The following is a 143,064-nucleotide window of genomic DNA, read 5'->3' as shown; positions in this document are numbered from 1 at the left end:
TCTTTGTGGTCAGGGAACATGTCTACCAACTCCGTTACATTGTATTCTCCTAAGCGCTTAGTACAGTGCTCTGCACACAGTAAGTGCTCAATAAATACGATTGAATAAGTGAAGGCTTGGGTCCTGCGGCTTAGATGCCACTAGCACTCCCTTTGCCCAAAAGGGACAATTCCCCCCACTCCCAGTCCCCTCATACCTTCCCTGATCTCCCCCTTCCTCTCTAGACTAATAATAATAAAATATTCATTCATTCATTCAATAGTATTTATTGAGTGCTTACTGTGTGCAGAGAACTGTCCTAAGAGCTTGGGAGAGTAGGGTCCAAACAGTAATCATTATGGTACTTGTTAAATGCTATATGCCAAGCAGTGTTCTAAGCACTGGGGTAGATAATAATCATAATAATTCTGGTATTTAAGTGTTTACTATATGCCAGTCACTGTACTAAGTGCCAGGGTGGCTACAAGCTAATCGGGTTGGACACAGTCCCTGTCCAAGTGGGGCTTAATCCCCCATCTTACAGATGAAGCAAGGTGGCCCAGAGAAGTGAAGTGACTTGCCCAAGGTCAGCAGACTTGGGTTGGAGTCGGGATTAATACTCAGGTCAGCTGACTCCCAGACCCATGCTCTATCCACTTAGCTCTGTAAGCTCACTGTGGGCAGGGAATGTGCCTATTGTAACATTGTACTCTCCCAAGTGCTTAGTACAGTGCTCTCCAAACAGTAAGCGCTCAATTATTACAACTGATTGACTTCCTCTGCCATACACCCCCTACTCCATACCTCCCTTCCATACACACATATACAGACACCCACATGTATGTGCTCAGAGACACACACCCACGTGCACATATGTACAGGCCACAAAGACATATGCCTATTCACAAGCAAGCACACAGCCTCACGTATACATGTGATCACACACACCATCACTGAGAAGCAGCATCACCTAATGGATAGAGTCCGCGCCTGGGAGTCAGAGCACCAGGGTTTTACTCCCGGCTCTTCCACTTGGCTGTGACCCTGGGCAAGTCACTTTGCTTCTCTCTCCCTCAGTTACCTATCTGTGAAATGGGGAAATCAATCCTACTCCCTCCTGCTTAAACTGTGAGCCCTCGTAGAACAGGGACTGTGCCCAACTCGATTAACTTGTATCTACCCAGTGCTTAGAATGGTGTTTGGCACATAGTAAGTACTTAACAAGTACCATAATCATCATTATCTTTCATTCAATTGTATCTATTGAGCACTTGCTGTGTGCAGAGCACTGTTCTAAGCACTTGCGAGAGTATAACAGACATTCCCTGCTCACAACGAGCTTACAATCTGGGGAGGAGACAGACATTATTAGAAATAAATTACAGATATAATAAATTACAGGTATCACCCACCTCCACCATGCAGACACACATCACACACATACCATGCCACGCAGACACACACACATCACACTGACATGCACACATGCACACAAAACACACACACACACAGCCTGGCTCTCCCAGGCCTCAGCAAGGGAGGTCTTTGCTGTGGTAGCTATGTGGTACGGATGTTGAGAAGTTCTTAGCGTGTTCAGCCTCCCACGTCACATAGTAAATGTTACCCTTCTGCTGTGGTTCCCCTTATAAAAATCACCACAACTATTCTAATGAAACGAGGATGCTTGCTTTTGAGGGAGTTCCAGTCCATGGGGAAAAACAGAAACGTTAAAATTCCATAAAATTGAGATCCGATTCCGACTACGCTTTCAGAACACACCAGGTTGGGTGTGGGGGGCGGCAGGGGAGCTGGAGGGGAGGGAGAGGAGAAAGGAGGGAACGGGGCTCAGGGTTCAACGCAGGGTGGGCATCCCCCTCGTTACAACCCCACAATTAACTTCAAACACTCTTACCACCCCCTCTTCGCTTCCTTATATAAATCTGCCTGGCTACTGTACCCAAACAGAAACCAATATAAAAATCAACTGCTTTTGACATAAGGGAGGAATCTTTGAGTGCAGGGCCGAGAAACAGGCCTAATCGATACGAGCAGGGAACACGCATACCGACTCTGCTATAATGTATTCTTGCAAGCACTTAGTACAGTGCTCTGCACACAGTAAGCGCTCAATAAATATCAGTGATGATGATGTCGGAAGGAGGTGGGGTGTACGAAGAGGAGGGGAGAAATGTAGGAGGGGGTTTTAGTTTCTTCACAATACTCCCGCCTCCTCCAAGAGGCCTTCCTTTCATTCAGTTGTATTTGTTGAGCTTTTCCTGTGTGCAGAGCATTGTACTAAGCACTTGTAAGAGTACAGTACAACAATAGACATTTCCTCCTCACTGGGCTGACAGTCTAGATCGGGGGAGACAGGCATTAATAGAAATAAATTAGACTAAACCCTTCTCTTTTGTCAGCCATCACATCTGTGTGAATATGAATTTATTTCTCCTTTTATAGTACTTTTAGTACTCCTGATTTTATGGTTTTCTTCTCGTACACCTTTAGATGCATGCTACGTCCCTCCTCTGGCCTGGAATGCCCTCCTTTTTCATATCTGACAGATGATGACTCTCCCCACCTTCAAAAGCCTTACTGAAGGCCCATCTCCTCCAAGAGGCCTTCTCTGATTAAGTTCTCCTTTCCTCTTCTCCCACTCCCTTCTGCATCACCCTGACTCCCTTCATTCACCACCTCCACCCCACTTATGTCTGTATCCTTTATTTATTTCTGTTAATGCCTGTCTCTCCTTCTAGACTGTAAGCTCACTGTGAGCAGGGAATGTGTCAGTGATATTATTGTGTTGTATTTTCCCCAAGCGCTTAGGACACTGCTCTCCACACTAAGAGCTCAATAAATAACATCAATTTATTACTATCTGCTGCTTGTGTCTATACTATGCTTCTCTTTATTTCTTGTTTGCTCTGTCTGTATGCATGTATCTGTCAGTACTATGGCTCTTATGTCCTGTTTTCGTCTGTCCTGTAAACTACTGTTGTCTGTACTAGACCTCACTCCTTTGTCAAATCAAGAGGGCAGAACTGACAAAATAATAGTAATGATAATAAAAAGCAATATTTATTGACAACCTACCATGAACAAGGCACTAAATTAAAGTGCTTGGGGGAGTATAATAGAGGAATCATTTTTATTCAGCACTTACTGTGTGCCAAGCACTGTACTAAGCACTGGGAAAGAATTTGCAAGTGGAAATTGCACGCAGTCCCTGTCCTTAGAGTGGATAGACAAGCTCCCTGCCTTCAAGGAGTTTACAGTGTCCTGTGTGCAGAGCACTGTGCTGAGGGTGTGGGAGAGTAAACTCAAGTTAGCAGACATGCCCGGCCTCAAGGAGCTTACAGTTTACTTTGTGCAGAGCACTGTGCTAAGTGCTTAAGAGAGTACACGAGTTATTAAACATGGTTCCTGCCCTCAATAAGGATGACGGTATGTGACAAGCATGCTGCCAAGTGCTGTTGTAAAAAATGATCAGATCAGACCCCATCCTTGTCCCACATGGGGCTCACAATCTAAGAAGAAAGGAGAACAGGGATTTTATCCCCATTTTACAGAGGAGGACACTGAGGTACAGATTGGTAAAATCACTTACCCAAGGCCACCCAGCAGGTCACGAACCGTGGAGTATTGGAGAAAGTCCATCCACTTGGTTCCAACCCCGCGGAAGCCTTGGGAGCCATCTGAAGCCAGGGTTTGGTGAAATGAGAGCAGCAGGGGCCCTAATGGATAGAGCACAAGCCTGAGAGTCAGAAGAACTTGGGTTCCAATCCCCGCTCTGCCACTTGTCTGCTCTGTGACCTTGGGAAAGTCACTTTACTTCTCTGGGCCTCAGTTATCTCATCTGTAAAATGAAGATTAAGACTGTGAGCCCCATCTGGGACACAGACTGCATCCAACAGGAATAGCTTTTACCTATCCCAACATTTAGAACAGTGCCTGGCACAGAGTAAGCGCTTAACAAGTATCATTTTAAAAAAAAAATGGTCCCTGGAATTCTCCATCCCGGCTCGACAGCTCAAGGAACCCCTGGGCTTGTGCATTTCTTCATCCTCAGGGACAGAAGCTGCTGCAGACGTCGGAAAACTCGACACAAGGAATCAATAAAGCTGCATTTTGTTTCTGAGCTGGCCAGCAATTAGGAGTGTGTGTGTGTGTGTGTGCGCATGTGTCCTGTAAAACAAATGTCGACAAAGTGAGGTGAAGGCGGGGAAGACTTTGCAAGTCCCTCCACGCCACGAGAAATAGTGTTAACGTCATGACTCGGCCTCCAGCCACCAAGGTGGAAGTTTCAAGGCTCCTGCGGCTGCCTCTGACTGAATTAAGAATGCCGTCTACTCCAGCCCCTGGGTGGCCGCACCTCAGCTCGCTGTGTTGTAGGACCGTGGGATCGTGCGTGTCATTGTGTGGGCCCGCGTGTGGGTTTGAACATGGGTGTGGAGGCTTGTGTGCATATGACTGTGTGTGTGAGAGTGATGGAGGGTAGGTGAGACCATGTGTAAGATTTGGTTTGTGATGTATGTGACTGAGTGTGCGTGTGTGAGAATGATTTGCATGTGATGATGTGTGTGATTGTAAGTATTAGTGGTAGGGAATGGATGAACTCATGTGTGTGTAATTGTATATGTGCAAGTGATGGGGTGGGATGAGGTCATATATGTGATAGATTTGTGTGATTGGTTGTGAGTGGTGGGGGCAAATGAGTGAGATTACGTATGCATGATTTTGTGTGTGATGTATGTGTATTACTATTTGTGGGAGTAATGGGGCATGAATGATTGGGGGTGTGTGTGTGTGTGTGAGAGAGAGATCATGTGAGGGTGCATGACAATGTGTGATTCGGTGTGGGATTGTGTTCGAATGTGTGAGAGAGATGGGTGTGTGTTTGTGTGTGTGTGCATATGAGAGTGTATGATTGTGTGTAAAATAATGTATGCATCTGTGTGGGACTGTGATTGAACGCATGTGTGATTGGGTGTGTGCAATTGTGTGTATGGGGGGATATATAGGGGGTTTTTTTGTGACTGAATGATTGGGGGTGTGTGTGTGCATGAGATTGGGTGTTATGTTTGTCCACGCATATAGGTGCATGATCCTGTGTACACATGACTATGTGGCAAGCATGCATGTGGTCACATTTGCTGATAGTCCTTGGAATTAAAGCAACATGGAGAACACCGTGCAGAGAGAGAGAAGCAGCTGGAAAATATAACTTCCAGTTACAGACCTTCCTAATTGCAGAATTTCCTACACCACTTGTCTCCGTTTAAAAAAAAAAACACAACCCAAGTTGAATGTGCGTTTGAGGCAAAAGTTCCTGCCTTTATGGAGAAAATATGCCACATCCCAAAGCACTTAAGAGGGAAAAATCTATTTCCATTCAGATTTGCGATAAAGATGGCTGAATGCTCTCGTTGGGGCTAGGGCTTGCTACGCTCCATGGAGAATTTGCCGAAGAGAGCGAAGGAGGGAAGGCCTGCCGCCTTTTTACAATTTCTGAACTCTAAAATCCGTTTGCCTCTGGCCAGTTCTGATTGCCTCCCGACAAACAGTAGCTCAATCTTTCCACTGCAGTAGAAATTTGTAATTTTACCCCTAATCTTCTGGTCTACCCATAATAATAATGATAATGGTGTTTCTTAAGTGCTTACTAGGTGCTGGGCACTGGTTTAAGTGCTGGGATGGTTACAAGCAAATTGGGCTGGACACCGTCCCTGTCCCATGTGGAACTCACAGTCTCAAACCCCATTTTACAAATGAGGTGACAGGCACAGAACAAAGCCCTGTCCTGGGTGGCTACCTTGTTCCGAGCAGTGTATTGGGCATCTCCTATGTGCAGAGTACTGAACTGGGTGTCTACTACTAATACGAATAATTGTGCTTATCTGTCAAACACTATGTGTCAGTCACCGTACTGTGTGCTGGGGTAGATCCAAGCAAATCATTTCGGACACAGTCCACGTCCCACATGGGGCTCACAGTCTTAATCCCCATTTTCCAGATGAGATAATTGAGTCCCAGAGAAAGCGAAGTAACTTGCCCAAGCTCACAAAGCAGAAAAGTGGCCGAGAGGGGATTAGAACCCAAGGCCTTCTGATTCCCGGGCCCGTGCTCTATCCGCTAGGCCATGCTGCTTCTCTGAACTGCACCTTCTGTGCACAGAGAACTGTACTGGATGCCTACTCTGTGCTGAGCACTGACCTGAGTGTCTTCTGCATGCAGGGTACTGTGCTGGGTGTCTACTGTGTGCAGAGTGCTGTAGTGGGTGCCTTCTGTGTGCTGAGCACTATACCAGGCAACCACTGTGTGCTGAGCACTGTACTGGTCACCTATGTGCAGAGCACTATACTAGCTGCTTGGAAGAGAACAATAAGTTTAAATGCACAGCGCCTGCTTTCAAGAAGCTCACAATCCAATTTGCGGGATCGGGGGTGCAGATTAGTTATCTATGAAGAGTTGAAGCTGTAAGACCTGTGAGGTTAGCACCTGTGGGAAAAGGCAAAGAGACAAATGGAGTATGTAAACTGACCTCTACCAAATGCGTAACATTGCTGTGGAAAAGGCACAATGTGGCATATTGGGAATTAAACAGATGAGGGTATTTACAAGGGCGGGAACCGAGACTCAGCGAGGTTAAGCAACTTACCCGAGGTCACACAGCAGGCCACGGACAGAGTCGGGTCTAGACTCCAAGCCTCCCGGCTCCAAGCTTTGTCTGCTAGGCCACGCGGCCGCCCCTGATCAGAGTGGGCTGGATGAAGTAGGGTGTTCAATCAATCCAATCAGATTTATTGAGCGCTGTGTGCAGAACACTGTAGTAAGCACTTGGGAGAGTACAATATAACAGACATTTCCTGCCCACAATGAGCTTAGATGGACAGACCTTAATAGAAATAAATTACAGATATGGACATAAATGCTGAAGGACGGGGGGTGACTAAAGGGAGCAATTCAAGGTGATGCAGAAGGGAGTGGGAGGAGGGGAGAGATGAGCTTAGTCAGGGAAGACTTCTCGGAGGAGACGTGCCTTCATTAAGGCTTTGAAGGTGGAGGGAGTGATCGTCTACCGGATCCGAAGAGGGAGGGCCTTCCAGGCCTTCCAGGTCGGCAGTGAGATAGACGAGATGGAGGGACAGTGAGTAGGTTGGCAATAGAGGCGAGAGGTGTGCGGACTAGGTTGTAGTGGAAGAGCAGCGAGATGAGGTAGGAGGGAGCGAGGTGATTGACCGCTTTGAAGCCAATGGTGAGGAGTTTCTGTCTGTTGCGGAGGTGGGTGGGCAACCTCAGGAGGTTCTGAGGAGTGGGGAAAACAGCCTGAACTTTGGCCTTAGAGGAGCAACGTGTGCAGGCTGAGTTATAGTAGAAGAGGAGTGAGGTGAAGTAAGAGTGGGCGAAGTGATCGAATGCTTTAAAGACTCCATCTCCTTTTCATTTTCCAGCCTCGACAACAGACGTTGGCTCTGGCTCGGCTGGTTTCTCGGGTTGCTGGGGTCCTGCTGTTGGGAAGGAGACCGGGGGGGGGGGGGGGGAATGGGCATTCATTCAATAGTATTTATCGAGCGCTTACTATGTGCAGAGCACTGTACTAAGCACCGCCTCCGAGCCTTGGAACTCGGCATCTGGAGCTAGGAGGGGAGGGAGGGAGGCCATCCGTCCGGCCCTGACAGAACAGAGGCACTGCAGGAGACTGGACGCCTTAGCCTTGGATCTCCGTGTGGAGACGGGCACTGGGTCTCATCTACTTGTTTTATTATCATCATTATTATTTACATTATATTAGCAATGTAATTTATATTAGGAATACAATTCATATAATCACGATATATCATATATCGATACTACTTGTCAGCTGTGTGACTGTGGGCAAGTCACTTAACTTCTCGGTGCCTCAGTTACCTCATCTGTAAAATGGGGATTAACTGTGAGCCTCACATGGGACAACCTGATGACCCTGTATCTACTCCAGCACTTTTAACAGTGCTCTACACATAGTAAGTGCTTAACAAATACCAACATTATTACTACCTTTTCATTTTAATGAATATTATCATTGTTTTATTAATATAATTATACAGCGTGGCTCAGTGGAAAGAGCCCGGGCTTGGGAGTCAGAGGTCATGGGTTCTAATCCCAGCTCCGCCGCTAGCCAGCTGTGTGACTTTGGGCACGTCACTTAACTTCTCTGTGCCACAGTTACCTCATCTGTAAAATGGGGATTAAACTTTGAGCCCCATATGGGACAACTGCATCACCTTGTATCCCCCCAGTGCTTAGAACAGTGCTTTTCAAATAGTAAGCGCTTAAAAATACCATTATTATTAATTGAATCATTCTTATTAATGATATGGTTTTTCATATTCAATAGTATTTGAGCCCTTACTACATGCAAAGCACTTAATGATAATTATGGTATTTTCATATTCAATCGCCCTTATTGAGCGTTTACCGAGTGCAAAGCACTTAATGATAATAATTGTGGTATTTTTGGATTCAGTCAGACTTATTGATTGTTTTCTGAGTGTAAAGCACTGTACTAAGCCCTTGGGAGAATATAAGGAGAAGCAAGCATCTTCGCTGCCCACAGCAAGCTTACATGCTAAACACATACTTGTTCCAGGCACTGTTCTAAGTACTGGGGTGGATCCAAGCAAATTGGGTTGGACACAGTCCCTGTCCCACATGGGACTCACAGTCTTAATCCCCATTTTACCGATAAGGGAACTAAGTCCCAGATAAGTGAAATGACTTGCTCAAGGGCACAATGCAGACGTGTCGCAGAGCAGGGATTAGAACTCAAATCCTTTCAATTCCCGGGCCTGGACTCTAACCCACTAGGCCACGCTGCTTCCCCAAGCACTACAGTGCTTAGCACAGTGCTTGACACACAGTAAATGCATAGCAAGTGCCCCAATTAAGATTACACTCGACAGTGCAGTGTGAGGCCACATGTGTGGCCACCCAACTTTTGCCTGAGAAGAGCAGTTAAGAGAATGATCCCCTCTACCTTAATGTCTGGGTTTCCCCCAAGAGTCTCCCTAAGTCCTGAATTCCCCAAAGCAGGGACCACTTCTCACCAAACCAGGGTCTCCTCGAGCAAGAAGTAGGAGACAGTCCCAGGCATAACCTTTCCCCAGCAGAGAGACTGGAACTGGCAGCCAATCGTATTTAAGAGCGTTCACTGTGAGCGGGGCGCTGAACTAAGCGCTTGGAAGAGTACGCTATAACAATATACAGACACATTCCCCATCCACAGTGAGCTTACGGTCTACAGGACGGAGGAGGCGGAGGAGGGAGGCGGAGGAAGGGGTCAGAGAGAAGGAGGTGAAGTCAGTGCCACGAAGGGGATCCAGCCCGGAGAGTCCACCAGTCCCCAAATCGGAGAAATTTTATTTTTCAATTACTAATGCTGTATTTCGTTGAACAGAAGCTTCCTGTTAAACTAAAACAGATGAGGGTTTTAAAGTCATACTAATTGGTCCCATTCCTTGAGTTCAAATCAGTAGCAACAAGTCAAATAGCTCTGGGTTGGCTCTCTGACCCAGCTGCTCAAAGCAAGACTTTTCTTTCCTTTTTTTTTTTTCCAGGGAGTTGACATTTCTCTCCTCTTTTGTCATGCTCACGTTTGAGGGGGCTGTTACTTTCTCTGGGTGGAGGAGGAGCAGGTCATTAAACAGGAAAGGGAAGGCAGTCCTGGGCAGATGGTCTGATCGGGGTGCTGGGTCCCCTTAAGGGCCTGAGCCTGAATAATAATTGTGGTATTTGTTAATAATGATGATGACGGTATTTGTTAAAAGCTTACTGTGTGTTCAGTCATTGTTCTAAGCACTGGGGTAGAAACAAGACAATCAAGTTGGACACGGTCCTTGTCCCACAAGGGGCTCACACTCTTAATCCCCATTTTAAAGATGAAGTAACTGAGGCCCAGAGAAGTGAAGTGACTTGCCCAAGGTCACACAGTGGACAAATGGCGAAGCCAGGATTAGAACCCAGGTCCTTCTGACTTCCAGACCTGTGCTCTATCCACTAGGGCACGCTGGCCCTGATTCAGCGCTTACTGTCTGCCAAGTACAGGGTCCTGGCTCTGCCACTCATGTCCCGGCCAAATCACTTGTCTGCTGCGTGACCTTGGGCAGGTCTTTTCATTTCTCTGCACCTCAGTTACCTCAGCTGTAAAATGAATACTGCAAGCCCCAGGTGGGACATGGACTGTATCCAATCTCATTAACCCAAATCTACTCCAGCACTTAGTACAGTGCCTGACATCTAGTAGGTGTTTAACAAATATGAAGAAAAAAAGAAAGCATTGTGTTCGGCCCTAGGGTAGCAATCAGGTGATCCCTACACCACCTGGGGTTCATCATCTAAGAACAAAGCAGGGACCTCTCACAGATGAGAAAACTGGGCCCAGAGAGGTCGAGGGTCAAGGCCCAAGCCCACACAGCAGGTGATCTTTGGGTCTGTCTCCATCTGTGCCAAAAAGTCATCCTCCCTGACTTCGTTTTCTGTTGACTTTTCCCAAAGAATCAATTCCAAAGCCTTCTCTCCAATTTCTTGCTCAACCCTGTATAGGAGGTGAATAATAATCAGAATTTCTGCTGCATTCTCTAGACCACACTGCTAAATCAACCTGCATCATTTTCCTCTGAGTCAGGAATGGCTAATGGACATATAATAATTGTGGTACTTATTAAGCACTTACTAGATGCAAGGCACTGAACTGGGGTGGATACAAATTGGGTTGGACATAATCCCTGTCCCACGTTATTTCTCCTCCCCCCGAGCCATTTTTTGTGGTATTGGCTAAGTGCTTACTATGTGCCAGGCACTGTACTAAACCCTGGGGGTGGATACAAGCAAGTCAGGTTAGATACAGTCCCTGTCCTACATGGGGCTCACATTCTTAATCCCCATTTTACAGATGAGTTAACTGAGGGCCAGAAAAGGGAAGCGACTTGCCCAAGGTCACACAGCAGACAAATGGCAGGGGTGTAATTAGAACCCAGGTCCTTCTGCCTCCCAGGCCTGTGCTCTATCCACTAAGCCACTCTGCCTCTCATAAGGAAGATAAATTCAGGAGAGATAACCGTCAATGGAGAGACTGAAATCCAGTACGTGGAAACACTATAAATGGGAACAGCGAGATAATTGGATTTCACTGTACCGCAAAGGCAGATAGCGAGGAAACCATAGTAATGAATCCTTTGGATAAATATTGAAAGCATTTCCAACTATTTTTAGATTTTGTTGGCTTTTAAATATTGCTGTAAAACACTGAAAATATTCCTCAGCCTTAGTCGCTTGTTTCCTGGGTGACCTTTGGAATGTCCATTCCCCACTTTTCCCCATCTGTGGAATGGGAGCAAAGGTACTTGCTTCTCCTCCCTCCCTCCCTCTCCCGGGAAAGTTTCACAGGTAGAAGACTTCAATTTTCCAGGGCCTCATTATCTTCATCTGCATCAGCAGTGTTTATTGATCACCTACTGTGTACAGAGAGCAGTCCTGGGCATCTGCTAAATTCAGAGCACTGGATCCCGTGTTGGCAGGGATTGTCTACTAAGTCTGCTGTGCTCTCCCAAGCGTTCAGTACAGTGCTCTGATCACAGTAGACGCTAAGCTCCTTGAGGGAGGGGTGCGTGTCTACAAACCGTATGGACTTACGGCTAGACTGTAAGCTTCCTGTGGTCAGGGAACACGTCTGCCAACTCTGTTGTATTGTACTCTCCCAACTGCTTAGTACAGTGTTCTGCACACCATAGTAACTATTAATATGATTACTCTCCCAAGTGCTCAATGCAGCGATCTGTCCTCAAGAGGTGCTCGATCAATATTACAGATTGATTTTTATGGTATCTGTTGCGTTTACTCTGTGCCAGGCACTGTACTAAACACTGGGGCAGATGCAAGCTAATCACGTTGGACCCAGTTCAGATCCCACAGTCTTCCTCCACTTTTTAAAGATGAACTGAGGTCCAGAGAAGCAAAGTGACTTGCCTAAGGTCACACAGCAGACAAGTAGGGGAGGCAGGATTAGAAGTCAGGTCCTTCTGACTCCCAGGCCCGTGCTCTACCCATTAGACTCTGTTGCTTCTGAGAGGGTCACAGAGCCAAGAACTTGACCCATCTTGACCCAACCGCGGCTCTTGTACTAGTCCTGGGCTCCTCCATTTAACCCCTCAGTTTTCATTGCTGTTTCAGAACGAGACACCCCAGCTGCACGGGCAACATCGAAGGGACTCTTGACCCTCAAACAGCACTCTGCACGCAGTAAACCCTCGCTCGTCTGTTGCGTGACCTTGGGCAAGTCACTTAACTTTCCTGTGCCTCAGTTAACATCTGTAAAATGTCAGTTGAGGCTGTGAGCTCTATGTGGGACAGGATTGTGTCCAATCTGATTTCCTTGTATCTAGTCCAGCACTTAGTACATTGCTTAGCACATAGTAAACACAATACCATTAAAAATAAAATAGCACTGATTAATGCCCCCCTCCATTCTAAATGGCCCAATTTATCGTTAGAAGATAAATTCAGCTTCTCCTCTTAATCAGAATGCAGATGAAGGGCTAGGGAATCAATCCAGCAATCAATGGCATTTACTGAGCACTTTCCATGTGTTGAGCACTGTGCTAAGCACTTAGGAAAGTGAATTCCGGTTGAGCTGTGTCATTTCCCCCACTTTGGGTGGAGGAAAAGACAGCGATCTGTTCACAACAGCTCCAAGTCTGTTCAGCATTGGTGTGAAATACCCGTTGGATTATTTGCTGTGTAAACATTAAATAATGTAATTTTGAAACAGCGTCCCACCGGAGAGTTCCCCGCATAGTCTGTCGCTGGTGCAGGATTAAGATATTAGTGTATTAATGCAATATCAAAAGCCAAACCGCCAAAACCCTTCCCCGCTGAAGTGTTTGTTGATCAAGGCCGTTTCAATGGGTTTTAATTGATGTTTTGAAGACAGTAATGAAATCCTGAGCGAATTGCACGGCTTCCCTAACACAGCTCCAGCTGCTCAAGGCCTCTGACCGCCGCACTGGTCTATTCATAGGTCGGCAGCTCAAGGGGACTCGCTCTCTCCACTGCTCGCTCCTCAGCCCTCCACAGACGTGACCTCATTCATCTCAGAGGCATCCCTCGGGGCATGGGGGGTGCTGAGGGGAGACTATGTGCCCCCCCTTTGACAGAAGGGGAAACCGTGGTGGGGGGAACAAAAGGCTACTACCCCCTTTGATGGATAGGGAAACTGAGGCAGGGGGTGCAAAGGGCTACTGTTTCCCTTGACACTTAGGGAAACAAAAGCAGGGGCGCAAAGGGCTAGTGTCCCCTTTGACAGATGGAGAAACTGAGGCAGTGGGAGTAAAAGGCTGCAGTCTCCCCTTGACATATGGGGAAACCAAGGTCAGGAAGCATTAGACTATCGTCCTCCTCGAACAGATGAGGAAATCAAGGCAGGGGAGTAAGGGGCTATTTTCCCCTTTGACAGATGGGGAAACAGGCAGACAGATCAAAGGGCTACAGTCACCCCTTAAATTATTTTGCATCCACTTCAACATTTGGCTCAGTGGTTGGGGCTTTGGGGGCCACCGTTATTATTTCCCCGACCAAGGCAATCAAGACAACAGAAAAATTATTCCCCTCTCCCCATCGCCAAACAGCTGAGCTCCTGCCATCTCATTCCTTCAACCTCTGGGATGTGGTCTCTGAAAGTGAACGGGTGGCCAGAGGGGCTTGCATGACCAGAAGCCCCCTCCCACCAAAACTGGTGTCCCAGCGACAACCCCGGCTCCCCTCGGTGGGGGAGGCCCTGCACAACTTCCTAAGGGGCTGAGGTCAGTCGAGGCCCAGAAACCACGTGGCAGAGGGCTCCGGCTCCCAGCATCTTTAGCTGTGTTCGTTCATGGGGGAAAACAGGTGGTGTCCGGTGCCATTGTCTCCAAAGGGGCACAACAGGGGACCCCAGTTAGTCCTTGGGGTGGGGGGGGGGGTCTGGCACTCAATTCCTTGGGGCCATGGGCAGCTGGAACCCACTAACCTTCTCTCACTGGACACTGGGACGGTGCTGTATGACCAGCTGGGAGTCCCCAAAGTCCCTCCCTGCTGGAACCAGAAGGAGCGGGTGGAGGCCTCTAGTGAGACCTTCCCCATCCCTTCGAAGTGGTCTCACTCACCCAGAGGGATCCTTCCAACAGGATGGGCCCCCGGGGTCTGGTCCCAACTCTGACCTCAGACTATCCACTCTGGGCCTCACTTTCTCATCTGTAACATGAGGCTGAGCTCCCTGCTCTCCCTCTTTTTTTCTTCAGTATTTTTTTTAAGCACTTACTGTGGCCCGGCACTGAATACTAAGGGCTGGGATAGGTACAAGCTTAACAGGTAGGGTAGAGTCTCTGTCCCACATGGAGCTCAGCCTTAATCTCCATTTTACAGATGAGGGAACTGAGGCACAGAGAAGTTAAGTCACTTGTCCAGCATCCTTCTTAGTCCTTGTCCCATGTGGGGCTCAGGATTCGATCCATATCCGATCTAGCAAGCCAAGCGCTGGGGCTTACAAAGTCCATGTGGGGCTCACAGTCCAAGGGGGAGGGAGAGCACACTCATTCCTGTTTTACTGATGAGAACCCAAAGTCCAGAGATGTAAGACACTTGCCCGAAGCCACTCAGCAGGCCTGAGATGGGATCAGAACTTTGATCTCCTTACTCTTGCTGGGTTCTTTTCCCAAGGCCCCGCTGTTGAACTTGTGCCCAAGAGCACCCTACCCCCTGCTCCTGGCACCTCATCAATCCCCTAATCATGATCATTCTTCATCCACTGAGCCACAATCGGCTACAACAGAGACACTTGGGTTGCCCATCTGGCTCGCTCCCAGGCCCTGAATTTCCTCACACAGAGCAAGAACTCAGTAAATGAGTTCAATTAGCAAACCCTCTCCCTGCCCCCCCCCCCACCACCATTAACCATTATTCCCCAAGGAGACAGTGCTACAAACCAAAGGGGGAAAAAAAGAGAGAGAGACAGGACCACCTCCACAACCATCAGCCGCCACCCCCACCCACCCTCAAACATTTAAACTGGGTCTGGGGAACAATCACCAAATTTCATTTTCTCTTCATTGAGGTGGGGGTGGGTGTGGAGAGGAAAAAAAAAAAGGAATCACCCGGGTCATTCCAGCTCAGCTAATTAGGAAATCTAATTCAGACATTCGCAATTATTCTTTAAAACGGACTAAAAGCGACATTCCTGAATAATATCTAAGATCCACCTAGGATGTGTCTCCCCTCCCACCCAACCCGTTACTATGGGAATAAACAAAGCAGCATATCTAAAGCAGCTTGTAATAAATATGTATGAATTATTTTTATGATCCAACCCCCCTCCAGAAAACCAATTTGTGTAGCTTCTAAGTGATCTAATTGAGGGCAGCCATTGTACACCAGCCTGCAAACCTGCAAGGCCCGTGTTTTCATATTAAAATGCCGTGCCTTGGTTTAACATTTCTAAGTGGTTGTTTTAGTGCTTTTTTAAAACACAAAAGCCTGTTGAGGCTAGGGTAACTCTGTTGACCGGGGACATCATTGAACCTCCTTGTCTCAGAGACACAGAAGCACCTGATCCTTAATGGGTTTTTTGCAAGTAGCTCTCGCATCGCTCCACAATTAGCGGGAAGGCATGTTAGCTGCCCAGCTTAGAGGGCAGGCGCTGAATGGAAGAGAAATACAGGGACCCTCTTTCCCGCTCAAGTCCGGTGTAATTTTCCCTGAATGGGCACTTCACGCTAAGAAGGGAGAGTGTGTGTGTGGGATGGGGAGGGATGGGCGGGGGAGGGGAAGGGTCGGAGATGGGACAGGCACAATAAAGCTAGTGAACACTCCTGGGCTCCTTTACTACAACAAAAACAGTCCCCCTCCCCATCAGCAATCTGCTTTATGGAGGCACAATCGACCCCCCACAATGGCTTTGGGAAGAAAGGCGGACACAGAGGAAGCGGGAGAGATGAGGAGGTGGGGTACCAGACAAGTGATCATCCCAAATGGGGAGCTGCGAGACCTGCGGTGGACAAGTGTCTGAGAACCAGGGTCTCCATCCTGGCCCTGAAAAGCGCTGAGAGGGTGGGGGGTGGGGAGGGTCCTCCAGGGGATCAATGGGACCTAGAGAATGCCGCTTTGTGGTCGGTGGGAGGCTGAGATGATCTGCAGCAGCAGGGGGAGGCAGGGGAAGGGGGTGCTTAGCACCCCTTGGAATTCCATGTGGGAACATTGGGGGTGTGGTGGGAGGCGGGGGGCAGTGAGTCTAGGTTGAGTCACTGGGGACAGTCAGAGGTGTTGGACTGTCAATCCTGAGTCATTTGGAAGAGTCAGGATGGAGAGGGGAGAGTTGGGGGTATTGGATGGTCCATGCTGGTCGCCGGGGGGAGAGTCAGGAATAGAGAGGAGTCAGGGATGTGTTAATCTACTCATGGTCATAAATTCTTATAGCTTCACCCTTTGAAGTAATGTAATGTGGGGTGTGGTCTGAAGGCACAAGCCCCCACCCAATTAAAAAAGTTCACCACCACCTAGGAACTGGGCCATCAGACCACAGAACTGGCTGACTAATCATAATTTCGAATGGATTACTCAAACAAACATACTAGGGTGAAATGGCCTTTTTCACTGGCCAAAATAACTCCTCTTGATAGATTGCTAGCTGAGCCCAGAAGGTAGGAAAAGGGACCAGAAAGGATCAGAATCAGGAAGCAGCATGGTCCAGTGGCTAGAGCATGGGCCAGTGGCTAGAGGATGGACCAGTGGCTAGAGGATGGACCAGTGGCTAGAGCATGGGCCTGGAAGTCAGAAGGACTTGGGACCTAAATCCAGCTCCACCACTTGTCTGCTCTGTGGCCTTAATTTCTCTGTGCCTCAGTTACCTCATCTGAATATGGGGATTAAGACTGTGATCCTCATGTGGAACAAGGACTTCGTGCAACTGATTGACTTGCATCTACCCCAGCACTTAGTACAGTGCTTGGCATGAAGTAAGGGCTTAAATACCATTTTAAAAAAAACAAACCCAAAGAATCGGAGATGGGAAGTGAATCCAGAATGTGTGTGGGAACTCTAATTCCTTGCCTACCAGAGCGGGTAGTATTTTACAGCAGAGCTTTGCTCTTTCCAACTTGGATTATTAATGATAATAATAGTAGTGATAATAATAGTTTCCACTGAGGCAAAACCTTCTGCTTGCAGATCTCCAGGGCTTAATGTGAGCTAAGAGGGAAGCCTCTGCCACTGTTTGACCGACTCTTTAGTTGCCATTGAACGAGAGGCTTGGCAACCCCTCCTTCCCTCCTCCCCAGACTCAGTCATGCCAGCGTGGCACACATCCCTCTCCAGTCTTCACTTCCTTCTCCTTTGCCTCTCCTTTCAACCACCTCTAATCTGGTAATCAAGATGATAGCCATCCCCCTACCCTCTGCCATCAGTGGTATATTACAATTCCACTAAACTGTAAGCTCTCAAGGCATTGGTAGTGTCTACCAACCCTCTTCTATTGCACTTTCCCAGGCACTTAGAACAGTCCCCTAGTCTGTAAGCTCATTGTGGGCAGGAAATGTGTTATACTGCTGTATTGTACTCTCCCAAGTGCTTAGTACAGTGCTCTGCACACAGTAAGAGCTCAATACAATTAACTGACTGCTCTGCACGCAATAAGCACTCAAATACCACTGACTGGTTGCTTACAGGGTGCCTACGGTTAACAGAGCACACACTAAAGTTGAGATATAGTCCCTGTCTTCAAAGAAGTTATAGTCTACTGGCCAACACACTTCCTTCTCTTAAAGCAGTTCAAAGCCCACCTCTTCCAGTGATCTCCCCAAACTAACTCACCCAATCTCCAAAGTGCCACCACCACCGTGGACCCATTTTTTTCCCCAAAATAACTGCAGTAATGGCATTTTAGGTGCTTACCATATGCAAAGGTGATGAGATTAGGTGGGATCCCTGTCACACAGGTGGCTTGCAATCTAGTTTCTTCTACAGAAGAAGAAAATGAGGGCCAGGGAGGTTAAGTGACTTGCCCAAGGCCACACGGCAGGCCAATGGCAGAGAGAGATTCAAACCCTGATCTGCAGCCCTTCATGTGAGTTTCGGTGAAGCAGTCATCCATTTGGGTCAGTGTTAACTATGTTGCTTTTTTTTTTTTAATGGTGTTTGCTAAATACTTACTATGTGTCAAGCATTGTTCTGAGCACTGGGGTAGGTACAAGTTAATCACATCAGACAGTCCCAGTTCCACATGGGGTTCACAGTTTGCCTCATTTACTCCCTCCTTTTTCTGGGGCCCTGTTCTGGGTTGTGCCCTCTGAGAAGGCAGTGAGTCCCACATGGGACTCGGGGGAAAAAAAAGTCTCTGCATCAATGACACTTTAGCCAGAGGGGTGGTGAGTGGGGAAGTGGCGGGGGAGGCCACTTGCAGCATGCCATCTCTGAAAAGGTGGCTGTGATTCCCAGGGTCACTCCCTGGTCCAAAATAGTTTCCTCATGGCGCTCCTCAAGCCTTTCAAAAAGGTGTTTTCCCCAGAAACAGGCAAGGGCAGAGCTACCCATGGGGGTTGGGTCAAGAGAAGGGGGCCCGCAGACACAGTTGAGGGGGTTACCTCACTCGTCTAAGATGCCGGTGTGTCCCTGGGGCTCAGGGCTTTAAAGGAGCAGGGGTGGAGAGATGGAGCTCCAATATTTTCTTAATGTGCTCATTTTGTTTTTCCTGACTTTACTGGAAGCTCTCTCCAGCCAGGACCCCCACCAGGCCCAGCCCTCTGATCCCTCTCGGCTCCCGATGGATCTCACTGGAACACGCCAACTGACAAAATGTTCCACGTTCTCTTTAATGTGCCCAACCTCAGGCTTCCGGGTCAAAGCATCCTCCCCCAAGAAGCCTTCCGCCACAGAGTCACCTTGAGCACTTTGGGACTTAATGATTTACCCATTCCACTTTTTCGTCCCCTGTTCACCTTCCCATCCTCTTGCTACTTCTGGTTCTGGCACATCCATAGTTTATGTTTCTAATTTATCTCCATCTATCTTCCCCTCTAGACTATAAAATCCTTCAAGACAGGGCATGTGTCTACCAACTGTTACACTGTACTCTTAGCACAGTGCTCTGCACACAGTAGGCAAATATGATTGACTAATACTATTTCTACCCATGTGTGGAACACTGCAGCTGGAGACCCTACACTCAACGCCAGAGGTACCGACTCTCCCTTCAATCTCACACAGATGCCAGGAAAACTGTAATCAATAAATGGACACCCAGTGAAAGAGTGTAAGATCAGCAAGAGCAGATAGACAAACAGATAAGCCAAAAGGCATCAACTGAGTGCTTACTGCAAACAGAGCCCTGCACCTAGCACTTGGAAGAGTGCTATGTAATCGACATGATCCCTGCCTTCAAGAAAACTTAGTCAGTGAAAAGCAGCATGGTCTAGTGGACAAATGTCGAAGCTGGGAGTCAGAAGGACCTAGGTTTTAATTGTGGCTCCACAACTTGCCTGCTGGGTGACCTCAGGCAAGTCATTTCACATCTTTGTGTCTCAGTTTTTTCATCTGTAAAATGGAGACTAAGACTATGAACTCCATATACAGTAGGTGCTCAATAAATACCATTGATGCACATAGTAGACTGCAAGCTCCTAGAGGGTAGGGATCACATCAGTTATTGTGTTCCTTATGTTTACCCCACTCTCACTTCCACAGCACTTATACATATATATCCTTAGACTGTTTCATTTCCCCTACCTACAATTTATTATGTCTCCCCTAATCCTGTAAGTTTCTTGTGGGCAGGGATCTTCACGTTTACCAACACTAATGTACTGCACTTTCCCAAGTACTTACTACAGTGCTCAGCACCCACTCAATAAATACCACTGACTGATATAGAGAAGTCAGCAGAGAATCTGGAAAACTGTGGTTTGGAGTTAATGGGCCGTTGGATGTTTGGGGAAGAGAGGGGCATTTACTTTGGCTAACAAGAGAAGTATTAAAAATCCTCCTCACCCTACATCGAAGGTCATCTGGTCCAACCCCCTGCTTTCAGCCAAGATGACCCCTTCCAACATTCTAGACAAGCGATGGCCTAGAAATAGCCCAACTCAAACAAAATCTTATCCACTCTTAAAGAGCTATGGAGAAGATGATGTGGCTTTCCTTTGATACCTGGTGGCTTTGCTCTGGGGTTTAAGGTCACCCAGTAGGTGGCCATGATCTTGCCAGCCACAGAGAGAAGCAAAAGACCACCCCAGTGGGGTGATCAGAGGGTCTCCCTCACCCCTTCCCCTGCCTGAAGGGACCCCAAAGATATCAGAAAGAGCCCCCCCAGGCCGCCTGGAGTTCCCCTCCCCAAGACCCTAATAGCTTAGAGGAGTCCACAGCAAAACAGCCCCTTAAAAAAAACAACCCCAAAAAACTCACCTCATTTTCTGCCACCACCACCTGATTTCTTCCATTTCCTCACAACAGCAGCTGGATCTTTGAAGGGATTGGGGGGCAGGGGGGTGGGTGGCATGTTGGCCAGCCCCTACCCCACAAGAGTTTCTCAACTTTCTTCTCCCTCTGAGCTCAGACACCTTAGTTAATTGCCACAACTAATTTTTAATATAAGGGACATCAAGTTTGCAGTCTTTCCCACTCAGAAAACATACAGAACCAAATGCCCAAACAAATCATACGGCTCTTCAAACTACCTGAAGTACTAAAGAGAAGCAGTGTGGCTCAGTGAGAAGCAGCGTGGCTCAGTGGAGAGAGCACGGGCTTTGGAGTCAGAGATCATGAGTTCGAATCCCAGCTCTGCCACTTGTCAGCTGTGTGACTGTGGGCAAGTCACTTCACTTCTCTGTGCCTCAGTTACCTCACCTGTAAAATGGGGATTAAGACTGTGAGCCCCACGTGGGACAACCTGATTCCCCTGTGTCTACCCCAGCGCTTAGAACAGTGTTCTGCACATAGTAAGCACTTAACAAATACCAACATTATTATTATTATTAAAGAGGTTTACCTCCCCACCCCATCTCTCCCCAAACACTCCAGAAAATTACCTGTTGGGCTCTACCTGCCTTCCATCCTTCTGTTCAATTCACCTAGTCACCCCATTTCTTCAATTAATAACCTCCTCCCCCCAGTACAAACCCCACTTCCACCACCATCCCCAACCCCTCTTTTCTCCTCTCTATTACGACAAAACTACTCTATGTATCCTTCTGTCCACCTTTTAGCCCCACCCTCCTGAACTCCCCCATCTTTGATTGGCTCTCCCTTGGTGATTCAAGCAAGGTTTCAGGCAAGTAATTGACATGTCACGCTAATTAACTTCCTCGCCTGAGCAGTTCATTGCTCTCTCTTTCACTACTAAACAGGTAAACTAGTTCCACCTGGCCTATTGCATGTCTATCAAAGTGGTTTAAGGTTCTTCTCTTAACAGAGAAGCAGTGTGGTCTAGAGAAAAGCACACAGGCCTGGGAATCAGAAGGACCTGGATTCTAACCCTGGTAAATGCTTAAAAAAAATCATAAAAGACCAATCAATCACCCTCCCGTCCTCTTCTCCCACCCCCAACTGCATCACCCTGACTTGCTCACTTTATTCATCCCCAACACCCAGCAGCACTTAGGTACATATCTGTAATTTATTTATTTATATTAATGTGTATCTCCCATTCTAGACTGTAAGTTCGTTGTGGGCAGGGAATTTGTCCGTCTATTGTTATGTTGTACTCCCCCAAGCACTTAGCCCATTGCTCAGCACACAATAAACACTCAGTAAATATGATTGACTGACTGGTATTTATTGAGTAGTTACTGAGTGCAGAGCATTGTACTAAGCATTTCAGAGAGAATTGCCAAGTACCAAGATGATTATAATTTTTCCAAGTCAGGCCTAGAAGAGGGCAGTCCCTGAGGTCTGTCCAAGCCCTGGCACCCACGTTGATGAATGACTTGTGGCTCCCCCTCCCCCCAGCAATGTCCGGGGGGCACGGGGGGCTGCATGGGGCAGTGAGGCAGGCCTGGACCCTCCCGCTATCCAGAGGGGAGTCCATGCTTCATATTTCCCAGCTGGCTCAAGGTTATTAATGATTTAATATGCTGGGGTTTTCCTTTTCAAAACTTGGGTGTTCCACGACGCAATGAGTTCCAGATGCCAGGATCTCACGCTGACGGGGCCGGTGCGGAGACGAGGGCCCTTGGGCTGCCTTGAGGAGCCAGCCAGCGGCCTGCTGGGCTAGCTGCTGGACTAGCCGGACTAGCTGGGCTACCTGGGGCCCCTTTCCAGCTTGATTCCAACCCTGTGACCACACGCCCGGCCCTGCGTTTCTGACATTCAGAAAAGATCGTATCAGTTTGACCTGGGATTGTGTTACTGGGTTTCTTGGGAGTGTTTTTTTTTTTTTTTACAGCCCTGGAAAGAATAATTTCTTCCTCAGGCATTACTAGTGGAGTGAAGAAAGGTTAAAAAACCAAGTGGTGGCATGGAATACTGGCTTTCCCTACCCCTTAAACCAGGAGCCCCATATGGGCCAGGGATGGTGTGTAACCTGATTATCCAACCTAAGCAACGTGATTTAAGGGATGGAGCACTGGCCTGGGAGTCAGAGGACCTGGGTTCTAATCCCAGCTCCACTACTTGTCTACTGTGTGGCCTTGGGAAAGTCACTTCACTTCTCTGGGCCACAGTTACCTCATCTGTAAAATGTAGAATAAGAGTGTGAGTCCCATGTAGGACAGGGATTGTGTCCACCCTGATTAACTTGTATCTACAACTTGTAACTACCCCAGTGCTTGGCACATAGTATGCACTTAAAAAGTACCATAATTGTTATTATTATTATTATCTACCCCACTGCTTGGCCCACAGTGAGCACTTAATAAATATTACTACTATAAGTAAAATCCAGATGCCTAATGATGTGTCAAAAACTTAGCAAGTATTAAGGAAGCAGCATGGCATAGTGGATAAAGCAAGGGCCTGGAAGCCAGAATGTCATGGGTTCTACTCCTGGCTCTGATACTTGTCTGCTGTGTGCCCTTGGGCAAGTTACTTCACCTCTCTGGGCCTCAGTTACTTCAGCTGTAAAATGGGGGTTAAAACCACTCAATGTTGAATAGGGACTGGAACCAATCTGATTTGCTTGTATCCACCCCAGTGATTGGTACACTGCCTGGCACGTAGTAAGCACTTAAAAAATACAACAATTATTATTATTATTATCAGAGGATGTTGCTAGGAAAGGGTCCTGGGGATGGGGAGGGTCTGGATTGGGTGGCATGGTTCTGGTGTCCCAGGTGTTAAAATCCACACGTAGTGGGAAGTGCGTGTTTGGCCCAGCTGAGTGTTGGTTCCCGGTTCTGCAAGCCTCAGCTGTCTTGGATGAAAACTATCCCTTTGATACTGGAAAATTGGTACGAAAATGTTAGTCTTGGGCCCGGGCTGAGGCTGGTTGCCGGGTGCCAGCGAGCTTTGGCTCAACATCCCCCACTGTCTCCAAAGACAGCAGCTCCGGCCACATGCCCCACCCCACCCTACGGGGTTGGTGGGGAGAGAGACCGTGGGGGGTCAGTCTGGAGGGGTGAGGGGCTTGGGAGGGTCTGGTTGGGAGTGGGGGGAGTGCCCGGGAAAACCTGCATTGTGGGGAGCCTCTGCCGTGTCTTCTCGGTCCCTCTTCACCTCCGGAGCCCAGCGAAACATCCGACTTTTGCAGCTTCTCCTCCCTGCCTTCTCTCGGCTCCTCTCACTATGGCTGAGTGAACTGCCTTCCCTCCCCACCCCTCCCGGGGGGTGGCTCTGCTCCCCTCCACACCCTATTAATAAATAATAATCATGATGGTACTTGTTGAGTGCTTACTATGTTCCAGGCGCTTTTCTAAGAGCTGGGGTGGATACAAGCAAATCGAGTTGGACACCGTCCCTGTTCCCTGTGGGGCTCGCAGTCTCAATCCCCATTTTACAGATGAAGTCACTGAGGGACAGAGAAGAGAAGTGGCTTGTCCAAGATCACACAGCTGACAGGTGGCAGAGCCAGGATTAGAACCCATGACCTTCTGAATCCCAAGCCCGTGCTCTAACCGTTATGCCATGCTGCTTCAAAGAACCTTGGGAACGTTAGTGGCCACGGTAGCCATTGCTGTGGACTCTGAGTCACGAGGAGAAATTCTGCTCCTCTAGGCCCAGTTCCCTCCTGACTTTGGTTTTTATTTTGTGTTTTGTGTATTTGTTCTTGTCCCCCATGCAGTTTCGATGTTTTCGTGTCTGCTCCAGTCCTCCCCAACCCCCACAACTATATTCAGAGATCATGAAAGCTTAGTACAGTCAGGCGTTTAGTACAGGGCTCTGCACCCAGTAGGCACTCAATAACTACGATTGAATGAATTAGCCTCTTGAGTGACAGGGTCCAAGTCGAATTCACAATGCTTAGTACAGTGCTCTGCATGCAGAAAGCCCCCTGTAATGCACTCTGCACCAGTAGGCACTCATAAAGGTGCTACTCACACAATAGGTGCTCAACTGCAAACTGAAGGCACCTAGTACAGTGCTCTGTGCTCCGCACTCAGTGGGCTCTCAGTACAGCACTTTGAATCCAACAGGAGTCCAGTGCAGTGCTCTTCCCACAGCAAAGACTGTAAGCTCCTTGCTGGCAGGGAATATATCTGTTGTATTGTACTCTCCAGTGTTCTGCATACAGTGAGCGCTCAATAAATACAATAGACTGACTGAAGACAGAAACATCAAGACCTACTGGATGGAGCACAGATCTTAGAGTGAGAGGACCTGGGTTCTTATACTGGCTCTGCCACTTGTCTGTTCTGTCTTGGAGAAGTCACTAGGCCTCAGTTATCTCATCTGCAAAATGGGGATTAAGACTGTGCACCCCATATGGGACATGGATTGTGTCCAACCTGATAGGCTTGTATCGACCCCAATGCCTAGGACAGTGCCCACCACATAGGAAGCACTTAATGAACACCATTTTTTAAAAAGACTAAATAAATGCTCCCGCAGAAAGCTTGGAAAAGGAAAACCTTTCTGTTTCCTTTCCCCTCGGCCTCCATCTCTGGAAAGGATGACTTTTGTGGACTTCGGAGGAGGACCATAACCCGCTGTGGCGAAACAAACCACCGCCCACCTAGAAGCCATGTCGGGCTGAGGACAGGGCTGAAGGAGGTGGGGTTTGCCGCCTGCATGGCATATGCCTCCGGGAGGCCGCAGGTGGCCTGGCCACTCGAGCAGGTGAAAATGTGCTGGGGTGACAGTGCGGTGCTCACTGCGCTCTACGGCATCTGTTCTGGATTGAGGGTGTATTTTTATTAGCTATTCCAGAGCTCTCTAAGCCCTTCCGTTACACCTGGAGCACCGGGCAGGTTTCCAGAGGGGTCCTGGAGAGGTCGCTGGGGTGGGAGGGTTCCCGATGAGGTCACTGGTACAGGAGGGTCCTGGTGAGGTCAATAGTGTGGGAAGGCACTAGGGATGAGAGACCAGAGATCAGGGACCAAGGATTAGAGAGCTGGGACCCAGGGGCCAGCCGGTGGGAAGGGAGGAGTGTCAGGAGGAGGTAAACTGAGTAGATGGATAAGATGGAGCAGAAAACTGGGCCGGGCACCTCCCCGTCCTGGCCCTCCACGTGGGTAATCAGGCAGGACAGATAACAAGGGCCGGATGGTTGTGGGTGTTGGGAGGAGGGGTATCCACCTCGGGGATCCCTGACTGCGGCCCCCACATCTCCCCCTCTCTCACCTCGGGGCTGTTTATCCCTCGGCCTGGGCGGGGATCGAATATCCCCAACGACCCCTCGGCCCCGGCAAGCGCTGCACATGATACAGTGTTGGGGAGGATGCGTTTATTAGCCGACACGATGGTATTTGACGGCCCGGCCTGAGCCAGGACGGGGTGGCTGCAGACGGCAACAGGCCCCCCCCCCCGGTCTCCCCAGCCCAGCCGGGCCCTCCACCGACTCTCCAAGGGGGTGGGGTGGCGCAGGACCTTGGAGGAATCTGAGCCTTGGGATTTCTGGGAGGGGGTTCTGGCCCAGGGGAACAGCTGGGGGACAGGCGAGGGGTCAGAGCGAGGGCTGGGGGAAAGGGGAAGGAGAGAACCGATGTGCAAGATTCATTCAATAGTATTTATTCATTCAATCGTATTTATTGAGCGCTTACTATGTGCAGAGCACTGTACTAAGCACTTGGAATGAACAAGTCGGCAACAGATAGACAGTCCCTGCCGTTTGACGGGCTTACAGTCTAATCGATGTAAGATGGAGGGAGAAGAAGCTCCTTGTGGGCAGAAACTGTCATTTTTATGGTATTTAATAAGAACTTAGTATGTGTCAGGTACTGTACTAAGTGCTAGCATAGATACAAGATAATTGGGTTGGACACAGTCCGTAATAATGGTACTTGTTAAGTGCTTACTATGTGCCAGGCTCTGAACTAAGCACTGAGGTATATACAAGTTAATCAGGCTGGACAGAGTCTCTGTCCCACATGGGGCTCACAGTCTTAATCCCCATTTTACAGAGGAGGTCACTGAGGCCCAGAAAAGTGAAGTGACTTGCCCAAGGTCGCACAGCAGACAAATAGCAGAGCCAGGATTAGAACCCTGGTCCTTCTGACTCCCAGGCCTGTGCTCTAGCTGCGTCCCTTTGTATTGTACTGTGTGTGGCGTTGTTCTTCCTAAGTGTCTGCAATGCACTGCGACCCCTGTGAGCCCGTCATTGGGCAGGGATCGACTCTATCTGTTGCCGAACTGTACATTCTAAGCGCTTAGTACAGTGCTCTGCACATAGTAAGCGCTCAATAAATACTACTGAATGAATGAACCCATGGTGCATAATAAAAATTACTACTGCTACCACCGCCAGTGTATCCTAGTAGGAAGAGAATGGACCTGGGAGTCAGAGAACCTGGGTTCTAATCCCAGTTCTGCCACTTCCCTGCAGGACCACCTTGGGTTTGTCACTTCACTTCCCGTGCCTCAGGTTCCTCACCTGAAAAATTGGGATTTAAAGCCTTTTCTTCCTCCCCCTTAGACTGTGAGCCCCATACGGGACAGGGACTGTGTTTGACCTGATTATCTTGTGCCTAAACCACTATTATTATTATTACTATTATTATTTTTGCCCCTGGTGGGGACTCTGGCAGCAGTGCGGTTGTACAGACAGACCCCTGAACCTCTCTCTGCTGAAAGATACTGAATCAGCTCTTCGCCGGGACCTCCACTCTCTTCATTCTGGCCATTCAATCATATTTTATTGAGCGCTTACTTGTGTGGAGCACTGTACTAAGCGCTTGGGACAGTACAATACAACAATAAGCAGTTACATTCCCTGCTCACAATGAGGCCACCCCAGTGCTGTGCACACTAAAGCATGCTGGTGGTCCAGGGAAACCACAATCACACCCTCTCTCCTTCCCCTCTCTGACCAAAGTACATCCCACAACAAAAATTAATTGGTCACCGAGGTCACCAAAGTCACAAATCCCCTCCCACAAATGGCTGGTCCAGTCGCGGCCCGAAGAGCAGCTTGGTCTAGACTGTAAGCTCCTTGTGGGCAGGGAATGTGTCTGTCTATTGTTATATTGTACTCTCCCAAATGCTTACTACAGTGCTCTGCACAAGGTGGATGGATTGATTGTTCAACTGGAAAGGCATTCATTCTCCCCTTCCCCTCCCCAGACCCCCACAACTACCCGGGAGACCCCAACCCCAAAACCTCCTCAGGGAACCCGGAATAAAGACGCTTAGAAATTGCTTCTTCGTATTGATGAGAGAGAAACGGATTTTGTCCCTGAACTATTAAAAGTAGATGTTGGAGAGGAGATTGATTTGAGAGATTTGAAGGGTGGTTTTCCCTATAAATGAAAACTTGCCAAAAACCTTTGCTTCTAGCAATCAGACCTCATAAGGATTTAATTAAAGCCAATTAGTCGCTCTAATGCCCAGCCCGACGTGAGTTTGCAATGTGCAAATATCTCTTACTCTTCAAACCCTCTGGTGGAACTTACCACTTGATCAGCATCTGTTGAAGGTGGCCTAGTGGAAAGAACACAGGCCTGGGAGCCAGGACACCTGGATTCTAATCCCCTCTGCTACTTGCCTGCTGTGTGACTTCAGGCAAGTCCCTTAACTGCTCTGGGCCTCCGTTTCCTCATCTGCAAAACGGGGATTAAATTCCTGTTCTCCTTCCCCTGTAGACCGTGAGCCCGAGTGGGACAAGGACTATGTCCAATCTGAGAAACCTGTACTACTCCAGTGCTTCATACATAGTAACTGCCTAACACAATCAATCATATTTATTTCATGCTAACTGTGTGCAGACGATTGTACTAAGTGCATGGGAGAGAGTTATTACTATTAATAACCATATTTATTAATAACATTAATTTATAATGCACTGGGAATATGATCAATAATGGCTATTATCAATAATGATAATAATGTTGGTATTTGTTAAGTGCTTACTATGTGCAGAGCACTGTTCTAAGCACTGGGGTAGATACAGGGTAATCAGCTTGTCCCACGTGAAGCTCACAGCCTTCATCCCCATTTTACAGATGAGGGAACTGAGGCACCAAGAAGTGAAGTGACTTGCCCACAGTCACACAGCTGCCAAGTGGCAGAGCCGGGATTCGAACCCATGACCTCTGACTCCCAAGCCCCGGGCTCTTTCCACTGAGCCATGCTGCTTCTCACTGAGCCAGGCTGCTTTTACTATTATCATTATCATCTCATCACTATCGACAGGTTCAACTCCATTTCTAACTTCTCCCCTCCTTCTATCCCTCACCTACTTCTTTAAGCCTCTGCTTCCCCACCAAAGCAGTTACATTTCCATATCCTCCTGTAGAATATATTTATCTTACACATTCAACTATTTCTTCCACTGTAATGTATCGTAATTACTGTCTTCCCCACTAGACTATAAGCCCCTTGGGGGCAGGCATAATATGTACTATCTCTACTGTTCTCTTCCAAGCAGCTAATAGACTGTAAACTCCTAGAGAATAGGAAAAGTGTCTACTAACTCTATTGTGTTCTCCCAAGAGCTCAGCACGAAGCTCTGCCTTCAGAAGGCACTTAGTAGTTGTTATTGACTGCCCTCATTATATGCTCAATAAATATTATTGGTTGCACACTACTGGTGCTCAATAAATACAGTTGAATTCAACATTCAAATTGCCATTTGTTTTCAGTAGACACTACAATAGATTTTAACCAACTCTATCAATTCTCTTGTATCGTACTTTCCCGAGCGTTGAATAGGGTGTTTTATACAAGGAAAGCGCTCAATAAACACTACTGATGGATTTATTCATATCTTTTTCAATCAATCCATCATCAATGCTGACTGAGACCCTGGTGAGTGCAGAGCCCTCATTTGGATCCTGGTCCTCTAGACTGTAAGCTCTTTGTGGGCAGAGAATGTTTGGACCAACTCTGCTGTATTGTACTCTCTCAAGTGCTTAGTACAGTGCTCTGCACACAGTAAGCATTCAATAGATACCACTGATTGGGGATCGTGCAATTAAAGCAAAAGCTCCAGGGGCCTGCGATCAAGGCCAGTCAATCAATCAATGGTATTTATTGAGTGCTCACTATGTGCAGAGCACTGTACTGAGCACTAAGGAGAATACAATGCAGTTGGCAGTCACGACCCTGGCCCTCAGATAGCTGACAGTCTAATGGACTGGAACAGATTATTTCAGTCTACCAGTCTCAAAGAGTTCAGTTGATTCATTTTCCAGCTCAACCTTGAGTTCGCGAGCAGACCGATAAACTTGCTGAAAATGGGGGCCAAATGATTCTCGATTCTTGGGTGCTAAGCCGAGGCTGGTGGGTGGGGGGAGAAGGAGGAGTGACCAAGCTTCGTCCTCCTCCCCGACCAAGGGCGAGAGAAAACTTACCTAGAATTTTTGCTCTTTCCACTCCTCCCCAGCCTCATGTGCTTCTTGCCAGAGTCAACCAAAAGACTCTCTTCTCTGTCTCCCTTCTCTTTTCGTCCTCCAGTGGAAGATTCTGGAGTCTGGGAAAAAAAAATAATAACTATTAGGACTTGAATGTGAAACCACAAATTTTAAAAAGTGTTTATTTTTCTCCACAGTTTGTTTTTCTTCCAGTGAAGGCCAGGATGATCTGGGCTCCGTCCGTTAGCTGGCTGGGGAGAGAGGAGTGGAAAAGATTGCTTTATATGGAATAAGTGTGCTGACGGAGAAATAGTCTATCCCAGGCAGCTCAGGAGAGGAGACTCACCCTGCAGCGGGAGGGAAGGGGGCTGGAGGAAGCCACAGAGGCCCAGGCTAGTGATGAGACATTGAGGACACTGACAATGACTCTCCCCTGCTTCAAAGCCTAATTGAAGGCACACCTCCTCCAAGAGGCCTTCTCCGACTAAGCCCTCCTTTCCTCTTCCCCCACTCCCTTCTGCGTCACCCTGCCTCGCTCCCTTTATTCATCCCCCCTCCCAGCCCCAAAGCACTTATGACCATATCTGTAATCTGTTTGTTTACATTAATGTCCCTCTCCCCCTCTAGACTGGAAGCTCATTATGGGACAGGGAATGTGTGGGTTTATTGCTGTTTTGTACTCTCCCAAACGCTTAGTACCATGCTCTGCACACCGTAAGCGCTCACTAAAAACGACTGACTGACTGAGTCGTCAAGCTAGGAAGGAAATTTAGGGGAAGCAGCATTACCCAGTGGATCTATAGATAACGGGCCTGGGAGTCTGAAGGACCTGGGTTCTAATCTCGGCTCCGCCACTTGTCTGCTGTGTGATCTTGAGCAAGTTAAGTCACTTCTCTGGACCTCAGTTACCTCATCTGTAAAATGGGGATTAAGACTGTGAGGCCCCATGTGTGATAGGGACTGCCTGATTTGTTTGTGTCTACCCCATTGCTTAGCACAGTGCCTGCAACACAATAAATGCTGAACAAATACCATAAACACAACAAACAACAAATCGCCGAGAACAGAAAGGCACAACCTGGACTGGGAAATCTGCAGAGGGTCCTGCTTCAACTCCCCCAGATTTTGAGAGCTGGAGGGAGCTTCCCAAGGAACCTTCAGGATGGGTGTTTGCTCCTACCAGCTCCGCACAGATTTCAAGATCCCTGAGGGCAGGGACCGTGTCGGCTAAATTTATGGTACTCTCCTTAGCACTCAGCACAGTGCTTTACACATGGTAAACTGTAATCTCCTGTCATGCAGGAACAATGTCTATGTCTATTAAAGCCATTGTACTCTCCCAAGGTCTCAGTACATTAAACATTCAATAAATACTACTGGTTGATGGGTTCTCTATTTGATTTAAAGCTCCTTGAGTTCATGTTCACTAACTTCCAAATGCTTTCACACCTTGTTTGCTATAGAGAACCTTTTAATTTTATATTTAATTTCATTTGATCCAAAGTCCTCTCACATCACTTATCTCATTTAACCCTCACAACATCCCTGTAAAGCTGGGAGAAGTGTATTTTTTGATGGTATTTGTTTAAATCTTATTAGGTGCCAGGCACTGAATTAAGTGTGGGGTAGATAAAAGTTAATCAGGTTAGACATAGTGTCCCTGACCCACATGGGACTCACAGCCTTAATCCCCATTTTACAGGATGAGGTAACTGAGACTCAGAGAAGTGAAGCGACTTGCCCAAGGTCACAGAGCAGACAGGTGTCAGAGAGGAATAAGAACTCAGGTCCTTTGACTCTCAGGCCCAGGCCTGCAGTATTATATGTTGTTATTCCAATTTTGCAGACAAGAAAACAGAAGCCTAGAGAGACTAGTGACTTGACCAAGGCCACTCAGCAGTAATAATTATGCTATTTGCTAATAATAATAACAAATTATTATTTGTGGACAGGTCACTTAACTTCTCGTTACCTCATCTGTAAAATGGGCATTAAGACTGTGAGACCCATGTGGGACAGGGACTCTGTGCAACCTGATTAGCTTGGGTCTACCCTGGTGCTTAGAACAGTGCTTGACACATAGTAAGTGCTCACCAAATACCATCATCATTATTATTATCATCATTATTATTATTGGGCCAGAATTGTGTTTACCAAATCTACTGTGGTGTTTTCTCCCAAGCTCTTGGTACAATGCTCTGCATACAATAAGCACTCGATAAATACCCTTGTTAGGTTGATTAATAAATACCACTGATTGATTAGTTGGCTTATTGATTGATAATACACCAGTCCCACATAAATCTAGAATGGGTGGTTTGAAATTGGGGATCCAGACATTCTCCATGTTGATTTCGGGAAGCACTTCACATCTTGACTTTTTTTCTCCTGCCTCACTCTGAATCTCTTAATTTGCTGGGAAAATAGTCTTTGTTACAAGGAGGAAATCAAAGGCAACAAGAAGTAAAGGATTTCCAAGAAAACCCCACCCGGAATTCAAACTTTTCCTGGAGTTGAAAGAAACAAATCAGAACATCCAATCAGTCAATGCATTTGAACGCTTAGTGTGTGTAATCAATCATTCGTATTTATTGAGCACTTCCTGTGTGCAGAGCACTGTACTAAGCATTTGGAAGAGTGCAGTATAATAGGTGATAGATACCTTTCCTGCTCACAATGATCTTAAGAGCACTGTAGCCAATTCTTGGGAGAGAACAATATAATAGAGTTGGTAGATATGTTCCTTGCCCACAAGGAGCTTACAGTCTAGAGGAAGTTTAGAACTCAGATGCAGTGAGTCATAGCTGACATAAATGCCCCTTTCCTGGGGAATTCCCACCTCCCTCGCCCCCAAAGATGACCCCCAAAGCACATAATAACTGTTAAGTGCTTACAGTGTGCCAAACGCTGTTCTAAACGCTGAGGTAGATACAAGTTAATCAGGTTGGGCACCTGCAACTGATTTGCAGTTGATATCTAGAAGTTCAAAGGTGGGAGCCAGCAGCTCCAGGTTCTAATTTTGATGGTATTTGTTAAGCGCTTACTATATTCCTGGCCCTGTACTCTCGGCTCCATCCCTTGTCTGCTGTGGGACCAGAGGCAAGACACTGAACCTCTCTGGGCCTCATTTATAAAATGGGCATAAGAGCCCTTCTCTCTCTCCAGCTTAGATTGGGGTCCCCAGATGGAACAAGTACCGAATCCGATCTAATTATCTTGTATCTACCGTAGCACTCAGCACAGTGCTTAATGATCCATAATAAGTACTTAATGAGTACCATAACTAACTAATAAACACCCAGTCTTCACTGCCCCCTCTGTCCCCACAGTGGGAAAGGTAGTCTCGTTTTGGACAAGGCGACCAAAATTGTCTCCATCTTCATCCTCTCCCCCTCCCCCAAAAAACCACAAAGAGCCCCTTTTCCCCCCACACCCTCTCGACTCCTCCCGGTCCATTGAAGGGAGGGGTGCGTACCCCTTCTCCCCCTACCCACCGGTCTCTGCTGAACTTCACTGCTTCCAGTTCTCCAGGTTTCCTATTGACCCGTTTGCACTTGCTGGATGGGGCTGTGACCTTTTTTCTTTTTTTTTTTTTTTCTGAAACTCTTTCTTTACGAGTTTATTTTGGCCCGTCCTGGGCATTCACAAAATTCCTTGGGAACTGGAGGTTTTAAGCTCGGCTTGTAAAAGGAGTCGGTGGGAGGGGCGGGAGGACTTTGGGGAGCAAAGTGGGGGATTGGAGGGGCATAAAGGGGTTGGGGGGGGGGGGAAGGATCCCGGCCACAATCCTTTCTGAAGCATCCCGGAGGGAATGGGGAGAGGCGTGGGGAGGGTAGCTCAAGGATGAAGGGAAGGAGGGATGTTCTGAGCCGGGCTTCTCAGAACTGGTCCAAGGGACGGAGTCTTCGGTGTAGATTTTCCTTGTCAGTCACCCCTTCTGCGGGTGGCGGTGAGTTTCTCACAGGTCAGCGGGTTGGGGGCCCCGCCAGAAAACCATCTGAAACCAATTACGGCCCTTTCAGCCTCCCCCCCCCCCCCCCCCAGAACAACTGCTGGTGAAGGGAGACGGTATTTACAACAGGACTAATTGGCAACATACACACACATCCAACAAAGTATATTATTTGGCCAGAATCCGGAGTCTCTGGTCTTTTTTGTTTTTTATTGTAGAACATTATACTGCTAGAGATAAAAAGAACAGTGAAAGTTTTAAATCTAATAAAAGCGTTTGACTGCGGAGTAAAAATAACATACACAGAGAAGTTTGATTTGGATTCGGGTTTTATTAACGGGCTTTCGCGGCGAAATGTTTCCAATTAAAAAACAATTCGGACTGTGAAACTGCTTCTCCTTCAGGGGTCTGAGCCGCGGAAAGGGCGCGGTGGATTAGAAAACCCGCTTCGCAGCGGTGGGTTCTTGAAAGATGATTTTATGGGTCCGGTTGAGGCGGTGGGGACGGCCGGGGTGTCTCATCCGCGGGGGTCGTTCTCCATCTCTAGGCTCGGCCCGGGTTTTATGGGGAAGGGGAGTTGGGGAGAGAAGAACACCTGCCCCTGGATCTCTCCCTCCCTAAGCCTCTCTCTGTGTCTCTCATTCTCTCTCCCTCTCTCATTCATTCATTCAATAGTATTTATTGAGCGCTTACTATGTGCAGAGCACTGTACTAAGCGCTTGGAATGTACAATTCGACAACAGATAGAGACCATCCCGGCCCAACAACGGGCTCACAGTCAAAAAGGGGGAAACAGACCTCGTTATCGCTCTTTCTCGTAGCCCGGGCTTGGGAGTCAGAGGTCATGTGTTCTAATCCCGATTAGAACTTTGGGCAAGCCACTTAATTTATCTGTGCCTCACTTGCCTTATCTGTAAAATGGGGATTAAGGTTGTGAGCACTATTCTAAGCTCTGGACTGTGAGCTCGTTGTGGGTGATGATTGTCTCTCTTTATTGCTATATTGTCCTTTCCCAAGCGCTTGGTTCAGTGCTCTGCACATAGGAAGCGCTCAATAAATAAGATTGAATGAATAAATGAAACCTCAACGCTACAGACTGTCACCCGCTCCTCTACCAGTTATTGGCGAGCTACACTGCTCCTGATTTGAGTCCCCAGAGAGATAAGGACTATGTCTAATTCCCACCTGTTTACTCATTCCCAGCGCTTAGTACAGTGCTCTGCACGCAGCGAGCACTTAATAAATACTAATAATTATTATTAATAAGTATGATATTCATTAAGCTCTTATTATGTGCCAAACACTGTTCTAAGCGCTGAGGTAGATACAAGTTAATCAGGTTGGACACAGCCCCTGTCCCACACGGGGCTCACATTCGATCCCCATTTTCCAGATGAGGTAACTGAGGCCCAGAGAAGTGAAGCGACTCGCCCAAGGTCACACGACAGACAGGTGGCAGAGCGGGATTAGAACCCAGGTCCTTCTGACTCTTAGGCCCGTATTCTTGCATTTAACGGGTGAACCCAATTTGGGGAGGAGCCTTGTGGGGACGTCCAGTCTTGTCACCACTCCCCACCCCGGCACCACCAAGGCAATCTGGCATCTCCCCAAGTCCTCGCGGAGCGGGGGAGAAAACCTTCCCAGTCTAGGGCGAGGAGGTGGTCACCCTCCCCTCCTCCCCCTCCACCGTGGAACCCCATCCTCGGTGCCCCGTCCCTCTCCCCAGGCCCCGAGGTGAAACCCGTCTCAATTAGCGCTGACTATGTGCTAGACGCTGCTGTGGTACAAGATTAGAGAAGCAGCGTGGTTTAGTAGAAAGAGCATGGGTTTGGGAGCCAGAGGACTTGGGTTCCAATTCCGCTCTGCCATTTATCTTCTGTATGACCTTGGGCAAGCCACTTAACTTATCTGTGCCTCAGTTACCTTATCTGTAAAATGGGGATTAAGGTTGTGATCCCCACGTGGGACAACCTGATTACCTTGTATCTACCCCAGCTCTTAGAACAGTGCTTGACACATAGTAAGCGCTTAACAAATACCATAATCATAATAATTATTATTATTATTACATTATGAGCCCCTTATGGGACAGGATTGTACCCCACCTGATAAAAACTTGTATCTACCCCCAGCGCTTAGAAAAGTGGTTGACACATAGTAAGCGCTTAACAATGCACCTGTTTATTGTTATATTGTACTCTCCCAAGCTCTGAACACAGAGCTTTGCACACAGTAAGCGCTCAACAAATACAGAAGCAACATGGTGTAGTGGATAGAGCACAGGCCTGGGAGTCAGAGGGTCATTGGTTCTAATCTTGGCTCTGCGACTTGTCCGCCTTGTGACCTTGGACAAGTCATTTAACTTCTCTGTGCCTCAGTTACCTCATCTGCAAAATGGGGAATAAGACTGTGAGCCCCAAGTGGGACCGGGACTGTGTCCAACCTGATTACCTTGTATCTACCCCAGTGTTTGGAACAGTGCTTGGCACATAGTGAGCGCTTAGCAAACACCGTAATTATAAATACCATTTTAAAAAAATCATCAGGTCGGCATCAGATAGGACCGATTACCGCCGAGGGATAGATGAAGTGTGTCCGGGCCTTGAGAAGGCCCCCACCCTAGGTCCTCTTGGCGACCACTCGGACCCCAACCTCCCCAAGGGATGGTCGGTCTCCCGGAGTTGGGGGGCGGCCTCCGGGGCGCTCCGGGGTTCTACCAGGGTCCTCCCTTTGGGCCGAGGGCAAGTGGGGCTGAAAACAGCCAAGCCGTTGACCCTTCCTTCTCCTTCTTCACTCCCCTCCTCCGGGGAGACGAGGGGCCTCTTCCTGAGGCGTCCTTGAAGTCTCTCGGGGGGGCCCCGGTTAGTGCAAATCAATGCCTGGCTCTCCACTTAATCAGGAGAGGGACATGCATATTCATGGCGACAAATTAGTCCTGCCACAGAGGTGAGGCAGAGCTGTTTGGGAGCAATTAACATTGTTTTTCTGTTGGAGGGAGATGTGAAGACTTTCCCTCTGCCTCTCTGTCTCCCTATCCCTCAGTCTGTCTCTGCCTCTACCTCTCTGCCTCTCTCTGTATCCCCTAATCTCTCTCTTTCTCTCTCTTTCGCCTTCCCTCTCTCTGTGTCCGTTAGTCTATTCTTTCTGTCTCTCTGCTTCTCTTTCTGTGACCCTTGGTCTATTTCTTTCTCTCTCTCTCTCTTTCTCTCTCTCTCTCCCTGCCTCTCCATCTCTCTCTTTCTCTGTCTCTTTCTTTTCCTTTGTGCCCCTTGATCATTCCCCGACTCTGTCTCTCTGCTTCTCTGGCTTTTTATAATATATTTTTACGGTATTTGTTAAGCTCTTACTACTTCAGGCACTATATTAAGAACTGGGATAGATATAAGCTAATCAGTTTGGACATATGGGTTTTAATGCTGGCTCCACCACTTGCCTGCTGTGTGGCCTTGGACAAGTAACTTCACTTCTCTGGGCCTCAGTTACCTCCTCTGTAAAATGGGAATTGAGACTGGGGGCCCCACATGGGACAGGGACTGTGTCCAACCCAATTTGCTTGTATCCACTCCAGCGCTTAGTACAATACCTGGCACATAATAAGCACTTAAATACCATAATTATTATTATTATGCCCCACAAGGGGCTCACAGATTTTACCGATGAGATCACTGAGGCCCAGAGAAGTGAAGTGACTTGCCCAAGGTCACACAGCAGATAAGTGGTGGAGATGGGATTAGAACCGGTCCATCTGATCCCCAGGTCGCTGCTCTTTCCACTAGGCAAGGCTGCCTCTTCTTTTGGCTCTTTGGGTCTTTCCGTCTGTCTAATTCTTTTTGCTTCTCTGTCTTTTTCTGTCCCCCAGTCTGTCTCTGCCTCTTGTCTCTAATTCTCTGCTTCTGTCTCTGTCTCTATTTTTCTCTCTCTGTGTCCCTCGGTGTCTCTGCCTCTGTCTCTCTGCCTCTCTCTGTCTTTCCCTATGACCCTGCCTCTGTCACTCTGTCTCTCTCTCCCTCAGTCTGTCTCTCCTTCTAGCTCCCTGTCCCTCTCACTCTCCTTGAATCTCTCTGCCTTTCCCTCTCTGCGCACAGGCGGTCGAAGGAGTGGTTTGCCTGGAAAATGTGGTGGAGTATTAATCAGGGGAGACCCCCCCAGGACGGGGTGGCTTTCAGTAGGACTTTGAAGGAGTGGGCAGGAAAAATTTCCAAGTGGAGAGGGAGAGGCCGCTTCACCCCGGAGGGAAGGCTTGAACCCACGAGTAGCGTTGGGAGAGGGAAGAGCCAGGGATGGTGTAGAGGTTCACGTCGGGTGGAGCAGAAAGAGGGAGAGAAAGGTCAGAGAGAACTGGCCGGCTGATGCCTCGGGCAGACCCTGAAGACCCAAGAGAAGGGAGGGAGAGATGGGATGCGAAAATGTCAATGGGAGGAGATCAAGAAGAAGTAATAGCAGCTGTCCAGTCAGGCGATTGGGCCTTCAACTGCATATCGATCCCACGGGAGTGAAGTTGATGCTGATATTTCCAGTGGATCCCCGTGTCCCCAAGGGGGACCCCAACAGCCTCTTCCTCTCCCCTCTCCAGAGCCTCCATACCCCACCTCCTTGACTAGGAACATGGGTGTCACATCCGAGCCTCAGAATTTGGCCACGAATGAACTGAGAGAAAGGCCGCTAATAAATTTCCTCAGGTCACAGGGGCAGCCGGAGCCGGGATCCACAGGACAGATGGAAACTGGACAGTCCTCGTGGTACCAAGCCGGACGTAGGCAGGTCTAAAGATAATAATGATAATAATAATAATTGTATTTGTTAAGCGCTTACTATGTGCCAAGCACTATACTAAGCGCTGAGGTGGATAGGTTCAAGACCTCTGAGGCGAAACTGGAGCACTCCGTGTGGCCAACAACAGCCCCCTGGGTGGGCAATAGACCCACCCCCCCACCCCCATCCAGGCCCCCCAAGCTACGATCTCGTGTCTCCCGCCATCTCGCTCTTGTAATTGTTGCTGGATTCAAATCCCGTTAGCGGTAATTTGCTTAACTCCATCCGTGCCCGAGTCAGCGAGCTAAACCCCAAATCGGTTATTTCTGGTCCGTGAGTCGCGTCTGTGCATAAACTCTCGAAGCTTACAGTTCAGGGGCACAGCTAGCTGCAGAAAATCTTGGGCAAACCCCACCCCCAAACCAGGCTCTTCCAAGACTGGTCATCCCCCTCGGGGGCCCAGAGGGGGTCTAGACCCGGAGGGGGTCCCTGGGCCTGATTCGCGGAGCCCATCCCATGGTCTTCCTCCAATGGGCTTCGGGGACACCCCCTCCCCAAAACGGGATCTGACCTGCTCTCTTCCCCCTTAAGTTTTTCGAACCATGTGTGAGGGGAGGAAATGAGAACCACATGTTTTAGGGGATTCATTTACATCGAAGCCATGGAAAGGTTTTCTTCAGAGTCATTCGATGTGCATGATAGCCAGGGAGTCCTTTAATAATCTGCTAAAGCCTTTTTCCCTCCTCGGAACGGGAGTCCGCGTTGTCCTTAGAGTGAACTTCTCAGACTCCCAAACCCTCTGTTTCAGCGCTGGGGGTTTCCAATTCGCTCAGAGTGTGGAAAATAGGAGTTTCCTCTCGGGGGGCCGGAGTGGTGTCTGGAGACCCTCTGGGAGAGGAACAGGTGAGTGAACGGGGGATGGATGCAGTCATTCATTCAATTGATTCGATCCTATTTATTGGGAGCTTATTGTGTCGCAGAGCAACGTACTAAGAGCTCGGGAGGTTACTGTACAACACTAAGCAGACACATTCCCTGCCTGCAATAAGTTTACAGTCTAGAGGGGAAGACGGACATCAATATAAATAAATATGTAAATTAGAGGTACGTACATAAATGTTGAGGGGCTGGGAGGGGGGTATGAATAAAGGGAGCAAGTCAGGGTGATGCAGAAGGGAGTGAGAGGAGAGGAAAGGAGGGAAGTCAGGGAAGGTCTCTTGGAGGAAATGTGCCTTCAGTAAGACTTTGAAGGCCGGGAGAGTAACTGTTGGATTTGAGGAGGGAGGGCGTTCCAGGCCAGAGGTAAATACGATTAGTGAAAAAGGAAAACGCCCAAGGACTGTCCAGCCACAAATGATTTTCAGCATGAGAAATACGAGGAGAGGGTTGAAGAAATGCCATTTTTTTAATGGCGTTTGTTAAGCACTTACTATGTACCAGGCACTGGGCTAAGTGCTGGGGTAGATAGGAGCTAATCAGGTTGGACCCAGTACATGTCCCACATTGGTTCACAGTCTTAATCTCCATTTTATGGATGAAGAATTTGAGGCACAGAGCAGTTAATTGACTTGCCCAAGTTCACCCAGAAGACAAATGGCAGAGCCGGAATGAGAACCCAGGTTCTCTGCGTCCCACACCCGGGCTCTTTCCATTAAGCCACACTGCTCCTCATTTAAGAGGCGGTGAGGTCTAGTGGGGAGGGCACAGATCTGGAAGTCAAGCATCCTGGGTTCTAGAACTGGCTTGTCCTCTGGCTTGTGGTGTGACCTTGGACCAGATACCGAACCTCCCTGGGCCCCATTTCCTCATCTAAAACATGGAGATAAGATTCCTGTTCTCCTTAATAATAAAATAATAACGATGATGATGATGATAATTGTAATATTTGTTAAATCTTACTCTGTGCCAAGCACTCTGCTAAGTCCTTGAGTAGAAGAAGCATAGTCCAGTGGAAAAAGCACAGGCCTGGGAGTCAGTGGCCCTGGATTCTAATCCTGTCTCCACCACTTACGAGCTGTGTGATCTTTGGCAAGTCATTTAACTTCTCTGAGCCTCAGTGACCTCTTCTGCAAAAATGGGGATTCAATACCCGTTCTCCCTCCTACTTAGACTCTGAACTCCATGTGGGACCTCATTATCCTGTATCTACCTCAGAACTTAGTACAGTGCTTGGCATATAGAATGTGCATAACAGTTATCGCAATTATTATCGTTATTAGATACAATCCAAACAAATCAGTCCCAGTCCCTGTCTCACGACCGAGGGAGAGGGGGGAAGGGGAGGAGGTCACCGTCTAAGGGAGAGGGGAGAACAAGGATTACATCACCATTACAAACCTTCTCTGCTTCTTAGACTGTGAGCTCTATGTGGGACAGAGACTGTATCTAATCACATTATCTTCTAGATATTCCATCCCTTAGCATTTCAGTGATACATGGGTAATTTTCTTGTTTTTCCTGAAAGTTTTCCTCTTTCCCTCCCAAAAAATAAAACTTGCCACTCTTGCCCTGGGACTCAATTCACTTAAAAATTCTCGGCTCCTGTCCATAACAACGATCAAATGTCACCGAGGCCTCCCACCACGCCCCATTGGTGGAGTTCAGTGGGATCTGTCTGTTCTGTCCTGGTGGACTCCTTGACTTGTTTGTTTCTCCAATCCAGTGCTCACCAAGTTCTCACCTCCCTCTCCGCCTCTGCTCTTCCCCCATTTCAGATGGTGGCTCTTCTTTATCCCCTAACAGTGGTGGTCCAGGATGGAGCCCTCCTACTCTTCTCACTCTACACTCGTGGAAAGAACCCAGGCCTGGGAGTCAGAGGACCTGGCTTCTAACCCGGCTGCACCACTTCTCTGCTGGGTGACCTCAGGCAAGTCACTTCACTTCTCTGAGCCTCAGTTTCCTCATCTCTAAAATGGGGCTTAAGACTGGGAGCCCCATGTGGGAAAGAGACTATATCCAACCCTATTATCTTGTTTCTATCCCAGTGCTTAGTACAGTGCCTGGCACATTATTATCATTATGAAATGCCATCGAGTCACTTCCTATTCATGATGACTCTATAGATTTATTTTCTCCAGAACGTGCTATCTTCTGTCATAGGCTGTAACCTAGCTAACAGTTCTTCCGTTATTGTTATGGTTTCTATCCATCTAGCTGCTGGTCTGCCTCTTCCACGTTTTCCCGGACTTTTCCTAGCATTAGTGTCTTCTCCAGAGAATTAGTCCTCCTGATGACTTGCCCAAAATATGCTAATCTAAATCGAGTCATTTGGCCTCCCCAAGACTACCTTGGCTTAAGCGCTTAACAAATACCACAGTTATTATTATTATTATTACACTCTCTGAGAGAAGCCATCTATTCCCATGTCTCTCTCTGAGCCCCAACCTCTCTCACCTATTTTTCAATCTCACCTTTTTTTCTTGCCTCCAGGACAAGTTCACGCATTTTAGTACCACCCCCAACCTGGCCCCAGACATATTAATAGTAATAGTGGTATTTGTTAAGAGTTTACTATGTGTCTGACACTGTTCTAAGCTCTGGGTTAGATACAAGATAATTGGGTTGGACACAGTCCTTGTCCTACGTGGGGCTCCCAGTCTTAATCTCCATTTTATAGATGAGGTAACTGAGACACAGAGAAGTTGTGACTTGCCCAAGGTCACACAGCTGGCAAGTGGTGGAGCCAGGATTAGAACCCAGGTCCTCTGACTCCCAGGCCCGGGCTCTTTCTACTAGGTCATGCTGCTTCCCTACTTTTATTATCATTCGTTGAATCTGTTTTCACTATCCCTTTTGTATATATGCAATCTGTGTCTGCCCGTATCTAATAGTTTGTAAACTCTTGAAAGACAAGGGCCTAGCTTCTCCTTTTATTGTGTGCTCCCAAGCCCCTTGTACAGTGCTCTGCACACAGTAGGTGCCCAGTCTAGTGCTCAGCACACCGTAGGCACGTAGCTGCCCTTGCGCTTGGATTTTCACCCTTTATTCACCCCACCCACAGTCCCACAGCACTTCTGTACGTAACCTATAATTTATTTATATCACTATCTGTCTCTCCCTCTAGATTGTAAACTCCTTGTGGGCAGGTAACCTGTCTCCCAGTCGCTATACTCTACTCTCCCAAGCACTTAGTACAGTGTTCTGCACGGAGTAAGCGCTCAATAAATACAACTGATAGCCCTACACACAGTAGGTGTCCAGTACAGCGCTGTGCACCCAGGAGGTGCTCAGTTAATAAATACCCTCTTGACTGGGGATGATGGCGGTGGAGTGGACGTGGATTTCAAGCTCTGTCCATGGGATTCAGGCTGGGGATGGGGAGTACTGAAGCATGAGCAATAAGGGATCAACCACACCCACTAAGTATGAACTTCGGAGTCTCCTCTCTTCGCCTTCCTTTCTCTCACCTCCACGTGCTAACAGCGCCCTCTTCTGCTGAGGCTCATTACTGAACGACAGCAAGGGGGTAGGGTGGTGATGAGGGGTAGGATGATGATGGCATTTGTTAAGCGTTTACTACGTGCCAAGCACTGTTCTAAGAGCTGGGGTAGATAGGAGGTCAACAGGTCCACATGGAGCTCACAGTCTTCATCCCCATTTTCCAGATGGGGTAACTGAGGCACAGAGACGGTAAGTGACTTGCCCACAGTCACACAGCTGACAAGTGGCCGAGCAGGGATTAGAACCCACAACCTCTGACTCCCAAGCCCCCGGGTCTTTCCAGTGAGCCACGTTGCTTCTCAAGGTGGGGCCTGGTACCTCCAGGGACTCCTCGGCAAAGGATTCTTTAAAAAAAAAAAGATATTTGTTAAGCGTTTACTGCGCACCAGGCTACTACGACTAATAATAATAACGGCATTTGTTAAGCGCTTACTATGTGCCAGGCACTGTACTAAGCGCGGAGGTGGATACAAGCAAACGGGACCTGTCCCACGTGGGGCCCACAATCTCAATCCCCATTTTCCAGATGAGGGAACTGAGGCACAGAGAAGTGAAGTGACCTGTCCAAGGTCACACAGCAGACAAGGGGCGGAGCAGGGGTGAGAAGCCAGGTTCTTGGACTCTCCGCCCCTAGCTACTGTGGGATCAACTGCTACTAGCCGTCCCACCAGGGAAGGGGGTAGACAGAGGGGGAAAAATGGTTGCAAATGGGAATCTGGGGGTTTAGCAACCCGTCCGGTTCGAAATCGGGGTCTCCTTTGCGACTCTCGCCTCCTACCAGTCCGGGTGGGACCCCGAAGAAATGTGCAGAGGAAAACGGGGAGCAGGGCTGAGTGACCAGGGGGAACGTCACCTTCTCCAGCTGGACACGGCCGCGGGCCCAGTCCGTCCTCGGGTAAATCAACTGGGCGCTAAAATAGCCACCGCTGATTTTCCGTGGGCCTGGAATCCAACAAAGTGCGGGCTGAAGCGTCTTTCTGAAATCTGATTCGGAAGGGTTTGACTCTCCCCTCTCCCCCTCCCCTCTCTTCCTCCCCCGCTTCCTCCCCGCGCCCCGGTTGGCTTTCCCGTCGCCGAGGAGGCCGGGGTCGGGCTACCGGGTGGACCACCCACTGACCATCAAAAAGAGCTTAAGAAGCGCCAGTTGAAGGACAGCTCCCACCAGGATCTCTGGCCGGCCCTTGATCGGGAGGGAGGAATCGGGACGCCGCTGGAGATAGTTTGAGGTATTTGTTAAGCGCTTACTACTTGCCAAGCACTGTACTAAGCGCTGGGGTAGATACAAGATAATCAAGTCCCACATAGGGTTCGCGGACTGATTAGGAGGGAGCACAGGTATTGAATCCCCATTTTGCAGATGAGGGAGCTGAGGCCCGGAGAAGCGAAGTGACTGGCTCAAGATCACATAGCAGACAAGTGGTGGAGCAAGGATTAGAACCCAGGACCTCTGACTCTCAGGTCCGTGTGCGATCCACTAGGCCACGCTTCTTCGGGACAATTAGGGATGTGATAAGCTCTTAAATAATACATCATTATTATTATATTACTATTATTATTGTAACATTATTTAATAATAATAATAAGCTCTCGTTGGTTGGCAGGGGGAAACACGATCCGAGGCAGTGCGCTACGAAAGAAAGCGCATGACCTAGTGTGGAAACATCGTGGCCTAGTGAATAGGGCATAGACCTGGACGTCAGATGTACCTGGGTTCTAATCCTGGCTTCGCCGCGTGTCTGCTGTATGACCTTGGGCAAGTCACTTCACTTCTCTGGGCCTCAGTTACCTCATCTATAAAATGGGGATTGAGTCTGTGAGGCCCCCTGTGGGAGTGTTTCCAACCTGGTTAGCGTGTATCTACCCCAGCTTTTAGGGCAGTGCGAGGCACATAGTAAGCCTTTAACAAATACCATTACATATTAAGGTATAATACATTTTATATTTAAAAAGTATATTTTTTACAAAAACACCCGCCATAGGTGGACGCAGAACCCCGCGACGCCCTCTGCCGGACCCAGACTTTCTGGGGAGTGACTTTGGGCAGTTCGACTTGGGGAACTGGGAGCACAGCTGAACGAAACGTTTCTCGCATCTTTGCTTCGGGTTTGGTGGGTCCCTCCGGGCGGGGCCTTGGACCTTGTCTTTCCTGGGGAGGAGGAGGGCGAGTTTGGGGGAAGGGTCACCACTGCCTGGGAGCGGGGGCTTCCAGCGTGGGGCCGAAGTAACAATAATAATTGTGGTATTTTGGGGGTGCAATCAGATCGGACAAAGTCCCTGACCCACCCGGGGAGAAAGGTAATAATACTAACAGTAAGTAGTAGTACTAGTAAGTAGGAGGAGGAGCGCTTAATACAGTACATAGTAAGCGCTCAATAAATACTACTGAATGGATGAATGAATGAGGAGGAGGAGTAATATTAATCAATTTTATTTATTGGGAGTTTACTGTGTGCAGAGCACTGTACTAAGCGCTTGGGAGAATATAACAGATTAACAGTCATGCTCCCTGCCCACAAGGAGTTGACAGTCTAGAGGGGGAATTAGCTAAGGGCGTTCTGGATGCATAGCCCTGTACTAAACGCCGGGGCAGAATATGCAATGGCGGGGGTGGGGCGAGGGGATTAAACACCGTCTCTGTTCTTCCCCTCCCGCGCTGTTCCCCCTGAGAGCCAGTGGGCTTTCTGACGAACGTCCCCTGTGTTGACTGTGTGACCTTGGGCAAGTCACTTCACTTCTCTGGGCCTCAGTTACCTCATCTGTAAAGTGGGGTTTGAGACTGTGACCCCCACGTAGGACAGGGGACTGTAACCAACCCGATTTGCTTGCATCCATCCGAGCGCTTGGAGCAGTGCCTGGCACAGAGTAAAGGCTTAAAAAACAAAATAAATATTCTTATTGTCTAGGGGTGCCCCCACAGTCAAGGTAGGAAGCGGCAGGTAAGGTGTTTTCAACGCGGGATCCCCTGCAAACATCCAGCACTCTGGAAATATTGGAATATTTCCTTTCCTCTGGCACGAATCACTTGCCGAGAGAATGTAGGTGCACGAGCACATAAAACTTAGATGTTCGAATATATAACACTTTAGAAGTACGAACGCAGACGCCCTCGTATTGACTCAGCGCCTCAAACCCCTGTATTTCAAAATACTTTTTTTCCTCCGTAAATGTTGTCCTTCGCCAAAGATGATGAACTAGAATGTCGACCGACTTCCTGTTTTCCATACCCCAACACCTATTCAAAGGTGATATCCCCCCTCCCCCCCTTTCGCCTTCCCTAGCCCCGAACCGTTATTCCAGCTGAAATGTTATTTCTAAATCGCGGTCCGGCTTCGTGACCTACTTTCCAAGCCCCCTTTCAAAACAAAATGTTATTTTAAAGGACTTTTCCAGAGGCCCCTGTAAGTGTGAAAGCCGTGGACTTCAGACTGCTGCTGCTTAAACCCCGAGAGTCATAAATAAATAAAATAAATTTTTTTAAAAAAAACCTTCGATGGCCACCGCTCTGTCTAAACAAACAGCAGGCCTCGAAGCAGGCGTCAGCCCCTCCCTCGTGGGGAAAGTTATTAACACGTTTTTGTTTAACGTGCCGATAGGTCCGAGGCTAGGAAAGAACCGAAAGGAGAGTCGGGTGCGGGGGATGGGGCGAGGGGGGTCGGGGAAGGGCCTGCCCTTTCCAATTACAAACAGGAAAATTGGGGCTGGTAGAAACGAAGCGCTCTTTACCAGTTGGTCTACTAGTTTCTGTAGCCGCCGTTCAACTAACTGGACATTGCGAAAGCAAAGACACCGCGAAGGTTTTTAGTCGGCTTTGGGCCAGAGGGCGGGGGGCTGAAGGGTGGGAGGGAGGCCCAGAGACAAAGACTGATTATGTGATTACATTAGAGTCAACATTCAGACACTCCCAGATACCATTTTGCCACTTTATTAATAGCAAATATCACCATATGAACCAAGCCGAAAAAGAAAACATTTATCCTGACTTGTCAAGAGCCTTCATTTCTCTTTTGGTGAAGTGAGCCGTCCCGGCTCCCCAGAACTCGGGAAGACGTGTGTCTTCAAGGGTCACTTTTAACCTAGCGGGATCAAGACCGAATATAATAGGGCCTGGGACGAATTGTAAGAAAAGGCGGGACAAAGAGGAATTTCCTAACGTGTGGGGCGGCGGGAGAGAGAGGAAGGAGAAAGAAGGGGGGAGTATAGGAAGAAGTGGAAAACAGGAGAAACACGTATCCACCGGTCACAGAGGCGCATTTTTTATCTGAAAGACTTATGCCCTGCCTCGACGTCCATCCGAGAAAGACGCATTAAATTGTCCTCGCCATTACATGAATCCGCTTTTACCGACCTAGCAGAAGCGTTTTCCCTCCTACTCAAAATTGTGAGCTCCACGTGGGATGGGGGCTGGGAACCGCAGGACCCCAGAAGGGTTTTTTTTAAAAAAAAATCTGACTCCAGGCATGCGTGTTATTTATATACACGGCGGTGCATGTCATCTGTGCAAAATTACGGTAATTAAGTTACACGGCTCTCCCCGGGAAGCTACTCGATGGCCGCTGGGAGGGAACGGGGCTTTAAGAGAGGTGGGGAGGGGCACCCGTCGAAAGGGGGTCCAGAAGAGGGGGATGAGGGTGGTGGTCCCCCTAAAACCACCTCTGAGGACTTCTGTATCTGTAAATGAGCGAGAGGAATCAATCAATGGTATTTTTCGAGCGCTTACTATGTGCAGAGCACTGTTCTGAGCACTTGGGAGAATACAAGAGAAATTAGCAGAGAAGAGCTATCTTCCTCTTTCCTAAGTGGAACTTTCCTCGTCTTCCCAGTTCGCTCCTGTCCAATATCAGATGTAGATTTGCTTTAAATCCCACCCCTGAAAAACCGAAAGAAAAAAAAACCTCAAACAATTGGCAAAGGTTTTCCTGCCTCCTTTCGTCAAGGGCGCCAAAAAGCCCGGGTATTTGCAAGGGCCACAGTCGAAATGATTCGTTTAGCGCCCAGGGGTGGGGAGAGCGGGGGGCGCGGACTTCGGCGGAGCTTTGATTTGGGGGGGGCTCACCGACAGGAGAGGCGGGGGGCTCCCCTTCTCGGCCTTCTCTCTCCCTGTTCGCCCAAGGCCCCTTAAAGCGCTTCTTAACGCACCTTGCACCATCGCCCTTCTCCCCCCGCTCAGAACGAAAACCATGTAGGCGCCGGAGCGTACAGTCCTAAAACACCGGCTTTAGCGCTCCAGGAGAAGCGGGGAAAGGGGAGGGGAGGTGCGGGGGGCTCGCCAGCATCAACCGTTGCGTGTACTTGCGGTGCCGGGCTGTGTGAACCGGGGGACACGAAAGGCCAGAGCCGTCGGTCAAAGGACCCCCGCCTTTTACCGGGGAGACGCCGTTTCCCTCCGGGTTGGCAAACGTGCTAAAACCGGGCTTCGTTCTCTGCTTAGATTGTGAGCTCTAGGTGGGACAGGAGTCGGGAGATTGCCTTGTCCAGTGCTAAGCACGTTATCTGGCATCCAGTAAGCGCTTAGCAAATAGCACTGTTAATAATAATTATGACGGTATTTGTTAAGCACTTACTATGTACCAAGCCCCGTTATTATTATTATTAGTCACAGAGCTCCTCTCTCCTACCTCCACCGCACCCCGAACTGGATCTCGAGGAGCAGAGCCCAAGGACGTGGGTCCCCCCAAGCTTCCATCCAGGGAACCCCACTGAACCCCGATTTTCAACATCCCCCACGGGGAATCCTCCGTTTGAAACTGGCCGGGCTCTGCAAGGCCCAGAGACATCCCCTCCCCGCCGACCCCCTCCCCGCACATGCTCGCTCCATCGAAGACCCCAGCGCACCTCCACGACCTTTGAGAGCTCCCCGGAGCGTGTTGCAGAGGAATAAGATGCACAGTGCTGGGACCTCCCTCCCCCACCTCCCATCCAAGCCTAAAAGAGTCAGGCTCCTGGCTTCAAAGAGCCCCGTCTTCGAGCTCGTCCTCTGGGGAAGACAGGGGGAGAATCTGTGTATTTGTGCGGTGGAGATGTACGCGGGTGTCTATGCGGGTGTGTGGGTGTGCATGTAGGTGGATATGCGTGGGTGTGCGCTTGAATATGGGTGCGTGTGGATCGCGTTAAAAGAGAGATCGGCGTCGTTCAAAGAGGCCCAACTTTGAGCTCTTTTCTGCAAGTTGGGCGCGTTCGGGGAGACCAGGTATACCCAGCTCGGCTCAGCTCGGGTTTAAAAAATAAATGTCCCTTTTATACCCTTCTCTCCCACTCCGGGCCGGTCCTCTTCATCGCTCACAAAACCTTTTTCTCTTCCTCCCCCTCTTCTTCTTCTCCTCCGCTTGCTGTGTGTGGTCTCAAGGGACCGGAGCAGACGAGGCGGGAGGGGCGGGGTGGGGGTCGGGGGTCGGGGGAGAGGTAGGGGGAGGGGGGCTCCTTAGAAGCGAGATGATTTGGGGCTGCTATAGGCTGGCGGGGGGTGAGCAGAGGAAGGGAGGGAGTTGTGAACCGCGTAATTATATTGTCCTCTCCCAAGCGCTTAGTACAGTGTTCTTCACACAGTGAGCGCCCAATAAATACGAAGGATGGATGGATTAGCCAAGCCCAGGCCCGGACTTCACATAGCAGGACGAGGGCTATTTTGGACGAACCCCCCCCCCCCCACCATAAAACACAAAAGCCTCCCCAGCCTTCCCCCTCTCCACCGCCCAGAAGAACCCAACCAGAAGCAGTGTGGTCTAGTGGAGAGAGCACGGGCCTGGGACTCAGAGGACCTGGGTTCTAATCTCGGCTCCGCCACTTGTGTGCTGTGTGACCTTGGGCAAGTCACGTCACTTCTCTGGGCCTCAGTTCCCTCATCTGTAAAATGGGGATGAAGACTGTGAGCCCCACGTGGGACAACCTCATTACCTTGCATCTCCCCCAGCGCTCAGAGCAGTGTTTGGCACATAGTAAGCGCTTAACAAATACCACCATTATTATTATTATTGCCCCAGAGCTTAGTAGAGTAGATACACCACACATAAGCAAACAAAAAAACCCCCCTATAGTCGGGGAGCCTACCGTGGCCAGAAGGGATCCGGCTAGACCCCAGGTATACCTAAACTCGAGTTAGCGATGCGATCTGGAGAAGCCCCTCGCCCCAATTCCACGACATGTGTTGGGAGAGCTGGGTCGACGGGGGTGGGGCATTTGGAAACTATTTTGAGACATATGGATCGTTTTTAAGTTAATCCTTTTTAATTCACTGTGTTTCCCAGTTGTCGTTTTTTATTGAAGGAGCTGATTTCGGGTGATTTTTCCCCCCGGGGTGGGGCGAGGGAGGGGTAGAAATGAGGCGTGGTCGGAAGGACAGGAGATTTATATTTGGTGGGGGGGGGGAACCCGGGAAAAGCAGGGTTGCATTTGCCTGTGTTGGGGGGGTGGGTTTGGGGAAACCTCTCTCCGCCCTCCAGGCTTTACTCCCCCTCCCCCCAAAGCGGCTGAATTTTGGTGTGGGTTTGGAGGCCGGGGGGGGGGGTGTCTAGATCCGACCGAGTCGCCAGTTCTCCCTCCCCACCAATACAAGCGCTTAATACAGTGCTCTGCACACAGTAAGCGCTCAAAAAATACGACTGAATGAAATACAAGTCGCCCCTCCCAAACCGGAGCCTCTAATTCTTGACCTCGACGCTTCCTGATAAAGTTTTTGTAACACCTCGGGGTGGGGTGGGCAGAGAGAGAAAAAATAATAATTCTTTTTTTTTCGGCACCTGAGGCCCCCCAGTCCTAGACTCGGCATCCCTTCCGAGAATCCGGGTCACGGCACTCGGGGTTTGGAGGGGAAATTTCCCCACCCGCCAACCCACCCACGACGCGACTGCGATTAAACGAATCCAGGCTGACACCCCCTCCCCTGGGGGGACAGGGTGACATCATTTCAGAGGGGTGGGGGGTCGTGGACCGGGACCGCGGAAGACATAAAATAATCAGAAGTTTAAACCGTCCCTCAAGCCGAGCACGACGTGTAAATACAAATAAAAGGAGATTTTCTGCAACATTTCACGCCTCTCTCTCTCTCCCCACACCCCAAATCCCCGGGGGCGCGTTTCTGTAAGCCCCCTGTCCACCCCCCGCCGTAAGAAAACGTTAATGTTTTATTTATGAGCGGTGGGAAAGTCGGGGTTAGTTTTCGCTCTCTCTCTCTCTTTTATAATCTCTACTTTTCCACTTCCTTTCCAGCTGAAAACCATTTCGACTCCTCGCTATTAGACATTCTCCTTCGTGGTTTTACTTTCCGTCTCTCTTCCCCTCCACACTCCCCCCACCTCCTCTCCATCTGCACCTTGTTTGAACAAACGTTCCCGGATCTTTAGAAATCTTCATCTTCAAGAAAACAAAACAAAAGCAAAAAAAGAAAAAAGAAGAAAAACCTTGCCAACACATATTGTGCTTTAACATTTGTGGTGATTTCACCGCTCCCCCCCCATACACCCTTTCTCAATATGGAAGGGACAGAGCGGGGAGGGGAAGGAGGGGTTACATTTAAAAAAAAAAAAACAAACCAGGATTGATTTAAAAAAAAAAAACAGCCCGGAGGGGTGGGGGCGGGGGGAGGCTTCTTAAGAAAAGTGTTATTCACCCCTCTGTGCTCCTCTTTAAGATTCCTTTTCAGAGCTCTAAAGTTGGACAAACTGAAAAGAAAAACAATAATTAGAGATAATTGCTTGTGTCCAAACAGGCATCAAAGCTTTGGGCTTCCATTGGTGATAGGTCTTGGGGAGTGTGATCTTCCGCCCCCGCTCCCTCCTTCTCCTCCCCCCCCCCCCGCAAAAAAAAGAAGAAAAAATGACCCTTATTTTTTTTCTTCTTCTTATTGCTGGAAAGTGGCAGATGGAAGGAGCGAGGCTGGTCGAGTGAATGCGGACAGACACAGAACCGGGCATAAAGGCAGGGTCAGGAGAGGTTGGTAATTACTGTGGGGAGGGGGGGAAGGGGTTGGCCAGGCAGGGGGGCACTGGAGTTTCCAGTCTGGGGGAGAAGGAGTTGAATTTAACCTTTGGGGGTGGAAGTTAGCAGACAGAGGCGGATTCTTAAGAGCTCTCGGTCACCCCAAGATGGAGCGTTGGAGAAAGAGATTTGGGGAGTGGGGAAACCCCTGCCTCATCTCCTTCCCCATCCCCCCACCCCCCGAGGGTCCAGCCCACCCCGATTTTTTAATATCAGCTCGGCTCACCCAAGCGCCGTCGGGTTCGCTCTCTCAACGCGGCCAATCCGGGTTCTCGGACATTTTTGTTCAAAACACGCCACTTCAGCCCGGATCAAAAGCACCGAGCCGCGGGGAGAGAGACAGAGACAGGGATAGGGACAGAGACAGAGACAGGGATAAGGACAGAGACAGAGACAGAGAAGCAGCCGTCAGAGAGAGCAGTCAGACAAGCAGACTGGTAGAGACTGGAAAAGGCCGAATAAGGGAAAAAAGCTCCTTCCATCCGCCACTTTCCTTGCAATTAGAAGAAGAAAAAAATAAGGGTCTTTTTCTTCTTCTTTTTTTTTTGAGAGAGGGGAGGAGAAGGAAGGGTCGGGAGATATACTCCCCAAGACCCAAGAAGACTAAGAAATAGAAGAAGAGATTGAGGGAGACAGAGAAAGAGGCAGCGAGAGAGATGGGGGGCGGGAGATATATCCATCCCCTCCAACCAAGAACCAAGGAGAGACAGAAGGAGAGATTGCAGGGAAGAGGAGCCGGAGGGTCCACCCGGACCAAGAATAAAGAGGGTGGGGTCCAATTGGGGGTGGTGGGGTAGGCTATTGGGTCGTCTCCCCCACGCGCCGTCGGGCCGGGACAAGGTGTCGGCTGGCTGACTGTCGGCCCCTGGCTCCCCGCGACGGCGGCCGAAAGCAAACTTGGGTCTCCTGCCCCGACCCCCGCACGGGAGAGACAAATGCAGGGACAAATATAGGCATTCCGACTATCCAATCAATCGATCGATCAATCGATCATTCTCTGATTTTACCCTGATTGCCAAGGGCAGGAAACTGGGAGGCGGAGGTCCTTCGGGCGAGGGATCGCTTTTCCGGAGTTGTCAGAGAGGAAATGGTCGGGGGTCGAGGTGGGGAGGCCGTGGAAGGACCCTAGGCCCCTGAAATGGAGAAGCAGCGTGATTTACGGGAAAGAGCCCGGGCTTTGGAGTCCGAGGTCGTGGGTTCTAATCCCGCTCCGCCACTTGTCAGCTGTGGGACTCACTTCACTTCTCTGGGCCTCAGTTACCTCATCTGTAAAACGGGGATTAAGACTGTGAGCCCCACGTGGGACAACCTGATTACCTTGCATCCATCCCAGCGCTTAGAACAGTGCTTGGCACCTAGTAAGCGCTTAACAGATACCATGATTATGATTGCTATTAAATGGAAGGGGAGAAGGGGCGCGGGGGATAATAATCTTTGTTCAAATTCGGGGGGGGGGTCAAAGACGCAAAGAAAACACTGTGTCTGTGTGTCCTCCCCGCCACACACAGACACACACACGTCCCCCACACACGAACATACACACGTGTGCACACACAGCCCACTCAGGACGTTCACACCTCAGGCACAGAAGCATGAACCCTCAAGGACACAGACACGCACGGACACACAGACACACACACAATCTAAGAGGAGAGGAGAGGCCGGACCGCGTCTCACCCCTGTTCCTCCGAAGAAGCAGAGAAGCGAATTCGACCCACAGCTCGCGTGGGGGGGGGGGGGGGGGGGTGGCGCCCCCTGTGGGCGACCCTGGAAACCCGCTCCCGGCCCGTCCCGCCAAAGCCCGGCCTGAGGTGCCCATCCCGCGGGGCTGTAATCGACGCCTTTCTGCGGCTGAGGTTGGCAGACTCACCGCCCCCCTTCCTCCGCTCCTCGATCCGCGTCCCGCCCGCAGCCTGGGGAAACCCGCAACCGCCGGGAAATGAGCCGAAACGGAGGGGAGAATGGCTTCCAGCCGCTCCCAGCCGGCTTTGTTCTGGAGCTGGCTGCGCCCCGCACAAGTGCCTTCCCCGGGCGGTCGCTCCTGTCTGTATACGGCATCCTGGCTCCTGTATACTGCTAGTACTTGCCGTGAGCCGCTGCGATCCCCCTCCCCACTCCCCATCCCGGTTCCCACGCGCGAAACTCGCGGGCCTCCCGTCCCTCCATCCCGCCCCGCAAAATCCCGCAACTCCCCGGCAACGTGGGACGCCCGGGCTTTCCTGGAGGCTTGGAAGTTTCCAAACCGGATTCTTTTGTTCTTCATCCGCCGGCCCGGGCTGAACAGAGGTTTATTCACACCCCGCACACACCCACGCATCACGCACCCCCCCCCACATCTGATTAAAACGATCGAGCAAATATATACATGTATATGTGTATGTATTTATGTATCTAATAATAACACTGATGCTGCTGGTATTTGTTAAGCGCTTACTCTGTGCCATGCACTGTTCTAAGCGCTGGGGGAGATACAAGGTAATCAGGTTGTCCCACTTGGGGCTCACAGACTTAATCCCCATTTTACAGATGAGGTAACTGAGGCACAGAGAAGTGAAGTGACTTGCTCCAGGTCACACAGCAGACGAGTGGCAGAGCCGGGATTAGGCTTCCAGGGTCTTGCTGTATCCACTATGTCATGCTGCTTCTATATCTTAATCCATAATAATGACGGTATTTGCTAAGCGCTTACTATGTGCCAAGCACCGTGTCTGTAAAATCACATACTACTCCATGTATACTACGGGCCCCTGAAAAATCACATCCTAGTTGATGTATACGATGTGTACCTACAGAGAAGCAGTGTGGCTTAGTGGAAAGATCACGGGCTTGGAAGTCAGAGGACGTGCGTTCTCACCCCGGCCCCACCACTTGTCTGCTGGGTTACCTTGAGCAAGCCACTTCACTTCTCTGTGCCTCAGTTATCTCATCTGTAAAACGGGGATTTAAGACTGTGAGCCCCAAGTGGGACAACCTGATTAGCTTATATCTACTCCAGCGATTAGAGCAGTGCTTGGCACAGAGTAAGCGCTTAACAGATGCCATTTGTTATTATTATTATCATCACCTCGTGCTGCCCGTTTACTGCTGGTACTTGCAAAATCCCATCCGGGTTCACGTGTATTGTATCTGTAAATTCATGTGTATTGTGGACATCCGCAAAATCCCATCCTAGTTCACATGAATGTAAAAGGGTGTGTTTTGAATATACCCACAGTATTATAGTCTAGAGTATATTCTGTGTCCGATAAAGGTTCGAGTTGGCAAGTGTTGAATATTCTAGATGGCATCGCCGTCTTGTGTGTCTGTGTAGAAAGGTCCACATACAGAACATACGTGCTCAGATACACACATGGAGCAGTCATGGAGCTGCGATCGCATCACCAGAGCCACGGGACTCCGGTTTGCTCCGAGAGGCGGTAGCCCCTCGACCGATCGGCCTTTCGCTTGATCGATCCGGTGCTCAGGCGCTCGATCGATTTGGTGTTGGAAGGAGACGCGTAAGCTTGAAGAGGGAGAGAAGCGTGAGAGACAGCGGGGAGGAGAGTTGGGGGAGAATGTCTGGAGAAAAGTTTCGTGAGTATTGGGACGACGCAGCGAGGAGGTGGGGGTCTCTATCACCCCCTTTCCCCTAGCTCTCCCTCCCTCCCAATACCCTGGAAGTGGGGCTTTAACGAGGGGCGCTGGGAAAGGTCATCCTCTTATAACCTCACCCCCACCTCTGTCCTCACACGCGTTGGGCCCACCAAAAAAGGAAGAAGAAGTCCACTGTAACAAGCCCCTCACCCCCATCCTCCCTCCCAGACCTTAGATAATCGTAATAATTATGGTATTTGTTAAACGCTTACTATGTGCCAAGCACTGTTCTAAGCGCTGGGGTAGATCCAAGGTAGTCAGGTTGTCCCACAAGGGGCTCACAGCCTTAATCCCCATTTGACAGATGAGGTAATTGAGGCCCAGAGGAACGGAGTGACTTGCCCAAGGATACACAGCAGACAAGTGGCAGAGCCGGGATTGGAACCCATGACCTTCTGACTTCCAGGCCCATGCTCAATCCTCTACGCCGTGCTTGGTTTTCTATAGCGTTTTTATTCCCAAAACGCTGCCATATTCATTAGTTCACTTCGGACCTCGCAACAACGCTGTGGGATAAGTAGCGAAGGCAGGTATCATTATCACCATTTTTCAGAGGAGGAACCTGAAATACAGAGAAGTTAAGTGACTTGTCCATGGTCACACGGCAGGTGAGCCGCACAGATCGAACTCGAACCCGGGTCCTCCGGCTCCTAGATCGACGCTCTGCCACTTCGCCGCGCCCCTTCCCCAACCTCCGCGGCACCTGCTATTTAAATAATAATGGGAAAAATAAAATCCTCGAAACATTCAATCCTATTTATTGAGCGCTTACTGTGTGCAGAGCACTGCATTTAGCGCTTAAAAGAGAACGGATTGACAAAAATAATGGTGGGAGAAATATTTTCGATTCCACTCCACTCCACCTGGGTCCTTCGCTTCCGGGGGCGCGTATTTGGGAGTTGCGGGGGAGGGACAAAAGACTCCGTCCAATTTGTAAAGCGTTTTAGAGAAGAAAACCCCACTCCTTTCATAACGCCCCCTCTCCGGCTGAAAACTGGACACTCTCTGCGGTTTGTTGGGCAGAGGGAGGATGAGGGGGGAAACTGAGGCTGATCCCCTAACCTCCCCCGGCTCAGACGGATACATCTCCATTAAAGAGCCCAGGTCCCCTCCATCCCTCTCTCCACGTCGCGTTGTAGAGACAGGTTTATATCTGTCACTTCTTTCAAGTGCACTGGAACATGGGGATGGGGAAGGACGGAGGAGAGCGTTTTTTAATTGGGGGTGGGCGCGGATTTGGACTCATTCATTCATTCAATCGTATTTATTGGGCGCTTACTGTGTGCAGAGCACTGTACTAAGCGCTTGGAAAGGACAATTCAGCAAGAAGTAGGGACGATCCCTACCAACAACGGGCTCACAGTCTAGAAGGGAGACGACAGACATCAGACGGACAGTCCTTTTCCAGCCCTCAGAGCCCAGGGCACCCTCCCCGTGGGGAGGGGGCGAGAGGAGTCCAAGCAGGGGATCCCAGGGGAGCTTTCTCCCTCTAAACGCAAGCCCATTTTCGTTGTAAAAGCCATTCCGGAGACAGTCACCCCTAATCCCGTCGCAGACACCAAGAAATCCATGAAGGGGACCCCAGCCTCCCACCCCACCTCCCCCTGTCCAAGGGGAGCCTGCTCCTGGACAGGTCAGCTATACCTGACCTTTTCTAGAACCCGGGCGACCTGTTCTGTCTGCAAACTTTCTTCCCTGCCGACCCCCGAGGAGAGCAGGGGTGCGAGCATCTTAAAACCTCTCCCTGCTCTCAGTTTCTCCGTTTTCCCCCTGGTTCAGGGGAGTCAAGGAGACGCTAAAGGCTGCACCTCTCTGCGCTTGGCGATCCCTGTCCAAATCATTCTCTACGGGACCAGCGATCTTTGGATTGTGTTGATTTTTTTTTAAGGGGGGACTGGCGGTTAATAATAATGATGGTATTAAGCGCTTGCTATGTGCCAAGCACTGTTCTAAGCGTTGGAGCACTGTGTCTGGGCCGCCTCCTCCCTTTCGGTCTCCCCTCTTTTCCCCCGCCCCTTACCCCTACTCCCAGCTCCATCAATTTCAAACCAACTTCCCGGTTGCCAGGGTTCTCCAAAGGGATGGATCTTTCACTTGTGCTTATAACCGGGCTTGGGACAGTCTTTTTGGCCCCATTTTAACACCCTTTTGAGGTGGGAAGAGGTGGGGACGGGGTGGGAAAGGGAAGGGGGAGGTCACTCCGGAGCGGGGCCCGGCAGCTGGGCCTGGGGCCAATAATCATAATAGTTAATAATAATAATGCTATTTGTTAAGCGCTCACTATGTTCCAGGCACTTTTCTAAGCGCTGGGGTGGATACAAGCAAATCGGGTTGGACGCAGTCCCTGTCCCCCGTGCAGCTCACAGTCTCAAACCTCATTTTACAGATGAGATAACAGAGGCCCAGAGAAGTGAAGTGACTTGCCCAAGTTCACACAGCAGACAAGTGGCAGAATGGGGATCAGAACTCATGACCTGCTGACTCCCAGGCCCGGGCTCTATCCACTACGTCGTGTTGTTTCTCAATGCAGTCTAATCTCGACTCCGCCACTTCTCTGCTGTGTGACCTTGGGCAAGACGCTTAACTTTCCTGTGCCTCAGTTGCCTCCTCTGTAAAATGGGGATGAAGACTGGGAGCCCCTGGTGGGACATGGACTATTTCCAACCTGATTTGCTGGTAGCCATCCCAGCGCTTAGTACAGTGGCTGGACTATAGGAAGCGCTTAACAAATGCCATTATTATTATTATTATTATTAACAATAATATTAATAATAATAATAATAATAAAGACTCAGTCTGAGAAGTGAGGGTCTTTTCCACCCCCCGACCCACTCTCCGACAACCTCTGCAGAGGCGAAGTCAGCGACGACAGCGCCCTCCTCTGGCCTCTGGGGGAAGTGTCGAGGAGCACGCCCCTGGGGATGGATGGGTTGGGATGGGATGGGATGGGAGGGATGGAATGGGATGGAATGGGATGGAATGGGATGAAATGGGATGGGAGGGGGAGACATAAGGGGTATACGCACGGGGCTCCCACTTCAAACCCAACCCGGGCCCACTGGGTCCCAGGTATGCTCGTCCTCCCAGCAGGACCACCCCCAATTCTGTACCCTCCAATTTAGGGGGGTGGGTGATTATGGTGTTCGTTCAATGCTTACTATATAATAATAATAAATGTGGGTTTTGCTAAGCGCTTACTATGTACCAGGCACTGAACTAGGCGCTGGGGCGGATACAAGAAGAAGCAGCTTGGCTCAGTGGACAGAGCACGGGCCTGGGGGTCAGAGATCATGGGTTCGAATCCCGGCTCTGTCACTTGGCAGCTGGGTGACTGTGGGCAAGTCACTTCACTTCTCTGGGCCTCAGTTACCTCATCTGGAAAATGGGGATGAAGACTGTGAGCCTCACGTGGACAACCTGAGTACCCTGTAACTACCCCAGAGCTTAGAACAGTGCTCTGCACATAGTAAGCGCTTAACAAACACCGACATTATTATACAAGCAACTTGAGTTGGACACAGACCCTGTCCCGCGTGGGGCTCACAGTCTCAATCCCATTTTGCAGATGAAGTAATTGAGGTCCAGAGAAATGAGGATCTTACCTCCATTTTACAGGCGAGAAAACGGCCTAGAAAGGTTCGGCGACACCCGCGTTGTCAGATAGTAGGCCGGGGGCAGAGCTGGGTCTTGAACCCAGGTGTCCTCGGTCCATGTGCTTTCCACTAGGCCACCCTGCCCGGTGAGGGGAGAGGCGCAGTCAGAGCGCTGGTAAAGCCAGGGGGTGGGTTGGGCTCTCTGCTTGAATTTCGATGCCTCTCGGAGGGGCTCAGTGGGGGGTCCCCACAGGTCAGCAGGGCCGTCACCTGTCAAGACCTCCAACAGACCCCACGCAGGCCCACCCAGACCCGTCTCTGGCTTTGGGGTCTCCAGCTGCTCACGTCCGGTCCCTTGACCTCTCTGGCTTATGGGGCATTTTGGACACATAATATATGCAAATTGCCTTGACCCCTCCAGAGACCCGAGGGTTTCCATAAACAGACCATTCAGGAGGATGGCCGTGATCCAACCGCCAATTCTGTCCCCGAGGACCCCCCTCCCCCAATTCCCGCTTCCTGTGTTGGGGGTGGAGGGTGATGGGGGAGACTGGCTGGGCTGGACACAGAGGGACGGATTGGGACTGTTGTATCCTGATTGTGCCTGACGCTGGCAGATTCAGAGAAGTTTGGATAGATCCATGGATGAGCATCCATGCTGGGTCACCGGGAGATAGGGATGGAGAGGGAAGAGTCAGGGGTGTGGGATGGTCCATACTGGGTCGCTAGGGGAGAGACAGAGATGGAGAGGGGAGAAATGGGGTGTCGGGTGGTCCGTGCTGGGCTAGGGGAGAGTCAGGGATGGAGAGGGGAGAGTCAGGGGTGTGAGATGGTCCATGCTGGGTCACGAGGGGAGAGTCAGGGATGGAGAGGCGAGAGTTGGGGTTGTATTTGGTGTGTTTGTCACCAAGCCGGCTGCAGCCTAACAGAGGTTCCACCAGCGCAAGGTGACAGAAACCAGGAGTGCAGTATTTACATCCCGGGGAGACATTTACAGCGCATAAGATGGGGGACCTGAACAAACCCCAGAAAATAACCCACTGGCCCAGCCGGACTGGACCCTCTCCCCATCCCACACAGCCGCCCCCCCTCTCTCCTCGTCGGAGTCGGGTTTAGTTTGTCACTGGCCTCCGTGTGGTGTCTGGTAGCTCAGGGAGCCTCTCTGGACAGTTCAAAGATGATATTGGACATCCAAGGTTAAAGATCAGCAGAGAAGTCGGTTTTGCTCAACTTCCTGCACACCAAGAGAAATCCGGTGCTCCAGAAAAACTCTGTCTTTCTTCTCTTTCTCAATTGGCCCCATTTCCTTTAGATGTAATAGTCAGACCTAGAGCTTCATCTGTGCTGCTGAGGTTTTCACTTATTGTGATCAGAGTGTTGTATTAAGTACCTCCTTTTTTAAAAATAGTATTCGTTAAGGTCTTACTATATGACAGGCACTGTACTAAGCACTGGGGTACATACAAATTAATCTGTTTGGACACAGTTCATGTCCCTCATGGGGCTCACAGTTTTAATCCCCATTTTAATGCCCATTTTTAATCCCACAGTTTTCATCCCCGTTAGATTATAGGTAATTTTGCCTCAGCGGATGAAGCTTTAACTATTCCAGGGCAGCAGAGCCCCACGCCTCATTCCTTCTAGACTTGTTGTGGGCAGGAAATGTGTCTGTTTATTGTTATGTTGTACTCTCCCAAGCGTTTAATACAGTGCCCTGCACACAGTAAGCGCTCAATAAATACGTTTGAATGAATTCCATTCCCCGGGAGACCTAATTGCCTGCATTTCTGGTCTCGTAACTCCAACCTGCGGGCGTCCAGCCAATGCCCCACTCTCTTACCTTATCTGCAAGCAGCCCCTTGCCTGCCCAGCTACTGGGGTTCCCGGGAGGAGAAGGAGGAGGAGGTTGAGGTGCCGGGCATGGTTTAAATCCACTCCGAGCCCACCAGCCTCCTGCCCAAGCAGCTCAGCGGGCTGAATCCCGTGGGTGCCTGGAATTCAGCCGTACAACTTTCTGGGTGTCTACTGTGTGCATAGTGCTGTAATGGGTTCTACTGTGTGCGGACCTCTGTACTGGACATCTATTGTGTGCAGAGTGCTGTACTGGGTACCTACTGTGTGCAGAGGCCTGCACTTGGCATGAGGTATGGGTCAGAGGTGGGAGAGCGTATTGCCACTGTGAGGGGCACGTGACCGGAGGAAGTATGAGACGATGAGGATTTTCTGGCTCTTGTCAATCAAGGTCTCACAGCAAACTCTGGGGGTCCCGGGGCTGGGTCCCTGAACCCAATTATCCGGGATCTCTGTCCCTGGCACGAGGGATTCCAGGCCTCTTCGCTCTCACTCCCCACCAGGACTCCCCCATGCCCCCTCGCCTCAGGTGGCTTTCTCAGAGACGCAGACCACTGCCCACGAGGCCCTGTATTCTAATCCCGGCTCTATCACTTCTTTATGGTATTTGTCGAGTGCTTGCTATGTGACAGGCACTGTATTAAGCACAGGGGTAGATACGAGCTAAGCAGGTTGAACACAGTTCCACTTACGGCTTATAGAAATAATCCCCATTTTACAGATCAGGTAACCGAGGTAACTGAGAAGTTAAGCGACTCGCAAGCAGACAAGTGGCGGTTCTGGGATTTGAACCCAAGTCCTCTGACTCCCAGTCCTGTCCTCTTTCAACTAATCCTAGCTGCTGCTTCTTAGAACACGAAGGCTGTCGCGTAACTCGAGGGGGGTGTGCGTGTGTGTACACTGTGCCTACGGCATCCCACGCCAACACGAACAACGTACAAACAATGTATGCATCCCTGCTCACTCCCAATCTCCCTCCGGCAGATAGGTATATGTGTTTGTGGCTGTGGGGACACTGTACCTGCAGCATCCCCCACACAAACAACATTCAGTGAAGTTCACGTGTCCCTACCGCCCCCCACCCCCGCCCATCTGCAACAGATATTGTCCCCCAGGGTCCCTTTATGAACTCAGTGACTAAAACCCAGATAGGCCTTAGTTTACCTCCAAATCAGCTACCCCGTCCCCTTCCCGGATCTTGAGCTCCACACCCGTCCCCACCCCATTTTTTCCTCCACTCCGCAACCCCAGACCTTCCCCCGTTCCCCAACCGGAGCCACCTGCTTCCCTAACCTGGACTCAGTCCCCCCCCCCCCCCCCCCCCCGCCATCACCACCCCCTCATTTAACCTTGAAGCCGCTGAATCAACAGCGCTGTGTCCGGGGAGAGGCCTGCTCTGGACCACCATCTTATGCTCCGCCATGATTGGCAAATCCCAAGCAGTTGAGTAAACTTAACCTTCATTTATGAAACTTGTGAGGCAAAGGGCAGGAGAGAGGCTTGTTAAATCACCACGGAGGCCGGGGAGGGTTTGGGGGGGCCCGGGCGGGGGCTGCCGGCCGCCTTAAAGACGCAGAGCATGGCTAATGAGTTGACAGAGAATTGATCCCGTTTGTAATGTTCCCATTTCTATGCGGGGCCTGTCTTCAGGGCTCAGGATCGGTCAGCCCCCCCCTTCCTCTCCTCCCCCCGCACCGAACCGCCCTGGGACCCCTAAGTATGGCCGTTGCGGGAGGAGGGAGAGGTCCCCGAGCCCTGCCCCGATGATAGCCTGGCTAGGTAAATATTGTCCTGAGGACTGAAGGAAGGGGGTGGGGGGGCCGGGTGGGGGACCCTGAGCCTGCTTCCTTGGGAGGGACACCCCTGCCCCGTCTCCACGTGAACGATGGGAATTCCAAGGCCGGGGATCGGTGCCCGGTTGGCGGTCTCATCTCCGGCTCCCGGGAGAGCCGGGAGAGGAGGGATGGATGGACGGACCGACCGGAGCTGGAGAGAAACTCAGGCCGCCTCACCCTCGGAGGCTGCCGGGGCCACAGGAAAACGCCGACTTCGATGATGGCGCTGATGAGAATACAATGATAATGGTGGCATTCTGTTAAACGCTGTGCCAGGCACTGTACTAAGCGCTGGGGTGGATACAAGCAAGTTGGGTTGGACAGTCCCCGTCCCACATGGGGCTCCCCATCTTAATCCCCATTTTACAGATGCGGTAACTGAGGCACAGAGAACTGAAGTGACTTGCCCAAGGCTATCCCAGCAGACAACTGGCTGAGGTGCAATTAGAACCCAGTTCCTGCTGACTCCCAGGCCCATACTCTATCCACTAGGCCTTGCTGTTACCCAGCACGGCACAGGCCTTGGAGTCAGAAGTCCTGGGCTCTAATCCCACCTCTGCCACTTGTCGGCTGGGTGACCGTGGGCAAGTCATTCGCTTCCCTGTGCCTCAGTTTCCTCATATGCAAAATGAGGATTAAATTCCACTCCCTCTTACTGTGAGCCCCATCCGGGACAGGAACTGTGTCCAAATTGATAACCATGAACCTACCCCAGGGCTTAGAACAGTGCTTGGCACAGTAAGCCTTCTACAAGTACTATTATTATTGCTTTTATTATTGTTATTATCATTACCGTGAAAGAGGCAGGCGAGGGAGAAGTGAGATGGAGCACCCCCCCACCCTGCAGCAAGACTCGATCCCATTTCACGCATTAACTGGGCCTTTTTAATTATCGGATCTCGGATTATGGAAGTCTCTGATCCCATCGAACAGAAACCTTTCCTTCGGGGTCGAATTACGCCCGTGCACCTTGGATGGATTAGGGCAAGCGTTGACGTGGCATGAGACTGAAGCCGACTTCGAAACAGTCCCGCATTTCTCTTGCCCCAGATTCCCTTTAATTCTGCCATTTTCAGTTGACTTGATTGCAGCGGGGTAGGGCGTTCTTGCCTCCCGGCCCGGGGAAAGTGTTTCCTATAAGGGCAGGGTCGTGAATTCGGATTCGGCGAAACCCGGGAAACCGGGAGAAGCTGGTGGTCGGCTGGCGCGAGCTCGCCACCTAGTGGTCCAAGTGGGGGAGTGCAGGTGTGGCTAACAGGCCTCACCTTGTGGGCCGGGGATTAAGGGGTGATAATAATAATAATAATAACAATAATAATAATGATAATAGAAGCAGCGTGGCTCAGTGGAAAGAGCCCGGGCTTTGGAGTCAGAGGTCATGGGTTCGAATCCCGGCTCGGCCACTTGTCAGCTGTGTGACTGTGGGCAAGTCACTTTGCTGCTCTGTGCCTCAGTTACCTCATCTGGAAAATGGGGATGAAGACTGTGAGCCCCACGTGGGACAACCTGATTCCCCTGTGTCTACCCCAGCGCTTAGAACAGTGCTCGGCACATAGTAAGCGCTTAACAAATACCAACATTATTATTATTATTATTAATAATGGCGTACTATGTGCCAGGCACTGTTCTAAGAGCTGGGATGGATACGAGCTAATCGGGTTGGACAAAGTCCCTGTCCCCCATGGGGCTTCCAGCCTTCATCCCCATTTTGCCGATGAGGAAACTGAGGCACGGAGAAGTAAAATGACTTGCCCGAGGTCACACAGCAGACAAGCGGAAGGCCGGTGGCCCCTCCTGCTGAGCCCTAGACAAGGCCTGGTCCTTTTATCAGCGTGGCTCAGTGGAAAGAGCCCGGGTTTGGGAGTCAGGGGTCTTGGGTTCGCATCCCGGCTCTGCCATTTGTCAGCTGTGTGACTGTGGGGAAGTCACTTCACTTCTCTGTGCTTCGGTTACCTCATCTGTAAAACGGGGACTAAGACTGTGAGCCTCACGAGGGACAACCTGATTACCCCCCCCCCCCCAGCGCTTAAAACAGTGCTCTGCACATAGTAAGCGCTTAACAAATACCAACATTATCATTATAATTATCACTTCTGCACTTTAGGTCATCAGCTAGGTCTACCGTCCTCTCCCAAGCGCTCAGAACAGTGCTCTGCCCATAGTGACTGGAAGCTCTTTGAAGGCAGGGGTCTTGTCCACTAGCTTCACTCATTCAATCGTATTTATCGAGCGCTTACTTAGTACAGAGGACTGTACTAAGTGCGTGGGAGAGGCGATATAACACTAAACAAACACATTCCCTGCTCACAGCTAGCTCTAGTGTCCTCTCCCAAGTGCTCAGTACAGTGCTCTGCACACGGTAGGCTGTAAGATCCTGGAGGGCAGAAGTCGTGACAGTAACTCTATTGTCCTATCTCAAGCGCTCAGTACAGTGCTCTGAACATAGTAAGTGCTTAACAAATACCATAATAGTAATAATAATAATGGTATCTGTTAAGCACTTACTATACGGCGAGCACTGTTCTAAGTGCTGGGGGAGATACAAGCTAATCAGGTTGCCCCACTGTGAGGCTCCCGGTCTTAATCCCCATTTTACAGATGAGATAACGGAGGCACAGAGAAGTGAAGTGACTTGCCCGAAGTCACACAGCTGACAAGTGGCAGAGCCGGGATTCGAACCCATGACCTCCGACTCCCAAGCCTGTGTTCTTTCCACTGAGCCACGCTGCTTCTCACAGAAGTCACTCATAACAGTGCTCTGATTTCAGGAGACACCCAATCAATCAATTGTATTTATTGAGCGCTTATTATGTGCGAAGTGCTGTATTAAGCATTTGGGAGAGTACAATATAACTCTGTACACAAAAGGTGATCAATACAGTTCTCTGTATATACTAAGCATCCTGTACAGGGCTCTGCACCTAATTTAACGCTGGTTAGAGTTGGTGTTCAGTACACTGCTCCGCGTCCAGTAGGCGTTCATTAAATACCACTGATGATGCCAATAAGTCCATCCACTTCTTCTGTGCCTCTTCTTTAAAATAATCACCCAGGTAGGTGGGGAAACCTGGGGTTTGGGGGGAAGGTTAGAACCCAGGACCGAGGCCGGGATGTGTGGGCTGGTTAGACCCCAGGCTTGGGGAGGGGGTTAGATCCGAGACCTGAGGGTCATTCATTCATTCATTCTTTCGGTAGTATTTATTGAGCGCTTACTATGTGCAGGGCACTGTACTAAGCGCTTGGAATGGACAATTCGGCAACAGATAGAGACCATCCCTGCCCCCAAACGGGCTCACAGTCTAAACGGGGGAGACAGACAGCAGAGCAAAACAGAACAAAACAACATCATCACGGGCTTGGGAGTCAGAGGTCATGGGTTCGCATCCCGGCTCTGCCACTTGTCAGTTGTGTGACTGTGGGCGAGTCACTTCACTTCTCTGGGCCTCAGTGACCTCATCTGGAAAATGGGGATGAAGACTGTGAGCCTGGCGTGGGACAATCTGATGACAGTGCTCTGCACATAGTAAGCGCTTAACAAATACCAACATTATTATTATTAAATAGAGTCGAGGAGATATACACCTCATTAACAAAATAAATAGGGTAATAAATAATATAGACAAATGAGCACAATGCTGAGGGGAGGGGAAGGGGGAAGAGCAGAGGGAAAGGGGGGCTCAGTTTGGGAAGGCCTCCTGGGAAGGTCGTGGGGGGTGGGTTAGACCCCGAAACGAGGCCGGGAGGGGGGAATTAAACCCTAGAACTGAGGTCAGGAGGTTGGAGGGGGTGGTCAGACCCCAGAACTGAGACCAGGAGGAGGTCAGGTGTTGGGCGGGGCGCCGGGGTCGTCTCTTTGATTCTCCTTTGAATCTCTTAGAAGCTGCGTGGCTCAATGGAAAAGAGCCAGGGCTTGAGAGTCGGAGGTCATGGCTTCGAATCCCGGCTCTGCCACTTGGCAGCTGTGCGACTGTGGGCAAGCCCCTTCACTTCTCTGGGCCTCGGTTCCCTCATCCGTCAAATGGGGATGAAGACTGGGAGCCTCACGTGGGACGACCCGATGACCCTGTATCTCCCCCAGCGCTTAGAACAGTGCTCAGCACATAGTAAGCGCTCAACAAATACCAACATTATTATTATTATTATTAGCCTTCGGCAACTCCTTTTCCTCTAGATGGCAGTCCAGCAGCAAAAATCTGCAGATTAAAGCCGTCTGACACAGTGGCAGGTCAAGGGGCCACTGTGGCCCTCCCTCCTCAGATCCGACGGACGGTGACTCTCCCCTTCCCGCTTCAAAGCCTTATTGAAGGCCCACCTCCTCCAAGAGGCCTTCCCGGACTAAGCCCCGCTTTTCCTCATCTCCCACCTCCTTCTGCATTGCCCCGACTTGCTCCCTTCGCTCTTTCCCCGCCCCGTCGCCCACCGGCCCCACAGCGCTTATGCATAGATCTGTAATTTGATTTATTTGTATCAGTGTCTGCCTCCCCCTCCCTCTAGACTGTGGGCAGGGAATGTCACCCTTTATTGTTGGAGTGGAGCTTCCAAGCGCTTAGTACAGTGCTCTGTACGCAGTAAGCGCTCAATAAATACGACCGAATGGATGAAGCTGGTAGACACGACTCCCGCACCCCCCTCCAGGGACACGGGGGGAACCAGGCCACGCAGTTCCTTTCCTCTGTCCCTCAACAGCCCCCACAGCCACGGCGACGACAACCCTGGCTAATAAGAGACGGATCCGTCGATCGATCGGTCGTATCTATTGAGTCCTGACCGTGTGCAGAGCACTGTGCTAAGCACCTGAAAGAGTACAACGCAGAGAGACGCGCCAAACAATCCTTCACGAACGGGATATTGTACTCGCCCGAGATCTTAGTACGGTGCTCTGCACGCAGTAAGTGCTCAATAAATATGATTGCAGAATGGATGAAGAAAGTTAACAGGCACCCCAGTGAATGGAAATAATAATAATAATAATAATAATAATAGTATTTGCTAAGCATTTACTCTGTTCCGGACACTGTACTAAGCGCTAGGGTGGATACGAGCAAATCGCATCGAACAAAGTCCCCGTCCCATGTGGGGCTCACCGTCTCCATCCCCATTTTACAGATGAGGGAACTGAGGTCCAGAGAAGTGAAGTGACGTTCCAAAGTCACCCAGCAGACAAGTGGTGGAATCAGGATTAGAACCCGTGACCTTCCGACTCCCAGGCCCATAATATGTGGACTAGTTAAGAGCGGTTCTTTACGTTCTATATTATAAATCATTTATATTGTATAAATATATTTATAATAGACTGTATCTCATTTTGGCAGGGATTGGGTCCGTTTATTCTGTTGCACTGTACTCTCCCAAGCTCTTAGCATGGTGCTCTGCACACAGTTGAGCGCTCAATAAATACCACTCATTGATTGATTAATGTCTATCTCTCCCTGCTAGCTGTGGGCAGTAACTGTATCTGCTGATTCTGTTGCGCTGTACTCTCCCAACCCACAAAGTACAGCACTCTATCCACAGTAAGCGCTCAATAAATACCATCGATTCATTGATTGATTAATATCCGTCTCCCCCCCCCGGAAGGTAAGCTTGCTGAGGGCAGGGAACATGCCTACCAACTCTGTTGGATTGTACTATCCTAAGCGTTTAGTACAGCGTTCTGCACATCGTAAGCACTCAATAAATGTGTACATTCCAAGCGCTTAGTACGGTGCTCTGCACATAGTAAGCGCTCAATAAATACGATTGAATGAATGAATGAATGAATGAATGAATAAATTCTGTTGACTGGTTAGCCATGAGGTCAAGTAACTAGTGAAGGCGTTGAAAGACAAAAACGTCAAAAAAAAAAAAGAATCATTCATGGAACGCTGAATAATTTATAGTAAAGCAAAAATAATTCACCCCCACTAATGCTGACTGATTTGTGATGAAAAAGAACCGCTGCTGTTCTGGCTAAAATCACAGTGTTTCTCTTACCCGTGGCAAATTCGGTATTCACTTTTAGTGTCTGTCTTCCCCCGTAGACTGTCAGCTCCTGTGGGCCAGGATAATGTCTTCAGATTGTATTGTACTGTATTTTCCCAAGCGCCTAGTACAATAATAATAATAATAATGTTGGTATTTGTTAAACGCTTACTATGTGCAGAGCACTGTTCTAAGCACTGGGGTAGACACAGGGGAATCAGGTTGTCCCACGTGGGGCTCACAGTCTTCATCCCCATTTGACAGATGAGGCCACTGAGGCACAGAGAAGTTAAGGGACTTGCCCACAGTCACACAGCTGACAACGCTCTCCACGCAGTAAGCACTCCGTAAATACCAATGATGGATCGATCGATTCCCTGAGGCGGATTGGAATTCACTTGTGGCTGCAAATTGACAGGAGAAGCAGCACGGCTTAGGGGATAGAGCACGGTCCCGGGAGCCAGAAAGACCTGAGTTCTAATACTGACTCCACCAGTTGTCTGCTGTGTGACCTTGGGCAAGTCACTGCACTTTTCCGGGCCTCAGTTACCTCACCTGTAAAATGGGGATTAAATTGTGAGTTCCACGTGGGACGTGGACTGTGTCCCACCTGATTATCTCGTATCTTCTCCGGCGCTTAATACAGTATCTGGCACGTAGCAAGCACTTCACAGATATCGTTTTCCAAAAAGTGTCTGACAGAGCTGGCATTACTGTTTATTGCTACATCGTATTCTCCCAAGCGTTTAGTACAGGGCTCTGCATACAGTTAAGTGCTCAATAAGTACGATTGAATGAATGGAAATTTCTCCCATGCTCTTACTCTTTCCCGAAGCACTTTTACCTTGGTGATTCCATTTGACCCCGGGGGGTCAGGGAGAAGTGGTGGGGGGTGGTGGGGGCCTGATCCCCACTTTACAGAGGAGGAAATGGGCCCAGGCAAGATAAGTGACTCGTCCAAGGTCACCCAGCAGGGCCAAGTGCGAGTGATTTGGGCACTTTCACCGTTTGCGGTGCACCTGCCTGCTTCCTCTCTTGCGGAGCTGGCGGAGCACGGCGGGAGGAGGGTGAGGGGGCCCTCCATCCAGGTGTGTCGGGCCTGAGACTGCTCCGGCAGTCCAGACGGGAAACGCTGCGACACCGTAGCGTTTTTCAAGTGCTTACTGTGTGTCAGGCGCTCGGGCTGTAAGGCTTGACGCGTGCCGAATTGTACATACCAAGAGCTCTGCACCCAGCAAGCGCTCAATCAATACTACTGAATGAGTGACTTTGGCTGTTGCAAAAGAGGGCGTTTATTGTATCAAGATTCTTAGAACGGTGCCTGGCACATAGTAAGCGCTACCATAAAAAAAAAAAAAAAAGATCCCCACTCAGTTGAGGTAGAAATGCCGCCGCGATGCTTTTCTCTAAACTGAGCCCGGATCAGCCCCCCCTCAGCTCCCTCTGGGACGACCCTCCCCCCCCCCCCCCAAGACCCCCGCCGGCAGAATAAAGACCCGCCCAAAGAGCCCACCCCACCACGGACACTCCACTTCACGCCTCCAACATTTTTCAAAACATTTGCATTGGGCCCCCCAAGCTCGCACTTCTCCAGACCCACCTCGTTTCTAATTATAAAAAGCCACATCCATTTTCAGGGAGATTTCTGCCAGATGTTTCTCATTCTTTATCACGCAGTTCCCCCCTCCCCGCCAACTCCCCCATCCCCATCACGGCGGGAAGAGCGGTGGGAAGCTCTGGGAAGAGAAGCAGAGTGGCATAGTGAAAGAGCACGGGCCTGGGAAGCAGAGGACGTGGGTTCTGATCCCGACTCGGCCGCCTGTCTGCTGGGAGACCGCGGCAAGTCACGTAACTTCTCTGTGACTCAGTTACCACATCTGTAAATGGAGATTGAAACTGTGAGCTCCACGGGGGACAAGGACCGTGTCCAACCCCATTTGCTTGTATCCACCCCAGCACTTAGTGCAGTGCCTGGCGTTCATTCATTCAGTCGTATTTATTGAGTGCCCGGCCCATAGTAAGTGTTTAACAAATACTATTATTATACGAATAATAATGATATTTGTGGTATTAAGCACTTACTACGTGCCAGGCACTACACTAAGCGCTGGGATATCCGATATCCCAGGATTCTCATCCCGGCTCTGCCGCTCGTCAGCCGTGTGACTGTGGGCACGTCACTTCACTTCTCTGTGCCTCAGTGGCCTCATCTGTAAAATGGGGATTAACTGTGGGACGACCTGATGACCCTGTATCTCCCCCAGCGCTTAGAAGAGTGCTCTGCACATAGTAAGCGCTTAACAAATACCAACATTATTCTCACAAAATAGGTTGGACACAGTCCCTGCCCCACATGGGGCTCCCTACCTTAATTCCTATTTGACAGATGGGGTAACTTAGGCACAGAGAAGTGAAGTGACTTGCCCAAGATCACACAGCAGACATAGTGGAGGAGTGGGGATTAGAACCCAGGCCTGGGCTCTTTCCACGAGGCCACGCTGCTACTCTTGACTGGACGGTAAGAGAAGCCCGAGGTTAAAGCTGGCGATGTGCTGAGAGCTTTGGAATTCGCTGGATCAATGAGTGCGTCAGCCAGGGGGTCTCCATCCTTGTCTCCCCCACCCCGGCCCCCCCACCTCTCTCCGCTCTCATCTCCTGCCACAAGGCGCCGAGGGAGAATCCAGAGGCCATCGCGGTAGCCCCCACCAGCCAGCTCCTCCCTCCCGGCCCGGTTCAGATGGAAATATTATCGCATCTCGACGGGGCGGCTTCCACGGCTGTTGTCTTTGGCCCGTCTTAACAGCCTAAACGGTTGTTTCCAAAAATAAATGGTGGCCCCAGGAAACAGTTCCGGAATGGAAGCGTTCTGTCCGCTCAATTCATTGTGCCTCGACCGCGATTTTGTTTCTGCAGTCTCAGTGTGAACCGGGCTGGGTTTCCAACTCATTCATGCCTGCTGGAAAATTCTTCCCGGCAGAAGCATTTCCACCAAACATTTGGGAGGTTGGTGGTGGGGACGCGAATGTTTTAAAAACATTTTTCCGACCGAAATATTCCTACAGGGACGCGGCCACTGTTTCGCTGCTGCCAACATGCCTTTCGCTTCACGCTGACTTTCTGCCAAGCTCTCTTCCAAGAGCAGTGTTGACAGAGCGCTTTCATAATCTGAACAGGCTGGAGGCAGCTTTCACGAGTCGCTTCTCCCGCTAGCCCTATTTCAATTTCTCAGATGAGGAAACCGGCCCAGAGAGGTCCGGTGACTCGGCCAACGTCACACAGCAAGTTGGTGGGAAATGAATCTGTCAGCAGGGCTCAGGATCCTGGCATAGGAGACTCATCTGTCTTCCCCCTAAAAGCCTCTCCTGCTCCCAACCTTTTCTTTTTTTATGGTATTTGTTAAGCACTTACTATATGTTAAGCATGGTACTAAGCACGGGGATAGATAGACGCTAAACTGGTTGGACAAAGTCCCTGTCCCAGATGGGGCTCAAGGTCTTAATCTCCATTTTACAGATGAGGTAACTGAGGAACAGAGAAGTAACGAGGTTTGCCCAAGATCACCCAGCAGACAAGGGGCAGGGCCAGGATTAGAACCCAGGTCTTCTGGCTCCTGGGCCCGTGCTCTTTCCACTAGGCCACGCTGCTTCTGAAATCCTCTGGGCCTTCAACAGTGCTTGGCACATAGTAAACACCTCTGAGAAGCAGCATGGCTCAGTGGAAAGAGCCCGGGCTTGGGAGTCAGAGGTCATGGGTTCGAATCCCGGCTCTGCCACTTGTCAGCTGTGTGACTGTGGGCAAGTCACTTGACTTCTCTGTGCCTCAGTTATCTCATCGGTAAAATGGGGATTAACCGTGAGCCTCACGTGGGACAACCCGATTACCCTGTCTCTACCCCGGCGCTTAGAACAGCGCTCTGCACATAGTAAGCGCTTAACAAATACCGACATCATGATTATTACCTAACAAACATCTTTATTATTATTATATCCTCAAATAAAAATGGGAATAAGATCATCCTCTTGGACCGTGAGTCCTGAGTCAGACGGGGACTGAGTTCCATCTTCTTCTCTTATACGTACCCCCAAGTACAGGACTCTGCACGCCCAGGCTCCCCTCCTCCTCCGCCAAATTCCCCAAACTCACCTCAGCCGGGGAGACGGATGAGGTGTTTCTGAGCCTCTTCCTGGGGCAGAGGTTCCGTGCGTAGGAGAGACGGAGGGAGACGGAGAGGGGAGAGACAGAGACAGATCAAGAGACACTCCTCAGGTAAACCAGCTGTACAGTTTCAGCAAACACTAAATTCCTCTCCCCGATCTCCTCTGCTTCCAAGCCCCCTCTCCTCCCTTTCCCGTTCCCTCCACTCCTCTCCCTTTCCAGAGCCCTCTGGTCCTCATCAAAGCCGATTCGGACCCCCCGGTCAAGGGTCCGGCCGGGACAGAGATGGGTGGCAGGAAGCCGGGTCCATCAGGAAGAGCCCGGGCCGTCGGGTGACCCGGGTCCGCCTCTCGACTCCCCTGGGATTGAGGCCCAGTGGAAAAAGCACGGGCCTGGGAGTCGGAGGACGTGGGTTCTAAACCCAGCTCTGCCACGTGTCTGCTGTGAGACCTTGGGCGAATCACTTCACTTCTCTGGGCCTCAGTTCCCTCATCTATAAGATGGGGATTGAGACTGTGAGCCCCACGGGAGACAGGGACCGTGTCCAACGTGATTACCTTGTATCTACCCCACTGCTTAGAAAAGTGCTTGGCACATAGTAAGCACTTAATAAGTACCACAATTATTATTATTATTATCCCTGTTCTCCCTCTCTCCTAGAACATGAATGCTGTTTGGGGCAGGGACTGTATCAGAGAAACTGTAAGAGAAGCAGCGTGGCTTAGTGGAAAGAACACGGGCTTGGGAGTCACGGGTTTTACTCCCGGCTCCTTATCAGCTGTGTGACCTTGGGCGAGTCGCTTCACTGCCCAGTTGATGGGCAAGATGGCCCGAGACAGCCTTGGGGCCACCCTGGCATTTAATTGGTGGTCCTGGAGGCCCCCAACTGACTCCAGCTTCCTAGAGTTTCCCCCACCCCCAATCCAAACCAGCTAGGTTTGCCCTGCGATGGGTCTCCAAGGGCAACTGGTCTCCAGGAGCAACTGTCTCCCTGGGTGATTGGTTTCCATGGGTGGCTGGTTTCTAAGGGCAACTGGTCTCCATGGGCAACTGGTGTCCAAGGGGGACTGGCCTCCATGGGCAACTGGTCTCATGGGCAGCTGGTCTCCACGGGCAACGGGTCTCCATGGATGATTGGTCTCCACGGGCAACTGGTCTCCACGGGAGGCTGGTCTCTCTCGGCATCGGGTCTCCAGGTGCAGGTTTTCCCTCTTAACCTCTGTGCTAAGGATCATCGTGTCCCTGGTCTGTTCTGCCACCCTCGGGTGGGCAGAAGCGAAAAAGGTGCTGGGCCCAAATGGTCAGAGGTGTCAGCATCGTGGAGCCAGGATCAGGCCCTCAATTAACTTCCCCTCGTCGTCCTCCTCTTCCTCTCAACCAAACAGATTCGCACCATCCTGCCCCCTTCCCTATCCGCCCCCACCCCCCAGGACCCCGAGGACTCCGAGCCACTTCACTGACCTCTCCCTCCCAGGTCAACTGAGTCACCGGTCAGGGCAACGGCCTGGAGTCAGAGCCGGCCTGAGGCCGTGTGACTTCCCCGGGGGTCCCCAAGAAGCCAATCGCAATCTGGTGGACACTGAAGGTATGCAGACAACAGCAAAGATTTACAGAAACATTTACTCGTCCTCCTGCATTCCCCACCCCCGAGGGGCTGCAGGGAATGGTCGGGGAGTGGGGCGTGGGATGACTGGGTCCCGCGGGCTCCCCACCCCGCCCCTCTGGCTGAGACCCAACAGGCAAGTGCCGTCGGGGACGAGAAGGACAGTCCACCCCTCTCTCCCGGGCAGAGCCCCCTCCGGCCTCATCTCGGCCAGAGAGGCCTTGAGGGCAAAGGTCGGCGCAAAGACTGAACGCGGAACTGACACGTTCGGTCGTCGCTCCTGTTTAATACGGGGGCTATGAACATATACATCGTAAAAATAAGTTCATTGGCGGAATAAATACACTTTCTGAATATGAACACATATCTTACAGAGCCCCATAGCACTATGGGAAATAAAGACCCTTCTACAAAAAGAAGATGAAGTCAGTGTTACGATAAAGCTTTAGAGATTCGGAAACGGGGCCGGGCGGAGAGGCCGACGGCGACGACCTCTCCCCCATCCTCGGAGACGAGTCCCGGAAAACCAGGATTCTTAAGGTGTCTCGGTCCAGTGGGGGGAACTGGGAAGGGGAGGGGGCGGTCAGGACAACCGGAGGAGGTGCAGGAGGCAGGCGGCCACGGCAGCGGCGGCCGAGAGGGGCCACGGAGAGTCCCGGGGAGCCGAGCTCGTCGGGGGGCCGGGCGGGGCGGGACGGGGCCGCTGGTCCAGTTCGTTGGTGAACCTCACTGGGGGCCTGACCGTCTCGTAGCCGGGGGTGTTCTTGGCCGGGGGCGCTGACGTCGTGGTGCTGGAAGGAGAAGGAGTGGAACGTGAAATTGAATTGTCATAATAATGATGATAATAACGGTGGTATTTGTTAAGTGCTTACCGTGTGCCAGGCCCTGTACTCAGCGCTGGGGTGGATACAAGCAGATCGGGTTGGACACTGTCCCTGTCCCACTTGGGACTCCCAGTCTTAATCCCCATTTTATAGACGAGGTAACTGAGGCCCATAGAATGCCCAAAGCCACACGGCAGACAAGTCGCGGAGACGGGATTAGAACCCCGGGCCTTTTGACACCCAGGCCCGTGCTCTACCCACTAAGCCACCCAGTCTGTATCTCCTGGGGCGGGGGGAGGGGAGCAGCCCCCTCACACACCACCACAGGCCCCAGTCAGGGGGCACGTAGAGCAGAGAGAGAAATCTGGGCAAGAGGGGAAACCGGGCACCCAATCTAACGTACCGGGTACCCACTGAGTTCAAGGCTCTGAACTGAGTGCCTGGGAAAGTGACCCCAATTCCCTGCCCCCAAGGTGCGAATAATCTAATGGGGTTGATTGGTCGATAGTCAGTCACTCTCGATTCAGAGCCTTCCCTCCCCCTCTCCCAATTCATCAATGATATGTACCGAGTGCTTAGGAGAGAGCACCAGCAGCAAGACATCTGCACTGTGCCCTCCATGAGTTTACAGTCTGATGAGGGATGGCCTGTGCTGGGACACTGGGGGAGAGTCGCGGGGGGGAGGGAGAGCGCAGAGTCAGGGGGAGGGGAGAGTCAGGGGTCTGGGATGGTCCTCGCAAAGTCACCTGGGGAGAGTCGGGGTGGAGAGAGAAGAGTCAAAGGGCATCGGATGGTCCGTGTTGGGTCACTGGAGAGTCAAGGATGGAGAGAGGAGAGTCAGGATGTTGTCAGGATGCCGGGTCACTAGGGAGAGTCAGGAATGGAGAGGGAAGTCTGGGGGGTGGGTCGGCTCACGCTGGGTCACGGGAGGAGAGTCAGGAATGGAGAGAGGAGAGTCAGGAGTGTCGGACTGTCCATCCCCGACCACGAGGACGAGTGTCAAGCAGGGCGACCCGTTCTCGGTTCTTCCCAGGATCACGGGACCCCTGCGGGAGAGGGCCCCTGGATCGGAATGAGCCGTGGCTGACCCAGCAAAGGCATTTTTACAGTCTCAGCTAACGCAAATTTGAAGTGACTTTTCCACACTGAATTTCATCATCCAATTGGGAGGTCCTGGGTGAAGCCCCTTTGATGACTTCACGCTGCAAAAATCTTTCCCCATTCGTTTTCTGCCTTCGCCTCTGGCACAGTTTCCAAAAGGAAACAAAGTCGGGCCCTCGCCCTGCTCCCGGCTCTCGGGCCAAAAGCTCGTTTGATCCCACTCGGATCCTGGGGAGGAGGCTCCCCATTGGACCCTTACTTCTTCGTCGCCAGATATTTTCCGTGTGAATGTGCTTTTTTCCGACATCACAGGGACTGCGGCCCCGCCCGCACGGTGGGAGTTCAACTGGGGCTGGGCGAGTCACGGATGGGCAAGGGAGAAAGACAGAGACAGAAAGACCGAGACAGAGGGGGAGAGTAAGAGTTAGAAAGAGACAGAGACACAGAGAGACAGAGGATCCCAGCCTCCCCAACCTCCTCTCCAGTCCCCACCATCCCAGTCCCCCTCCCTCCAGTCAATCGATAGTTTTTACGGAGCACTTACAGTGTGCAGAGCACTGTACTAAGCAGCTTAAGGGAGTACAATAGACTCTCACGTTCCCTGTCCACTCGAGACTATAAGCTCGTCTCTAGACTGGAAGTTCACTGTGGGCAGGGAGTGTATCTGTTTAATGTTGAATAGTACTCTCCCAAGCACTTAGTACAGTGCTCTGCACGCAGTAAAGCGCTCAATAAATACGACCGAATGAATGGATGAATGAGTGAATGAGTTTACGGTCCAGAATAAGCTCCAGCCCCTCGCCTCCCCGTCTCCATCTTCTCCAGCCCCCTCCTCCCTCACCCCTTCCTCCCCGGCCCCTCCTCTCCAACCCCCCGCCTGCAGTAGGCGCCCGGTCCGGGCTGTGTGGGCACAGACCTGTCGTCGATGCGCACCCACAGGTCGTTGAAGTGGCGCGGGCGGGGGTGGTTGGGTGGCTTTGGGGGCCACTTCTTCTGCCGGCCGAACTCCTGCAGCTGGCTGATGCTGTCGGGGAGCAGGAGGGGCGGCGGCAAGGCGGGGTCCCTGTCGGCCGCGGGGGGGGTGGGCGAGGGGGGCGGGGCGGGGCCGGCGGCCTGGAGCGCGGGGGTCACCGACACGGAGGCTTCGGCGGGTGGCAGAGGCGGCGGGTCCGTGTCTGGGGCTGCTGAGCTGGAAGACCAGAGGGGAACCGTCAGCTGTTAGGGTGTGGGGGGGGGGGGGTGAGGAGGGGAGAGGGATTTTAAAAGTGGGGGGACCCAGACTCACCTCATCCGCTACTCACGACAACCGTCACAGGTGGAGGGGGCGGCCCCCTCCAGTCCTTTTCTGTGGCTCAGAGATCCCTGCGAGACCCCTGGGCACTTGCTGCGTGCAGCGCACAGTACTCGATGCCTACTGCGTGCAGAGCACTTGTTCTGGTCACCTACTCTGCGCAGAGCGCTATACTGGGTACCTCCTGGGTGCAGAGCCCCGTACTGGGCACCTCCTGGTCGCCGAGCACTGTACTGGGTGCCCACCACGCGCTGAGTGCAACATAACCAGGCCGAAGCGTTCGGCTCGATTTCCCGCCCTCCATTTCCTGTGTTTGGAAATGGGAGATCAATGGATGTGGGAACCAAGCAGGGGGCTCCGGTGGTGGGGGAGGGTGGAGCGCTGGGGAGGGAGGGTCTAGAGGGCCGTTCCGGCAGCCTCCCCAGCCCCCCTAAGGCTGGACGTCCGGGCCGTAAAGGTCCGGACGACTTAACGAGAGAGAGGGGCACTCCTTGGGAGCGATCCCGGGCCCCCGCCGTCACTGGAGACTCGGCTACCGAGGCCGCAGACGCTCCAATCTGCTTCCCATTTCCTGAGGATTGGGTTTCCGACTCCGACAGAAGTTAGATTTATCCGGGTCCACCCGAGGGAAGACGTTCCAGCTCCGGATCCTTCCCTCGTCCGCTCCGCCCGGGCCGTGGGTGGACCCACCCGCGCTTTGCCCCGGTCTACACGGCCTCCAGCCCTGAAAGCCGGTGCCTGGTTCCTCCCGACCCGAGAGGGGCACGTGCCAAGACGGGGCAGTGAGGGGAAGCAGCTGGGATGAGGAATTGGCTGTTAAATGAGTTCTACTTGCGCGCAGGAGGAACAGCTGCTGGGGAGAAGGCTGGGGGCAGTACCACGCTGGTGCCCGTTTGGCACCCAGGACAGTGCTCTGCACACAGTAGGTGCCCAGTCTACCCTCTGCACATAGTAGGCTACCAGTACAGTGTTCCGCACCAAGATGGTGCCCAACACAGCACTCTGCAAATAGTAGACATCCAGTGCAGCGGTAGGCAGCCCCCTGCACACATCAGGTTCCCAGTCCATCTCACTTTGGGCCTGCGTGTCTCTTTCTCCCCCGTCTCTACGTGCTCTGTCTCTCCCTGTCTCTCTGTGCGCTCCGTCTCTCCCTGTCTCCGATTCTTTCCTCCACCTGGACCCCACGGCCCCTACCCCCGTGGTTTCCTCAGGCCAGGCGAGGTCTGCTCCGGCAGCTGCCGGGAGCATAATTCAAACCAGCCGGAGGAAAGGGGTGGCCCAGGAAGCACCTGTGTCCAGCCGGGCCTTCCTATTGTTCGGGAATTCTCAGAATCTCCTCCGCCCACCCCCCGCGGTCCTCGCCATCGGTCTGCAGCCGGAGCCACCGCTCCACACCGGGCTCCTGGGACTCACTATCAAGAGCCCTGGCCGGCTAAAGCGTTGAGGGGGAGGGGGGCAAGCGCAGGCCAGAGCCTGCCCCGTGCCGTTGAGGGGGACGCCTCCCCTCCTCCCACCCCCTGCCGGCTGGGCACAGGTGCGGCCGGCAAGAACGGTGTTCGATCTTCAAGGTCCACAATGCTTGAGCCCTGGGGTGGGGGAGGTTGGGGGCCGCGTGGTTGAATGCCCCTCCAGGGACCACCCGCCCCTGTCATTCGGCACAGGACTCATTTGAACAGCGCCAACGAGAAGGGCTGGGAGGGGGCAGTCAAAGGGATGGGAAATAGACTGGGGAAAATGGGCCGGGGGGTCTACGTCAGAGGATGGAGAAGGAGTCTCTCACGGGAGTGGGGCAAACTCGGACCCCCGCCCACCCTCCCCCAGCCAGGGCCCCTGCCCGCGGGTACCAACTTACTGGGGAACCGGGCTCCCCGCGGGGGTGTGTTCCACCTCGAACCCCGCCTGCCGGAGCACGTCAATAACCGTGTGATTGCCCAGGAAGTGCCCTGTGAGGCAGAGAGAATAATAATGATGATGGTATTTGTTAAGCGCTAACTCTGCGCCAAGCACTGTTCTAAGCGCTGGGATAGATTCAAGGTAATCAGGTTGACCCAGTCCCTGGCCCACGTGGGGCTCACAGACTTAATTCCCATGTACAGAAGAGAAAACGTGCATCCCAACCCCCACCCCATCCCACCTATGACCTCCCACGACCCGCCCTCTCCGGACCACTTGCCCCCTTTACACCCACCGCCTCCCGGGACCTGCCACCCCCTGCAACCTCCCCCCAAACCCCAAGACCCTCCCATCTTTTGGGGGGGCCACCGGGACAGACGACCAAGCCCCAGCCCCTGGACTCCTCTCCGGCTCCAGACCGGGGCCGGGGAGGAAAAGGCGCGGGGAGAGAGACGGGGAGAGGGGGATCGTCTCTCCGTGATCCTAATTGACTGTGACAGTTGCTGAAAGTCGAGGCTGGGGGGTCACGGGCTCTCCCGCAGAGGGGCTGTCTGAGAAACACAGAGAGGGGAGCGGCCGCAGGGGTGGGGGTGGGGGGAACCCCGTCAGATCTACCAGGAGCCTCCGACTGGAATCCTATCCGCAGCCCGGCCCCTCGGACGCTCCCCGCTGTCATCCGCCCCTCGGAAAGAAAAATCAGCCTCCAGCGGGCTGGGGGAAGAGCAGCAGCAGCTGGATAACTGTCCGGTGCGTCCTCGGGGCCCAGCATGGTGCTAAGCACTTTGGTTGGTGCAAGGTGATCAGATCGGACACCGTCCCCGCTCCGCATGGGGTTCGTGGCCTAAGGAGGCGGGAGACCGTGGATGGTCCCCCGATTTCACAGATAATTGGAGGCCCGGACAGGTTCGGTGACTGACTCACGATCGCATGGCGGATGGGATTAGAAACTGGGTCCCTGGACTCCCCCTTCCCCTGGGCAATGCCACTTCCCCAACTCCATCCGGAGAACCGGGGAGCAGAGCTCAGACGGGGGGGGCCCGGAAGTAGATCTGAGGCTCCCCGATTCTCACTGTCCCATGGAGGAAGTGGCCCAGGGACCTAGAAGCAGCACGGCTCAGTGGAAAGAGCACGGGCTTGGGAGTCAGAGGTCGTGGGTTCTAATCCCGGCTCCGCCACTTATCAGCTGTGTGACTGTGGGAACGTCACTTCACTTCTGTGTGCCTCAGTGACCTCATCTGGAAAATGGGGATTAAGACTGTGCGCCCCAAGTGGGACAACCTCATTACCTCGTATCTACCCAGCGCTTACAACAGTGCTTGGCACATATTAAGCGCTTAACAAACACCAAAATTATTAAATTATTATCACTGTACCGTGCGAGGCCGGAGGGGGTGGGGGCGAGGATGGGTGAGGCCGGAGGGGGCCGGAGGGCGAGGCTGGGCAGTGTAGCATCGTCGTACCTTGACTATTGCCCCTCCCGCCCCGGCCCATTTAATCTGGTGCTGCGGGTGTGGGGATGCCCTCTCTGAATCCCCCCGACCCCAGTAACCCTTTCCAAACGGGTCCAGGCGGGTCCCTGTGGGGGATCCGGGTCTGGGGGTGGGTTTTTCCTCCCTGCCTAGGCCAATCCCCAGAAGGTCCAAGGTCAGCTCAGAGGCCTCTGCCCACGGAACCCTTGGGCCTACCCTGTATCCACCCCAGCGCTTAGAACAGTGCTCTGCACATAGTAAGCGCTTAACAAATACCAACATTATTATTATTAATTATTCTTTTATTATTACTGAGGGCAGGCCGGCCCGCCCCACCCGCTGGCCACTAGGTGTCACTCTTGCAGCACAGGCTGGGAGTCCACCCGGGCCAAGGACCTACACTCTCTGCGACACTCTCAGGCCTGCCGAGCCTCGAGGCTACCTGGGAACCCGTTATGGCTCTGGCTTGGGGTGGGAGGGGGCAGGATGGGGCCGAGAGATGCCCACGGCCCTCCAAGGGCCTGCAAGGAACAGGGTGGCCCAGCGGATAAAGCCTGGGAGGCAGAAGGACTTGCGGTCTAATCCTAATAATAATAATGTTGGTGTTTGTTAAGCGCTTACTATGTGCCGAGCACTGTTCTAAGCGCTGGGGTAGACACAGGGGAATCAGGATGTCCCACGTGGGGCTCACGGTCTTAATCCCCATTTTACAGATGAGGCCACTGAGGCCCAGAGAAGTGAAGTGACTTGCCCACAGTCACACGGCTGACAGGTGGCCGAGCTGGGATTCGAAGTCATGACCTCTGACTCCAAAGCCCGTGCTCTTTCCACTGAGCCACGCTGCTTCTCTGGTGGCTCCACCATCTGCTGGGTGATCTTGGGCAAGTCACTTCACTTCTCTGGGCCTCCGTGACCTCATCTGCAAAATGGGGATTAAAGACTGTGAACCCCAAGGGGGACGGGGACTGTGTATCTACCCCCACCGCTTAGAACTGTCGATTAATAATAATAATAATAATGATGTTGGTATTGGTTAAGCGCTTACTACGGGCAGAGCACTGTTCTAAGCGCTGGGGTAGACATAGGGGAATCAGGTTATCCCACATGGGGCTCCCAGTCTTAATCCCCATTTTACAGATGAGGTAACTGAGGCCCAGAGAAGTGAAGTGACTTGCCCACAGTCACACAGCTGACAAGTGGCAGAGCTTGTATTAGATTAGATTAGACCGTAAGCCCGTCAAAGGGCAGGGACTGTCTCTGTTGCCGACTTGTTCATTCCAAGCGCTTAGTACGGTGCTCTGCACATAGTAAGCGCTCAATAAATACTATTGAATGAATGAACCGTGCCTGGCACATAGTAAGGGCTTAAATGCCATTAAAAAAAAAAAAAAAATGATGGCGGGCCGCAGCCACCCGACAGAGGCTCCAGTCTCTAAATTCCTTGTGGGCAGGGATTCTCTCTGTCAGCCTCTGTTGTATTGGACTCTCCCAGGCGCTTAGTACAGTGCTCTTCACACAGTGAGTGCTCCGTAAACACCACGGTTTGCTCGACTGAAAGGCCCAAGTCCGCATCATTGGCAGCAGTGGGAGTCACACCCACACAGTGTGGCCTTTTCATAAGACCGCTTCCAACTTCCTTTTTGGCGATGAAATGTAGTGGTCGAGGTGGGAGGGCGGGGCGAATAAAGCCCCCTGTAGCCCAAAGGCAACAGAACATCCTCCCCTGGAGATTCTCATTCATTTCCAATCGTATTTATCGAGCGCTTACTGTGTGCAGAGCACTGTACGAAGCGCTTGGAAAGTGCAGTTCGGCAACGGAAAGAGACGATCCCTAGGGCTCACAGTCTAGAAGGGGGAGACGGGCAACAGAACAAAACATCGATACTATCGAAATAGATAAATAGAACCATAGATAAATGCACATCATTAAAAAAATAGAGCAATAAATATGTACCAAGCTATACAAGTGGTGCGGCAAGGGGAAGGGGGTGGAGCAGAGGGAGGGAATGGGGGCAGGGGGGAGGAGGAGCAGAGGGAAAGGGAAAGCTCTCCATGTACAACAGCCACGTGGCTCTCTACTGGATCCTGCTCGGGAATTCTAGGTGGGGCAGGTGGATGGCATTTTGGTCCGAGAGGCCGAAGGGTGACCGGCGGACTGCGAGCGAGTGGGCCCAGAAGAATGGGCTTCTAGTCCCGACTCTGACTGGGCCCGCTGCGTGTCCGCAGGCAAGGTGCTGGACTTCTCTGGGCCTCAGTTTCCCCCTTCTGGAAAATGGAAAGCTCGATCCACGTGGCCCGGGGTTGGCTCGAGGAAGAGGTGGGAGCGGGAAAGGGGTTTTTAATCTCTGATCGGAGGGGACTTGCCTAGTCTGGCTACAGGAAGACGCCCAGAGCCCCTGGGCTTGGTCAGAGCTACTGTGGGCTGCTCCATCAACCAATTAATTAATTAATCAGTCAATCGCATCATTTATTAAGCTCATATTGCTTGCAGAGCACTGTACTGAGCTCTCCGAAGGATTTGGCAGGGTTAATAGACACGATCATGGCCTTCAAGAATCTTGCAATCTAATGGGAATTCAATGGTATTTACTGTCTGCCCCGATAAGAGCAGCGGTGAGAAGCGGCCTAGTGGATAGAGCACGGACCTGGGAGTCAGATGGACCTGGTTTCCAATCCCGACTCTGCCACTTGCCTACCATGTGATCTCGGGCAAGTCACTTCACTTCTCTGTGCCTCAGTGACCTCATCTTGAAAATGGGGACTAAGACTGCAAGCCCTGTGTGGGACAGGGACTGTGTCCGAGCTGATTTGCTTGTAAGCAACCCAGTGCGTAGAACCGTGCCTGGCACCAAGTAAGCGCTTAACCACAGTTACCATTATTTAGCGGCATTAACTGAGCACCCACTGGGGCAAGGGCACTGTACTTGGTATTTGGAAAGCCCAGAATTTGCTATCCACACTGGAGTGCAACTTTAGACTCAAATTCTAAGTGCGCAGAATACTGTACTGAGGGCTTGGGAGAGTACGACTGAATTAGCAGACATGCTCCCTACCCTCACGGAGCTGACAGTCTGCTGTGTGCAGAGCACTGTACTGAACCCTTGGCAGCGTACAACAGTGTTAGTAGGCTAACCACTGTTCTCAAGTGGCTCACAGTCTAACGGGGGAGACAAGCGAATAAGGGGGAACGTGGGCACGGAACGTGCCCGTTTATTGTTGCATTGTACTCTCGCAAGCGCTTAGTACAGTGCCTTGCACCCAGTAAGCGTTCAATAAATATGACTGAATGAATGAACCAGGGAGACGCCAGCCCAGATTGGGCCCGGGCAGCGGTGTTCAATATGCCAGGACCCAGGCCCAACATCACAACATCACATCAGGCAAATAGTGCCTGAAACTACCTTCTTGTCTGGCAGAGTTGACTTTAGGGATTGAATTTCCTTCACTTATGAGATTCTACTTTCTGCTAAATATGAACTATTCATTAAGGCCATAAATAACTCACCATTTAAGCATGTACCATAAAACCGTCAAGGTACGGTCCGTCCCCTGCCCACCCTCCCCCGCCCATTACCCCCACGGGAAAATGGACACCGACTACGGCGACTCCACGGTGCCATCAAACATGAGGTTCTCTGTCCCTTCTCCCCTGATCCCAGCAGGGGTGAAAGATCTAGCCAAGCGGGGGTCTTGGTCTGGAAAGGGAGCGCTGGGTTGGGGCTTCTCTTCATTCATTCAATCGTATTTACTGAGCGCCTACTTTGTGCAGATCACTGTACTGAGTGCTTGGGAGACTACAATATAACAATAAACACATTCCCTGTCCACAACAAACTTACAGTTTAGAGGGGGGAGAACTCTGAGGTTCCCCAAAGTCCACAAAGCAACGGCGGAGGTGGGGAGGGGGGGAAAGGAGCAGCCTGGGGGGTGGTGTTTATGATGCTGTGGATTCAGGTCTCGGTCTGTGTCGAGCACTGGGGCAAGGACAAGACAATCAGACCAGACACAGACCCCGTCATCTGCAGGGCTTCCAGTTGGAGAGGGAGAGAGGTGGGGATCTCCTTATTTTACAGAAGGGGAAACTGAGACCCAGAGAGGGTAAGTGACTGGGCCGAGCTTCCTCGGCAGGCCAGGGGAAGAGCTGGGCCTCCCCGCCCCAGTGTCTGGGGGGCTGGTGGGAGGGGCGGGGGTACCTGGGGTTTCCTACAGGGAGGGACAACTGGGTTTGTTGCTGGGAGTGCTTAGACCCCTCCAACTCCTCACTTCCTCGCTGGGCCGGACCTCAAACCTGTTGGGTGGGAGATTCCCTCTCCTTGGGCCTTCCCCTTCCCGTGGTTATTTTCACTTGCAGTCCCTTCTGCATCCTCGGCTCACCCCTTCCCATCCCCGCCTCTCCCCCGGCGACCCAGCACAGACCATCCAAAACCTCTGACCCTCCCTTCTCTGGTCCCGACTCCCCAGTGACCCAGAACTGAATGTCTAACACTCCTGACGCTCCGTTCTCCACCCTTTACTCTCCCCCGTGAGCCATCGCTGACCGTCCAACACCCCCAACTCTCCCCTCTTCATCTTTGATTCTCTCCCAGTGACCCAGCACCGACCATCCAACACCCCTGACTCTCCCCAGGCACTCAGCACGCACCACGAACACCCCTGACCAGCCCCTCCTCATGCCTGCTTCTTCCTCAGTGATCTGACACGGACCATCCAATGCCCCTCACTTATCTCTCTCCAAGGCTGACTCTCCCTGAGTGACCCAGCACAGTTCATGATGTGATTTTCCCATGAAAAAGACCTTCTTTCAGACTGTATCTCAATATGGGCAGGGAACGTTTCTGCTAATTCTGTCGTACTGTACTCTCGCAAGTACGTAGTACAGTGTTCCGCACAGAGTGCGTATAGAGAAGCAGCGTGGCCTGGTGGACAGAGCACTGGCCTGGGAATCCGAAGGACCTGAGTTCGAATCCCAGCTCTGTCACTTGCCTGCTGTGTGACCTTGGGCAATTCACTCTCTTCCCTATGCCTCAATTACCTCATTTGTAAAGTGGGGATTAAGCCTATGAGCCCCATGTGGGACAGGGAACGTGTCTAACCCGATTTGTCTGTATCCACCCCAGCCCTTAGAACAGTGCCTGGCACATAGTAAGCACTTAACAAATACTACAGTTATTATTATCACATAGTAAGCACTCAATAAATACTCAGTAAATACTCAATAAATTGATTGGTTCGAGAAATCAGTCCGTGTGTTAAAGAATGAGTCCCTGAACCTCCTTCTAGACGGTAAGCTCTTTGTCGGCAGGGAAAGCGTCTGTTTATTGTATTGTATTCTCCCAAGTATTTAGTACAGTGCTCTGCACACGGTAAGCGCTCAATAAGTACGACCGAAGGAATGAATGAACAGGTAAACAGACTTCCCGATCAATCGGTAAATATCTAGAATGAAAGACGAAAAAACAGGCACCCCCTGCAAACACACAGGCTGGAAGATCCACGCCCTCAGAGACGGGAACAGAGACCTGTCCAAGCACAGAGATGGGGGGGGTGTGGGCAGAGAGACACCGAGAGACAGGACCCCCACCAACAAGAAACGGAGAAGCCGGCTGCATGACTCCCGCCGTGCGGGGGGACAGGAAAGCCAGAAATTCCCGGCGTCTGCCCAAGCGAGACGGCTTTGAAGGCAGCGGTGTGCGCTCAGGGCCCCCTCCCCGCCCCCCCGCCCCGGCCGCCTGCCACTGCCCGCTTCCTTCCGAGAGCAGAGGGGCTGTGGTTCCCCGCTCGGCCGCCCCCTCCCCACCAGCGTCGAGGGCCCAGAGAGGACCGGCTCAGCCCGTCCGGACCTCCCCTTCCGGACGGGAACGACGACGAGCGTGCCCGGGCCCCCGCAGCCCCCGGAACGCCCGGCGTCTGCTTCTAATTACCACGGAATCCAGAGACCCCCGCCGACGGCCCCCAGCCCCCGCCCAACTCCCCGGCCGAGCCTTCGGCGGCTGCCCGGGGCCGGTCGTCTCCACCTGCCGGCCGTGACCCCGCACGCGGTGCGGGAGGGACGGCCGGACATCAGTCACACTCCACTCGGACCAGCCACGTCCTCCCGGCCTGACGCGTTCTCGCCGTCCCACTGCTCCGTCCTCAGATCCCCCGTTCCCATCCTAGACACTTACTCACATTCATTCAATCAATCGATTATATTTACTGAGCGCGTACACTGTGCAGACCACTGTACTAAGCGCTCGGGAGAGTACAATATAACAATAAACAGACACGTTCTCTGCCCACAGTGAGCTTATTATGTAGAGACAAGCTTCCATTCTAGGGGTGTGGAAGGAGAACGAGAAGCGGGGCCAGACCCTCGTTCCCCGCCATCGGACCTCCATCGGCCCCGTCTTCTGCGTTGGCCGGGGTGAGGAAATGGCCGAGGCTGTGGCTATTGAACCCTGGGACAGGCTGACCTGGGCAGTGAGAATACTGAAACTCTGCTACTCTAGCCACAGTGCTCCTATTGCTCTAATTTCATTTATCTTCGCCTACGCTTTGATGTCGTTTACCTGTTTCATCTTTTTTTTATTTTAATGGTATTTGTTAAACACTCACTAAGCATCAGGCACCGTTCTAAGCACGGGGGTAGATGCAGGTTGGACAGAGTCCACGTCCCTCATGGGGCTCACGGTCCAGGAAAGTGGGAGATTATGTCCCCAGGTTACAGTTGAGGAAACTGAGGTGCAGAGAAATCGAGTGACCAGCCCAAGGACAAAGAGCAATCAAGTGGTGGAGCCGGTAATAAGAACTCGGGCCCTCTGACTTCCAGGCCCGTGTTTTTTCCACCGAGCCACACGACTTGCCTCTGGGTCTGTCAATGGTCAGTTGGGCATTTACTGGGTGCTTACTGTGCGCAGGGCACTGTACTAAGCGCTTGGGGGAGTACGATATAGCAACAAACAGACACATTCCCTGCCTACAACAAGCTTATAGTCTAGAGAGCTTACAGTCTAGAGGTTGGACTGTAGTCTATGGTCTATAAATCAATAGTGGCCTAGTGGATAGTCCCTTCAATTCTCTGGGACTCAGTTACCTCATCTGTAAAATGGGGATTAGGCTGTGAGCCCCATGGGCACATGGACTGTGTCCAGCCCAATTACCTTCTACCTATGCTAACGCTTAGTGCAATCCCTGGCACGCAGTAAGCGCTTAACAAATACTACTAGGGGAAAAAAAAGGGGAGATGCTACAGGATTTTAGGATCTTGCCAGAGAATAAAAGTTCCAGTAGGGAAATCCCTTGCTCCAGGTGCGAGCCCTTCCAGAAATGGCAGAGGAGGGAGAGGGAATGGGTTTTGCAGAGGGCAGGACCGACGGCTTGAGTTTCCATCGGGAACCAGTCTGACATGGGACTCCCTCTTCCCTTCTACACAGCCCTCTAAAAACCACCTCCTTCTGGAGACCTTCCCTGACTGATCCCACCGCTCTTGCCCTGCCACCTGATTAGCCCGTGCTGGGTCGCCGGGGGCAAGTCAGGGAGAGAGAGATGGGAGTCGGGGGTGTTGGCTAGTCTGTGCCGGGTCACAAGGGGAGAGTCAGGGGTGTTGGAGGGTCTGTGCCGGGTCACTGGGGGAGAGTCAGGGATGGAGAGGGGAGAACTAGGGGTGTCGAATGGCCCGTGCTGGGTCACTGGGGAAGAGTCAGGGATGGAGAGGGGAGAGTCATAGGGGATGGATGATCTATGCTGAATCACTGTGGGAGAGTTGGATGGTCCATCTTAAACGTTGAGGGTGGGTATCTGGGGGGCTGACTAGCACGACACCCTCCCCCGGCCCAGGATCTTGGAAACCCCGTGGAGGAAGACCCCCGGGCTGGTTGGACAGTAGGCCGCTCCAGAAAAGGCAGGGTGCCCGCCTCGAGCTCCCTTCATCCCTTCATCTGGCTCCCTGAGAGGGGAGAGGGCTCTGGTCCCATATTTACGTTCAGTCTGGAATTAATGCAGGGCCTGTCAGACGGCTTTCAAATGCTAATGGTCTTGGCCAGGGAGAGCTCGGGGCCGGTGGGGTGGCGTGGGGTGGGGGGGGGGTGGGAGTTCAGAACTTCGCACTCGCTTCCTCGGGTCCCGGCAGGGGAAGCAGGTCGGGAAGCAGGCAGGGAGACGAGGACGACGAGAAGCAGAATGGCGTAGCGGATAGAGCACGGGCCTGGGAGTCAGACGGTCGTGGGTTCTAAACCCAGCTCTGCCACTTGTCTGCTGTGGGACCTTGAAGTCACGTCACTTCTCTGGGCCTCAGTGACCTCATCTGTAAAATGGGGATTGAGGCTTGGGAGCCTCATGAGGGACAAGGGCTGTGTCCAACCTGATTAGCTTGTATAATAATTATGGTGTTCGTGGGAGAGCAGTCAGAGTTCAGCCCCGAAAGAGATTCCATCTGGATCGTTGGGAAGGAAACACAACATATCTTGTTTTCCCGGGTTGGAAAGAGCTTTGCTTTTCAAAGCACATCGCTCTCCTCCTCCTCTCAGATTGGACGCCTTGTCCTGCTCTGGCCCCAGTGACCCGGGCGCGGGATCGGATAAACTCCAGGGTGATGCAAGATGGGAATTGTCCCTCCTGGGGCAACAAACAGCTGCGTGGCTTCAAGAGACGTCGGACAGGACCACTCCTCATGCACCCTGGCAGGGCAGAAAAGCCCTCTGGTCACCCGGGGGAGGTTTGGGGCATTAAAGTGGCGTTTTAATCATCATCGTCATCATCATCATCCTCAGCATTGTGGTATTTGCTAAGCACTTACTATGTGCCAGGCTCTGTACTAAGTGCTGCGGTGGATCCAAGCATATCAGTTTGAACATAGCCCATATCCAACAGGCTCCCAGTCTCAATCCCCATTTTACAAAGGAGGTGATTAAGGCCCAGAGAAATGAAGCGACACGCCCAGGGTCACACAGCGGACAAGCGGTGGAGCCGGGATTCGCCACACCCACTTTTTAAGAAAAAAAATCATCATCAATGGCGTTAACTGAATGCTGTGGGCAGAGCACTATACTATATGCTTGGAAGAGAAAAGCACAACAGTGATGGCAGACAAACCCCCTGCCCACAACGAGCTTATGGTTTAGACGATATCTGTTCAGCGCTTAGCATGTGCCAGCCCTGGGATAGATTAATAATAACAATAATAATAATGTTGGTATTTGTTAAGCGCTTACTATGTGCCGAACTCTGTTCTAAGCGCCGGGGTAGACACAGGGGAATCAGGTTGTCCCACGTGGGGCTCACAGTCTTAAACCCCATTTTACAGATGAGGTAACTGAGGCACTGAGAAGTTAAGTGACTCGCCCAAAGTCACACAGCTGACAAGTGGCCGAGCCGGGATTCGAACCCATGACCTCTGACTCCAAAGCCCGTGCTCTTTGATTCAAAGTAAATCAGGGTGGACAAAGTGCCTGTCCCACATGGGGCTCACAGTCTAAGGAAGAGGAAGTAGGATTTCTTCCCCATTTTACAGATGAAGTAACCAAGGCATAGAGGAGTTAAGTGACTTGTCCAAGGTCACCAAGCAGACAAGTGGTTGGCCTGGGATTAAAACTCTGGCTCCCGGTCACGCTGCTTCCCAACAGCATTGTCTGAATGCCTACTTGCGAGTAGAGTGTAGAGTTTCGGTATGCAGAGCAGTGTACTGGGTGTCAATGTGGGCAGAGCACTGTACTGAGTGCCTACCGGGTGCAGAGCACTTTACTGGGATGCTACTTCGTGCAGAACACTGTACTAGACCCCTACTGGGTACAGAGCGCTAAGTTGGGCACCTATTGTGTGCAGAGTGCTGTACTGAGTGCCTAATATCTTCAGAGTGCTGTCCTAGGTATAAACTGGGTACAGAGCACTGTACTGGACACCTACTGTGTGCCAACCTTTGCCCCGGGAGCCAACCGGGTTCCGACTGGCATTTCGACAACAGGATCCGCGCATTTGGGTGTTAGAGCAGAGAGGGGAGAGGCTGGCGGCGGGGAATCCAGGAAGGCCAGGAGCCCAGTCACACCCCACAGACGCGATGTTTCCGAAAACAGCAGGACGGAACATTTGCGCCGGCGGGGCTTATTTATGTTCCGCGTAAACAATTTACATTGCTCGGTTCAGCTGGATGCTGAGGACGCTGATAATCAAGGGGGCCGGGAGACCAACCGGGACAACAGATAAATCCGTCCGTCTCACTCCCGCAGCACCCAAATCCCCCGCAATGGCAGGGGCGTCCGGGACGGGCGGATCGCAAGCGGACTGGACGCTTGGCCTCTGCCCTGCCGCACCGCCGTGCCGCTGTCTGGAAATGGCGGGGGGGGGGGGGGGGGGGGGGAGAGAGGGCGGCCATCTTGCCACCAATCACCCTCTTGCCCTCCTTCCACCACAGTTGGCCTCTCTGATTGCTCGCTCTCCACCTCGGCCAGTACCGGCCAGTACTGTGCTCTGGCAGGGGCGGGACCGTCACACGATGCCCCTCCCCTAAACACCGGGGGCTTCGTGTGTCCCTCGGGGGGCCGGGAACATCTGACCCAGCGTCTCCGACCGTTGAAAGCCAGGCCGGTCCATCTGCCGCCGGTATCTCACGGCCGCCCGCTGCCGGACGTCCGAACGGCGCTGGGCCGGATGGATCAGAGAAGCAGATGGAGAGAAGCAGCGTGGCTCAGTGGAAAGAGCCCGGGCTTGGGAGGTCATGGGTTCTAATCCCGGCTCCGCCACCCGTCAGCCGTGTGACTTTGGGCAAGTCGCTTAACTTCTCTCAGTGACCTCATCTGTAAAATGGGGATTCGAACTGTGAGCCCCACACGGGACAACCTGATTACCCTGTATCTACCGCAGCGCTTAGAACAGCGCTCGGCACATAGTAAGCGCTTAACGGATACCAACGTTATTGTTCTTATTATCTTCCCTGGGTCTGCCTGGCATCTGTTCTGTCCTCCTGGCTGGCAGGTGGTCTTCTCAGTTCCCTCAAGGCAGATGCCGGGGTCTCGGCTGCCGGTCATTCTCCACACACGTCTCCTCTGATGGCTGCTCAGGTCTCATCGGCCAGGCTTTGTCCTCACAGATCCCCCCCGGTAGCTGCTCGGGTCTCGACCGCCGGCCAATCTCCACCCACGCTCCCCGAGCGGCTGCTCGGGTCTCAGCTGTTGGGTACTCTCCGCACACGCTCCGGGGCGTCTCGGCTGCCCGCCATTCCCCACGCACGTCTCCCCCGGCGGCTGCTCAGGTCTAGGGGGGGGTCACGCGTTCTCCACACACTTCTCCCCGGTGCATGCTCAGCCTCGGCTGCCGTCCGTTCTCTGTTCACATCTCTTCTGGAAGCTTCCCGGGCCTCAGCTGCCATCCATTCTCCTCACGCGGTCCCCCCATCGGAGCCGGGCGGAGGGAACAGGCTCCGCGGTCCGAGGAGCCCACGGCGACCCGGGATCTCTCGGCAGTGACCCCCTTCCCCCCATTAGACCGTAAGCCCGTCAAAGGGCAGGGACTGTCTCTATCTGTTGCCGATTTGTCCATTCCAAGCGCTTAGTCCAGTGCTCTGCACATAGTAAGCGCTCAATAAATACTATTGAATGAATGAATGAATCCTGACATTCGATGGAGAGCGGGATCCGGAGCCAGCGCTGGTGACCCCATCCAGGGGGGCGGCGGGGACTTCTGGACAGATTCCGGATCTCCCCGCCAGAGAGGATGGACCCCGCGGACTCATAGACCTAACGCTCTCTGTAGTTGGAGGGACGGAACTCTCCAGCTTGGTTTTTTTTCCAGTGGTATCTGTTAAGCACTTACTATGTATCAAACCCCGTCCTCAGTGCTGGGGAAAATACCAATTAACTAGGTTGGACATTCAATAGTTCAATAGTATTTATTGAGCGCTTACTATGTGCAGAGCACTGTACTAAGCGCTTGGGATGAACAAGTCGGCAACAGATAGAGACAGTCCCTGCCGTTTGACGGGCTTACAGTCTAATCGGGGGAGACGGACAGACGAGAACAATGGCACTAAACAGCGTCAAGGGGAAGAACATCTCGTAAAAACCGATGGCAACTAAATAGAATCGAGGCGATGTACAATTCATTAACAAAATAAATAGGGTAACGAAAATATATACAGTTGAGCGGACGGGTACAGTGCTGTGGGGATGGGAAGGGAGAGGTGGAGGAGCAGAGGGAAAAGGGGAAAATGAGGCTTTAGCTGCGGAGAGGTAAAGGGGGGATGGCAGAGGGAGTAGAGGGGGAAGAGGAGCTCAGTCTGGGAAGGCCTCTTGGAGGAGGTGATTTTTAAGTAAGGTTTTGAAGAGGGAAAGAGAATCAGTTTGGCGGAGGTGAGGAGGGAGGGCGTTCCGGGACCGCGGGAGGACGTGACCCAGGGGTCGACGGCGGGATAGGCGAGACCGAGGGACGGCGAGGAGGTGGGCGGCAGAGGAGCGGAGCGTGCGGGGTGGGCGGTAGAAAGAGAGAAGGGAGGAGAGGTAGGAAGGGGCGAGGTGATGGAGAGCCTTGAAGCCTAGAGTGAGGAGTTTTTGTTTGGAGCGGAGGTCGATAGGCAACCACTGGAGTTGTTTAAGAAGGGGAGTGACATGCCCAGATCGTTTCTGCAGGAAGATGAGCCGGGCAGCGGAGTGAAGAATAGACCGGACGGTCCCTGTCTCGCAGCTCACAGTCTAAGTAATAATAATACTAATAATGACGGTATTTTCTAAGTGCTTACTATGTGCCAAGCACTGTTCTAATCACCGGGATCGATACAAGGTAAACAGGTGGTCCCACATGGGGCTCACAGTCTTAATCCCCATTTTACAGATGAGGTAACTGAGGCACAGAGAAGTTAAGTGACTTGCCCAAAGTCACACAACGGACAAGTGGCAGAGCTGGGATTAGAACACAGGTCCTCAGACTCCCAGGCCCATGCTCTTTCCATTAGCCCGTGCTCCTTCTAATCTGGTCAGTGATGCTGGCTGCCCTCTCGTGTCCTGACCTCCTCCCCCGCCTTGGGGACTGCATCTGTGAAATGGGTACAAGCTCACTTTCCCAACTCAGGGGTTTGGTTGGTTTGGCAGCTTTAGTGAATCTGGGAGTCAGAAACACTGTCATGAAACAAAAAATGGGGCTGGGTCGCTGCACCTTGACCTCCCACTAAAGGAGACAAAACAGCTCCAAACAGCCCGGCCCGTTTGTGGAAAGAGCCCGGGCTTGGGAGTCAGAGGTCATGGGTTCTAATCCCGGATCCGCCACCTGTCAGCCGTGTGACCTTGGGCAAGTCGCTTAACTTCTCTCAGTGACCTCATCCGTGAAATGGGGATTCGAACTGTGAGCCCCACACGGGACAACCTGATTACCCTGTATCTACCGCAGCGCTTAGAACAGCGCTCGGCACATAGTAAGCGCTTAACAAATACCAACGTTATTATCATTACTACCACCAGCTGCTACTGAAATGGCGGCTGGAGGGGTCTGGACACATCAGCCTGCTTCGGGCTCACCCCGAGAGGCAGTGATGCCTAGCGGAAAGAGTACGGGCCTGGGTACTGGAGGACCCGGGTTCTAATCCCGGCTCTGCTGCGTGACCTTGGGCAAGTCACTTCACTTTTCTGGGCCTCAGTTAACCCATCTGTAAAATGGGGATTAAGACTATGAGGCCCACGTGGGACAGGGACTGTGCTGTATCTATTCTATCTATTCAACTCGCTTAACTTATATCTACCCCAGCACTTAGGACGGGGCTTGGCAAATAGTAAGCACTTAACAAGTACCGTAATTAAGGAGGGTTTGGCATGGAGGCGAGGACTGATTCGAACGAATTAAACCCTGGCCGGACCTGGCCCCGGCCCCGGCCGGCCTCCGAGTAGGTGATCGGCCGAGTGAAAGCCGCTATTTTTAGACTGGGCTTGGGCATCTCCTGTTCTCTGCATGTTTCCGATTACTCTCCGGCCAACATATTTGCCATGATAGAGAGCAGATAGTCACGGCGGAGGCTGCTGGGGGGGGGGGGGGGGGCCCGATGTTTATGGGGGGGGGGTGTTCGCACATGCCCTTAGGGAAGCAGCGGGGCCCGTGGAGACGAGGAATGACCGTGGTCTGGGTTGGACCACGGTGGGATCTTGAGGGTCGCACCCAAAGCGCTGTGGTGGCGGTGACCTCATTTCACCCTCAGGGCACGCCCAGGCCACAGCGACAGGGACGGGTTAAGCGAAAAACGGAGACCAGAGAGGGTACGGACATGGCTGCTGTGTGACCTAGAACAAGTCACTTCGCTTCTCTGGGCCTCGATTCCCTCATCCGTAAAATGGGGATTAAGAACGTGAGCCCCGCGTGGGACAAGGACTGTGTCCCACCTAATTAACTTGTATCCACCCCCGGGCTTCGAACAGTGCTCGGCACTTAGTAAGTGCTTGACAAATCCCACCCTTGTTATTATTATTGTTATTATTATTATTACTATTATGTAACTGTCCCCAAGTCAAACAGGAGGCCAGGGGCAAAGCTGGGTCTAGAACCCAGGACTCCTGACTCCCAGGCCCACCTAGCACCACTTAACCGTGCTCTGTCACACGACAGGAACGCAACACCGCGGAGTGCAACGCCTTCAGCCCGCGACTCCACTCCCTGCCCCTGACCTCTCCCCGCAACAGGAACAGAGAAGGGACAGTCAGGGCCATCGGATGGATTGTGGGCTGGGTCACCGGGGGAGAAACGAGGATGGAGAAGGAAAGGTCGGGGTGTTGGAAGCTCTGAGCTGGGTCACTGGGGGAGAGTCAGGGATGGAGAAGGGAGAGTCGGGGGTGTGGGATGGTCTGCCACCTCACTGGAAAGGAGTTGAGGATGGAGACGGGGGAGAACGTCCCACAAATCTCCCGGTCCCCAGCCCCCAAGCGTTCACCCCCACCGGCTCAGCCAACAACCCGACGGACAGGAGGGTCTTGCTCCCCCTGCCCCGCAAGGCCCTGGGCAGGAGCCCAGCCCGGGAGAAAGCCCGCCAAGTCTTACACAGTCTGGTAGTGTTGCTCTCACAAATCACTCTCCCAAGTGTCTCGGGGCATTAAGTGATCCAGTTTAGGGAATCAAACAGATGTGAGTGAATTAAAAGGAGGAGAGGGCAGTCGAGGGACAGTGGAGAGATAAAAGTGGACAGTTGGTGAGTCAGTCGTTTGGGAGAGCAGCGGGTAGGGTGGCTGGAGGGGCAGGGAGGGCATGATCCCTAGTCCCCAAAATCCCAATTTTCCCTCAGGGGACCGTGATGAGCAAGGAGAACTGGAGAGTGAAGAGCCACCTCGGGGGGAGCTGACCCGGAAGCGAGCTTAGGTGGGGGAGGAAAACGGGGAGGGCAGGTTACTTGGAGAGTTCAAAAGTCAGAGACAGAGAACCGAAAAGGAACCTGGGGTCCAGTGCCCTACTTCCGGGCCCAAGAATGACCAGGATCTCCGGCCGAGACCGACTCGTGTTTCCTTAACGGTCGCAAGGGATGAGGTCTTGGCAGCCAATCCACAGGCTGATCAAAATTGTCTATCGGGGCCCTGCACGATCCCAGGCCCTTGGGAGAGCACAGTGTATCTCTCGGGAAAGAGAGGGGAGTCACACATTCTCTACAAATGGGAAGGAAAAGGCAGAGCCACGGCCAATTATGACAAGAGCGCGGAGTCCCGGTTAGGTTAGGAGAGTTCCGGAAACAATAGTAATTATGGTATTTGTTACTTAACTGCTTACCATGTAAGTGCTAAGTGCTGGGGTAGACTCAAGGGTCTCCAATTAGACGTGGGGCTCGCCATCTCTCTTCTCCCCATTTTACAGATGAGGAAGCAGAGGGTAAGTGATTTGGGGGTTTGCTTTCGGCCTTTTGGGATGGAATGTCAGCTCCCTCTGGCCCCCTGGCTCCCCGTTCCCACCGCCCCGCAGCTCACGCTGCCCATTCTCCCTGCTCCCTCCAACCCCACCTCGTGCCCTCCCCTCTTTCTGCTCTCGCCACCACCCCCAGCTCACACTCTCCACTCTCACCACTGTCAGCTCCTCCCAGCAGCTCCCTCTCTGTTCCTCTCACACCTACCTTCAGACTGAGGCTAGGCGGGCTCAGAAATCCCAACCAAGAGTTACTACTTTCCCAGTTGGCCCGTCCCTCAGCCCCCTTTATCATGGATTAGAGATTCCACTGCTTTCTTGAGAAGCAGCATGGCCTAGTTGATAGACCACGGGCCTGGGAGTCAGAAGGACCTGGGTTCTAATCCTAACTCTGCACTTCTCTGTGCCTCATTTTCCTCATCTGTAAAATGGGGATTAGGACTGTAAGCCCCCTGTATGACAGGGACTTGTGTCCAACCCAATCACCTTGTATCTACCGCAGTGCTTGCTACAGTGCCTGGCACATAGTAAGTGTTTAACAGATACCACAATTATTATTATTATTATTGTTTCCACAGAGATGAAGAGCAGGGGGCCAGGGCACACCCCCTCCTCACCCTGTTTCCTAACCGGAGGAGACACGGCCCACCGGACCCCAGCCACAGCATCCACCCTCCATCCCAGTACCTCCACGGCCGACCGGTCGGCGGCGGGTCGGGGGACGGACGGAGTCCCGGGCAGCCGTTCCCCCCGGGCCACGAATGCGGGACCCACGCGACCGAACCTAGCTACTCCAGGGGGGCAAAATGAGCGCAGCGGAGAGAGACCCACTCAAAGGAAAAAAATCCCCCCATGAACGACACCCATAAATTCATCTGCTTTATCATAAGTGAGACTCCAAAATGATGTGATCGTAAAAATGAAATAAGCCAGGAGTGGATTTTTCCTACCATGGGTTTTATGTGTAGATTTTCGATGCCAACATGTTAACTCTTTTTAACGGCCTCTGCGCTTTTGGCGAGGGGTGGGGGGTCCCTCCTCTGGAACTATAAAAGCCTTTTGAATAACTCTCCCTGTGTATTTTACCTCGTGGAAACCCCGGGGTTGTAATAGAACTCCCATCCATCATCTCGGCGGCCGGCACGAAAGCCCCAGACAAAAGCCGGCCCCGCCTCGCCCGGCGACCCATGGCCCCGGGGGAGGGGATCTTGGAAGGCGGGGGTCGGGAGGGGGGGACTCTCTTTTCTTTTATGGTATTTGTTAAACGCTTACTTTGTGCCAGGCTCTGTACTAAGCGCTGGGGTGGATACGAGCAAATCAGGTTGGACACAGTCCCCGTCCCGCTTCAAGCTCACAGTCTTCATCCCCATTTTACAGATGAGGGAACTGAGGCACCAGTGAAGTGACTCACCCAAGGCGACCCAGCAGCCATGTGGTGATGAGAACCCAGGTCCTTCTGACTCCTAGTCCCAGGCTCTACCCACTAGGCAACATGCTTCTCTTTACAGCCTGGCGTGGTGTCTGGCCCCGGGTCGGGCTCTGAGGAGCGGCTGGTCCCAGCCCTGGCCCCAGCCCTGGCTCGCATCCTCTGGGGCAGCGGGGACGAAAGTGGGGGAAGCAACATGGCCTAATGGGTAGAGCAAGGGCCCGGGAATCAGAAGGACCTGGGTTCTCGTCCTGGCTCTGCCACTTGTCTGCTGATGTAACCTTGGGCAAGTCGCTTCGCTTCTCTAGGCCTCAGTTACCTCATCTGTAAAATGGGGATTAAGACTGGGAGCTCCATGTCGGACAGGGACTGTGTCCAACCCGATTAGCTTGTATCTACCTAGTGCTTAGAACGGTGCCAGGCACACAGTAAATGCTAAACACATACAACAATTATTATTAATTATTATCAACCCAGAGACTCTATTGTACGTTCCCAAGTGCTCAGTACAGTGCGCCGCACAGAGAAGACTGTAAACTCCTGGAGGGCAGGAACCATGTCTACTAACTCTAATGTCCTCTCCCAGATGCTCAGTACAGTGATCCGCTCGCAGGAGGTGCTCAATCCGTACCACTGATTGCTTGAGTCATTCATTCGCTGATTCATTCGATCGTATCGATCGAGCGCTTACCGTGTGACCTTAAAGGATGAAACTCTTCAATTTTAAGCTCAGTCAGCGCGTGGCACCAGGCCCCCGAAGTAACTAAAGCCCGCCCGGTGCCCCCGACGCCCGGTGGCCCCCGCGCCCGGCGCACCTGCTCCGAAGGCGAAGAAGAAGCTCTTGTCGCCGTTCTCTCGCAGCAGAGCCATGACCCGGCGGCCCATCCGCTCGTTGCGCTTGTAGATCAGTTCCCGCCGGAAGTAGCTGTCGATCTCCTGGGCCGTCACCTGCTCGTGAGGGGGCAGGGTGGTGTTGATGAAGCTGGGGAGCTGTGGGGGTGAGACACAGCGACCAGTGAGGCGGAGACGGGGGCCAGGGTGGGCCGTAACCCCACTATACAGCTGAGCAGCAGAGGCCCAGAGAGGGCAAGCGGCCTGCCCCGGGTCACGTGGCAGGCCGGGGGTGGAGCCGGGACTTGAACCCACGTCTCCTGATTCCCCATTCCCATCCACTAGGCCGGGTCTCCTAAGGGAAAGAACTGATGCACTCCCCAGAGGTGAGCAATGTTGAATAATTATGGTATTCGTTATGGAGGTTCGGGGGGGAACCCTGTGCATTGAACCTGGGTCAGGGGAGACCCCATGCATCAGTCCCACGCAAGGGAGGGACCCCATGCGTCGGTCTCGGGTGAGGGGGAACGCCGGGTGAGACCTCGAGTGAGGCGGCCGGGTTCCCGGGAGCCCCCGCAGGGATTCTCCCACGGCACAGAGCCCGGCAGGGGTCCATCCGAGGAAGGCGAGACCCCGGCTCTCAGGCGACGCAGCGGGAGCCTGGCCCGTTGGCTGGCTGGCTGGCTCCGAGAATATTTATTTTTCCACGGCAGCTCGGCAGGCCCGTCCCAGGCCCTTGGCCGGTGAGAGCTGCAGCGTCAGACTCCCCGGTGACCCTGCCAAAGCCTGCCGCCGCCGCCAGAAGACCCCGGCATCCCGCCGGGTGCTGCCTTCAGTGGGGCTTGGGTGAACACTTGAGCACTCTGAGCCCAGGGATGGGGCTGTGAGGCTGCCAAAGGAGGAGGAGGAGGAAGGGGATGAAGAGAACAAGGGGGCAGGGGAGGAGGAGGGGGGAGAGAGAGGAGAAGGAGGAGGAAGAGGAGCAGCGGGGAAGAGGAGTTATGAAAGGAGGAGGAGGAAGAGGGAGAGGATGAGAAGGAGGAGGGGGAAGAGGGGTTAAGGAAGGAGGAGCGGAAGAGGAGCAGTAGGAAGAGGGGTGGGAGAGGAAAGAGCGGAGGAGAAGGGGAAAGAAGAGGAGCAGAGGGAAGAGGGGTTATGGAAGGAGAAGGAGGAGCTGCTTCAGTAACTGAAATGGGCCCAAGTAGCCCGCTCCCCCGGCTGGCCGGGACTGAGGCTGAAGTCTGAGAGGAAGCTGGACACTCCAGGGGGACTCCGCCGGTCAGCGCCATCAGCAATCTCAGCTTACAGCACTCAGGAGGTGCCAGGTTCAGTACTCTGCACACAGTAGGCGCTCAGTATAGCACTCTGACCGGATGCATGAAAGGCCAGCAGGTTCTCCGGAAAAGGTCGCCCTTCCTTTCCCAGCGTCCACTCTCCGGGGCTACGTGGGGCCGCCCTGAGCCCCAGGACGGGCCGAGGGACAAAGAGATCTCAGCGGGGAGAATTCAGCAGGGAGGTCTTAGCCCGGCGAGGCCCAGGGGTCGGTCGGCAAGGTCCGGTCCCCCCGGGTCTGCCCGGGCTGGCTCCATCCGACCTCTCTCCGCCAGCGGCCAATCCACTGCCTCCTTCCTCTGCCGTCCGCCGCAAACCGGACCTCCTCACCTCGAGCAGCGTCGCTGACCCCTTCCGACCTGGCCAGGGGTTGCCGGGGCAACGGGCCGTCCACTGAGCCCGGGCCACAGCCCCCGAAGCTGAGCTGAGTGGCCCTTCCCCCCACCTCTCTCGGGCGGAGGGCCCCGCACCATGAAGCCAACCACATTGCTGTGGAAGTGGGGCCTAGTGGAAAGAGCAGGGCCCGGAGACAAGAGACCTGGGTACGAACCCCGGCTCTGCCACTTACCTGCTCTGGGATCTCGGGCAAGTCTTTTAACTTCCCCGTGCCTCCGTTTCTTCATCTGTAAAATGGGGATTAAGCTCCCGTCCTCCTCCCTTAGACCGTGAGCCTCGTGTGGGATAGGGACAGGGACGGGGTCCAACCTGATTATTGGGTCTCTACTCCAGCACTCAGCACAGTGCTTGGCACATAGTATCTGCCGAAGAGCTGCCACAATGATCATCATTACTGAGGTAAGGTGGACTGCAGTGGATCGTTCGGCCAGTGACCCCACACTCTGAGACTGTGAGCCCAATCGTGTCCAATCCGATTACCTTGTATCTAACCCAGTGCTCAGACCAGTGCTTGGCACATAGTAAGCGCTTAACAAATGCCCCAATTATTATTATTATCATTATTATTATGTGAAGGGGAGGAAGGGATGGGGAAGGGTCTGATGCCAGGTGGAGAGGGGTGGGATTGACGGGAAGAGGGCGGGGGGGCATTTGGCTTCTTAATGATAATAACGATGATATTTGTTAAGCACTTACTAGGCGCCAGGCATTGTACTAAGCGCAGCTGTGGTTACAAGTAAATTGAGTTGGACACAGTCCCCGTCCCAGGTGGGCTCACAGTCTCAATCCTCATTTTACAGTCGAGGTAATTGAGGCACGGAGAAGTGAAACGACTTGCCAAGGTTCTTCCAGAGGCCCGGAGTATCTGGCAGAGGCCAAGCCCCGGGTCGGAGAGGCCTGGGCTGACCCGGTAGCCCCTCTGCGTCCTCTCTGTCCCCGGCCCAAGTTCCCCTGGCACCACCTGGCTCCCGGGCGCTTGGGGGCACAGGCCGGGCAGACCACTGGCGGGACTGTAAGCCTGTCCGTGGCCCCCTCCCCCCTCCCCCCCCCACTCTCCACCCCCCGAGGCAGGCCCACCTGCGAAGTGTCGCGGTTGAAGATGACGGCGTTGAGGTCGCCACAGTTGTAGTGTTTGATGAGGTCCTCGGTGGTGTAGGGGATTTGCAGGCTGCCGGCCCGTAGGCTCTCGTGCTGCAGCAAGGTCTGGTTCAGAGCAAACAGCACCTGCAACAGCCCGGTGGGAGGCCCTCAGCCCGGACCCCCCCAGAACCCCCAGACCCCATGCCAAACCTCCTCCTCTCCCTCCCTCGGGGCCCGCGGGAAGCCCGCCGCCTCCCAGCCAACCTCTGCCCACTCCCCAGATCTTATCTATGGCTTCCCTCCGGCTGGAAGCTTCCCCAGCCCTATATCTGTAATTCATTGTTTTCCATTAATGTCTATTTCCTACTCTAGACTGTTAACTCGATGTGGGCAGGGAATGTGTCCGTTTATTGTACTATTGTACTCTCCCAAGCACTTAGTACAGAGCTCTGCACACAGTAAACGCTTAATAAATACCACTGACTGACAGGCTGGGACCCCTTCTTTTCCTTCCCTGCCACGTCCTCCAAGCGCTGAGTCCAGTGCTCCACACACAGTCGGCGCGGGCAATGCCCCCTGAATGCCGCCGCTTCCTCGCAATGATGAGGGATTATTAGGGTTCGAATCTTCCTCCCTCCCTTCCCACCAAGGGTTCTCCAAGTGTGACGGTGCTGGCTAGGGAGGGGCCTGGGGGCCTGCTGTTTGCAAAGTGCCGCGCTACGGCAAAGCAAATAGAAGCCACAGTTCTCTGCCCTCGAGGAATTGGCAACGTAAGTAGAAGCCACAGTTCTCTGCCCTCGAGGAATTGGCAACGTAAGTAGAAGCCACAGTTCCCTGCCCTGGAGGAACTTACAATCACGGAGCCCGTAGGCTTCTCTCCCCTAATGCTAACCTTCTCACTGTACCTTGATCTTGTCTCTCTCGCCACCGACCCCTCGCCCACGTCCTTCCTCTGGCCTGGAACGGCCTCCCTCCTCACATTCGACAATCACTCTCCCCCTCCACCCCAGTTCAAAGGCCCATCTCCTCCAAGAGACCTTCCCTGCCTACGCCCCCCTTTCCTCTTCTCCCACTCCCTTCTGAATTGCCCTGACCTGCTCCCTTTATTCATCCCCTCTCCCAGCCCCGCTGCACTTACGTTCATATCTGTCATTTATTTACGTATATTAATGTCTGTCTCCCCCTGTAGAATGTAAGTTAGCTGAAGGCAGGGAATGTGTCCGTTTACTGGCCTATTTTACTCTCCCAAGCTCTTAGTGCAGTGTCTTGCACACAGTAAGCGTTCAGTAAATAGGATTTCATTAGAGAAGCAGCATGGCTCAGTGGAAAGAGCACGGGCTTTGGAGTCAGAGGTCATGGGTTCGAATCCCAGCTCGGCCACGTGGCAGCTGTGTGACTTTGGGCAAGTCACTTAACTTCTCGGTGCCTCAGTTACCTCATCTGTAAAATGGGGATGAAGACTGTGAGCCCCACGTGGGACAACCTGATTCCCCTGTGTCTACCCCAGCGCTTAGAACAGTGCTCGGCACATAGTAAGCGCTTAACCAATACCAGCATTATTATTATTATTGAAGTGAATTGACTTGGGAGGTGGGTGTCCTGCAGGCATTGTGATGATGAAATGAGATGTGGCCCGGCCAGGCTCCAAGCACCCCCATCTCCATCTCCCTGCTGAGGAGGCCCTGCAGGGGCTCGGTTCCTTCTCTCCTTCCCCGGAATCTGGAGTCACTGGCCGCTTGGAATAACGTCTCTCCGCGCAACCCCCCCCACGTCGGAGCCCGCAACACAATGTTTATGTTCAGGGGTTGACCGGACTCATAGAGGAACCACAGCGGGATCTCTGCCTCTGGGCACCGGCGGCCTCCCTTTCCGCTCCCCACACCCCGCTGCCCCATCCTCTCCTCTCCATCCGCTCTCTCGTCCCACCGACCCCCGGCTCACCCTCTTAGCCCCTCCCGAACCTCACTCTCTCAACTCTCCCGCTTCCACCCGCTTGCCACTCTCCAAGCCTGGAACTCCCTCCTTCTCCAAATCCACAAGACCCTGGTTTTCCCCACCTTCCCCAGAGCTTCCTGGAATCCCACCGCTTCCTCCAGCAAGACTTCCCGGATTAACACTCAGCACCAGGGCCATGCAGTGCCTTCTGCAGGGTGGGTCGGCCCAACCGTGCCCACCCACGAGCAGAGGGGGATCCAGAGCCAGGGCTGTTGGGACAGAGGGGCCGAGTCGCACAGAAGAGCCAGTCCCATAGAGCTGTCAGAAGACCTGAGTTCTAGTCCCGACTCTTCCCCTGCCCTGTTGTGTGACTGGGGCCAGTCACCTACCTTCTCTGGGTCTCAGTTTGCTCAAGGCAACTGGAGATTCTACTGCCCGTCCCTCATAGGGATGTTGTGAGGACAAAATTGAGGCAATTAATGACATTAACGTTAATGGTATTAATGCTCCTTTTCTATGCCATGCTCAGCGTCGGGGTAGAAACAGAGAGTCCCGCAAGGAGCTCACAGTCTAAGAGGGAAAATGGGGATCTTCTCCCCATTTTACAGATGGAAAATGGAGGCTCAGAGAGGTTCAGTGGCTTGCCCGAGGTGACGCAGCGGCCCGGCGGCAGGGCCAGGACTAGAACCCGGGGTTCCAGACTCCTGCACTCGGTCCGCTAGGCTCTGCAGCTAAGAAACTTCATTTCATGGGTGGAGAAATCGAGGGCCCAGCTCTACACCCCTCGCAGATGCGAAGGCGCCAGGGATGCCACAGGGCTCCCAGGGCAAATGGAGGCAGGAGCCAGTCACAGGAGCCGGTCACGGTGGCTTCCATAAGGGCCGGTAAGGCTGGATGGGCTCATGGTGGGAGACCACAGAAGCCCATTGTCCAGCCTGGTAGGCCCCAGCTCTGACTGGGGGGGGCGGGAGGAAGAGGCTGAGGAGGAGGAAGAGGAGGACGAAAGGCAGAGGAGAAGGAGGAGGAGGAGGCTTCTATATGGCTGGGTTCTCTGGGGAGTTACCTCAGCCTTCCCTTGGCTGGGAACGGATTCTCCAGCCGGCTGGAATTCCACCTGTTCCGGGAACTCTCCACAAATCACCCCTTATGGCACCCCAAGTTCCCAGCACTGGGGCGGGGGCGCCCAGACTTCCGCAAGGGAGCGGTCTGCCTGCTGGCCCCGGATGCCTGGGTTCCAGGTCCCCCGGCGTCCGCCCACCCCCCTCCATCCGGGAGCAGCGGAAGCCGGGGGAGGGGTCGTCCGTGGCCTGCAGCCAAACAGGGCCCGCTGCCCCCGCCCCTCGGTCCATTTCAGCTCTTAATAAATGCCACGCTATCATCACCATTATTATTATGGTCGTTATCATTCTGTGGGGGAGAGAGGGAGGAAGGGAGGGGTGAGGATCTTATCGCCACTTTAAGGAGGAGGAAGCCAAGGCCCAGAGAGATTCACTCAATCACCTTGCCCTTCCTCGCTGCTCTCCTACTCCAACCCAGCCCACACACCTCGCTCCTCTAATGCCAACCTTCTCACTGTACCTCGATCTCGTCTATCTCGCCGCCGACCTCTCGCCCACGTCCTGCCTCTGGCCTGGAACGCCTTCCCTCTTCATATCGGACAGACAATTGCCCTTCCCCCGCTTCAAAGACTTACTGAAGGCACATCTCCTCCAAGAGGCCTTCGTTCGTTCATTCATTGTATTTACCGAGCGCTTACTGTGTGCAAAGCGCTTGGGAGAGAACAAGATAACAATAAACAGACACATTCCCTGCCTACAATGAGCTTACAGTCTAGAGCCCTCATTTCTTCATCTCCCACTCCCTTCTGCATCACCCTCATCCAGTTTATTCACCTCTCCCTCGGCCCCACAGTTCTCATGTCCATATCCGTAATTTATTTATTTATATCGACGTCTGCCTCCCCACATAGACTGTAAGCTCGTTCTGGGCAGGAAATGTGTCTGTTACACTGTTAAATGGGGCTCTCCCAAGTGCTTAGCACAGTGCCGTGCAGGCAGTAAGCGCTCAAAAAATACAACTGATGGATGGTTCAGGAACTTGGCTGAAGTCACACTGGCAGGCAGGGCTGGCACTAGGACCCCCACAGTCCGGGGACTCTCTCTGTCTCTCCAGAAGACCCCAGGGGTGTTGGGGAATCCAATGGGCAGCCTTTGTTCAGAGAAGGGCTCGGGTCCGGCTGGCAGACCGGCAACTTAAAACCCACCACCAGCCCCGACACAACACAAAGTGTCAGTCTGCACCTGGATTAGCTCGGTCCCTTTCTGGACAAGATGTAAATAAATAAGGCAGGCGTTTTTCCAGGGGAAGGGGAGAAGGAAGGGCCCCCCGGGGGGGGGGGCTACTGGGCTGGGGGGTGGGGGCGTGGAATCGGAGCCTCAGGCCGGGGGCACAGATCACAAAGGGATCAATCATGCCTTGGATATTATCAAAAGCCCCTATCGAAAGCTGAAAGGGCTCGGGGCGCCATCAATAAGCCTTGTTCAGGGGTGACTGGTCCAAGCTGTATGGATTTCCAGGGGCCCAGGAAATCCAGGAGCTGGGGGCGGAGGGTTTGGAGGGGGCAGAAGGGGAGGCTGGGGCAGGGCCTGGGGCAGCACCAACGTTTAAAAACAATCTCGTAATTGAAATGGTCTAAACCGGATCCTTTGAGTGAGCAGCATCGTCTAGTGGACAGAGCAGGGGCCTGGGAGGCAGATGGACCAGGGTTCTAATCCCCACTCTGCCACAAGTCCGCTGTGTGATCTCGGGCAAGTCGCTTCACTTCTCTGGGACTCAGTTCCCTCGTTGGTAAAATAGGGATTTAAGAGGGTGAGACCCATGTGGGACAGGGACTGTGTCCAACCTGATTAACTTGTATCTACTTCAGTGCTTAGAACAGTGCCTGGCACATATTAAGTGCTTAACACGTACCAAAAAATTATTATTATTATTATTATTATTATTATTATTATTATGAACTTCCGCTTTCCGGTCCAGGAGATCCGGACCCGCCGAGAGGCTCCGGGCCCCTCTCCCCCACCCCACCTCCATCGGTCCTGGGGCTGACTGGAGGTGAGGGGGGTCCTGGGTGAGGTTCCCGGGGCGTATTAGGGGACAGAGGGCGTAGACTCTGACCCTCTCCCCCTCCAGCCAGTAATCATTAATCAGGGTGTTTGCCGATTCCTTGCTAATTGTTGATGGATTAATGGCCCTGACTATTAAAAGAATCAGATCCATTTATTCCAGGGTGCAAAGGTGTCCGCACCATCAGGGAGCAGGGAAGGACAGTGAGTGAGGGGTTGGGGGGAGGTGAAGCCTTGGTTTTCCCACAAGAAGACAGTGTGGCCTAGTGGAGAGAGCACCTCATTAGACGGTGAGCTACTGGAGTCCTGAGAACTTATTTTATTTTCATTATATGCTATTGTGCCAACCGTGTGCAGAGCCCTGAGCTGGGAACCTATTACACGCAGAGTGCCGGAAGGGGCACCGACTGTGTGCAGAGCACTGGGCTGGGCATTGTAGAGCACTGTACCGAGCACTTAGTGAAAGCAGAGCATTGTCCTCTGCCCTCCGGCAGGTCCGGTTGAAGCCGAGAGCTCCCAGTGTCGCGTGGAGGTGCTATGGGCCGGGAGGAAGTTCATTCTTGCTGCCTTGGGTTGGGTCCATGGGCCAAATCTCAGAGTTGCCAACACCATGGGCAGCGGGATGAACGGATTGGGGATATGGGTGGGGAGGGAAGTAAAAACTGATATAGGTCATAACTAATACCATCACTATTATTATCATTATCATCATGCTGGCAAAACGATGAGCTTTTAACCGTATCTCAGGATTAGAGAAGCAATGTGGGCTAGTGGATTCTAATCCCGGCTCCTTTTTTTTTAAATGGTATTTGTTATGCTCTTACTATGTGCCAGGCACTGTACTAAGCGCTGGGATAGATCCACGCTATTCAGGTTGGACAGAGTCCATATCCCATATGGGGCTCACAGTCTCGTTCCCCATTTGACAAAATGTGAGCCTCACGTTGATTACCTCGCATCTACCCCAGCGCTATGTGCCAAGCACATAGTAATCGCTTAGAAATATCGTTATTATTATTATTATTACAGATGAGGCAACTGAGGCACAGAGGAGTGAAGCGACTTTGCCACTTCCTTGCTGCGTGACCTCGGACAAGTCACTCGACTTCTCCGTGTGTCCGATTCCTCATCTGGAAAATGGAGATCTGATACCTGTTCTCCCTCCTCCTTAGATTGTGAGCTCCGTGTCGGGTAGGGACTCTGCCAGTTTATTGTTGTACTGTACTCCCAAGAACACACACGGTAAGCGCTCAATAAATATGACCGAACAAATGAATGAATGCCTGAATGATTCTCCAGCGTTCAGTACAGTCTTTGGCACATAGAAGGCGCCTGACAAATACCACAGTTATTATTAGGGAATGACAGGGGATGGAGGGACGGGGGGAAAGACGAGAGGGGGGAAGGAGGACTCTTTCCAGGGGACTCGCAGCAGGACTGTGATATTGGTAATAGTTGGTGGGTGATGAAACCAAACTCTGTTCGCAACGTTATAAAGCCTGGCCCGGCCCAGCTGCTTTGAGGCAACCCAAGCCCCAGGCCAGCCTGGGGGAGGACAGATTTATTCATGAAAGGGAGGTTTGAGCCCAGAAAGGAGAATGTGTGTGTGTGGTTGAGGGGGTGGGGGGAGCGATGACACGGGGGAGGGGGTGCGAAGAGGAGAGGGAGGGTGGTCCGTCAACACGAACTCATTTTTGTGTTCGTGAAACAACCCTTCAGTGACCATGTGTGTGAATGTGTGTGTGTCTGTGTGTGAGTGCGTGTGAGGGTGTGCGAGCACGTGTGTGTCAAGATAGAGTTGGGATTAGAACCCATGACCTTCTTACTCCCAGGCTCTATCCACGACGCCATGCCTTGCCCCGCTTCTCGGAGCTCCCCGTCTCCCGGCCCAAATGTCCGTGGACACCCCTGGACCGCTCCGTGGCCAGGCTCAAGAGGAGGCCCAGGCCGGGTGCTCGGCATAGTCTTTGCGAGACTCTTACTAGGTGCTTGGCACCGTATTAAGTGTTTGGGTAGTTACAATACAGTCAGATCAGACTCGGTCCCTGTCCTACCCAGGACCTTCAGGGAGGGAAGCCCCATTTTGAATCCCCATTTTGCACAAGAGAAAACTGAGATCCAGAGAAGTACACTTGCCGGAAGTCATCCAGCATATAAGTGGTGGAGCCAGGATTAGAACCCGGTTCCTGTGACTCCCAGGCCAGGGCTCTTTCCACTAGGCCACGTTGCTTGACACGTTACAGCACTTTACCCCCAGCGGGGACTCGGGACGATGTTCTGCACTCAAAAGGTGCTCGGGACAGTGCTCTGCACACCGAAGATGCTCAGGACAGACGTTCTGCAAACGATAGAGTGTCCGGATGCCTGTTCTGAGGAAATCCAGCCTGTGGCAGTCCTGCATCTACAGAATCCTGCTCCGGGCAGTGGCTGCCTCTTGTGGGCAAGGATGCACGCATGTGTACAAACACGCAGGCACACATACACAAACACGTGCTCCCACAGAACGACTCCTTTTCCCAACTCCAGCCACAATCGTGGGGGTGCTCAGGGTCTCCGGGAGGAACCGGGGACGTGAGGGCCCCGAGGAGGCTGGCGCGGACACCTGCAGCCTCCCCACCTCCCTCCAGCCGGGCCCGGGGGACCCCGATCGAGGGACAGTCCCGGAGCCCTTCTGGAGGAGGCGGAAACCTCCCGGTGTGGTTGGGTTGTGGGGGGGAGCGGGGTCGGAGGGGAGGGTTGAGGGGTGCCGCCCGGGGGGGGCCCCCCGTGATGCCGTCCCAGCTGGCGGCGGGGTCTCTGAGGGTTCTGATCCCACCCTCCTGGCCAGCTGCACCGGCGATGGATTCATTCTGATTGCGGGGAAATCCCAGAAACAGTCGTACCAGCCGACCCTGGCCTGCGGGAGGGAGAGAGGAAGGGCGGGTGGGCTGAAGAACATGAAGGCAGGGGGATGGGCCGGCTGCCTCTTCCCTCTTTCCCGGTCTCCCTCCTATCCCCACCTCTTCTCTCTTCCCATGTCTCCCTCTCTCCCCACCTCTTCCTGTCTGCCCCCTCCTAGCCCCACCTCTCCCCTCTTCCCATCTCTCCCCATCCCTCCCTCTCCCCCATCTCTCCCCACCTATCTCCATCTCTTCCCTCTTCCCATCTCTCCCCATCCCTCCCTCTCCCCCATCTCTCCCCACCTATCTCCATCTCTTCCCTCTTCCCAGCTCTCCCCGTCTCCCTATCTCTCCACCTCTCCCTGTCTCCCGCACATCTCTCCCCTCCTGTCTCTACCCCTACCCTCTTCCCATCTCTCCCTGTCTCCCCATTTCTTCACATCTCTCCCCATTTCCCCCATCTCTCCGCATCTCTTCCCATCCTCTCTGTCTCCCTTGCATCTCTCCCCACCTATCTCCATGTCTCCCCTCTTCCCGTCTCTCCCTATCTTTCCCTGTCTCCCCCCATATGTCCCCACCTGTCTCCACCTCTTCCCTCTTGCCACCTCTCCCTATCTCTTCATGTCCCCCATCTCTCCCCTCTCTCCCCTCTCTCCCCGTCTCTCCCAACCTGTCCCCACCTCTCCTCCACTCAACTCTGTCCACTTCTCCCCTCTTCCCATCTCTCCCTGTCTCCTCCCATCTCTCCCCCGCCTCCCCACGGCCCTGAGGGGTCACCTCGCGCTTCCTCCAACTCTGGCTCAGAGGGGAGCTGAGTCCCGGCCCTGAAATCCCCTGCTCCCGGCACACCCGTCTTGGCGCGGCCGGGACCACCTAGGCAGAAGCGAGAGCGAAGGGTCTGGAACCCGGCCACCATTCCCCACCATGCCAGGAGGGGGTCGGGAGAGCCCCGCGGGGGAGAGGGATGGGTGCGGCTGGGGCTCTGAGGGTGTGGGGGGGTATGTGCACACATATACACGGGTATCCTTCGTGAACACATTTGTGTGTGTATGTGTGTGTGCGTGTGTGTTTGTGAAGGTATATGTCCACGTGTTAGCATCTGGGGCAGGCTCGGGAGCAGTCCCGGCTTTGCCCCCGGCCTGCTGTGTAAAATGGGAATGACACCCCTGCTCTCCTTCCCTCTTACACTGGGAACCTCGTGGAGGACAGGGCTGATCTGATTCGCTTCTGTCTACCCCAGCACTCAGCACAGTGCTTGGCACGTAGAAAGCACTGAATCTGTTCTGTTGGACTCTCCCAAGCACTCAGTCAGGGGCTCTGCATGCAGTAGATAAAAATAAATAAGTTAAATAAATACGGTATTTGTTAAGAGCTTACTATGTGACAGGTACTCTACTAAGGGCTGGGGTGGACATGAGCGTATCGGGTTGGACAGTCTCTGTCCCACATGGAGCTCACAGTCCCAATCCCCATTGTACAGATGAAGGAAATGAGGCCCAGAGAAATCAAGTGACTTGCTCAGGGTCACACGGCAGACAAGTGACACAGCCGAGATTAGAGCCCACAATAATAATAATAATAATAATAATGATGATAATGTTGGTATTTGTTAAGCGCTTACTATGTGCAGAGCACTGTTCTAAGCGCTGGGGGAGATACAGGGTCATCAGGTTGTCCCACGTGGGGCTCACAGTCTTCATCCCCATTTTACAGAAGAGGTAACTGAGGCCCAGAGAAGTGAAGTGACTTGCCCACAGTCACACAGCTGACAAGGGGCAGAGCTGGGTTACGAACCCATGACCTCTGACTCCCAAGCCCGAGCTCCTTCCACTGAGCCACGCTGCTTCCCAATGACCATGACCTTCTGGGTCTGTTTACTGTCGTACTGTACTCCCCGAAATGCTTAGTACAGTGCTCTGCACACAGTAAGTGCTCAATAAATACAACTGATTGACCACCAGCTCATTTCCTGGTAACTGTAAGAGCCTTGAGGGCAGGAGTTGCTTTTTTTTTTTTTAATGGTATTTGTTAAGCACTTACTAGTGCCAGGCACTTGTACTAAGTGCTAGTATAAATACAAGCTCATCAGGTTGGACACAGTCCATGTCCCCCGTGTGATTCACAGCCTCTTTTCCGGATGAGATATCTGAGCACTGAGAAATGAAACGACTCGCCCGAGGACACACCGCAGACCAGCGGCAGAGCCGGGATTAAAACCCAGGACCTCTGACTCCCAGGCCCTTGCTCTTTCTACTGGGTCACGCCACTTCGCCTCTCCTCCTCCTCTGCTCTCCCGGAGGGGGCCCAGCAGTGCTCAATGGCCTCCAACAGTGCTCACTCCCCAGTGGAGTGCTCTGACGGGAAGGGCGGCCGTAAACCTTTGCATCCAGCAAAGGGTAACGATGGAAAAAATGCCTTTGACTTTCACCTGGAATTTCTTTGAAGCCAAGAGAAAAACACCTTCTGGGAAGCAGTTAATTTCAGTGGGGCAAAGCGTGTTTGCTGCACAGTCAAATTACACACCAGTAAATCATGTCATCGTCCTTTATAGATCTAGTGAAAGAATATTGTGCTGACCACATTTAAGTGTGACATAAGTTTCTGAGTAGAAGCTCGGGTTTTATAGACCGCATTTACAATGGAGCTATTTTACACCACGTCCACAAAAGTCATGTGGGGCTCACCCTGCCGGGGTGTGTGGGGAAACAGGGTCCACGCGGTCTCCCTATAACGGGACGATCCTTGAAAACCGAGAAGCAGCATGGCCTGGTGGGTTGAGGATGGGCCTGGTAGTCCGAAGGCCCCGGGTTCTAATCCGGGCTCCATCACATGTCTCCCGGGTCACTTTGGGCCAGTCACTTCACGTCTCCGGGCCTCGGTGACCTCATCCGTAAAATGGGGATCAAGACTGTGAGCCTCGCATGGAACCTGTAGCCTGTGTCCACCTTGATTAGCTTGTGTCTACCCCAGCGCTTAGAACAGTGCTGGCACACAGTGAGCACTTCACAAATATCATTTTTTTAAAAAAAAACGAGAAGCCCCTTTCTTCCTAGGGAGACGGGGACCTTCAGCGATCCGACTTGGCTACCCACACCGCCTGAGAGGCCTAGAAACAGGCTTCGCGTCCTCTGGGACGCAGCCTCCGGTCGCCAAGGTGATGGGCCGGCTCGGATGCTCCCCGGGCGCCCCGACAACGCCGAGCTGAGCAAATATCTGGGGGGTTGGAGGGCTGCCCTTGGGAGGGCCCGCCGCCGGGTACGGCTTCGGGGGGCCCCGGAGCCGCACAAACACAGCCGTCACTGGGGGCACGGCCTCGGAGTGGGTGGCCTGGTGGGTGGACGGGCCCCAGGGGGTGCCTTGGCGTTGTTCACCCCGGGTGAGATGGGCCCTGGGTTTGGGCCCATGCCTGGTGCCAGGGATACGTGTCTTCAGAGCCCCCTTCCCCTTCCCATAGCACTTGTGTACATCTGTATATATTATTTATTATTCTATTTTATTAATGATGTGCATATATCTATGATTCTATTTATCTATTTTGATAGTATTGATGCCTGTCTACTAGTTTTGTTTTGCTGTCTGTCTCCCCCTTTTACACTGTGAGCCCGTCGTTGGGCGGGGATTGTCTCTATCTGTTGCCGCACTGTACATCCCAAGCGCTTAGTGCAGTGCTCTGCTCACAGTAAGTGCTCAAAAAATATGATTGAATGAATGAGAGCTGGGTTCACCCAGAGACGCTGGCCATCCCCACGAAGACCTCGTGCGGTCGTTACGATTCCGAGATGCCCGCCGCCCTGCCCGGGGTGAAGCCCTGCCTTCCCCAGATGGCTGCGGGGAATTTGGGGCCAGCATCCTGCCACGGGCGGGCGGGCCTCCCAGGAAGGTTGTGAGTGGAGGGGCTCGGTTCAAAGAGTCCCACCGTCGATGGAACCACGGGTGGGCTTTTTTTTTTTTATGGTATTTGTTAAGCACTTATTATGTGCCAGACACTGCAGTAAGCCTTGGGGTAGATGCAAGATAATCGGGTTGGACACAGTCCATATCCCACATGGGGCTCACGGTTCTTAATCCCCATTTTGCATATGAGGTAACTGAGAAACCGAGAAGTGAAGTGGCTCGCCCAAGATCGCAGAGCAGGCAAGAGGCAGAGCAGGGATTAGAACCCAGGTGCTCTGACTCCCCGGCCCGTGCTCTTTCCACTGGGCCCATCTGCTCCCACCCCGGCTAGCGTCACCCCCCCGGGGAGCGATGGCCCAAGGGGTGGAGGTGGGGGAGGGGACGGCGCTAGGTCGGGGAAGCTGGGGCCCAGAGAGGTCAAGAGCCTCTCCCAAGGTCACACAGCAAGTGGGTTTTGAAGTACTCCGGTCGAAAGTCAGGGGCAAAGCGCTTTTCTTCATCTCAAAGCCTCTCCGGGGAAGCAGATTCCACAGCCCGGCAACCAGGGTAACCATGGCAACCCCACAAACTCCCCCTCCCAGACCCGCATGAGCCGCCAGGCGGGACGGGTTTCTCCGGACTCTCCGTCCCAGGTTCCTTCCCAGAAGTCCGGTCTGCCTCGGGTCGGCAACTGAGTGGCACGAGAAGAACCTGAGTTCTACTCCCGGCTCCACCACTTGTCTGCTCTGTGATCCTGGGCAAGTCACTCAGCCTCCCCGTGCCTCAGTTACCTCACTTGTAAAAACTGACTAAGACCGGGAGCCCCATGTGAGACATGGAATGGGTTCAACCTGACTAGCTCGTATCTACCCCAGGGCTTAGAGTCTGGCTCACAGTAAGCGCCTAACAAATACCATTAAAAAAATAAGATTAAAAACATTCTCCCTGAAACGGGAACATCAGTCAATGGTATTTATTGAGCGCTTACTCTGTGCAGAGCACTGTACTAAGCACTTGGGAATAGGAGAGTCAGAACCCGGGCCTTCTGACTCCCAGGACCGTGCTCTGCTTACTAGGCCACGCTACTTTACTGAGAGAAGTGGCCAAGGTCTCCATTCTACTTTCGCCAGTGCTTAGCACTCAGTACGTAGGAGCTCAAGCTGCTCTACTGATTGGTCAATTGTAATAATACTACTACTAATAATAATGGTATTTGTTAAGTGCTTACTATGTGCCAGGCACTGTTCTAAGTGTAATATTATTACATGGCCTAATGGAAAGAGAGCAGGTCTGGGCTCTAATCCCAGCTCTGCCACTTGTCTGCTGTGTGACCCTGGGCAAGTCACTTCCCTTCCCTAGGCTTCAGTTTCCTCATCTGTGACCCCCCTGCGGGACAGGGATTATGTCCAAGCCAAGTATTTTGTAGGTGCCCCAGCGCTCATAGTTAGCACTTGACAAATGCCATCAAATAATAATAATGAATAATAATGACCATCCCTGCTGGCTTGGGAGCCCACCTCCGTGTCCAAGGCCGCAGGATGGGATTTTCCTGCCCGGTCTAGCCGGTGGCTGGCCGGCTTGGGCTAGGGACGACGAGGCTGCAGGCCCATGGGGCGGCTCCCTCGAGCCTCTCCCCCGTCGCCCCGGTTGCCCACCCTACGGGCAGTAGCCAGGGAGGTGGGAGGATCTGGGAGGACCTGCTAGAGGGCGGGGAGGAGGGAGCTGTGGTTTCCTGCATAGTTTTTCCCTAAATGTGGCTAATTCTCAGAGATTTTCCCTGCGAGGCAGAGAGGTTCCTTGGGGAAAACCCTTGAGAATTAGCTTTCAATTTAGAAACAAACCACAGAAACTCATGATCCATTTCTCTCTCCCTCCTTCCCTCCCTCCCCCAGGTTCCTCCCTGCCCCCCACCTCACCCCGCACACACCCAACCTGGAGAGAAGGAGCAGGCAGCTCCCCTCCTCCGGGTGACAATTTATCGGGGATCCTTCCGGATCCGGAGCCAGGTCTGGGCCTGCCCTGCTGCGACCTCTGGTCTCAGAGCCCAAGAGCCGTTGCCAGGTACCTTATTCCTCCTCCTCCTCCTCACCCCCAACCGACGGCATCTCCCCAGAGCTCGATCACCGGAGCCCCCGGTTACGGCTGGATGGGTGATTATGTCCACGTTTTTTGCTGATAAATGACACTTTCATGCCCCATTAACAGACCCTGGTGGTAATATTTAATCAGATCCTCGTTTCACGCGTCGGTTGGCCCGGGAAATAATATTTATGGGTCGGAGGGGCCTGAAACCACTGGGCCTATCGCTGGAAAACTCCTGAGTTTACAGCTTTCTGCTCCCCCAACACACACTTACACACACACACAATCACCCACACGAGATCTAGGACAGGAAGACGGTGGTCCTCAGCCTAAAAGGACGGGGTCTCCCCACCACCTCCATTCATTCAGTCATATTTGTTGAGTACATACTGTGTGCAGCGCACTGTACTAAGCACTTGGGAGAGTACAACAGAACAATAAACAGATATATTCCCTGCCCCAAATCAGCTTACAGGCTAGAGACAATGAGCTTAGAGTCTAGCTGAACACTCTTGATCTCCTGCGGAGAGATCTCCCAGAGATGGTCAATGAAATCCATCAGGGGAGGGTGGGGGGGCAGGGAGGAAGTGGCCTGGGGCACCTTCCCCATGTTAAGTGGGAAATCCAGTATCTACATGCTGGGGTGGATACGATCCTATCAGGCCAGACACAGTCCCTATCCCCTACCTGAATCCCCATTTTATGGGTGAGGAAATGGAGGCCCAGAGAAGTGATTCGTCCAAGGTCATACACTGGGCAAACGGCGGCCCCAGTATTAGAACCTAGGTCTCTTGGTTCCTGGACCCTTACCTTTTCCACTGGGTCTCGCCGTGCCATTGATATGGCTGCTTTGGGGGCCTCTGAAGTCCTCGCAGGATTTAGGAAGAGTGGCAGGATGTGGTTGGATCAATGGGAAGCGGGGGAAAATTGGGATGTTCTTAGACTCGAGGAATCCAAAATGGCAGCCAATCCCACCCCATCCTTCGCAAAGATGGGACTGGGAGATTCACGGTTTGCCGCTAGACAGAGAGCGGGGAGAGTTGGGGGTGTTTAGGTAACCTCGCCTTGACCCCGAGGGACATACATTTCGAACTTAAATAGGTAAATAAATGAATAAGAGCTAATATCCATACACCAACACCTACTGAAATACCTCAAGCCTAAGGAAAGTCGTTTGGTTGATGTGGCTGGCTCTTGGATTCATCTGGGAAGGCTTCCGGGAGGAGGTGGGTCTTTCAGAGGGGCTCCTCAAAGGTAGGGATTGGGTCTACTTACTGTATTTTCCCATGGACTTGGCGCAGTGCTCTGCACACAGTAGCGTGTGAGCTCCTTCGGGGCAGAGATCATATCTCCTCACTCGGTTGAACTCTACCAAGTGCTCAACACTGGGGTCTCGCAGCTAGTAGATGATCAACCAAAATAATTGATTGATCGGCGGATGGATGGACTGAGGGGGCCCTCCCCTCCAGGGTCTCTGGGAGCTCAAATCCAACAGGTTTGTCAAAAGAGTAGGGAGTCCTTTTTTTCCTCTTTTTATGGTATCTGTGAAGCACTTATTATGCTCCAGGCACTGTACTAAGCACTAGGATAAAGGTAATCGAGAAGCGGCGTGGTCTAGCGGATTAGAGCACAGGCCTGGGAGTTAGAAGAACCTGGGTTCTAATCCCGGCTCTGCCCCACGTCTGCTGTGTGACCTTGAGCAAGTCACTTCACTTCTCTGTGACTCAGTTCCCTCATCTGTAAAATGGGGATTGAGACTGTGAGCTCCAGGTGGGACAGGGACCGTGCCCAACCTGATTACTTTGTATGTACCCCCACAGCGCTTGGCACATAGTAAGCGCTTAATAAATACCATTAGATTGGACACAGTCCCTGATTAGGACGGCCACAGTCCTAATCCCCACTTTGCAGACGAGGCCCAGGGAAGTGACTTCCCCGAGGTCGCACGACGGACAAGATGGATTAGAACCCGGGTCCTCTGACTCCCCTGCCCGGGGTCTTCCCACTAGGCCGCGCCACTTCTCCTCGTCACCGGGAAGAAGCACTGGGGAGCGTGGAGGTTACTGTGTGGGTGCCCCGGCTACCAGAAGAAGTCTAACGGTAGCCCCCGGGAGGGGCTGTCCTGCCCGCGATAATCTATTGCGGACAGATGTGGAGCCCTGGGGGAGGCCGGCTGGGCTGCGGACGGGCCCAGAGGAGCGCGCTGATGAATGAGGTGGATGGAGGAGGGGGAGGGAGAGACACTGCTGGCCGGACCTTTTTTCAACTCCCCCCCAGTCTGCAGCCCCTTCCTGAGGTGATATATCTGCTTATCTCTCCGCCCCCAGCCCCCCTGACCATCCAGGCCCTCCTCTCCGCGATAAAAAGGCTTTGACAACGCCGGGGGATTTACAACGTGAACATTTCGACCGCCCCCCCCCCCCTCTACATCGGCTTCAAAGCTCCCGGGCCGGCCCGCTCCGTGCGGGATAAGGGGGATGGAAGGGGGGAGGACGGACTTCCGACAGGGAGGGAGCGAATCCAGGCCCCGACGTCCATCTCCTCTAATACATCTGTTTATTATTGAGCGGCTCCGAGCGCACCGCGACGGGCCGGGGACCACCGTCTCTCCCGGCAACCGCGGCCCCGGACGGCCCGGCCCCCCACCCCCACCCCCGCCCCCTGGGGACCTTCCGGGAGCATCTGTTTCTGATCTAGGGGAGTCCCGGCCCGGATGAGAAGAGCCGGATGGGAATCGATCCATCGGTCGTGCTCACTGAGTGTCTACTTGGCGGACAGTACCGGTCTAGCCCCTCTAGACTGGAAGCTCCTTGCGGGCGGAGAACGTGTCAACAATCTCTGTTGGATTGTTATATCGTACTCTCCCAAGCGCTCAGTACAGTGCTCTGCACGCCGTAAGCGCTCAATAAATACCACTCATTGATTGCTCGATCGACGGAGAGCACAAGAGAGTTGGTGGACACGAGCCCTGCTCTCCAGGAGCTTACGGTCTACTTGGTGCAAAGCGCCGTAATCATTCAACCCATCGATCAGCGATTTTTACCGGCACTTACTGTGTGCAAAGAGCTGTACTAAGCACTGGGGAGAGTATAATCTAACAACATATCAGATACATTCCCCGCTCACGATGCTCCCCGCTTATAGTCTAGAGGATCTATCGGTCAGTCAGCCAATCGCGTTTATAGAGCACTTACGGTGTGCTGAGCACTTTACTAAGCACTTGGGGAGTACAGTAGAACAATATAACAGACCGTTCCCTGCCCATAACGAGCTTACAATCTAGAGGGTCCAGCCAAGAAGTCACCTGATGCCCCCGTGATCACGGGGTCTGTCCGGGCCAGCGGATCCTCGGCCCCCAGTTCCCCCGCCAGCCCCCCTAACTCTGCTAGTCCCCCCGCCGGCTCCCCCCCAGCGGTCCCCCCGGCGGCCCCGGGCTGGGAACAAGCTCCATCTTTATGGACTGCGGCGATCCGGCTCCCTCGTGTGTGAACATAACACCTCCTCGGCTCGGCTGGGGCAGCTCGGCTGGGCCGGCTGGGCTGGGCTGGGCCGGCTCGGCGTGGGGCTGGCAGCCTGCTGGACGCCATAAAGGGGCCTTTGACGGGGAGGCCACGGGGAGGGGGGCGGCGCCGGAGCAGTGGCGGGGGAGGAAGGGGGAGCAGAGCATGGTGGGGGGACCCGGACTGCGGGCGGGGCGCCAACCCCTCCCTCCCTCCTCCCACTGCCCTCCTGACTCCTCCTCAGGGGCTGGGCTGCTGGGGCTGGGGGCACAGGGAAGAGGTGGGCGGCTGGAGCACCGGAGGACGGCAGGGCCTACGGGTGCTGGGTGGCTGGGGGTCTGGAGCGGCTAGGGGTGCTGGGTAGCTGGGGACCGGAGGGGCTAGGGGTGCCGGGCGGCTGAAGGACTGGAGAGTGGGGACCCAATTAGGGAAGGCTTCCTAGAGGAGGGGCCTCTGAGGAAGGCTTTGCAGGAGGGAAGGGATGGTGGATAAACTGAGGGGGAAGGGCAAGGAGCCCAGAGAAGGCTGAGAGCAAGAGGTGGGCAGTGACCTCGGGGCGAACAGGAGACGAGGGCCAAGGGGTAAACTGAACGCTGTAGGGGGAAAGGGCCTGGGATGGGGAGACCGGAGTCCTGGGTTGGGATCCCGGCTCCACCCCCGGCCCGCTGGGTGACCTTGGGAGAGCCACAGGACCCCTCTGGGCCTCCATTTCCCCATCTGTAAAACGGGGATGAGACCACCCTCATCGCTGCTTTCCACCCAACCATTAAACCGGAAGCCCCATGGGGACAGTGGAGGACGGGCTGGATTGTCCCACCTCGACTCTGGGGTTCAGCACAGCGCTGGGCACAGAGTGAGCACAATACATCTACAAAAAGGCAGTGTGCCCTAGAGAGACGGCGGGCAGGGGCTAGCTCCAAGCTCTGCCCAGCGAGGGTCAAAGGTCGCAGCTCCGGCCAGCGGAGCAGAGCCCAACTACGGGACCAGATCGGGGCTGGGAGGGGTGAGTGGAAGGGGGCATTCCTGGGTCCCACCTCCCCTCCTCCAATTTCCGGCCAAAGGCCCCGGCTTGGCTCAATCCCCTGCTCCACACTGAACACTTTATACCCGATAAATATTTACTGATGGAATATAATTCCGATTAAAGCCTCCTCCGCTCGCCAACCCCACCCCGGCTACCTGCGGGCACGGATCTCCTCTAGAATCAAACCCCCAACTTCTGAATGGAGGGGTCCCAAACAGGCTGAGGTCAGGTCAGTCCCCTGGGCCCCCGCCTTCCCAACCCGCCTTCGAACCCACCTCCTCCAGGAGGCTTTCCTGGATTGAACCCGTCCACCTCCCAGCTCCAGGTTGCATCACCCACCCGGGGCACGTATGCGTGTGCCTTGATTCCTCCACCCGTTTATCATTTATAGGTTCAAGTTTCCATATCTGTGCCGCTGCCGGTTGAATCTGCTGGATTTCTTCCAGCCCTGCCCTCCCCCTGACCCCCATCTCCTTCGAGAGGCCGAGTCCATGAACGGGAAGATAGATACCTGACCCAACGCAGCCTGTCTATTCAGGGGGTCTTTCTGAATCTCGCTTTCACCCCAATCCTGCTCCCCGTCGGGCTGACAGAGATTGGTGGGGTTCCAGCCCCTGCTTGCGTGTGTATGCGTGTGCACGCGCAGTAACATCCAGTCATCCCCACGCCTGAGCTTCCCACAGACGGCCTCTTAGTCGCGGCACCCGGGGAGACCCCAGCCGAGCGGGACATCCCAGCGGAGACCCCCGTGGGGAAGGAAGGGTCTCGCCAGAGGCGTCTTCTGGGCCCCAGAGCCACCAGCCTCCTGGACACGTGGAACTCGCCGGGGGAGGTTCACTGGGGCAGTTCTTGGGGCCCCGGCCAGCTCCCACAGCCCACGGGCCTCACACCCCCAGCAAGGGCGATCTCACACAGCGAAGCTACGACGGAAAAAGCAGAAGTGGCGGTGACTATCATGTCCGGAGCATCCCCTGGGGGAGAGTGTACTGCGCTAGGTGCCCCTGGAGGAGGGTGGGGGGGATGTTATACTGAGTAACCACCTGGGAGGAGGGTAGTTCAGTGTACTGAGCACCCGGAGACCACAGCAGAAGCCCAAGATCCATTCCTTCCCCACAAGGAGACAGACACTGGGGGAGACAGACACTGAGAAAACAGAGATATAACTGGTCGCTGCCAAAGTCAGCAAAAAGGGGAATAGAGAAGGGTAATAAACTTCCCAGGACACACCGAGGGCTGAGGCAGCCAGTGGGATGAAGCTGGCCGGGGAGGTGGGGTGTGGGCCGGGAGGGCCTCCTGGAAGGGGCGGCAATGAGGCGGGAGGAGGGGGCAGGAAGCCGAGGAGACCCAAGAACACAATCCGGTCGCTCTCCCTGACTCCCGGAAACCGGCTGCGGCCGGGGCCCCCTCACTCACCGTGGGAGCGTGTGCGCATGCATGTGTGTGCGTGCATGTGTGCACTTGAGTGTGCATGTGTCTTTCTGATCGTTTGAGGGGGCGAGCGACCCTCGCTCCCCGCGGAGCGTCTCCGGCCAGAGTGGGTCGTGAACGTTTGAGTGCGACAGTTGAAGCGGGATAGGGTGCGCGGACTTCCGAGGGTTTCGCTCGGCTCGGGAAGGCCGTGCGTAAGCACCGGCTTAATCCGGTTCGGCGGCTGGGGGTGCGGGTCGCCGGTCGGCCATCGGGGTTGGATGCTGACGTTGTATGGAGGGCTGTGTGGGGCGCTGATCGCGTATGGAGCGCTGCGCCGAGCGCCGTCTCTGTACAAAATGCTGTGCTGGGTGATGATGCTATGCAGAGCACCGCACCGGGCACCATCTCTGTGGAGAGCACTGCTCTGGGTGCCAACTTAATGTTGGTATTTGTTAAGCGCTTACTACGTGCAGAGCACCGTTCTAAGCGCTGGGGTAGATACGGGGTCATCAGGTTGTCCCACGTGAGGCTCACAGTTAATCCCCATTTTACAGATGAGGGAGCTGAGGCACAGAGAAGTGAAGTGACTCGCCCACGGTCACCCAGCTGACGAGTGGCAGAGCCGGGAGTCGAACCCATGACCTCTGACTCCGAAGCCCGGGCTCTTTCCACTGAGCCACGCTGCTTCTGTGTGTGCAGCGCTGCGCTGCTCTCGAGCCTGAGCGTGGGGCTGCGTGTCTGAGCGCATGCTACTCACTCAATGTGCACGGGAGTGTATGTGTACATAAATTCACTCAATCAACTATAGTTGAGTGCTCACTGTGTGCAGAACACTGTACTAAGCATTTGGGAGAGTACAACAGAGTTGGCAGACACATTCCCTGCCCATAAAAGCTTACGGCCTAGAGTTTATGGTCTAAAATGGGGCTTAAGACTATCCCCCCCATGCAGAACATGGACTGTGATTATTCTGATTGTTAGATCTAAGCCGGAGCTTGGCGCATAGTAAGCGCTTAAGAAACACCATTTAAGAAAAGAGGGGAGGGCTAGGGGGCTTTACGCTGCCTCTAGGGCAAGAGCACTCTGTCATTTCCACTTTACAGATGGTGAAACTGAGGCCCAGAGGAACTGGGGGTAGAACGGGCGTGAGCCTGTAGTGGCGCGGAGACCACAGCCGCCCTGCCCCAACCTCCGGTGCAAGGCCCGTCTCCGGCCAACAGCCCCGCCTCACCGTGGGCCGACGGGACCGGGACCGGACCCGAAAAGACGCTCCGTCTCCCCCCGGCTCCACGGGCCCGGCCCCGGCCAGCCCGAGGAAACGCTGCCAGTCTCTGCCTGCTTTCTTTCCTCCCTGCCACAAGATATAAACTAATCTATTTAGCTAGAAAAACATGGCTTATTGCAATCTAAGTAATTTGTATTTCTCTTTCTACCGCAAGACGTAAACCGATCTGGGTCGCGGGGGCAGTCTGGTTTCGCCGGTTTCTGACACATTTCGCCCGGAAGCCCATCGGGCAGGCGGGGGAGGGACGGGACAGGGAACTGGACTTGACGTCTGAGTGCCTCTACGTCTCCCTGGCTTTCTCACTTTATTCATCCCCCTCCCCAACTCCCAGCCCCACGGCACTTATGTCCATATCTGTAATTCCTTTATTTCTATTAACGTCTGTCTCTCCCTGTAGACTGCCAGCTCACTGCGGGCAGGGAATGTGTCTGTTAAATGGGTGTATTGTGCTCTCCCAAGCGCTTAGTAGAATGCTCTGCTCTGTAAACCATTTACTGAACGACTGACAGGCCGGGGCTCTGCAGAAGCAATAGAAGGAGCAGGCCTGCCTACTGTCCACTGGTGAAGACCGGACAGACCAGACGGACAACGGCTCGGCGCGTGAGAGTTGACTGGGGGCGGGGGGGACGGCCAATGGGAATGACGTGACCAGGAGGGTGGGCGTCCAGCAGGGAGGACCTCACCGGCGGGTTTGGAAGAAGTGGGGGCGAGGGGGTTTTTTTGTGTTTGCTTTTACTGGTATTTGTTAAGCGCTTACTATGTGTCTGGCACTGTACTAAGCGCTGGGGTAGATGCAAGATAATCAGGTCAGACAGTCCCTCTCCCACAGGGGGCTCGCAATCTTAATCCGGAACCAGGATTAGAAGCCAGGTCCTTCTGACTTCCGGGCCTGTGCACTATCCACTTGGCCTCACTGCTTCAAGCAGGGTTTGGCGAGGGGTGGTTGGGGAAGATTGGCGGGGAATGATTCGGGCAGGGAAGAGGCGTGAGCGGCAGATGGGAGGTCAGAGTCAAAATGTTTCATCCTGAGACTCTCCGGGGAGTCAGGCTTCACGATCCCAGTTCTCAGCTCCGCGTCCAACATGCTGACTGGCCTCATCTTGGGACAGACCCTCCCGCCGCGTCCCTGCACAGACACTGGGGATCCCTGACTCTGCCCGGCCCCACCCAGAAAAGCAGCATGGCCTAATGGCTAGAGCACGGGCCTGGGAGTCGGTCGGACCTGGGCTTTCATCCTGGCTCCAACATATGTCTTACTGTGTGACTTCGGGCAAGTCGCTTCGCTTCTCTGGGCCTCAGTTTCCTCATCCGTAAATTGGGGACTCGGAGCCCCATGTGGGACAGTGATTGTGAACAATGCGATCAGCCTGTATCTACCCCAGCATTTAGTACAGTGCCTGGAACATAGTAAGTGCTAATCAACATCATTACCAAAAAAAAAAAGAATACGTCTCTGCGAGAGTGAGTTAAGGCCCAGAGAGAGCAAGTCAGCCTCCACCACCCAGCAAGTCTGGGGCTGCACCTGAACGACTGAAGCACAGTACTTTGCACTTAGTAAGCACTGAATCAAAACAGGAATCGTTATTATTTATGACACAGCAGGGGCTGAGTATGTGACATCAAAGGGATGAAAATCTCCCACAGTCTCTCTCTACCCCTGCCTCCAGTCTTTACTAAGCGCCTAGTACAGTGCTCTGCACACAGTAAGTCCTCGATAAGTATGATTGACTGCCTGCCTCTCTCCGCCCCTGCCTCCGGTCTGCCTCTCTCCATCCCTTCCTCGGGCGCATACTAAGCGCTTAATACAGTGCTCCGCACATAGTAAGCCCTCAATAAATACAACCGACTGCCTGCCCGCCTCGCTCCACCCCTGCCTCCAGTCTGCCTCTCTCCACCCCTGCCTGTCTCAGAAGAAACGCCATGTGGGTTATTGATCTAAAACTCCTCAGGGGGAAAGGGGAGGAGGGGTGGGGGGTGGCTAATCAGGCTTGTTTAGAAAGTTTCTACAAGCAGAACGCCCTGATTGCCGACTGTGTCTGCAGGCCCAGCCGGGCCCGGGCCCGGAGCACGAAGCTTATGCCTTATCTGGAGCGCGGGGCGGCGGGATCTGGGATTCCACTGCATGGAGACACGTCCGGCTCTTAAAATTAATGGGGTGCCACCGCCCCGGGACGCGGAGGAGGGCTGGTTCCACCCTCGGCCTGTCCGAACCGGAGAGTCTGAAGCATCCGGAGGTCGGGAGTCCCGGGTCGCCGGAATCATAGCCCAGAAAGGCCACGGAGGGTTGAGGGGTAGGGAGGTGGCATATGCCTTCAGCACTAGCCTCGCTAGACACCGGGACAGGCCGGAGAGGCCCGAGCTGGGGCCGGTCCGGTCCCGTCGGTGCTCGGAGAAGCACAGGCCTGGGAGTCAGAAAGTCATGGGTTCTAATGCCGGCTCTGCCGCTCGTCTGCTGTGTGACCAAGTCACTTCACTTCCCTGAGCCTCAGTTCCCTCATCTGTAAAATGGGGATTGAGACTAGGGGCCCCATGGGGGACATTCTTTCAATAGTAGTTATTGAGCGCTTACTATGTGCAGAGCACTGTACTGGGACAGGAACTGTGTCCAACCTGATAAGCCTGCATCTAGCCCTGCGCTTAGTACGGGGCCTGGCACATAATAAGCACTTAACAGAAGACCGTTATTATTACCCTAGACCGCAGCTCTCGGCATAGCGTTTGGCCCAAAGACCTCACCCCAGGTTGCCTCAGAGTTCGCGGCCTCTCCCCGAGACCCCAGACCCAGGGGCTCCTCCAATTCATTCAGCGCTTACTGTGTGCACAGCACTGTACTAAGTGCTTGGGGGGTACAATATAACAATAGACATATTTCCTGCCCACAACAAGCTCACAGTCTAGAGGGGAGACAGACATTAATATAAATTATCGAAAAGAGGTCAATCCCCTACCGACTGGAAGCCTTGAGGTGGGTAATGGTCATTAGCAGCAACCAGTCTGCCTCAGGCAGCCCTAACCTGGACCTTTTTTATTTTTATAGTACTTTTTGAGCACTTACTAAGTGCCAGGCACTGAACTAAGTGCTGAGGTAGATACAAGCTAATCAGTCAGTCAGTAGTATTCAGTGAGCGCTTACTGTGTGCGGGCACTGTACCAAGCGTTTGGGAGAGTACAATAAAGCAACAGACAGACAGAATTCCCCACCCACAACAAGTGTACAATCTAGAGAGGGAGACAGACACTAATAGAAATAAATACATGCCGGATATGGACATAAGTGCTGTGGAGAGGGGATGAATAAAGGGAGCAAGTCGAGGAGATGCAGAAGAAGGAATGAAGGGTTAGTCAGGGAAGGCCTCTTGGAGGAGATGGGCCTTCAATACAGAGTCCACATCCCACATGGGGCTCACAGTTTCCCATTCCTATGCTTCCCCTGAGGGCTTTACAGTGCTCTGCACATAGTAAGCGCTCAATAAATATGACAGAATGAATGAATGAACCCCAGTGCTTAGCACGGCCCTGAGCAAGACCTTATGTGCCAGGCGCTGTTCTAAGCGCTGGGGTGGATACAAACTAACCATGTTGGACACAGTCCCTGTCGCACGTGGGGCTCACAGTCTAAGTAGAGGGGAGTAGGATTTAATCGTCACTTTTCAGTAGAGGGAACTGAGGCATAGAGAAGTGAAGTGACTTGCCCAAAGTCACGCAGCAAGAAATCGGCAGAACTGAGATTAGAACTCAGATCCCATGACTGCCAGGCCCGTGCCCTTTCCACTAGGCCACGCTGCTTCAGGGACAAGCGTGGGTGAAGATAATAATGACGGTATTTGTTAAGCGCTTACTATGTGCCAAGCACTAAGTGCTGAAGAAGATGCCCTTCTCGAAAGGGAGGTTTTGGCATTGGATGCCCCAGGACAATGACAGGGACCGGAACAGAGAAGCAATAAGGCCTAGTGAAATAAGCTTGGGCCTGGGAGTCAGAGGACGTGGGTTCTAATCCCAGCTCTGCCGCTTGTCTGCTGTGTGACCTTGGGCAAGTCCCTTCATTTCTCTGAGCTTCAGTTCCTTCATCTGTAAAATGGGGATTAAAACAGTGAGCCCAGTGTGGGACAGGGACTGTGTCGAACCCAATTATCTTGTAACTACCCCAGCGCTCAGTATGGTGTCTGGCACCATAGTAAGCGCTTAAAAAATACCACAATTATTATTATTGTCTTGTATGTACTCCAGAGTTGAAAATAACGTTTGACACGTAGTAAGTGCTTAAGAAAGACCATGAAAAAGCTGCCTATTGAGTACTTGTTCTTGCCTCTTAGCATTTGCAAAGCTTTTCAGGAAACCCCAGAAGGGCTGTGGGGAGGGGATGGAGAGGTGGGGACCCCCACCCCTGGCCTCTTGTACCTTTGGGATTCTAGCTTGGGCCATGAGCCCTGGGGCCAGGGAGAGAGGAAGGCCTGAGGAGGGGAATAATTGGTGCGTATGTAGGGGGGAAGTCGGGAGGGATGTGTTCCCTTTGAGGCTCTATTAGGAGCTCTGTAATGGCTTTTCTTCTTCTCCCCCAGTAATAACAATTGCGCTTTTCGTTGGGTGCTTACTCTGTCCCGAGCACTGGGGTAGTTGCTAGTCCGGGCACAAAAAGGGAGAGAGGGGCATTGAATCCCCATTTTACGGGAGGCCCAGAGAAGTTCCCTGATTTGCCCAAGGTCACAGAGCAGGGTGGTGGTGGAGCAGGATTAGAACCCGGATCTCCTGACTCCCAGTTCTGGATGCTTCCCGCTAGGCGGCGCTGCCGTCCTTCCTCGATCGTATTTCTTAATAATGACGGCATTTGTTAAGCGCTTACTATGTGCAAAGCACTGCTCTAAGCGCTGGGGAGGATACAAGGTGATCAGGTTGCCCCACGTGGGGCTCACATTCTTAATCCCCATTTTACAGCTGGGGATTGAGCTGGGGATTGAGCACTTAGAGAAGCAGCGTGGCTCAGTGGAAACAGCCCGGGCTTGGGAGTCAGAGATCATGGGTTCGAATCCCTGCTCTGCCACTTGTCAGCTGGGTGACTGTGGGCAAGTCACTTCACTTCTCTGGGCCTCAGTGACCTCATCTGTAAAATGGGGATTAACTGTGAGCCTCACGTGGGACAACCTGATGACCCTGTATCTCCCCCTGCGCTTAGAACAGTGCTCTGCACATAGTAAGTGCTTAACAAATACCAAAATTATTATTATTATTACTTACCTTATTGAGCTTTATTGTGCACTTACTGTGTACAGAGCAGCGTACTAAACGTTTGGGAGAGTACCATATAAGAGACACATTCCCTGCCCACAACGAGATTACAGTCTAGAGGGGAAGATGGACATTCCTCTACCCTTCTTCTCTGGCGGAGGGATGACAATCACTTGACTGAGGAGGTTACTCCTTTGTGTCCGTCTCCCCGTTCAGATGAAACCTCCTCCAGGGCTGGGTCGTGTCACTTTCTGATTTACCAATAATTGTGGTATTTGTTAAGGCCAGCCACTGTTCTAAGCACTGGGGTGGATACAAGCAAATCAGACGGAACACAGTCCCTGTCCCACATGGGGGCTCACAGTCGTAAGCCCCGTTTTCAGGATGAGGTCCCGAGGCCCAGAGAAGTGAAATGACTTGCCCAAGGTCGCACAGCACACACCTGGTGCGGCCGGGATTAGAACCTGGGGGCTGGTTTGGGCGAGATGTACAAATTCAGAATTCAGCCCCAAATCAAAGCCATTTTCCTTTTAAATTGCCACAGGCACCAAACTGCCGCTATTTTTATGAGGAAAAATAAAGCGAAGTAGGCTTTACACCTAGGGCTTTCTTATTAAGAAATAAGAAAGACGAACAGTGTGGCCTACTGGAAAGAGGCTGGGCTTTGGAGTCACGAGGACCTGGGTTCTAATCTCGGCTCCGCCACTTGTCTGCTTGGACAAGTCACTTCACTTCTCTGGGCCTCTGCTTCAGTCAGTCAATCCTATTTATTGAGCGCTTACTGTGTGCAGAGCAGTGTACTCAGTACTGGGGAGTGTACAATATAACAGACACATGCCCTGCCCACAATGAACTTACAGTCTAGAGGGGGAGGCAGACATTAATAGAAAGAAGAAAATACAGACACGTACATAAGTGTTGTGGGGCTGGGAGGGGAGATGAATAAAGGCAGTGGGAGAAAAGAAAAGGAGGGTTTAGTCAGGGAAGGCTTCTTGGAGGAGACGGGCCTTCAATAAGACTTCGAAGGAGGGGAGAGTCCTTGGCTGTCAGATATGAGGAGGGAGGGCGTTCCAGGCCAGAGGCAGAACTTGGCAAGGGATTGGTGGAGAGATAGGATTGAGGTACAGCGAGAAGGCTGGCATTCGAGGAACGAAGCGTGCGGGCTGCGTTGGAGTAAGAGAGCAGCGAGGTGAGGTAGGAGGGGGCAAGGGGATCGAGATCCAGAGAGGTAGAGTTCCCGCTGCAGGAGCGGGTGGAATATCTGGGGCAGAAAAATGCATCGCCAGGCCAGAGGGCCGGAAATGCTGGGGCAACGAAAAGCCCTGTGCCGAGCACGTGTAGCTGGATTCCCCCACTTCCTTCTGCCAACCGCGTGGCCCAGTGGGTACAGCATGAGGCCCGGTTCAGGGGACCTCGCCAGCTGAGGGATCGGTGCCAGCGGGCGGGAAGGGCAATCGCGATCTGATCCGGGGGACCCCGCCAGCTGAGGGGTCGGTAGCAGGCACAGAGGGCAAACAAGGCCTTGCCCGGCCTGCCAGCCGAGAAGTCGGGTGCCACGCGGGCGGGGAGGGCAGACGAGGCCCGGCCCGGGAGACGCCACCGACTGCAGCTCCGGGTAGGCGGAGTGAGGCTGGGGTGTGACGGGGAAGGATGACCGGGATGCTCAAGGGGATGGAGGGTGCTTAGTACAGTGCTCCGCACACAGTAAGCGCTCAACAAATACGACTGACTGAATCCCCTGCTGGCAGGCCTGGCGGGAGGCGGGCCGGAGTCTAGAAGACCAGGAAGGGCCCAGCCCGGAGGGGACCCCCTGTTTGCGCTCCCCAAGCTGGTATTCCTGGTTGGAGAACAGAAATCCTCCGCTGGGCTCGGGAGTTCCAGGGGGAGGGGGACGTCTACCAGCCCCTGGACCGGGCCGCAGCAGGGAGAGTGTCGGGAGAGACTGTCTCTGCAGAGACTCCGAGACTCCGAGAAGGCTTCCAGCGCCAAGAGAGCGGGCGGGCGGGCGGAGGGGGAAGGCTCCTGGAATGTGTGGATTTCAGCGGCCAATTCCGTAATTAATGGAGATGAAAAGGGGTTTTTATTATTGTTCCATTACACTCTATAACAACCAGGGATGGGGGCGGGGGAGGGGGCGGGTTTTTTTTTTTTTTGAAAAGTCAAGGAGCCTTCCTTAACCCTTTCCAGGCCTCCTGTCTAGGAAGGAGTCCACGTGGCTGGGAGCAGACCCCCTCCTCCCCCTTCTTTTTTTCCTCTGCTGTTCGTTAAGCGCTTACTGTGTGCCAGGCACTGTATTAAGCGTGGATCGGATACAAGCCAATCACGTTGGACTCAGTCCCCGTCCCACCTGGGGCTTCACAGTCTTAACCCCCATTTTACAGATGAGGAAACTGAGGCCCAGAGAAGTGAAGTGACTTGTCCACGGTCGCACAGCAGAAAAGCGGCAGAGCCAGGATCAGAACCCAGGTCCTTCTGACTCCCAGGCCCCTCCTCTATCCACTAGGCCACACTGCTCTTGTCCATCCTATACTCTGCCGCTTCCCCGTCTGTAATTTATATTTGGGCCTGCCTCCCCTTCTAGACCGTAAACTCCTCGAAGGCAGGGATCACGTCTAACGACTCTGTGGAATCGGACTCTCCCAAGCGCTCAGCGCAGTGCTCTGCGCCCTGTAGGTGTTGAATAAATACTACTGATGGATCGATTGATGAGATCTCGGCTCACCGGACTTTCGGGTGGGGGCTACTGGTGTTCATTCACTCATTTAATCGTATTTATCGAGTGCAGAGCACTGTACTGAGCGCTTGGAATGTACAATTCGGCAACAGATAGAGACAATCCCTGCCCAGCATCAGGCTCGCAGTCTGAACGGAGTTTGATCACTGAGTGACATTTGACCTCTGGGTGGTGTTGGATCAGACCAGCTTCGATGCCAAGATGGACAGATGGACTGACCCTGGCCCAGTGCTAACGATGAGAAAAACTACTGTGGTATTTCCCAAGCTCTTACTCTGTGCCAAGCACTGCACGTAGCACTCAATAACTCTGCCCACGGGAAGCGCTGAGAAGCCCTGTGGCCTAGTGGAAATAGCCCGGGCCTGGCAGTGGGAGGATCTGGATTCCAATCCCGGCTCTGCCACTTGTCTGCTGTATGACCTGGGGCAAGTAATAATAATGTTGGTATTTGTTAAGCACTTACTAGGTGCCAAGCACTGTTCTAAGCACTGGGGTAGCTACAAGGTCATCAGGTTGTCCCCCATAGGGCTCACAGTCTTCATCCCCATTTTACAGATGAGGGAAGTGAGGCACAGAGAAGTGAAGTGACTTGCTTGGTCACACAGCTGACAGGCGGCGGAGCCGGGATTAGAACCCATGACCTCTGACTCCCCAGCCTGGGCTCTTTCCACTGAGCCACGCTGCAGGTCGCTTCACTTCTCTGGGCCTCAGTTCCCTCATCTGCAAAGTGGGGATTCGATAACTGTTCTTACTCCTACTTAGAAAATGAGCTCCATGTGGACAGTGAGGATCTTCTATCTTCCCCAGAGCTTAGTAGAGTGCTTGGCACACGTAAGTGCTTAACAAATAGCACGATCATTATTACTATTATTAATACATTATACTATTAATAACGATGATGATTAGAATAATAAATACCATAGATCGATAGCTCATCTGATAATGTTTGTAACTGCAGCAATTCTCCCCCAGGGCAGGGGAAGGCTGCCAACTCGGGGCAAGCTGAGCCCCTCCATCTTTGTAGAAGCAGCTTGGCTCAGTGGAAAGAGATCGGGCTTGGGAGTCAGAGGTCAAGGGTTCAAATCCCGGCTCAGCCACTTGTCAGCTGTGTGATTTTGGGCAAGTTACTTCACTTCTCTGGGCCTCAGTGACCCCCATCCGTCAAATGGGGTTGAAGACTGTGAGCCCCACGTGGATCTGATCACCTTGTATCCTCCCCAGTGCTTAGAAAAGTGCTTTGCACATAGTAAGCGCTTAACAAATGCCATCATTATTATTATTATTATTATTATTATTATTATTATTATCATCTCCTCACACACACCGCCATGGGCCCCCACTCCCAAGCCTTGCTGGTAAGTCATGAGAGCACCCGAGCCTAGCTCAGCATCACCACTCTCTCAAGCCTTTTTGTGGTGATTGTCACAATTGTGTGTTTCATTAAAATGACAAAGTCCCTCCAGGATCCGGGGCAGGTCCTTAGGGAGGGGATGGGGGAGAGTTCCAGCCCTGGCTGCAGCCCTCCATCCCCCCCCACCCCAAACCCCAATCCACCCTCCCAGCCACCACATCTGTCGGGGTGCTGGTTCTGGGTCCCTTTGCCATTTGCGGCGCCCTTGCCCACCCGCTCGTAGCGCTGGAGCCCAAGTGGAGAGAGCCTAGGCCTGGGAGTCAGAAAGATCAGGATTCGATTGTAATAATAATAATTGTGGTATTTGTTAAACTCTTACTATGTGTCAAGCACTGTATTAAGCGCTGGAGTGGATACAAGCAAATCAGGTTGGACATAGTCCCTCGTCCCCCGGCGGGGCTCACAGTCTCAATCCCCATTTTACAGATGAGGTAACTGAGGCCCATAAGTGAAGTGACTTGCTCAAGGTCACACGGCGGACAAGTGGAGGAGCCGGGATTAGAACCCCTGACCTTCTGACTCCCAGGCCCGGGCTCCATCCACTACACCAGGCTGCTTCTCTATTCCAGTGCTTAGTACAGAGCCTGGCACACGGTAAACGCTTAATAAATACCATTTTTTAAAAAGAGAGAGCAAGCGAGAACACGAGGGGTAGGGACGAGAGAACGCGAACGGTACTGAGCGATCCACGGGCCAGGCGGGACGGCAGCTGGCGGTGGGCAGGCCAGGCGGCCCCGGGAGACCGGTGGCCGGGAAGGCCAGGGGTTGTGGTCCCACTGCCCGGCCCACCGCCTCTCCCCCGGCACCTCCCTGCGTCCCTGCCTCCTCCGAACCCCCCAGCGGGACCTGCGGGTTTGGACGGGAGTGAAGTCGAAGTGCAGTGGGGAGGGCGCAGTTTTCCACAGCGGGGCCCAAGGTCCCACGGCCTCCCCAACCTCCACACTGGCCGGCCTCCACAGACGAGTGGGGAACTTGGCACTCGGAAGTGGCAGGACCGAGACCCAGGGGAATGTGGTCTCTGTGGCCTCCTGGAGTCTGGCCCACGGGGTCCGTCCCTCCCCCCTCCCCGGCCCCGGCCGCGGCCTCTGGCCCGCAGCCCCGGCCCCGGAACGCCCGGGCCTTCCCGGGGAGAAAGGCTCTATTTTAGGATCCCCTCCTCCCGTCCCCCCTCCAAAAATATTTTGCAACAACAGAAACGCTAAAACCAAGTAAAAGTCAAAAAATCTAATGCCCTTAGCAGATATTTTGGGACAATAATGTATCACAGATGTGCACATCAAACTGCACACGCACACTCTCTCCCTCTCACACACACACACACACACTCACTCACACCCTTTCACAGACCAGGCTGCCGAACCTGTGACTTTCATTTCTGGTCGGTTTCCTCCCTCCACACAGCATTAGCACAACAACAGCGGGGGCGGAGGGGCTGGTTGTTCCTCGCCATAGGGTGGAGGGGCAGGGGTGGGGGTGTCCCTCAGCGAGGGCTTGGTTGGGTGGGATCCCAGCCCCTCTGGGAGCCCCGGGAGAGGGTCTCCAAGCGGGATGGGAGGAAGGAGGCAGGAACCATCCACTTTAAGGAAGCAGGCCCCTCCCTCTACCAGCCGTGGCCCTGCAACGTTTAAGTCCTGGGGGCTTGGGCCCGGAGCCCCCGACCGCAGCCCACAGCCTGGAGGGCAACAGAGTGGCCAGCTGAGAAGGTCCGCTAGCAGAGGGAGATCCACTCCTCTGCCCGGATGGACGCAGGAGTTTGGGGAGCTGCCAGAACGATGGCCCCGAGGGTCTGAATCGATGGTACGGGGCGAGGGAGACAAGGCCTAGCCTCAGAGCAGCAAAACCGCCTCCACCCCGCCACCACCGGGGACCGGAGGTTGAGGAGAAGGGGGTCACCCGGCCCTTGGCCGCGGCCTCCCGGGAACAGACAGGGCCTTGCAAGGGAGTGGACACAGGCCCTGCCCAGTGCCAGCCTATCTAGACCGACGGGATGAGGTGACCATAGGACGCCGCTTATCATCTCCCGCCTCGGTCCTCCAGCCTCCAGCCTCTCCCCTCTCCGGTCCATATTTCACTCGGCTGCCGGGATCATTTTTCTACAACAGGCGCTCAGTCCACGTCTCCCCACTCCTCAAAAGCCTCCAGTGGCTGCCCACCCAACCTCCGAGTCAAAGAGAAACTCCCCACTGTCGGTCGTCTCCTCCTACCTTACCTCGCCACTCTCCTACTACAGCACGACCCTCACGCTCCACTCCTCTGACACCAACCTACTCACCGTCCCTCGATCTACTTCGCCACCGACCCCTCTCCCACAGCCTCCCTCTGGCCGGGAACTCCCTCCCCCTTCACCTGACAGACCACTGCTCTCCCCACCTTCAAAGCCCACCTAAAAATCACATCTCCCCAGAGAGGCCTTCTCTAATCCCCCATTTCCCCACTGTATTTCCCCATTTCCTCATCTCCTAATCGCTTGGTCTGTGTCCCCTCCGAGCACTTTGGTGCTCACTCCTGACACCACAGTATTTTTCTCCATCTCCTTATACTCTGCTCTTTCCCCTCTCTGAGACCGATTTTAATATCTGTCTCCCCCTCTAGACTGTAAGCTTCTGGTGGGGAGGGATCGTGTCCACCGACTTAGTTGTATTGAGCTCTCCCAAGCGCTCAGAACAGTGCTCTAAACACAGTAAGCGTTCAATAAATAGCCCCGATGGATTGCTTATCTCTTTGCTGTGGCTGGCGCCTTGCGGTCTGCTCAAACAGGTCTGCGCTCCGTTGAGAGCCAAGGCAGCAGCAGGTCCCGGGGAGGACGGCGGCCTGGCTCCCCCAGGAAACCCCCTCCTCTTTTCGCCGCTAGGTTTGGAGGGAAAAAGTATCTTTCCTCACCAACAACTGGGTAAAGGGAATATCATGCATGGTCCAGTGGAGAGAGCCCAGGCCCGGCAATCAGAGGACCCAGCTCCTAACGTCGGCTCTGTCACCCGCAAGCTGTCGTGACGTCGGATAAGCCTCTTCCCTTCTCGGGGCCTCAGTTTCCTCACCTGTCACACGGGGATTGAATACCAGTCCTCCCTCTCCCTTAGTCAATCGTATTTATTGAGCGCTTACCGTAAATACGATCGACTGACGGCAGATGAGCCCTTACTGTGTGTGCGGAGCACTGTACTAAGCACTTGGGGGAGGACAATATAACAGACGCGTTCCCTACCCACAACGAGTTTACAGCCCGATTTGCTAATGGCAGAGGCCCAGGGGAAACTCTCTCACGCTACCCCCCTGCCTGGGGGAGTCTAATGCTGACCCGAGGACGGCCATTAGTGGATCTAGGGGTATCTTTCCCCAGCCCGGGGGGATTCTGCCCCTCTGAGCAGCCTCGGCGGGCCTACGGGCCCCGTCTCCCACCCGAGGCGTCTGCCCCCGTCCCCCTCCCCGGTCGCGCCGCCCCGGCCGGCCCCACCTGGGAGATGTTGAGGCCGTTGAGCGGCAGACACTGCTCTTCCACCCTCTCCACCGCCCCGGTCCGCTTCTTCAGGCGCTCGGCCTCCTGGGCCAGGAACAGGTCCAGCACGGGCACCCCCCGGGACCGCACGTCCGCCTCCGTCAGCGAGTTGACCATGAGCATGACCCACACGGGCCTCTTGCGCTCCCAGTTGCCGGCGATGGCGTTGAAGAGGTAGTCGGGGTAGAGGCCGCGGCCCCGCTGGTCCGGGGTGACCCAGGCGGGCATCATGAACCGGACGTAGTCCAGGTGGCGCTTGAGGCGGTGGTAGAGCTCGCGGGGCAGCAGGCCCTGCAGGTTCTCCCCGGGCGGCAGCAGCTGGCAGCTGGCCAGGGCCGAGATGGTGAACGGGTCCGTGAGGTCCAGCTCGAAGTAGACGCGGGCGCTGGCCGCGAAGGCCGCCTTGGAGTTGTCCGGGATGAAGTCCCAGACGCGGGTGTAGGGCACGTGGATGGTCCCAAACAGGTAGGCGGGGGGGTCCCGGCGGACGGTCCAGAGGAATGAGTTCAGGTCGTCCTGCTGTGGGGACAGGGCGGGGTGAAGGAGGGAGGGGAGCGGTGAGAGGCGAGAAATAGCCGGCGGGGGGGGAAGGGGGGTCGAGGGGAGGGGGGGAAAGGGGACCCCGGAGACCCGGGTTCTCGTCCTGGTTGCCGAACGTCTCTGGGCCTCGGTTTCCCCCTCTGGAGACTGGGGATCACATCCCCCCAGTCCCCTCTCTCCCACTGGGAGTCCCGTAGGGAACGAGGTCTGTATCCCATCAGATCGTCCCATATCCGCCCCGGGCCCCAAGCACGGTGCTCGGCCCACAGCGGGCGCCGAGCCGACGCTGTCGTTTTGACTGGCTCCTGGGGAGCGGATCGGCCCGGTGGGGAGGGCCCAGGGCCAAGAGACCCGGGTTCTAATCCCGGCTCGGACTCTCGCCCGCCGGGTTATCACGGGCAAGTCCTTTAACCTCTCTGGGCCTGAGTTTCCTCGTCTGGGAAATGGGGATGAAATTCCCCGTCTCCCCGGGCTTAGGCGGCGGGCCCCATGGGGACGGGGGCTGCGTCTGTCCCCATCGTTCTCGCGGGAGAAGGAGCGTGACATACTGGAGAGAGCACAGGCTTGGGAGTCAGAGGACGTGGGTTCTAATCCCGGCTCTGCCACTTGTCCGCTACGTGACCTTTCATTCATTCAGTAGTATTTATTGAGCGCTTACTATGTGCAGAGCACTGTACTAAGCGCTTGGGATATACAATTCGGCAACAGATGGAGACAATCCCTGCCCCATGACGGGCTCAAGCGCCTAGTCCAGTGTTGAGCATGCAGTAAGCACTACATACATACAGTTGAATTGTACATTCCAAGCGCTTAGTCCAGCGCTCAGTCCATAGTAAGCGCTCAATAAATACTACTGAATACAGTCTTTGGCACATAGTAAGCACTCAATAAATACGATTGAATACATACGATGAAATGGATGGGTGCATGGGATGGATTCATTCATTTATTCAATAGTACTGAGTGCTTACTGTGTGCAGAGCACTGTACTAAGCGCTTGGAATGAACAATTTGGCAACAGATAGAGACAATCCCTGCCCAGTGATGGGTTTACAGTCTAAACGGGGGAGATAGATGGGATGGATGGTGGATGGGGTGGATGGGATGGGTGGGTGGGATGGATGGATGGGATGGGATGGGATGGATGGGATGGGTGGGATGGAATGGGTGGGGTGGGATGGAATGGGTGGGGTGGGATGGGATGGATGTCACACCCCCTTCCCCCCGCGGGCACTCGCGGCTGGGGGTCCCGGGGGTCGCGGGGGGTGGGTAGGTGGGGGATAATGGGATGGGGGGTAATGGGATGGGGGTCGGGGGGAGGGGAGGGGTGTCTCACCGATCCCGGCAGCTGGCAGGGCGCCCCCGGCAGGGGGTCGGCCGGGGTCCGGGGGCGGGGGCGGGTCCGGGCCAGGGCGCAGTGCAGGGCGACGGCTCCGAGCAGCGCCGCCGCCCCCGCCACAACCCCCAGCCCACGCATCCTCACCCGCCGGGGGCCGGAGCGGCCGAGGAAGGGGCCGGAGGAGCGGAGGGGCCCTGGGCGGCCGGTCCTGGGGGGAGGGGACGGGAAGGGACGGGACGGGACGGGCCGGGCCGGGCCGGGGGCTCCCCGACGTTTAAAGGGTCCGCGGCGGCGGCGGGCGGGGCGGGGCGGCGCCGTCCGGCCGCTGCCCGGGGGCCGCCATCACCCGCCGGACCCGACCACCGCCACCACCGGGAGCAGGAGCGGGAGCGGGAGGAGGAAGAGGGAGCCGGGAGCTCAGCGGCCAGGGGAGCTCCGCTCTGCACGGGCCGGGAGGCGCCTCCCGCCCAGATGCATGTCAGCGTGTCAGCGCGGCGCGCACACACCCTCACACACACGTGCGCGCGCACGGGGGAGGAGGAGGAGGAGGAGGAGGAGGACGAGGGAGGGCGGGCCGCCGGATCGCCTTCGCTTTCCAACTCTGCAAACTTTTCCCAACTTCCATCCCCGGGATCAACTTTTCCTTTTTTTTTTTTAATCCCGCCATCCCCGCTCCGACCGGCAGAGGGCGCAGGGACCGCGCCGCGCCGCGCCGCCAGGGGGCGCCCGGGAGCGGGGGGGGGCCGCCGAACCCGGATTCCCGATTAATAATAATGTTGGTATTTGTTAAGCGCTTACTATGTGCCGAGCACTGTTCTAAGCGCTGGGGTAGACACAAGGGAATCAGGTTGTCCCACGTGGGGCTCACAGTCTTCATCCCCATTTTACAGATGAGGTCACTGAGGCCCAGAGAAGTTAAACGACTTGCCCACAGTCACACAGCTGACCAGTGGCGGGGCCGGGATTCGAACCCATGACCTCTGACTCCAAAGCCCGTGCTCTTTCCACTGAGCCAAGATCATTATATATTATATAATAATAATGGCATTTGTTAAGCACTACGTGCCATGCACTGTTCTAAGCGCTGGGGGAGATCCAAAGGCATCAGGTTGTCCCCTGTGGGGCTCGCAGGCTTCATCCCCATCTTACATATGAGGGGACTGAGGCCCAGAGAATAATAATAATGATAATAATAGTAATGTTGGGATCTGTTAAGCGCTTACTATGTACCATGCACTGTTCTAAGCGGTGGGAGAGATGCGGGAGAATCAGGTTGTCCCATGTGGGGCTCACAGGCTTCATCCCCGTTTTAGACATGAGGGAACTGAGGCCCCAAGAATAATAATAATAATAATGATAATAACAATAATGTTGGGATCTGTTAAGCGCTTACTATGTACCATGCACTGTTCTAAGCAGTGGGAGAGATGCGGGAGAATCAGGTTGTCCCATGTGGGGCTCACAGGCTTCATCCCCGTTTTAGAGATGAGGGAACTGAGGCCCCGAGAAGAATAATGTTGGTATTTGTTAAGCGCTTACTCTGTGCCATGCGCTGCTCTAAGCGCTGGGAAAGATACAGCGGAATCAGGTTGTCTCTATTTGTGGCTGAATTGTACTTTCCAAGCACTTGGTACAGTGCTGTGCACACAGTAAGTGCTCAATAAATACGATTGAATGAATGTCCCTATCGGGGCTCACGGCCTAAGAGCGGTAGTTGGATTCACTGTCTGATATTCTCCCCATTGTACAAACGAGAAAGCAGAAGCTAGGAAAAGGCCAGCGAGTCACTTCTCTGTGCCTCAGTTCCCTCATCTGTAAAATGGGGAGGAAAACTGTGAGCCCCGTGTGGGGCAGGGACTGTGTCCGACCGGATGACCTGGTATCTAGTACAGCGCCTGGCAGGTAGGAAGTGTTGAACCGATACCCCAAAGTTAAGTGACTCTCCCAAGGACTAGCCAGGGGCAGAGCCTGGAGGGGAAGCCCGGTCTCCTGGCTCCCAGCCCTGGGTTCTTTCCTCTAGGCCACACTGCCCCTATCTTGGCCACCCTGAGCTAAACTCCGTCCCAGGATTTGTTACCAAGGCAGCACACAGTGATAAACAAGGAAGCGGAAAAACGAATCCAGAAGGCCGGCGCATCCTTCGGGTGGGAGGAGGTCAGACGGAGCCCGGTGGACGGGAGCCACGGCCCCGCCATCCGGCCTCCTCTACAGCTGGGTCAGCCGGACCCGCCCGGGCGCCTCTGGCTTCGTCACGGACCGGCCGGGATTCCACATCAGACGGCCGGATGGCGGCCCCAGCAATATCGCACCGGCCCAGAGTGCCCATCAGTCAGTCGGTCAATCGTATTTATTGAGCCCTTTCTGTGACTTGGGAGAGAACAATATAATAATCACTGTGGTACGTATTCATCGATGGTATTCACTGAGTGCTTACTCTCTGCAGAGCACTGTACTAAGCGCTTGGGAGACTACATCAGAATTAGCGGGCCCGTTCCCTGCCCGTAACAAGCTTAATAATAATAATAATAATGATGTTGGTATTTGTTAAGCGCTTACTATGTGCAGAGCACTATTCTAAGCGCTGGGGGAGATACAGGGCATCAGGTTGTTCCCCCCCCCCAGGCTCACAGTTAATCCCCGTTTCACAGATGAGGTCACTGAGGCCCAGTGAAGTGACTTGCCCACAGTCACCCAGCTAACAATTGGCAGAGCTGGGATTCGAACCCATGACCTCTGACTCCCCAACCCGTGCTCTTTCCACGGAGCCACGCTGCTTCTCTCAAAACCGCTTACTACGCGCCAGGCACTGTTTGAAGCGCTGGGGTAGATACAAGGTATGGGATGGACACGATCCCTAACCCACATGGGGCTCCCAGTCTTCATCCCCATTTGACAGATGAGGCAACTGAGGCACAGAGAAGCGAAGCGACTCGCCCAGGTTCACGCAGCAGACGCGAGGCGGAGCCGGGATTAGAAAATTGGTAGGGGCCGGGCCCTGCCCACAACTTTACAGTCTAGAGGGACCGTGTCCCTGCCATAACTGCCCTGGTGGGGACAGGGCGGGGAGATGGGACGCCCAGAAGTGGCGTGGCGCGGTGGAAAGAGCACGGGCTTAGGAGTCAGAGGTCATGGGTTCTAATTCCGGCTCCGTCACTGGTCAGCTGTGTGACTTTGGCTAAGTCACTTCACTTCTCTGTGCTTCAGTTCCCTCATCTGTAAAATGAGGATGAAGACTGTGAGCCTCACGTGGGACCACCTGATGACCCTGTACCTACCCCAGCGCTTAGAACAGTGCCTGGCACATAGCAAGCGCTTAACAAATACCAACATTATTATTATTTCTAGGAGCACGCGTGAGGAGGCGGCTTCACGAGCCTTCCTCTACTGGGGTCGGGGAGGAAGAAATAAACATTATCTACTAAGGGTCAACTAAATACAGAATCCTGTACTGAGTGCTTGGGAAGAGCACAACAGAGTTAATAGTCCCTGCCCTGGAGGAGCTTCCAGTCCATTCATTCATTCAATAGTATTTATTGAGCGCTTACTATGTGCAGAGCACTGTACTAAGCGCTTGGCATGTACAATTCGGCAACAGATAGAGACAATCCCTGCCCGGGTGAGCAGGGCGGCGCCCCCAGCTCTGTTATACTGTACTTTCCTAAGCGCTTAGTACAGTTCTCCGCACACAGTAAGTGCTCAGTAAATACCACTGATTGATGGGTGTGGAAGTGCTGAAGGAGCAGTGGGGGAACCGAGGTGGGGAAGTGAGACCCCAATCTGGGGAGGTGTCCTGGCGGAGCAGTTTCCAAGGAAACCCCCACTATTTCCTCTCACTCTCCCCCCTTTTTTTATTTTAATGGTATTGGTTAAGCGCTTACTCTGTGCCAGGCACTGTTCTAAGCGCTGGGGCAGATACCAGGTCATCAGGTCGTCCCCCGTGGGGCTCACAGTCTTCGTCCACATTTTAGAGGTGAGGGGACTGGTGCCCAGAGAAGCGAGGTGACTCTCCCGGGGTCACATAGCGGACAAGTGGCGGACGGAGGATTAGAACCCAGGTCCTTCTGATTCCCAGGCCCCCTTAGCCCCGGCCGCTAAGCCGCGACGCTTTCCCATGCTCTCCCCCACCCCGACCCCTCCACTCTGCCCCTTTAAGGTGGCCTGCCTCTCTTCCTCAAGGCGGGGGGCTGCGATCAATTACATTTATAATGGAAATTAAAGCCCCATTTCTTTTCCCCCTGGAAGCTGTTCGCAGCCGCACACTCACCGGAAACAGGCCTCTGCTTTAATTGGCAGCAGCAGGCTACAAAGGCCCGTCTATTTGCCCCGGCCCGTTTCTAAGCCGGGGTCTTCCTCAAGTCTTTGGCAATAATGAGGTATTAACGAGGCAATTAGGGGCTTGTAAACAAGGTGTTGGGGAGGGGGTGAGGTCAGGAGCCCCTCTCCCGGCCGGGCCCGGTGGCACCTCGGGTCCCCGGCCGGGTTTGGAGTTCACAAAGCCACCCGCAAAAATGTTACAGGGACATTTAAAGACTCCCTCTCCCTTTCCGTTCCCTGCGGCCTGTGGAATAAACTTCGTGTGGGCAGGGCACGTGGTGCTGGGTACTTCTGCACTCACCAGTCAGTCGATCCTATTTATTGGGCGCTTACCTTGTGCTTATTACCACTGTAATAAGCGCTCGGGATCCAGTCATTCGCCCGATCACGTTCATCCAGCGCTTACTGTACGCGGGGCCCGGTACTAAGCGCCGGGGAGGGTAGGAGATGACAACATAAGAGACGCGTTCCCTCAACGAGTTTACAGTCTGGAGGGGGAGACGGGCGTTAATAGAAATAAATAAATAGATATGGACATAAGTGCTGTGGGGCTGGGAGGGAGCATGTATGAGATGAGCAAGTCAGGGCCACGCAGGAGGGAGTGGGAGAAGAGGAAAGGATGGCTTGGTCAGGGGAGGCGTCTTAACCAAACACCAAGTGGGTACTCAATAAATCTGTCTACTGATAATCAATCAGTTAATAATAATATTGTTGGTATTTGTTAAGCGCTTACTATGTGCAGAGCACTGTTCTAAGCGCTGGGGTAGATACGGGG

At 53.1% G+C, this 143,064-nt stretch overlaps 1 protein-coding gene and 1 long non-coding RNA gene across 2 annotated transcripts; one reads left to right on the top strand and one right to left on the bottom strand.

Annotated features, from left to right (window-relative positions):
- Positions 1 to 74,095: 74,095 nt before the first annotated feature.
- Positions 74,096 to 75,076, top strand: LOC114818206. Its single transcript, XR_003766042.2, has 2 exons — positions 74,096 to 74,250; positions 74,529 to 75,076. It is a non-coding gene; the product is annotated as an uncharacterized LOC114818206 (long non-coding RNA).
- On the bottom strand, positions 74,924 to 138,145 carry TRABD2B (TraB domain containing 2B). The gene is made up of 7 exons (XM_029083017.2): positions 137,973 to 138,145; positions 136,055 to 136,615; positions 102,123 to 102,269; positions 99,302 to 99,476; positions 79,726 to 79,816; positions 77,499 to 77,771; positions 74,924 to 75,448 (listed from the first exon to the last, which is right to left on the bottom strand). The coding sequence occupies exons 1-7, from the start codon at positions 138,111 to 138,113 to the stop codon at positions 75,241 to 75,243; spliced, it is 1,596 nt and encodes a 531-aa protein (XP_028938850.1). The 5' UTR covers positions 138,114 to 138,145; the 3' UTR covers positions 74,924 to 75,240.
- Between the last annotated feature and the right edge of the window lie 4,919 nt (positions 138,146 to 143,064).

Source organism: Ornithorhynchus anatinus, chromosome 18 (assembly GCF_004115215.2).
Source record: "Ornithorhynchus anatinus isolate Pmale09 chromosome 18, mOrnAna1.pri.v4, whole genome shotgun sequence".
Classification (NCBI taxonomy): Eukaryota; Metazoa; Chordata; class Mammalia; order Monotremata; family Ornithorhynchidae; genus Ornithorhynchus; species Ornithorhynchus anatinus.
Note: the sequence above shows the minus strand (reverse complement) of the source record. Positions and strands in the feature narration are given on the sequence as shown.

Excerpts from the sequence above, each read along its gene's own strand:
- TRABD2B (XM_029083017.2), bottom strand. The coding sequence starts at position 138,113 with ATGCGTGGGCTGGGGGTTGTGGCGGGGGCGGCGGCGCTGCTCGGAGCC. Across the intron at positions 99,477-102,122 it reads TCAACCGCGACACTTCGCAG|CTCCCCAGCTTCATCAACAC; the intron begins GTGGGCCTGCCT and ends TCACCCCCACAG. Across the intron at positions 75,449-77,498 it reads TGGGTGCGCATCGACGACAG|CACCACGACGTCAGCGCCCC; the intron begins GTCTGTGCCCAC and ends TTCTCCTTCCAG.